At 37.2% G+C, this 108,799-nt stretch overlaps 3 protein-coding genes and 1 long non-coding RNA gene across 11 annotated transcripts; 3 read left to right on the forward strand and 1 right to left on the reverse strand.

The window, feature by feature from the left end:
- Positions 1 to 319: 319 nt before the first annotated feature.
- Dhap-at (dihydroxyacetone phosphate acyltransferase) lies at positions 320 to 18,894 on the forward strand. Its single transcript, XM_073073928.1, has 12 exons — positions 320 to 736; positions 1,167 to 1,343; positions 1,680 to 1,809; positions 5,080 to 5,283; positions 7,508 to 7,659; positions 8,788 to 9,081; positions 9,652 to 9,850; positions 11,168 to 11,305; positions 11,764 to 11,843; positions 13,339 to 13,500; positions 15,762 to 15,910; positions 16,863 to 18,894. Exons 1-12 carry the CDS (start codon positions 554 to 556, stop codon positions 17,020 to 17,022), a joined length of 2,028 nt encoding a protein of 675 aa, XP_072930029.1. The 5' UTR covers positions 320 to 553; the 3' UTR covers positions 17,023 to 18,894.
- Positions 18,895 to 21,666: 2,772 nt separating this feature from the next.
- On the forward strand, positions 21,667 to 22,349 carry LOC140742883 (uncharacterized). The gene is made up of 2 exons (XR_012102307.1): positions 21,667 to 21,884; positions 21,980 to 22,349. It is a non-coding gene; the product is annotated as an uncharacterized LOC140742883 (long non-coding RNA).
- A 1,775-nt stretch (positions 22,350 to 24,124) lies between these two features.
- On the reverse strand, positions 24,125 to 40,936 carry alpha-Man-IIa (alpha-mannosidase 2). The gene is made up of 21 exons (XM_073073933.1): positions 40,726 to 40,936; positions 40,282 to 40,431; positions 38,423 to 38,695; positions 37,686 to 37,833; positions 36,986 to 37,160; positions 36,449 to 36,750; positions 35,430 to 35,515; positions 35,112 to 35,212; positions 34,498 to 34,675; positions 32,018 to 32,202; positions 30,927 to 31,100; positions 30,404 to 30,668; positions 29,527 to 29,699; positions 28,856 to 29,074; positions 28,151 to 28,328; positions 27,441 to 27,599; positions 26,781 to 26,933; positions 26,198 to 26,320; positions 25,568 to 25,756; positions 25,041 to 25,154; positions 24,125 to 24,320 (listed from the first exon to the last, which is right to left on the reverse strand). The coding sequence occupies exons 2-21, from the start codon at positions 40,411 to 40,413 to the stop codon at positions 24,168 to 24,170; spliced, it is 3,480 nt and encodes a 1,159-aa protein (XP_072930034.1). The 5' UTR covers positions 40,414 to 40,431; positions 40,726 to 40,936; the 3' UTR covers positions 24,125 to 24,167.
- A 235-nt stretch (positions 40,937 to 41,171) lies between these two features.
- Atpalpha (sodium/potassium-transporting ATPase subunit alpha) lies at positions 41,172 to 101,500 on the forward strand. Of its 8 annotated transcripts, XM_073073938.1 has the most exons (18): positions 41,196 to 41,235; positions 81,353 to 81,458; positions 87,735 to 87,815; positions 88,132 to 88,263; positions 88,350 to 88,520; positions 88,621 to 88,842; positions 88,921 to 89,139; positions 89,213 to 89,393; positions 89,477 to 89,734; positions 89,849 to 90,198; positions 90,278 to 90,529; positions 90,891 to 91,102; positions 91,467 to 91,650; positions 92,451 to 92,666; positions 94,402 to 94,496; positions 98,785 to 98,959; positions 99,257 to 99,489; positions 99,851 to 101,500. In XM_073073938.1, the coding sequence occupies exons 2-18, from the start codon at positions 81,450 to 81,452 to the stop codon at positions 99,969 to 99,971; spliced, it is 3,111 nt and encodes a 1,036-aa protein (XP_072930039.1). In that variant the 5' UTR covers positions 41,196 to 41,235; positions 81,353 to 81,449; the 3' UTR covers positions 99,972 to 101,500. The 8 variants fall into 8 exon arrangements, with proteins under 8 accessions (XP_072930037.1, XP_072930035.1, XP_072930036.1 ...); XM_073073936.1 differs by lacking the exons at positions 81,353 to 81,458; positions 94,402 to 94,496 and adding an exon at positions 93,338 to 93,432 and having other exon boundaries at positions 41,172 to 41,235; XM_073073934.1 differs by lacking the exon at positions 81,353 to 81,458 and having other exon boundaries at positions 41,172 to 41,235.
- The last annotated feature ends 7,299 nt before the right edge of the window (positions 101,501 to 108,799 follow it).

Consider the following 108,799-nt stretch of genomic DNA (forward strand, 5'->3'; position numbering starts at 1 on the left):
ACAAAGGGGGATTCGGGGAAATCTATTCCGGTCTTTAGGGCTCAAGATATCGTGAGTGCGTTTTACACGCCTTATCTGTTGATCATCTCAACGGAGATTTAGTAAGTAAGGATAAACATACGGATCCATAAGGATTTCTCTGCGTAAAAAATATTTACATAGTTCATACCAATTATATTGAAGAAAATGAGGTTTTAGTGGATGTACATTATTTTAATTAGAATGCAGCTGTAATATTATCTCCTATACGGCAATTGAAAAATGCGCCAGTGGCAACACTACACCCCTGATTTTATGTCAAATTTGACAATTTTGCAATATTTCAATCAAAGGAACTTAACGAGTTGCATTGAGCGTTTGCAATCCTCTAGTATTGAGATCGTTTATAAATTTGTGATTTAAAAGATACCCTAATAGTTATGAAGTTGCCTAAATTTTAGATTTATTTTTTATAATTCTGTATTAAAAAAATATTGCGAAGTGTGTGTTATCATATTTCAATTGACATGCTTGTGATCTACTTACTTTAATTATACATTATTTGTGCGAGAAAATGAGTGAAAAAGTGCATTTTGTGGATATTTTGAAGCCAAGGAATACTCAATTTGGTATTTTTAAGTTTATGACACGGTCATGGGTCCCGAAGAAATCGTTAGTGTTAGAAAAATGTTTTACGCCACAGGAACTAAAGGATTTCGTCGCAAATTCAGTATTTATGGATTCCTTCCTGGAAGCGGTAAACAATTTATAAGCATTGTTACATACTCTTAATTTATTTAATATATGGAAATTATATTTTTCCCACAATTTTGTAATTCGTAATGTAGAAAAAGAACACAATATTTTTATATTCACACATAGGTGGTAGAATGCTTTAAGGTTCGACTTCAAGGTAACACCTTCACACTTATTTCTGCCTATTAACTTATAGATTCACAAATTATCCTGACTAGCAGCACTTGCCATGTAGTGAAATACTTACTTATTTGCTACTTAAACCTCTAAAAAAATAATTGTACTGTACAATCTATTACAAGTACTATACCAAAATATTATTTATCGACATTTTTTTCCATTGAACCTGTAACTTTTTTTACTTACAAAAACAAACATTATAATGATATTTTTGACATTATATATACTTCATATGTTTATTTCTTTAACAGGAAAGTGTTCGACAAGGTGTCGACAAAGAGCAACTGAGGAAAGAGATGTTGGGTTACTTGGATGAAATGGCTTTCGAAAAGAAAATACATGTTGTCCGTTGGATGGGCATTGCGTTCCTTAAAATATGCTTCATGATGAAAATTGGTGTGTTTGTTAATGAACCTGTTGTTTTGAAGGTAAGCTAAATTTTTGAAGGTGGTAGAACCATTCGTGGTTCGACTATAACTGTAACACTTTTTGTATAATATGGGAGTAGCAGACAAGCAGAAACAAGAAAGTAGAAACCGCTGCCCAGTGACATCTGTAATATACCCCAGATGGATTAGATTCCTACCTGAGGTCAGCTTCAGTTGCGCTGCTACTCCTGAAATAAACCTATTTCTGCCTAATAATACCAGTCTAGGAAAGTCCACAGTTACACTAGACCATCACTGCTCTTAAATTTCAAAACATATAAACCTATGTGTAATAATATAAAAGAAATATTAATTAATTTGTCATTATTATTTTAGCTGAAAGCATCTATGGGGAAAAATCCAGTGCTATTTCTACCAACCCATCGTAGCTACGCAGACTTTTGCCTGATGACCTATCTGTGCTTCCACTATGACATTGACTTGCCAGCCGTTGCTGCCGGCATGGGTATGTACTAACTATGTACTGAATGACCAAAGAGTCTCCTGGTGAAAAAAATTTTGGTATAGCATATGTTGCGACTGAGAAGACTAAACATTTAATATGCAAAGGGGCCACTTAGCGTGTTAGACTTTTAGCCTTTCCAGTGACAATATGGAAACATGAAAATGCATAAAACGTAATCTTAATTGTGTTATTGAATATTTTAGTATGTTCTTAATATTAAAGTATAATCTAATTTAAGTCCTTGGGCCATGTAATCAACTTCACTTAAGACTTGCATCCTATTAAAAGTAGTTGGAACAAATATCAGGTATACTGTATTTCCAAATAATTCTTGTATTGCCAAAAATAAAAACAAAATGATTAAACCTGTAATGTTTCGAAAGATTTAGCTCGATAATTATAATGTATTATCGATGATGCGTTCAAAAATTCATATTTTTTTTAAATTATGCCAAGATTTGTGATTGACTGTTTGAACTGAGTGCAAATATTGTCGTTATGCATTTTTATACATAGATCTGCCAAGGTTTACGTTCGCAAGTTATACTTTGTATAGCAACTTCGCAAAAATATCAAGTAATATTTGTTTTAGAAACTAATCTGTAAACTTGGAATTGACGAACATAGATACGTTGAACGTTTATTCCTTTTTTAAAGATATCAGTTTTTATTGAATAATAAAATACAGTCAAGGGATCTAATATACGAGGGTACGTTTTTAAGTTCGCGGAATGAGGGACAAGGAGCGAAAATAAAATGTCAAAATTATTTTTCTTTTTCTACATATTCTCCTGCAAGACGAATGCATTTTTCAGATCTTTGTATTAACTTATTTAAACCCTCATAAAAAAATGTTTTGTCCTTGTCGGAAAAATACGAGGAAATTGCGTCCTTTACTTCTTCGTCTGTAGAAAATTTCTTTCCACGAAGCTCTTTTTTCATTTTTGGAAAGAGATAATAATCGCTGGGAGCCAGGTCTGGACTATAGGGTGGGTGATTTAAAATATCAAAGCCCACCTTATGCAGGGCAGCCAGTGCAATACGGCTCTTGTGTACGGGCGCATTGTCGTGCAACAGCAGGACACCTCTGGATAATTTTCCTCGTCTTTTTTCTTTGATGGCTTCTTTTAACCGCTCCAAGATTGTTGCGTAATATTCTCCGGTTATAGAGACACCTTTATCTTTGTAATCTATTAACAAAATTCCTTCTGCATCCCAAAAGACTGTCGCCATGAGTTTGCCGGCCGATTGTGACACCTTAAACTTTTAGGAGGTGCTGTACCCTTTTTATGCCACTGCATGGAGTCTTGTTTAGACTCAGGTTCATAATGGTGAACCCAAGTTTCATCTCCAGTAACAATTCGATTCAGTACAACATCCTTATCTTCTCCACAGAGGTTCAAAAACGCACGGGAACATTCAACGCGCTGTTGTTTCTGAGGCGGCGTGAGCATTCTCGGCACCCACCGCGCGCTGACCTTAGTCATGCCAAGATGGTCATGCAGAATTTTAAAAATGGTTGTATCCGATACTCCAACCATTTCTGCAAGCTGTTTCTTCTTTAGCCGAGCATCTTCCAGTACTAATTTTTCGACTTCCGCTATCGTTTCCGGAATGGTCACCTCAACAGACCGTCCTGGTCGTGGGTCGTCTTCAAGTGAATCCCTGCCTTGCTTAAAAAGGTTGTTCCACTTGTAAATCATCGTTTTTCAGGGCAAGAGTCCCCGTAAACCGATGACATCTCTTCCATTATGATTTGCACAGACTTTCCTTGCTTGGTAAGGAACTTTATAACGGCGCGATGCTCGATTTTCTCCATACTTCCAATTTTCTTCCGGATTGAGTTGTTTAATTGTCGATAGTTTTAAAACTAATGATGCAATTGTGATAAAACTTTATATTTATACTATTTATGAGTCACTTAACACGTACCGCCCTTAACGAGCCCGCTATCCCCCTCCAACCCTGCCATTCCGCGGACTTAAAAACGCACCCTCGTAGCATAAAATCGCTGGTTGGCCACCAGCATGCCCATGTCGGCAAGTTCCGTCGATGGATGCTGACGACGGGCGGCGATCGTCGATTGTCGGCGTCCTTGTCGCTAGTGTGTTACTACCCTAATATTAAAAGAATCCAGTTGCTGTTCTTATTGTATATAATTAAATATATTACCTTATATAAGTACGTATGTCAAAAGATTACGTTAATTTCTTGAATGAATAATGCGCTAAGTAGTCGCACAGAATATTTCTTTTCGGTCGTTTTTTTTTGTATTCTTCTTTATCGTTTCATTCATGTTTATGTAGAATCTTACTGTTAATATTACGCTTTAGGTTGATTTGACGTTCTCTTAAACAAACATTTCCAGCAATCACCTTTATAAAAATATTCTTCGTAGGAAATGCTCAACATATAAAGATATCGTCATCATCTTGCAAACTACACTTAATATTACAATGTTCTCGTCAAGCAACCGTTAATAATACAAGGTTACCTATTATGTTAACTAAGTAAACATTTAATCAACATGCGTCATAAGTTATTAAGTACTTAACATAGGTATACTTCATCTTATCGTCACTAAGTAAGTATATTACTTACTTTATTATTTGCTAATGGAATATACAGAATTTACATCATATAAAATTTCTAATGTAGATGAATAATGGCCATGTACGGTGAATGCATGAATTACCTAACGCTCTACATATTAATATTTTTATTGCCACTAACGCCGCTAAAAGTTCGAAATTTAATAAAGGTTCCTGACCGATAATGTAAAATTTCAAATTGCTTGGCAAGGATATCATAAAATATCACCATCATCACATGAATTGTATTTTAATAATAATTGATGAGTATCTTTCTTGATTGAAATGAAATGAAATATATTTATTTTGTATAGGCCAACGACGGCACTTACAAATTGTCAGGTACAATATTTTTCTTAAACTACTACCGGATCGGAACGCGATTGTCAACCGATGTTCTTTTTAGTGTTCCATACGAAAAATCAGTCGTGCATCTGTCCGTCCGTCTGCCACAATTTGCTCCGAAACTACTGGGCCAAATTAGTTGAAATTTGGTACTCATGATGGTCATGGTTTGCTTTTTGGTACTTGCTTGATTATGGACGAATTGCTGCTGGCCGAAATATTCATACATATTAATATACTTTTTAAGTATCTATAGACAATCTCCAGCACAATCAATAATTAAATGTGGGAGAAAATCGATCATTAGATAAAAAATAGTTATTATTTTACGCAGATTTCCACTCGATGGCGGTGGTGGGGCAGCGCATGCGCGAGATGTGCGCGTTCTACATCCGTCGCACGCTGGTGGGCGCCCCGCTGTACGCCGCCACGCTGCGCCACTACGTGCGCACTGTGGTCGCGCGGCACTCCGCCCCCGTAGAGTTCTTCCTCGAGGGCACTAGAAGCAGGAGCAACAAGAGCCTGATGCCCAGATACGGTGAGATGCTACAGAGAATGGGGTAGGGTGTGCAAGCCGGGAGCCCCGCTATACGCCGCCACGCTGCGCCACTACGTGCGCACTGTGGTCGCGCGGCACTCCGCCCCCGTAGAGTTCTTCCTCGAGGGCACTAGAAGCAGGAGCAACAAGAGCCTGATGCCCAGATACGGTGAGATGCTACAGAGAATGGGGTAGGGTGTGCAAGCCGGGAGCCCCGCTATACGCCGCCACGCTGCGCCACTACGTGCGCACTGTGGTCGCGCGGCACTCCGCCCCCGTAGAGTTCTTCCTCGAGGGCACTAGAAGCAGGAGCAACAAGAGCCTGATGCCCAGATACGGTGAGATATTACAGAGAATGTGGTAGGGTGTGCAAGCCGGGAGCCCCGCTATACGCCGCCACGCTGCGCCACTACGTGCGCACTGTAGTCGCGCAGTACTCCGCCCCCGTAGAGTTCTTCCTCGAGGGTACCAGGAGCAGGAGCAACAAGAGCCTGATGCCCAGATACGGTGAGATGCTACAGAGAATGGGGTAGGGTGTGCAAGCCGGGAGCCCCGCTATACGCCGCCACGCTGCGCCACTACGTGCGCACTGTAGTCGCGCAGTACTCCGCCCCCGTAGATTTCTTCCTCGAGGGTACCAGGAGCAGGAGCAACAAGAGCCTGATGCCCAGATACGGTGAGATGCTACAGAGAATGGGGTAGGGTGTGCAAGCCGGGAGCCCCGCTATACGCCGCCACGCTGCGCCACTACGTGCGCACTGTGGTCGCGCGGCACTCCGCCCCCGTCGAGTTCTTCCTCGAAGGCACCAGGAGCTGGAGCAACTAGAGCCTTATGCCCAGGTACGGTGAGATAACAACAAAATATGGTATGATAAAATGTATATAATAAACAATCTTGAACAAAAAAGCAATATACAAACATACGTAAGCTTCATATATATAATGCGCTTAAGTCGATTAATTACAGCATAACTTGTTTGCATAACAGCCTTTGTTGGCATATATTATATTAAAATAATTACCTTTATGTGCATATTTTATTCGAAGTGCGAAGCGGTCAATCAAACTCATTTAAGCAGTAATATGACTATAAAAGTGCTTATGAGTATATTAATATTATAATACGCACGAAAAAAGAATGTGATGACTTCGATTGTATTCAATGAAAAAAATAATAGCATTCGGCTTATACGCTCAGGGTCCTGTGTTTGAATACGGGAATTTAAATACCGAAATTAATTGTCGCCTGTTTGTAAAAAAAAAAACAATTCACATTTAGCCAAAATACAGTATAACCCGCTTAAGGCGATCACGCTTAATACGATTTCTCGCATAATACACCATTTTACGCTAGTCCCTGCATTTTGAGACATGTTTTCATACATTTCTTAACGCTTAATACGCTTTGTCATCCCGTTTAATACGCCTAATTCGTAACTGGCTGAAGGAACACTCGAATGCCGAACGCAAGCATCCCAGCCAACCCTCTCGCGCATTCCAAATGCGACAAGCAAATTACAACCGATGGATCAGGGAATCATAAAGATCAAGAAAGCAGGTTTCAGGAATAACGGGGTTGACGTCGTAGTGGAAGAAGAAGAAGGACCCGTGATATAGCAGGGTTTTCCTGGATATTCTTCTATTGATGACAACGTAGCACTCTACTAAATTTAATCCATTGAAGATCTTATAGTTTTGCCTTATCCCGCTTAATACGTTTTCTCGCTTAAGACGCGTTTTTGGTTGGGTCACTATGAAATCGTTTTAAACGGGTTTGTATGTTTTATTACTGTATTACTACGAGAGAATATCCATTCCACACTTGGACAGAAATCGGTTGACGATAATGATAACTATCATTAAAATGTTGACGACGGACATGATGATGGCCTAGTTAGGTAGGATGATAATGATGCGTTAGTTCTATAAATGTGCTAATGAGGCATTGGTAGAGTCCGCGCCAAACTGCTAGTCCACTCCGAATATAGAAACGAGTCGCGTCTCAATAGCAAATCGTAGGTATAAGCGGGATGAAGACAGCGCGAGCCAGAAGACACCCGTCCGCTGTCTGCTCTTGCCCACGGGTACATACGTAGCTGCGTTAGTGTGCCCTTACGTTACGAAGTATATGCTAACTAAACCTGCCCGCGACAACTTCAGAACGGAGTAGAAGTTTGGCGTGGACTATATCTAGGTATGATTATAATGATTCATTGTTATTTAGGTATGCTCTCGATGACACTGATGCCGTACTTCGCGCGGGAGGTGGCGGACGTGACGATAGTCCCGGTGAACATCAGCTACGACCGCCTGATGGAACTCACGCTGTTCGCGTACGAGCACCTCGGCGTGCCCAAACCCAAGGAGTCTACCGAGGTGAGGATACAGCCAATCATGGATTAGTACGTTACGTCATCAACCTATTATTGTCCCATGCCGGACACAGGTTTCCTCTCAGAATGAGAAGGATTAGGCCATAGTCCACGGCGCTGGCCAAGTGCGTATTGGTAGACTTCACATACCTTTGAGACTACTTTTATATAAATCTCTCAGGTATTCCTCACGATATTTTCCTTCACCTTGTTACGCAAGTGATAATCAATTCGTGGTATGGTGTCACCATCTTTATATAACTTGTTGATAATAACAGCAGTGCTAAGCGTCGAGTCCTAATATTCTTCTCCATGAATATTCTGGTTTGAGGAATCGGGTACAAGACACTTACACCAACCATTCGAGCTTAGACAAAAACATATAAATTGATAATATTGATATTACGTATATTCACACTTGTCCCTGTAGTTCCGGGACTAGAATAGGGCTACGGTATCCCCTGCCTGTCGTAAGAGGCGACTAAAAGGGGACTTCGCGTGTGGTCGCATGCCGTCGTAAACACTAGATGTGAGGGAGCTCTTTACGCTCCGTAAAGAGCTCCCCCCAGGGCAGAGCCCGGCCGGGACATCGCGCTCGGAGGACTCGGTTGTGTTCCATTGGAGATCCCGGAGTTCTCCACCAAGCGCTGAGGACGGCCACCGGGGGGGTTTTAGTGAGGTAAAAATCCCACATAACCCGGCGTCGCTCCCACGTCGTCGGGTACCTTTTGAAGGTTTCCGTATGAGGTGTATGAAACATACGTGAATTTAACGATTTCTCAATGCAGAGTCATTTTTCACAATGACTTGTCTCCTAAGAAGTGTGATGTCAATCAAGGAATGATATCACATTATGATACGATTAATATGAGTGGTCGATAAATCTAGAATTTCATATGAAAAATTATGAATGGCGTTCAAAATGATCCATACATTCAAACATCACAAATATACACTCGCTATACTAATCTCTGTTATTTTTTTTCTATATTGATAATTTGAGTCAATTACATTTGAGGAGGTTTGAGCAGAGTACCCACGCTCGGTTGTACCCTTTACAGCGGACCTGGCAACACTTCGTAACTATAATTATGAAGCAATAAATCATTTTTTCATTTTCACATTGTTTTAGGGCCTGCTAAAGTCGTTGCAAAGCCTAAACGACCACTTCGGGAACATTTACGTGAACATCGGCACGCCGATATCGTTGAACGAGTACTTCAGACGCGAAGTACCTAATACGGTGGAGACGCTGAAGCCGGTGGACCTGCAGCAGATGACGGCGGAGCAGCTGGCCGCGGTGCAGAGCCTCGCGGGCCACGTGGTCGCGCTGCAGCAGGACTGCACCACCGTCACCATCTCCAGTCTCATCTCGATGGTGCTGATGCAGAGTCTGATGAAGAACAAGTCGTTGCACTATGATGAGGTTTGTGCTTCGATTTTGAACTTGCCGTGCGTATGAAGGGATTATTATATTTTAAGTACTCTAAATATGTATATGTTCCTTTTATTTAGTTAATAATAGCCTGCGCCAAACTTCTATTTCGCTCTGGAGTTGTTATAAGCATGTGTAGTCATACATGGTTTGCATCAGAATGTATGGTTTGGGTCTACTGTAACGTAATTTTAAATACAATATGACCGACCAATATTTTTATACATTCTCATGATATGGGTATAAAATGAAAGAGAGACGTGAACATTACAATGACGTACCTAAAAGGTGTGTTTAAAAAAAAAGGCATTCTACACTCACAACCCCACACTAGGATTCCCTGTGTCGTGGGTGCCATGGACACACACATAGACAAATGCAAAAACACCCAGACCCAGAAACAGAAATCTAAATTCATAATTTAAATATCTGTCTAGCCGGGGATCGAACCCGGGACCCTATGCGCGTCAGACCGGTATGGTGACCGCTGTGCCACGCGGGTTTTAAAACTTTTTTCTTTTACAATCTTCAAATTAAGTACCACTTATACATTTCTCACAGGTGTTGAAGGAAGTGGAGTGGTTCGCGACCATGTTCAAGGGTCTGGGCGCGAACGTTTACGAGGGTGACTTGAAGATCAACTTGGAGAGGATCCTGGTGGTGCACCGCCGCATGTTCACCCTGGACGCCGGGAGGCACCTGCGGCTGGTCTCCAGCGCGGTTATGGACGTCACCGCTGACGTGAAGAACAAAATGAAAGGTATTGTATTTTTAATTTTGACGACGTGTAATCGCTATACCGGTCTGACGCGCATAGGGTTCCATGTTAGATTCCCGGCCAGATAAATATATAAATGATGAATTTAGGTATATGTTCTGGATCTGGATGTTTGAGTATTCGTCTTAGTGTATGTCCATGGAACCCATGACTTATGGATTGTGAATGTAAAGAGCGTTTAAAAAACAAAAAAATAAGGTATTTATTTATCACTACTGACATTAGTAGAAATGGTTTTTATACATATTTTATTTTTATATAGAAAAACGATAGAACCTTAAATCCTTAATTATACATTACTAGATTTATCCGCGGTTTCGCTTGCAGTTATAGGTCGAAGACAATAGTTGTTTTTATGTATCTCTCGGGAACAGCACTTTTTTATAATTATATTATTTAAATATTAATTATAATGTGGCCAGGTGGAGATCTTCAATCAATTTAATATTAAGGAAAAACAAACCTGTAACGTTCTATAAACATATTTTGGTGAACATTTATGCTAACAATTCTAATCAGTTGTTAATTCAAAGCATAATGTCATACTAAATTATACGAAAAATCCTTAGTTTATTTTATTGTTTTGCATGGTCTACTAGTTTTAATACCTTCACTATCACGAATCTTAGAGTAAATAGTGATAATGATCACGCAATATCACGCATAGATTATAATTAGTTTATTACAATTTTATGTTTCTAACCAATGTATCTAATCTTATCTAACATTCTTTTTTGTATCATAATATAGTCATAGTGAATATTAATATAAATGACGAGACATTTAAATGTTTATTACATCGATAAGGGCGTGAACAGTTTTTCTAATACATACAATATTACATATTAATAAAATTTGATATATTCGAAATAAAATTTTGAAGGTGGTAGAACCCTTTGAGATTCGACTCCGGCGGCACCACCGCCACACCTATTTCTCCCATACTTTTCCGATGCATTCCAGCTAAGTCCTCAGGGGTAGCGGCGCATCTATGGCCAACGTCAAGTAGGAATCCTATCTGGGGTTCAACCCCAAAGATGTCAACAAAGATGTCCATGGGCGTGTAGTGATGTCGCAGGCAGGTTCGAGTTAGAAGCATCTTTATAGTTTGAAGTCTTATATAATTAGGACTCTTACACACACTACAGGCGGCAGTAGCAACTTACCACCATGGACTGCATGCTCGTCTGCTACTCCTATATTACAAAAAAAATGTGGCAATCTAACATTAGGTTATTATTATTATGGACATTAGATTTAGGTTAGGTTAAGTTTGTTTTCATATTAATTTTATTCCAGGTCACACGTTAAAAGCCGAAACGATGGTGAACGCGGTACCCATTATAGAGCTGCAGACGTATGTGAACCCAGTATTACACTACCTGGTGCCGCCGGCCATCATCTACCTACTGGTCAAGAGCGGAGTCCAAAGTAAAGGTATATATAGTCGTCACAATTTAATAGGCCCATTTTGACACATGCCATCGCTACGACACTAATGTGCCACACAAATCGATAACCAAAGAGACGATTTTTACTACAAATCGATTACAACTCCATATCGTACTGTATAGATTACTTAACATTTTGTAAACAGAATATTTGTTTAGTATTTATCTAAATTATCTTAACATTTAATGTACAAAATTGTGAGAAAAAATATATTCAGAAAGAATACCTTCATTAAATTATAAGACAAGATGAATTATTCGAATTACTTTAATAAATTATAAATTAGCAACAATTGAATTCAGTAAATTGTAATTTTATAATTATGTGTAATTATTATATTACAATGAATTTTGTACCGGATTATTTAATTATTTACTTAATTATACTATACGTATTAATTATAATTATATAATATATTAAATAACATTTGGATAAAATTTCAGAAGACTTCAAAAAGAAATATCAGTTAATGAGGACAATGTTATCTCACGAGTTTTTCTACGTAGAGAAAAATGAAGAAGCTGTAAGTATATGTAATATAGTATAGTGAATATTTATAAAAAACTGTGCTTTCTAGTAAATGTAAAATAGTTCTAAATAACTTTTACATATGTTTTTTGTGTTTTAGTTATTATAATATAGAAGTCCACCTGATATTAAGTAGGAACTGCTAAACATGGATATCTGTAATTGGTTTCACATAGGAATTTTATTTGAGATCAGCAATATATTATGCGTTTTTGCCCCTGAGGACTTACGACCGTTAATAATTAATCCATCCATTTTTTTACCAAACATCGTCAATTTTTAGTAGATAGACATTGGTACATTTCTGTCTATTATACGATTAAGCTATATAATTGTTTTTATTGTTATGATCTACTGAAGTGTGCAATAAAAAATATTCTATCTTCTATCTATCTGTCTGTCTATCTGTGGTAGGCAAAATATGGGATATATTGATAACTAATATCGGGCGTTACTTATACGCAGGTGGAATGCCTTGTGTAGTAACTTCGTTGTCTCTTATCTATCAAACCAAAACAAACCAAAACACAGCAGCGCTAACACTGCATTGTGTAGTAATTTCGTCCTCTCTTATCTCTCTTCAAACCAAAACACAGCAGCGCTAACACTGCATTGTGTAGTAATTTCGTCCTCTCTTATCTCTCTCTTCAAACCAAAACACAGCAGCGCTAACACTGCATTGTGTAGTAATTTCGTCCTCTCTTATCTCTCTTCAAACCAAAACACAGCAGCGCTAACACTGCATTGTGTAGTAATTTCGTCCTCTCTTATCTCTCTCTTCAAACCAAAACACAGCAGCGCTAACACTGCATTGTGTAGTAATTTCGTCCTCTCTTATCTCTCTTCAAACCAAAACACAGCAGCGCTAACACTGCATTGTGTAGTAATTTCGTCCTCTCTTATCTCTCTCTTCAAACCAAAACACAGCAGCGCTAACACTGCATTGTGTAGTAATTTCGTCCTCTCTTATCTCTCTCTTCAAACCAAAACACAGCAGCGCTAACACTGCAGTTATGTCCTGTCCTGAAAACTGCCAACTAACCCAATAAAGGCCACAATTTTTCGCAAATATCGAGAACTACAAATATATAATATTTTTTATAGATAAACAATTGGAGCGTTCCTTAGAATGCACGTTAGTGACCTCAATTTTGTTGATAAATATTATTGAGACTAATCAATTTTACTGTTATCATGATTGATTTTCAACTTATATCGATTTAATTCTTGTGCATGATGTCTATGTGGGAAGTGACCGTTATGATTATATAATGGCCTTACATTCAAGGGGTTTTCGGTTCGATCTTTGGTCAGGCACACATCTAAATAAATATTTAATTTCTATATGAGTTTGGGTGGCTCATATAGCCAATAATAAATAGTTATGATAGAAATTGTATATTATAAAGGTTTATTCTTATATTTCTATTATATTTCATACATCTGCACACATTAATCAATCATTTTTATATGACTAATATTAATTTCAGACATTCAATAAAGCCCTGCAGTATTGTATAGATAATGAAGTGCTAGCGCGCGATGGTGACGCGTTTATTGTTGGTGCAAATGAGAAGCTACAGTTTGTGCTAGAGTGGTCCATTCTACCGGCTCTCACAACACTGATGAACTGCGCGGACGTTATGGCAGAGGTAAGTAAATAGGTATACCTTTGATCAATCCATCAGTGTCTCACTGCTGGGTACGTATCTCCTTTTAGAATGAGAGAGATTTAGGCTATAGTCCATCATCTGGCTAAGTGGGAAGTGGTATACATCATGGTAAACATCATACCTTTGAGAACCTTTTTTTGAAGATCTCTTAGGTATGCAGAATTCCTCACGAGGTTTTGCTTCACCGTTAAAGCAAGTGACAATAAATTTATAATACGCACATAATTTTGAAACTTATGAGAGTTTTTAAAAATTTTAGGCGTGAAGATGATTTGGTTAAGATGTTTTTCTTTACCGCTTAGCAATTGGTACAATTTTGTAAAGTAGTAACGTCCGTGTCTGCACGCATGGTGAGTGAACACAGTGTATACTATGCTTAACCACAAAATAAAAACTAACAGAAGTCAATCTTCATACAAAGCGGGCTCGAGCAAAGCACTTATAGACACCGTTCACCGACACGTTATTTCGGAGGGACTCGAGCGCATACGTGCGCGACTGTCAGTCCGCTTCTGACACGCGTTGGAACTGTTTTGTGCAAGAAATGGAACAACAAAAAATACCGTAATTGTGCAGTGGACGGTTGTTTAAATTCAACATTAAACTGCGAATTTTCGTTTGTTTATAGCTACTATTTTTTTAGAGAGGTAAGTCGGTATTTTCTGTTGACCCGAGCCACTAGGACTTGATATTTTTGGTGATCATGGCAAGAATATGTTTTAAAGTGGCTAAGCTCAATTTACATTACAGTTTCCTATTTTGAATCAGTATAAACGAACTTAACTAATTTTTTTTTTAGTAAAGGAAATTCACGCCACCAAATATTACGTAAGTTGAAAATATGAATTTTTGTTAGTATATTGTGTTGTTTTTAATGTAATTTGGTAGGTTTAGGTCTTAAACGGATAGGTCAAAAGGAATTGTGTAATTTTTAGCTTTTGTTGTGTAAAATATTTGTATTGTAAAACTATGTTTATTGCTTTTAATATTGTAGAATAAGTTTTATGCTATGCGGGCTAGTGTGGGTTTGGAGTATACAACCCTAGCGCGATGGCCGAGCGTAGGCATAAGGAATGAAGTATAGTCCGCGAGGTCTAAGCTGAGCTATGCATCTGTGTGAGTGCACATGGATAGTGTAGGTGTGAAGTCAGATTTAACACGTTCAATGCCGATACGATTTTGTTAATTCCTTCTTAAGGTGCCGTCTATATTTCACGATGAACCCGCCAGGCAAGTCGCTGGCACTACATACTAATTTAAAAATTATCTCCAATCGGAATTTAACACCATCGTTATATTTTTCTTCCAAAACAAAAGTTGACTATGTGCTTTAATAATAAATAATTTGTTTTTATTGTCATATAATAAATCATTAATTAAAAGGTCGACCTGCGGCAGTGAACAATGCAATTGTAATTCAAAACATTGTATATATGTATATAAATTATAAAAATAGTCATAAATCAAGTCCCAAGCACATGAATGAAATTTATGTCAACTCGGGAGAGTCGTTGGCACTGAATGTGTTAAGCGTGATGCGTTTTTTAATTGATTTAATCCGGTTTATACTGTTTTTTAGCAATCGTGCATCTTCCTCACTTCTTGTACTGGTAGCAGAATTGTTTAATATTTAATATTTTGTTTTTGTATTCAATGTTTTAGTAAAATACTCGTACCAATATAAATAAACGTAAATGTGGTGAATAATTTAAAATATCAAAAGTAAAAGTAAAAGTATTGTTTTTTTTTTTGTTGAAAGGTAAATTAAAATAACACAAATACTTTATTAATTAGCTATAAATGAAGCGTTAATACTTGGAACAATTCATGAAATTGAATTTTACAAAAAATGTAAAGACAGATTAAAAATTAAAAGTAAAGAAAATAAACTTTGTAGTAGTTTAATCTACCATTTTTCTGCAGTATACAATTTTCAAATCGCTGAGTTAGCTCTGATTCTATCTAGACTTTCGCGAAAAAATTTATTTAGTTATTTAGTTAACTTCATTGCATATTGCAAAAATATTATTTTACTAACACTTTTTAAAAAGTATATACGAGAATACCTCTTCAACTTATGTAACTTACTAAAAATTATAAATTTTATTTTTGAAAGTTTTGTATCTGACTCTACACTCACACTAATGCAAAGCTCAGCTTAGACCTTTCGGACTGTACATACATGAGATTGACTTCTGTTAGTTTTTATTTAGTGGCTTAACGTTGGTCGTGGTCCGCAGATGGTGCGCGGCATGCAGCGCGCGGTGTGCGCGCGCGTGCAGGCGCGGGGCGAGGCGCGCGGCGCGCAGCCCTACGCGCTCAGCCTGCCCGCCGCCGCGCACGCGCTGCGCGGCCTGCACGCCGCCGAGGCGCTGCTGCGCGCGCGCTTGTACGTACACCGAACACATCGCTGCTTTGCAAGAATAATGACACGACTCAAAATTCATTTTTAACACGCTTTTATTAGCTTGGGTTGTATGTATTATGTATGTCTGTCTGTATGTGCTTTTCGAAAACTGATAAATGGAGCACCCCACGCTTTTTTCACAATTATACTATTTACTGTTCCTTAATTGATTCCTAGATTGAAAATTATTTTCTACTTTTTAGTTGATTTTGTCATAAAAGCGTGTTTTTTAGTTTTTTGAACTATATTTATTCTGTTAAAGATACAATTCAATCCCAAATATTTCCTATTTTAATGTGTCCTAACAATACTGTGATTATATACATAACTACTTATAATGGTATTTATCATTATTTTAATTCTCATTTAAATAAAAGATTTCGAAACAAAAACATTGATAAATTTTAAACTGGTTTTCCTGGAATATTACCTTTTTTTACTTGTCTCATTATTCTTGCAAAGCAGCAACATATTAACTTTCTCCCCCATTTATATAAAATGCATTAATCGAGACAAGCACAGTTGAACCGTATCAAATCGTGATCAATAATCCGATGATACAAGATATCATCATGTATATCTTGCATTGTAGGTAGTTCTTAAAACATACATACATACATGTAACCTAGAAGGTGAAAGAAACAGTATAGTTCGACAGAAGTGGTAGCCCTATCACACCAATTTGTACTTGTACGCAGTTGTGCGTTCCAACTGAAGGATGTTGGTACCAACTAAATTATGTATGAAGCCACCACCTAAGGAGTGACAACGAAACTTCGCAACCCCGAATAAACACTAGACATAATATATCACTGATATTATTCCATAACATTACCATTATTTAAAACTAATAATAAATTATGTATGTTCATCTTTACCAAAAACCAACAAGTACATACAAGTGAGTAATAAATATTTATTTTTACGTTTTCAGTGGCAAGGACGTCAAATACGAGACAGTTCCGTACGTAATGGAAAAACACCGTAAATTAATCCACGGAATATTCCCGAAGATTGAGACAGACTTCGGCGCCGGGAACTCTGTAATCATTGGCCGGTCAACTTCCAGCCGGCCGGTAGCTTCCAGACTTTAGAATAACTTAACGAAATCTTCTGTAATTGTTCACAATTGATATGCATTTAACTTATCGACTAAATAACCATATAGACTCCGAATTATAGTAGCAGTTCAACGTAAAGTTACGCTTACAACAGGACAGTTTCATTGCAAGACTTGTGTATGCAGGATATGCAAATTTTACCTTCCAATAAAAATTCTATTATATTTCCATAGACGTCCGAAGTCCATTATGAGAGAGTACATCCATCTCGTTCTGCTTGTCGCCGTCAGATGTCACTGTTTTTCATGCTACTCGCGCCTCTGGCGCCCTCACCTTCCTGCTTGGAATTACAAACCGGAAGCCGGCATTTTAATTAATCATTGTTGCGTCGTTCTTTAATCTGTGAAGTAGTCGAAAGTTCTTAAGTATTACAAACTTTTGAGAGAAGTAAAAAAGTTTGATTTAGATTTTTGCTTTAGAATAGTCATTTGTTTTCCATAAAGCAGTTTCGGTTGTGATAAATGGATAAAGAAAAGCTAGTCGCGCCATCGGCGGCAGCAATGAAGAGACCACGTGCTCCCGAATCAAGTGCTCGTGAATCTTCCGGTTTGTAAGTTAGTTCCGAGCAGGAAGGTGAGGGCGCCAGAGGCGCGAGTAGCATGGAAAACAGTGACATCTGACGGCGACAAGCAGAACGAGATGGATGTACTCTCTCATAATGGACTTCGGACGTCAACAACACATAATAAAAATGGAATGGTGGTAGTGTAAGTCTGGATGTCTGCCTGGCCTAACCAGAATTCTGTGTCAAGATAGATTCGCGACCATAGCGCCACGTGGGTCGCGAAAATATCGTAAACCGTAGGAGTCTATTCGTTACTTTATCAATATCTTAACTAGATTAAACGTGAAAAGACGCCAGAAGATTAGCTAAAAATAAGCGCAGTCGCTCATTCAGGGTTGCTAGATTCGTGGGTCTCTAGTTTCTAATCTTAGTAGAGCATGTTAAATAGTTAATAAAAATGTAAGGCCTTTGTGCGGTGTAGAAATTCCAAAATTCGGCAGTAGGGTATATCTAGTACTCCTCCATTTGAATAGGATAATCTAAAAATTAATTAAACTGAATAGAATATGAATGACAATGGTTTGTAGTGTTCAAATGTTTATGTAATTATATATAATTAAATATAGAATATGGCTATCGCAAACTAGGGTACAACTCAAATGCCAAATATAATTAATTAGATAATTAGACAGCTATTTAATTTATCATCGAACAGTCAATATTTTATATTATTTCTTATTACCTCATGATTTCAGCGCCATCTATGTATATTGTAGAATTAAAAAATAGTTTATACAGGGTGGATAAAAAATAGTTTATACATTCATACGACAATAAATTTAACCACATGAACCTATCTATATCCCAAGCCTCCAAACAAATTTTTAATCAAATATCTTTAGTACTTTAGGCACAGGGTTTTTTTGCATTTTTCAAATTTTCTACACGTTTTGTATAATCGCAAAAACATTATAAATCGAGACGTAGTAAAACTACAATGTTGCAAATTCGTCAAATTAAGTAAATGCATATTGTACCATTTTCCTAAGACATAAGGGATCACTCTCGCAGCAAAAGATTTTACGTCATGACACTGCACTCTTGCCGCTCTTATGAAAGGTGAGTGAACTGATGTTTATAAATGGCGTTCTATTTTTTACCCCATCATTTATTATTACGGTTATTTGATTTTTTTTTGAAATTCGAAGTTAAGTGTTTTTTTTTAATTATTGTAACACGTTCCAAGGAAGGAGTAGGACTTGTGTTTTCATTTATTGTAATATGAATTATCCACCCTGTATATGACGAAAGTGATGGAACGAACGAAGTGGGATGTAAACGGTCTACAGTGAGCCACAATTTCAACATAACCTACTTGACTTTTGAACAACCCTTGTGAACCCTCTATGTGTCAGACGTATGTGGTAATCGATCAACCACAAAGGTATGTCGAAGTCAGTAACAGGTGTTTTTTTTTTAACATTTTCCTATAATTAGCGTTCAACGATGTGTTAGACATTCTTTGTACCCGCCGAGATGGTGTGTTCGTGACATTATTCTATATGTAGCTGTACCACATTAAAAATGATCGTTGAAATGTAATAAATTATAAATACTGTAGTTCAAATATTATTGTTAATGTTACCTACGTTAATTTCTTAGAATTAATAATCAGAATTATTAATTATGATCATGCACATGTATTATAATACAATAATGAGCCACTAATCCGTACTGTACTATCTGCCAGAGTATGCCAGTATGCGCAAGGCAAATTTCTAATTTGTAGTATATTTGCCAGTTCCTCTATAGAATATCCATTTTCGAATTCTTACTTTATTTGATGAATTTAGAAACGCGTTTAGGAATACAGTAGGTAGGTATGTTATTACACATTATATAGTTAAGTAGCTTTACGTAAAAAGGGGCAATTAGATTATTTTTAAGTTGATTCTTTTTTAATGTTATTGTTTTTATGAAAATGAATGAACATGCAATCTGTCTGGTCAAGATTTTTACCTGAATACTTTAACCTTTTTTTGTCAAATATTGACATAATGTAGTGAGTAATGGCCTAAATTCGATTCGATTGTCGGAAATTCTAGTTTTGCCTATTAGGTATTTAGTTTGGTAATCGTGCATCAAATATTTAGATCGTGTTTCGTTTCATTTGTATTACTTTTTTTTTTTAATAATAAAGAATATCTATAATTATGTCAACATTTGGCAAAATCGTTATATTTTGGCTAGCCTATTTGTTGAGTATTATTAAAGGTTTTATGTTAATGATTGGTATTATGCGCTTGTGTGCCATCAATATACGAATACCGACTACTACTGATAGAACGTATTTTCCAAATGTATTATTTACTTAATGTTATAATTACTAAGGGTTATATTATGGAAATGGTTTTAAAGAAAATGAAAATATTCGAATATATAAATCGAATCACTTTCTTGCATTTACTTAGGACTTATCTCTGTTGATATATTTGTATTTACGAAACATTTTTGTAGCCAATATATTTTGCCTCGAAAATACATATTTCCCCTGTTGTTCATCTTGAATCTGTCCAGAATAATCCATGTAATGTCCTTTCGACCGTCATACTTATACAGTCATAATTACAATTTTCCATAATCTGTTTACGCACGTGAAATGTTACCAATGGTTATTTTTTAATAATTGTCAAATCACGTAACCATATTCAAATCACGCAATAAATAAAAATTGTTTTGTAATAATGGAAGACGCAAATGCGGTATTGGCCTAAACGCTGATTTGTCATTTTATATTTCTACTGTGATAAATTAAAGTCGTATTCACGTTTTGTTTATTTTATATCCACAAGCTTGTGGGTTAGTCTTTATTGTTATCACGTTCAAGCCACTGTTAATATTGTAAACCTTTGAGAGAAATAAAGATGCTTAATTACACTTCATATTTTAGTTTTCTACAAAATAACCCGTCACACCTATTTCTGTCTCATAACAGCAGCGTTGAGCGCTGCTGTGATCTGGTTTGAAGGGTGTGGTAAGGGAGACATACTTTTCCGAGGCGTTCCAGCTTAGTCCTCAAAGGTAGTGGCACACATGTGGCTGACTCCAGGTAGAAATATCTAATCCTACCTGGGGTTGATTACAGATGTCCATGGGCGGCAGTAGCCACTTACCATCAGGTGGACTGCATGCTCGTCTGCTACTCCCATATTCTAAAAAACATATGTACATGCCGTTCTATTCCGTGTTAATAATTAATCAATTATGAGGAATACAAATGACAACACAATTATATTTTCCCCATACATACATTATATTTACAAAATAATACATAAAATTGAATAAACTTATTCAAATACAAGTAAACATCACTACCGTTGATTTGACGATAATAACATATTGATGGTGTAGGAACTGTAAATAAAATTTTACATCTTAGTATATTCGACATCGGAAAAATTAAATTAAATACGAGACAGCTATTATACAAATGAAATAAAAAAATAATAAATTTATTTAAAAAACTATACACCAAGGTGGAGATCAATGTTTCTCACAAATATATGATTTAAAAGCACACGGCTACAATAATAACGCACTGCATGGAATTTTCCATGAAATTTAAAACCTATTGGAAAAAAAATTACAAAGGTAAATGGGTATCATATAGTTGAAAAAATAAAGTACAATCAAACTTTAATATCCATTTAAACGTTAATATTCTTTGATATTACCGATACACTTATAACAATTATTTTATCAATATAATTTGGCATATAAATATTATAGCAGTGTGCGTGCGTAAGACACTTAATCAACACATTGAAGATAATTGTTTTTCCCTAAGCCGTTTACGAAGATGCAATGATTAGTTATCTAAATAGCTATCGGGCGGATGGTAAACTAGAAATCGATACCTAAACATTCATAACGAACGAATTTAGCTCCTAACAAACTAATTCTACTACCCTATCATGTGGTGGTCCACAAAAGGTGTACCCTAGTACACCTTTTGTGGACGCCTGCTCACATGCGTGTCTTGAGTGTTCAGCTTCAAATACAATTCCTCTTCTATATGGAGTTCGTATAGAGTGTACTGCTTATATACAATATATTATGAAGGATTGTTAAGTTATATAATTATACATTATTATGCATTGACAACATCTTATTTTTTATTACATAATTATGATCCAAAATGAAATGAATCATGATAGCTCTGCCAGTTATGAGGGATCTTAAACAAGTCACTATAATAAAGATGATTATCTTATCAATAATGAATATGGAATACAATAAATATTATAAGATACCATTTATTATGAAATAGGTAGTGTATTTTACTTATCGAATGAAATCAGATGAAATCTCAAACTTAACTTATCAAACTATGGTGTTTTAATTTGAAAAGTGTGGTAAGTTAAGTTTTTTTTTATATTATATAGGAGTAGCAGACGAGCATGCAGTCCACCTGATGGTAAGTGGCTACTGCCGCCCATGGACATCTGTAATCAACCCCAGATAGGATTAGATATTCCTACCTGAAGTCGCCCGCAGATGCGCCGCTACCCCTGAGCCACAAAGGGCTCTGAGCGTAGCTCAATATCAGAAAATTAAGACCTATTTATAAACTCAACACAACAACTGCAAAAATCTTTCTCCTCACGATTTTATATCACACGCCGTTATTTATCCAGCAGCTACTAGCCCTAAAATGTTTCGAGTATTTCGTTAAATCTCATCTCCGTCACTGTTACCAATCAATCTCATAGTAAAGCAAGCTTTACAAAAAAAAGGATATTTTCTATTAAGTGACAATTAGTTGACCTTAGAGTACAATGCGTTAATTTGTGCAAAAATCGAGTTATTTTTAAATATCTTACACTATGTTAAATATCAGACTTTTACATATACTAGACGTGTCCCATCAAACTACTATATGGATTATTCGTTATAACTAAGTATTATGTTATGTTATGTTATCTTATATCATTATTTTAAAAAAAATGACAACTGTTATAAATACCAAGCACAAATATTATGTAGATTAAGTCTGAGCGCTAATTGGCTTCTGTCGCCTGAGCGATAGTTGTGTATCCATCTTATCGCTTAAGCTGCTGAAAAGTTGTTTATGCCGCTTTACCGTTCGTGCGTCTAAAGTGTTGTTCGAGCAACTGACGAGCGATTGTTTGATTAGAAAAATAGTCGATTGTCTTTGCATATGTATAAAGTTGTAGATGAATAAGCTACGAAATTGTCGCGGAGCAATCTTTGACAGTCACGTAAATCACTACTCAATCGCTAAAACTACCAGTTAGTCAAGCGATAGTAGCCAATGGGCGTTCAGCCTTATAATGAATTTTAATGGACAGTAAAGTTATATTGTATGCAAGTTCTATCATAACATATCGTATCTTTAGAATTACTATGACGTAAGTGCAAATACCATGCACTACAAAAAATGCATTTGAGACATGAGTGTTGCCTTCAATTCCCGCTCAATCCGACATTGGCACTTCTTCGATTTAGCGGAATTTACGGTTATTATCGAGAGTCATATACATATTTTTATTATATGACGTCCAAATTATAATTATGTTGTACATCAAAATTTTACTAGGAACGTAGATCGCATTTATGATTATTTATTTTCCAATTCTGAGAAAAAAATAGTTAGGAACAATTTAAAAGGCTTATTTTAATTAAGTTTAGCCGAAATTGTAAATCACAAATATTGTTCCTATAGTATAAAAAACTCTTCAACTTGATACGAAAGGGGGGCCGAATATAATATAAGCAACACATAACATTTTATAAGACCAATTGTACTAATAACTTCAATTGGTCAGCAAACCATACGAAAACGACATCAAATACACGAGCGAAAAGGAATCGCATTAAGATGAAGGCAAGTTTGTAAGGAAGGAAGATTTTTAACATTGGGTTAAATAGTAGATCGTAGTACAGCAAATGGATACCGTTACTGCGATTAAAATCACGATAACGTTCGTTATTATTATTCAATTTATCCGATTTTTGCCTACCAAAGATATAAATTTGCGCATTTCTAATATGTAGAAACTGTCAAATGTCGATTTTTGGTAACCAAAGTATTGGATAGATTTAATTTTATTAATAACGTTCTTAACTCCATGGACTTTTTTGTTATCTTGCATATCATGTTACATACAAGTCTAAAAGAATAATTCTGATATCCCTGCTTAACCTATGAACAACGAACAGCGAAACATCTCACAGGTGACGCAGAGAATTCCTATGTGCATGATTCTTTGTTTCTGACCATCTCTCAGGGGTTGACGCAGGAACAACGAAGAACACAAGCTTCTGAAACATCGCCCAGCCGTCGTAGAGGGTTCGTCCGTGATGGTTGCTTACTCTGAACATTTCCCAAATGTTGTGTTCACAAATAGTTCACAGGTTTCGTCCTCCCAGAGGAACATCTCTAGGGGTTGCACAGGGTTCGTTCGTGTGTATAGTTTTGCGTCTCCGAATATCTCCCGGTTACTTGAGATGTCCGTTTTGTCCGTTGCCCGTATTTCTGAATATCTCCCAATTGTTACGTGGTTGTTCCATCCGTGTTGGGTTGTGTTGACTAGTGCTGCAGCGTGACGTTGAGGAAGAGCGAGCGCACCTCCATGGGGCAGAGCGCGAGCGCGGCGGGCGCGGGCGGGCCGGCGCGCGAGTGAGATAGCGAGCCGCGCAGCACGCGCTCCGCCGGCACGTCCACCAGGTCCGACAGCTGGAACTGGAATAACACTTTTATATACAGGGGCGAACTTTTCAAATGGACCATACCCGAAACCATACGATGACCCGCGTGGCGGATCGGTCACCATACCGGTCTGACGCGCAAAGGGTCCCGGGTTCGATCCCCGGCCAGACAGATATCTAAATGATGAATTTAGATTTCTGTTTCTGGGTGTTTGTGTATTTGTCTTTGTGTGTGTCCATGGCACCCACGACACAGGGAATCCTAGTGTGGGGCTGTGAGTGTAGAAAGCGTTTATTTATTTATTATTTATTATTAACTATAGTAGATAAAAATGCTTAAAAGAACTACGAGGCAGATTTGTTAAATACTAAAACTGCATCATTAGATATATTTTTTTTATTATTTCTCTAGCCACGAATCAAATGAAACGTGAATGAATGAATGAATTCTATCATATACATTTTCTTAAAAATGATTTCTTTTAGTTCTTCATTTAACACTTTCCAGTGTTTTATCCTTATAAGCAACACAAATTATGGTAAAATAATGCAATATGTTTTTTTTTTAATTAACTCGTTCGACTCGACGTTCGAGGATATTTTTTATGATGATGCAATTTTTATCATAACCAGCCTCGTAATTATATCTTTTGTGTATATTATGTAAATCTCTGTCCAACACAGGATATACAAAGATGTCCTGCATTTGAATGTAAAAAAATATCATGAAATCTATTTTTAATTTGATCATTACCTGTCCTTCCCCAACAGGGTACCACTTGTTGATAGCACGATTCCCGTAGCAGGTGTCGAGGTGCACCCGTTGGAACGTTATGCCCATACCGTGCAGAATTTTGCCGTCCTTACTCTGTAATACAACATAAACTTATTGTATATTAACTCGCATTACTTGGATGATTTAGATGATACGAATGTTTAATATAGAAATAACATACGAATATGTAGCTTACCTAATACTAAGTGGTAACGGCCGCTTGCGGATAATTAACGTCAAATAGAATTAAAATCCTACAAGATACTTGGTTATACATGCGTTGCTACCGTTAAGGACTTGGTTGGAATATTTTATACATGTATCTCTCTTTTTCTATACCGTTCTAACCAGAAGACAACAACGTTTAACATGTTTCTTTTAAATCAGAACTAGATTAGGTGGAGCTGCCTCCGAAGTGGAACCACAGAAGCTTTAAGAAACTTTATTTTCAACGTTGAAAGTGTTTTATCATAATCACCCCTCCCCCCATCAAACATCATACACACCTCGGCGGACACGTGCGAGGGGAAGGCCGCGAGCACGAGGTCCGCGGCGCCGTACAGCGCGCGCGAGTACGCCGGGCGCGGCTCGTTCTCGTTGGCCGTGTAGTGCAGCGCCAGCAGCGGCTGCAGCTGCTGCTGCTGCGACACGTGCGCGCCCAGCGACAGCTGCCCGCTGCCGGCTGAAAGCGGCGGCTGGGGGAGACAAACGATCGAAAGTAAGTTTTAGGGAGTATAACGGAACCCAATTACTAAACTTCCGCTGTTTGTCCCTCTGTCACAAAGCTCTATCACTTGAACTGTAATCGATGTACGCCTAATTTTTTAAGAGTAATTAAGTAATTAATTCGAAAAATATAAGTACACCGAATTTCAAAATACTTAGCTATCGTTGTATTATGCTACAAAATGTTGAATGGTTGTAATATTGTAATATTTCCTTACGTAACAGACTATGTTCCGTAAATATGTTACAGAAAAATTGCAGTAAATATTAAAAAATACACAACGCATGTAAATCGTACACGTACATTTACAATGCATTTGATTCTGGAAACAGAATCCTGAGGTATAGTATTCATCCTTGAAACAAAAACTTAACCCGTCAAAATCAAATTTCAACAACAAAATACCAACCGGGCAAGGATTGTTAGCGTTCTCCACGATGATCTTGAAGGTGTGTCGCGTGCGCACGTTGTCGAGTACGCCCTGGTTCATGCCGCGGTTGTCGTCGCGGCTCAACCGTCTGTCTTGCATCACCTGTAAATTATATGAATTGGTAAATACTGGTTGACCCGCGTTAATCATGAGTTACCGAATGAATGATAATTAGAAAATAATTAAATGTGATACTCTTAAATAAATAGACTAAGTCCATCATCTCGTGATGCTTAATACAGTTGGTGGGTATAATATTGAACAATTGGTAAGTTACGGTTTAATATGTAAGAAAGTTAATTGCATTACGTAAAAATAAATCTTAGTTTATTTTCTATCATTATTTTTAGAATGTCATCTTTATAAGCGATACTACTAAATATCGCAATAATAAAGGTGTATTCCCCGCTCAGCCTAGTCCGGCTGGACTCTTTGTCAACTAGTTTAAGTTTTTATCAAAATTGGCTATGCGATTTCTTTCAGCATTTTACTTTATTCCTATACTTTTGTATTTGATCATCTACACCCAGTTAAAAACTACACCCTGTATAGGCAGGCATACCTCGATCTGTCCGGGTTGCAGCGCGGCCATGCCGAGCGGCGTGGACGTGAGCACCGTGAAGCGCGTGGAGCCGTCCTCGATGTACGCGGCGGCCGGCAGCGGGTAGAAGTTGGCCTGCAGTGGCAGCTTCTCCATGTAGCGCCGCTTTATCATCTGGGTAGTATAGGGAAATATTTGTTAGTGAACTTGGTCTACGATCGTGGACATGAAGAAACATAATGAGAGATTCATAAGAAAAAAGAAAATTGTTATTACGAGTATTTACGTTTTGTCAGCTGCGTATTGAAGCCAGTACGAGTTACATCTAGTTTTCAACTTTTTATATGACCCCCTCAGTATGTGCAAATATTTAGGAATCCTCTACTACCCGCCGTTTATAACTTGTAAGTATTTTGTCTTACTACTAACGTTATATCTATACAAAATGCTTATTTACTTTAAAAAAAGGATAACATAATTAAATATATTTAATTGTCTTTTGATTAACATTTTTTTACACTGAATATTGATTTTTATTTATTCAGACTTAGCGATGCCCCCTTATAGAGGATTTACGACTTTTTCAAATTGTGGGTCGCAGCCCCCTAGGACGTGTTGCAGATCTCCACCTCGCTCTGCGGCAGCGACGGTTGTTGTACACTGTACAGTGGCAACACACACCTGCATCCCGTTGACGTCGGTGTAGAACACGTCGCCGTTGTTGATGTTGGTGGAGAAGCGCATCGCCAGCTCCAGGTCGTCCACCTGCGGGTCGATCAGCAGCGTGTTGCAGATCTCCACCTCGCTCTGCGGCAGCGATGGGTTGTTGTACACTGATACCTGGGGATCACAGGTACGGTTTTTAATCGACGTCTCAAATGTATTGATCAAATATATGATTGTAAATCATTAGTCAAATAGATCATATGCCAAAGTTACGAATACGGTGATGCAATACCGGTCACTCGTCCGAACTTTATATAATTTTGGCGACTATCAAGCAATTTTATATAATAATAGCTGGTAACAAGCGTATAGCCGACTTGATTGTAATTGGTCACAATCCCCTTTAGATAGGTCACAAAAGCGTAGATACCGCTTAGAACTGAGCTAGAACGCTTCTTTTATCACTCTCTTACCAAACTCTTCAAAGCAAAAAACTGCTGCTTTGATAAACCCCTAAAATCTGTGTGGCATAAGAAAATTGCAAAATAATTCAATATGCAAAGGATTTTAACCTTTAAAACTTACAACCCTGAGAATTCTTACAAATATTATCAAACACATACAAATTATCCTGCATTTCACCAATTGCAACACAACTCTTCACTAATACAGTACAATAGCACATATACAGTAGCTAAACATTAACAATAACAAAGTACACTCACAGCAAGAATAATTTCAGCATTCTTCGGGCTGATGAGGGCGGAGTAGAGGGTGGCCTTGTAGGGCCCCTCGGTGATGACGATCTCGGGGAAGGCGTCGGTCTTGAGCGGCTGCGCGGGCCCGTCCGGGATGAACAGGTACGCGCCGCTGTTGTTGTCCTGGCCCTTTTGCGTGTCATACCTAGAAGAGGGATTAAATAAGTATATAAAAATCTTAGCGGTAAACCAGAAAACCATAGCGCTAATACATGATAAATAAATATCGTTTCTAAAGGCGGGACGACTCTTTATCTTAACAACAATAGTCTCAATACCTTAAACTGTTGTGTTTACGATTTTAGAGATGTTATAGGATATTTATGAGTATTGAAGTGTTTCAATTAGTCCTTGAAGGTTGACAAGGACATCTCATTGATCATTGATGACACATCTTCATCAATTAGACTTGTATGTATGATGTTGATCTGATAGAAAGCTTATCTTATTTTGATGGATTTAAATGTCCAAAGACGGCGTGGGTCCTATAGATCCCTGAGTAGATTGACTTCATGTTCAGATGCTAAGTTTGTATTATCAAATATATTATACAGACATTGAACTAACAACTTAGCAAAATTGACGCAATAACTCAGACATTCTTGAGTGCTGATTTAATTAATTATCCTTAAATCCTTGTAATTAATACTTAGATCAACAAAATACACTCACTGCACAAAGTCCATATGCACGGGCGTGGTGCGACCGTCGGGCGACACGATCGCCTTCACCAAACCATTCATAGTAGCGAGCACGCGGGAACTGTTGCCCGCCTGGATCGTGACGTCATTGGACAGTCTCGCGGTCGGCTGGTCGATGGCGAACATCTTCGGCAGGTCCACCGTCCAGTAGTCCGCGTTGTAGATCCTCACGCGGGAGTACGATGTGTATCTGGTGATTACAAATTTAATTGTATAAGATTCAATTTTCAAACCAATTAAATTCAAACATTTTTGATAAAAAAATTATTTTCCTATCATTTCTTTTTAATCTATTATATATTATATGGAAGCTACACCAGCATTCATAGGTCCTGCATTTTGAATTGAGTTCATTTAAAAAGTTAAAATAAAATGGCACTTTTTTATCACGTTTTTATCGAGAAAATCAATTTGTGAAATGAAAGGAATATAAATTATATAAATTTTATCTATATCTGAGACTAATAATAAAATAAGGTTTCTTTATAGTACTTAAATATGAATAATTATAGATCTGTAACCTTATCAGCGACTTTACGGGTCATTATGACCAATTGACCATAGTATACAATATAATTACTCACGAAAACCTTTACAATAAGAATCTACAAATTAAAGCCCATATTCATAAACTATACCCACTTATTGATACTCATGCTGTCCCTCAGCGACACGGTATAGGTGGTGAGGGCGAGGGGGTCGATGGTGACGGGGAAAGACAGCTGGAACTTGTTGGAGACGAAGCCGAGCCGCCGCTCGCCAGCCACGACGGGGGAGATTTGCGCCATCATCGGGTTGCCGTCTGGGTCGAATACCTGTAGGGTTGCCAATGGAAATTTTAAGACTACCCAATTATTTCATATTTAAGGACCTTTCTAGGCAAAAATTATATGGACAATCTGAAAAATAATAGGATGTTAAAAAATATAAATTAGTAGTTCATGTATACTTAAACGCAAAATGATACAAAAAATGGCAAGTAAAGTTAATCCTAGATATTCATTTCAATGCTGTACGGATACTTCCTATATTTTATTTTATTTTGTTTCATTTTATTTTGTTTCATTTCATTTTGTTTCATTTCATTTTGTTTCATTTCATTTCGTTTCATTTCATTTCGTTTCATTTCATTTCGTTTCGTTTCTTTTCGTTTCGTTTCGTTTCATTTCATTTTAATAGGAAAACATACAGTGTACATATCCATATAGTTATCACTTAATAAAAACAACACACCATTTAGCTGTTTTAGCATATAAAGCTATATAACCTATCCTAACATGGGCCGAGGAAACCAGCACGATGTCGACAACATCACACATACATTGCTATATACCTCGTACCTCAGACATCACGTCCAGCCCTATCTTAATCATCGTGGGCAACTCATTGTTCTCCACGTCGAAGTATATGTTCTCCTGAGTCTGGTCCTAGATCGATGATTGCTTTAGGAAGCAGTAGACGGTGACGAGTCGGTGACGTCACATCTATACTTATTTTGTACTGTAATTAAGAAACCTACCTCAACGTGAGGCGTGGAGACCAGCACGGTGACGACCTCGTGTCGTCTAAACACTAGCGCGTTGTAGAACACCAGGCGACGCGACGGCGACATCACATCCAGCGCTATCGTGATCCTCGTGGGCAACTCGTTGTTCTTCCGCCAGATGTCGTCCACGTCGAAGTAAATGTCCTCTTGCGTTTGGTCCTGGATTGGTGGTTGCTTCAGCAGGTAGTAAGCTGCTTGTTGTATCGCCGATTGGCAGTACTTGATAGCGGTTAACATTCTGGAAAATAAATGTGTGTAAAGAGGGATTCTTAGCTTTGCTTCCATAACCTATAAAATTTGATTTCTACACGACTATAAAGCCTTTGTTTTTTTTTAACTTTAATATGCTAATTAATTTACAATTAAAACATAAAATCATCTTGTAAATAAAAGTTAACAAAAAGTAATCTAGCACAGTGCTGGAACAGCTGCAGCGACACTATGTGCGTCACGGGGCGGGGGCCACGTGCCGCCCGGCCTACACACTGGCACCCACTTGTTCGCGTAGTCCAGCATGACGTCGTCCCGCGCGGTGCCGGCGACCGCGTCGTGGTGCTGGAACAGTGCGAGTGCGCGGCGCGCCTGCTCCACGCGATCGCGCAACTGCAGTGACACTATGTACGTCACGGAACGCGACGATACAGCCTGCGATGTGATTATCTCCGCTGCCCTATAAAATAATTGTTTATATTAAATGAAATGAAATCATTTATTGCACAATTTATTTTAATAACAACTTATTAACTTATAAAATTAGAGCAGGTGTCCGGTGCTGACGTACTTTCCGGACACCTGACACGGGCCCAGAACCCGCGACGTGCATCCGTTGCGTGCGGCCTGCGTTACGTATAGGCGCGCTCCAGTGGTTCGGAGAAAAGAGCCTGTGAAGGAACACTCGGCGCGTGCGTACGCCTGCTGTACGTGTAAGAACCCGTCACTCGTGCGCGCGCCGTTGGCGCTGCTCATTGTACATTTTTTCAATACAAACACGCGAGCGTGCATTTAGGTGGTGAAACCATTTGTGGTTCGACTCCGGCGGCACCACCGCCATATCTATTTCTGCTTTATAACAGCAGTATTAAGCGCTGCTGTGTTCTGGTTTGAAGGGTGTGTGTATAAGGGAGACATACTTTTCCGAGGCGCTCCAGCTTAGTCCTTAGGAGTAGCGGCGCATCTGTGGCCGACCTCAGGTAGTAATATCTCATCCTATCTGGGGTTGATTACAGATGTCCATGTGCGGCAGTGGCCACCTACTATCAGGTGGACTGCATGCTCGTCTGCTACTCCTATATTACATAAAAAAAAAATCACTTTTAGCGTACTTCCTATGGGTCATATTTTCTCATGTAACGACCGACATATAGGCATTAATTATAAATAAATTGTTATGTTGACTTCTACCCATGAAAAATATGTTTAGACAATTCAGAAAAACCTATTTACATCTCAAGAAGTTTCAAACTTAATATGATTCAAACCACATTGTGATGTTGATGTCACTGCAGTTAAATCATCTTACGAGAACCTTAAAATACACTTAATATACGCCCCACTCACCTAAATACACTAAATATACGCTCCACTCACCTGACATACGAAAGCAGCACCCTATCCATGCTCTTGTAGAAGGGCCTAGACGTGTAGTACCCGCTCCAGTAGTGTTGGTTCCTGTCAGCGTACGTGAAGAAGTCACCGGACAACACCGGGAAATCGGACATCTTCACCTCCTCGTGTAAGGCCTTGAAGTAGTCATTCAAAGTGCCGAATTGTACCTAAAACAGATATTGTACCTTTCCATTAATAATTAATATGTCTCACTGAGGGACGCGACGTCCACTTCAGCCGGAGGCCTAGGTATTAGCCCTAAATCTTGTGAAGCAAATTCGTGTAATAAAATATTAAGACAGAACTCTTGGTGGTTTGACTGTGTTGGAACTAGGGTTGTTGCGAATATCAGCACCAGCATCAGCATCAGCTGATTATCAGCTTTCTTTTAAATATCAGCATCAGCATCCGCATCCGCAACAAAAGATGCTGATATTTAATGCTGATATTGAAATTGTAACGTGTTCGTTGAAGATGGGACCGAGCTTAAATCACGTGGAGTTTTAGCCAATCACAGAAGTTTATAAACACAAGTTGTCATCAAACAATCATTCGATTATATTGACAATTGGTCAGACATCAATAACTTTCGATCATAGTTCAATCAATCAATAACAGAATTATGTATTCATAGTAAAAAAGATAAAATCATAAATAAAATAAACCATCTAAAATTGCCGTGCGAGGCATGGTTCCCAAAACGCTGGCGGCGTTTCCTTGTTGAACGGCCAGGCTTAGCCTTTGAGCAAAATAGCCAGCTTTTTGGTCACCGGAAGCAGTTACAAGCTTGGCCGACATATCTGACATGATTTTTTTCATGTCAGATGACCATGGACCCATTGTCTCTATTGCAAGCGCCGCAAACAAATAATTGTCTAATAAATTATTATATTTACGGCGCTTGAGAGTCTGGGCATGGTCGGCTGCGGCCCCCGCACACACAGATGTATTGCTTACGTGCGATGGGGCCAAGGTGTCTACGCACGTCGCGTCCCATACCAGGGGTCGTCCGAGACTCCATGGAACTAGAGTGATTCCATCGGGTCTCTTGCCATCGTCTCTAAAAAGGCGTGGAGGTTCTAACGTCGCAGGTATAGAGACGGTAGCAAGTGCCCGACGAATCAAACTGTTCAGAGTCCCGTGACGATACAACCTGCCGGCACTCCTGGTACAGGACAAGCCATGCCGACCCAACGTGTCCACCTCCTGCCCACACGGACAAAAATGAGACTCGCAAATCCTAGCACCGAGCCGGAGACCTATGGAAATACGCAAAGTTATAGGATCCAGCACGGTGCCAATATTGTTGGACGGGAGTGCGTGTAACCAATGCCCTGAATCGCTTTGGGCAACAGCTAATAACCGGGCCCTATCAGTGTTGTCCGGACATCTTTCCAGAAGGCAATTCAATTCATAATGCCACATCCAGTGAAAAGTGCAATATGACCAAATATTTCGTTATTGAACAAATATACGACACAGTGTAGTATTTGTAAAAAAAATAACAAATAAATGCCGACTTCTGTGTCACTGGCCTGCAGAGTGGAGGGTAGCTGAAGTGGATGTTGGTTTGGTACATGGTTCTGAAGTCGGTGCTAAATATATTTCGTTGGATAACGGCGTAAACAGCGTGTTCAATATGAGCGCCGGCTTCGGAGATATGTGCTGAGCCAAAATTTGTTTCAGTTGATTTTTGCTTTGTAGTGACATGGAAGTCGATTGTATTTTTTAATTTTTTTTTTTCACCTTTTTTAGTGATGATATACTAAAAATCTTACAAATGCACTAGTCGCCCTTACGATTTTTGAAAGTTCCCCTAGATTTCTCTGGTGATCAGACCCTTATTTTCTTATAATGGAACTACTTTGGAAATATCTTTTTTTTCCAACAAAATAAAAATCATCCAGTTCGGTTCATAATAGACGAAGTTATCCGCGAACAAACATAAAAAAGACATATGGTAGAATTGAGAAACCTCCTCATTTTGTGAAGTTGGTTAAAAAAGACTATTCTCGTAAGGGATGTACAAATACCTCAGTATAAAATATATTTATTATTAAGTATTTTTAAATATCAGCATCAGCATCAGCTGATATTAATCTGAAAAAATCAGCATCAGCATCAGCTGATCTAGTAAAAACCTGCATCAGCAACAACCTTGGTTGGAACTATCTTTGTAGCCATTTCTGCTTCATGAAATTGGTACAAGCTTTTGTGGTTTGAAGGGTGTATTGCAGCAGAAACACTAAGGTATTCAGACGCACTTTTCAAGGTTATTTCAGCGTAGTTCTAACAGACCTCATAAAGTTCTGATAGGTTTATGTAACCGGTTATGCATGGCAAAAGCCCGTTAAATAGCAAAAATTTGCGTTGGCCCTTCAAGTCTGATTTTATTGGTCTGATCCCCAAGGCCAAGGACAAAAGACGTTTAAGAATTTTCATTCCAAGAGGCATATACTAACCTCAGCGTTCCAATCATCATTAGCATTGATGAAGTCGATCAACATGTCATAGTTCTGGTACTGGTTGTCCCACTCGTTGGAGCGGTCGTACCTGAAGTCGTCACCCAGGGGGAACAGCAACACATTGCTGCGGTACAACTGTGCCTTCTTGCGCCACTGGTCGAGGATTAGGCCTGCCCTGGGGATTCATTAAAAGGGTTAGTTAAGAACCCTTCGCGGCTCGACCCCTATTTCTGTCTAATAAGAGCAGCTTAAGTGGGTAAGCTGCTGTATTTTTGATGGGTGTGGCAAGAGACTAGAGACTCTTCACGAGTTTCAGCGTATCTGTAGCCAACCTTACCTTGTTTCGTGGTTTGAGGTTTACACATGAACCGCACATGTTTTCAAAGTCACGTGTTTATGAAATAATAATTATCACTTACTTTGGCAAACAAAAACTTTATGAAACCTACAAAAATATAGAGTTCTGCACTGAACGCGATACGTTCGGGTGGTATTCATTCGTTCTTTAGATCATATGAACATGCTTTCTTCTTAGGGACTATCTACATAACGACGGGTTTAGTGCTTTTAAGGCAAAAATTAAAATATATATATATTATGCTTATACGAACCTCTCCTCGACATTTTTTGGGATAATTTTCCTTGGTGCTACTCCCCAGGGACATGTTATGCCATTTCCTGGCAACCTTTTGAAATCAAACTGACAGCAAATCTGAAGTCATAAAATGATCGTATATATCTATTTATTTGCTGTTTATTTTTTACAATAATATAGACAATAATTAATTAATTTCAAATAAATGGCACTAATTAAATACAAATACTAATTATATGAAGTGGTTCATTAATTTTAAAAATACTGGTTTCTCTTGTATAATAGGTAGGTAACATAGTTCTAGACCATAGAATAAAATGTATGTGAAACTCACTTTGGGGTCAGGCCCGCAAGAGTGTGGCACGTCATACGAATAGAATGGCATCATATGTGTGAACATATCCGTTGCTCCCGAGCCATCTGAAATATTCGTTTTTTATTCATAAAGTTATTTACACATTGGAAAAAAATACAGGGTGAGAATACAGGCCTTCAGGGTCAAATCCGAAACCATAAAGATTACCGTAAAATGCTGAAAAGAGTTTCGTGGCCGATTTTGATAAAAACTAAAACTACATTATTCGTTTTTTTAAAATGTGTTTTTCCCTAGCCGGGAATCGAACGAGTTCATTTTGAAAAAAAAAATACACCCTCTATATTATTCCACTATCTGATAGTGTCGTTTATAAGGATCAAATTCTAGGAAGTAATGTTATGTGATAAATTAAAGGAAAAGTAACATTTAAAGAAAGTTTCGCTAATTTTTATAGTTTGGCCCTGAAGGCCCATTTGACAAATTCACCCTATATAACAATGGATCACATTGGACATCACAGAATCAACAAGAAAGAAAACCTGGCTCGGCATTACTTTGGGCCGGCCCGTGTGACCGCGTTTTAGATCTGGTAGGGCGATCTCGCTAAGTCAGCAAGCACGCCGTGTAATGCTTACCGCGCAGTTTTCGTGTAGAAGATCGTATAAGAGATCTCATAGTACACATTGATCAGCGACACACATTCTCATTAGCATTGTCATTAGTATTTATCGGTATTATTTCTATAGCATCTTAGTCGTTACATTTTAAAAGTAATTAATAGTATTTAAATACTGTTTAGTTTTCCATTAAAGCATTCAAACCATAAATCATTTATCATTTACAAAACCGCACATTAAAATATAGATACCAAACAGAGTTAGTTAACTTTAACACATCCTTGAAACAAAGAATTCATAACTATTATGAGCTAGAAATTTATTGGAGTAGTGGTACTGTCAAACAATGGACAGATCAAAAATACTTTTTCAGTTTTGTGACATTCAAAAGTAGTTTTATGCGCTCTCCGTGGAACTTACCCCACAACTGTCTCCACTTGAACTCCAGTTGCCTATTTAACGCCAACTCCTTTTTAACTCTATAGTGAACCCTTTGAATGATAGAGTTCTCGAACCCAGTCAACTTTAACAGGTAGGGCTGGGCGCTTGAATGTCCGAAGGGGTCAATGGCCCAGGCGTTTTTAGGTATGTAGCCGAGGTTGTCGATCAACCACTGGTGGCCTGTGGTCAGCTGTTGGACGATACCCAGCCAGTGAGAGTTGGCCTCGTCGTTCATAACCCACCCACCCGTTACTATCTCGATTTGTCCGGATTTTAGTAAACTGTAACACAAGTGTATATATTAAAATTTTAGTCAATTGAGATATCTTTATTTGCAACACACAGAAAAATTTTAGGCAAATAAATTTTAGACCATAATGGTCTGACCATATTTTTGTCATACAGCCAAAATTAACAAAGTTATTAACGAAATTAGATCAAAACTTGGGAACAAAATTTATTTTATATCTCTTTATCGACTAATCTAAATTGTATGAAACAAAGTAAGATAATTACTTTTGAAAAGTGGCCTTCTCCTTTTCGGTAGCATCAGAATTCCACCACAGCGACAGGTAGCTGGTTTCCGCCCAAATGAACTTCCTTCCTTTCCCCTCGGGCAGTTTCTCCACCATGTTTGTAAATATCGCCTTTGTTTGTGCCTTGTAATAGTTCTCGAATGTCTTGATCCATCCTGGAAGCACCGCTCGCGTTATTGTCAATATTGACTAAATATGCCAATATTATTTCCTTTACCATATATGGCAACATAACTGATTCAAGTTTTGTAATACATTAATAAAATGTATTTTTTTAAATACATAACATTTTATAAGGTATAACATTTTAAATAGATAATATTATAATACAAGAACAAGACACTATTCACACCAACACTATATTATCAAAAATTTTACAGCCTGGGGAGACTGAATCTCCTTCTCTCTGATGATGTCAAGGCGGCAGTTTCAGAAATTACCGACGTAAAAAGTCGAGCATGGGAAACCATACCATAAGTGGTTTTGTCAAGACAACCTTTAAAAATTAAATTTAGTGACTTTTATAACAAGATGTGACAAGATAAACTTGGTCAGTATATCATTACCTAAACACAAAATTTCATCCAAATAGGTAGAGTAATAAATTAGATAAATAGTATTGTTTATTTTAAATGTATTCTATTATGAAGTGAATTAGCTTTGACTTATAAAAAACAAACCTGGATCATTATGAGAATGTGGCACAATGAACACTTTGAGCTTATTCTTCTGACTCCACTGGTTATCTTTATACTCTATGTTCCACCCTTGCTTCCAAACTCCCCCATCTCTATCTTCAAATGTTATGCTCTCATACATAGACAGCATCTGTAGATGAATATATAAGCATTAGCTATAAGTATTAGCTCCTAAATAAACTAAAACTAGTTGTTATTAGCTTCTATCTGCGGCTACGCTCGCGGTTAAAGGTTTTTATTCACCTCTCAAGAACAGTACTTTTTTTTCAGAACAATAGATACCTTATGTCTTTTTCTAAGCCCCTAACAATGTGTGTACAAAATTTCATGACAATTGGTTATGTAGTTAAGATGAGAAAGTGTACCAAACAAGCTAACAAACATAAACAGCTAACTCACATTCACATTTATACTGTAAGTTAAGATTCATTATCTTTCATAACAATTTATTAAATTTACAATGTAAAAACAGTTTGTAGATAAATTATGTTTTATCTTTATTATTGTTTTGAAGATAGGTATTATTTAAAAAATGTAGGTATGTGTAGGCTATACCAAATTGGTTACCCAATTGATAAACATTTATCAATGAAACTTGCATTTTGTATAAAATTGAACATTTATATGATTAGTTTTTAGACTAGAATGTCAACTTTAGCTTTAGCTTTAACTTTAGCTTTACTTTACTTAATTATACACTAGTGTTAAATTTTAATTACCTGCACATCAGTCTTGGACTTAGTCTGTTGTATAGGGCATGTGGACATGTTAAACTTAATGTGCATCCTCGGTGGTTCATCCCCCACCACTTTATAATCTTTCTGTTTTCCCTCCTTAAAGAGTTTCTTGGGTCTTTTCTGTGGGGGGTGGTACTCTTGACTCTGTTCTGCTATCTGGTCCATGGTGTCCTTTATCTCACCAACCATGACATGATGCTGGTTCAGCTCATTCTCTATATGACGTAGCTTGGATTCAAATGATGACCATTTATTCTGTGGGAAATGCAATAGATTATAGATAAAAGTAAAAATAGGTAGAAAAAGATTGTACATTAAAAACTCTTTTTTGCTACTGAAAATCAACAATTTATTTTTATATACATGGTAAGTTTTTCAAGCCTGGATGGCGAAATCCGAGACTATAAGGATAAGTGGAAAATACTGCAAGGAGGTACAAAGCTGATTTGATTGAAAATTAAAACAGCATCATTATTGAAAAGATCTATTTTCCTAGGTGGGAGAAGAAAACAAGTTCATATTGAATAGTGTGACTTATAAGGATCAACTTGTGAGAAGAAATAATATTATGACAAACTAAAGGAAAATGTTATAAAAATGTTTTCCCCGTTTCATCAGATTTTATTTTACTTTCGTATGTGTCATGATTTGCAAGATCAAAAGCAAGTTTACATGATCTTATAGACAATGTTTAGGTCATGGTCCATATTTATTTGTGTTCCTACTACATACTAATCCGATGAATCTCATAATCAACCATCTCCATAGAAAACAATAAAAAAAATACGAAAAAAAAAACATATGACTCAGTGTAGACATAAAAGAACACATGTAAACATGTTACATTAGTAATATTAGTATGTTAGTAGGCTATCTATATGTTTGAGAAAAGATAGATTATAAATTATCATTGTTATCATGGTTATTAAAGATTGTAATGATGTATGTATGTATGAGTAATACTGTTTGGGTATTATCTAACTTTTATATCTAACTAGTGCTGTGAAAATGCATGAGTTGGGTATTTAACACTTGAGTATATGCTCAAGAAGTATACAAGTTCTCAACCAGGAGTTGACTTGGTTTTAGTACTAGAGCAGTGGGTAGGAGCAAGTGTGCAAATTTATTAGACTGGAATTTAATCCTTAAGTATGTTTTATAGTAAATGCAATCTAAAAAAACACTTTTATTCAAACACCTAATAAATAACTATACTCTTCCATTTTGAATATGCTGTCAAGACATAGGTAACTGTAACAGATCGAGCGAACTGCAGATCAGCTCGCAAGTCATAAGGTTGGCCTGGCATTATGAACCTACTCGCAGATCAGCTGAAACTCGATGGATTTGTGTGATCTGAACCAGTCATGTGCATCGCCACTCGTGTTGCTAAGTGTGTGAGTTGGAGATCTAGTGGCTCAAATTGTGGTGTCACATTAAAAAAATTCTTACTCATAGATGTTTATTAAACTTGTTTTTAATTTTAAAATATGACGCTTTGATGCTTGAACGCTCCATTGGAGAACCAGACTCTGTAAAGCTCAGGAGTCTTAAATTCTCAAACATGTAAGACACTATAGTCTCCAAGGAGTTTATTCAATGATCAGAACTCACTTTCAAACAGAATGTTTACTTGATAGTTACTACCAGGAAACCATAAAGATATTTAATTAGTTAATTAAATGCACAAACAGGCATTTAATGAAAAATTAAAAGCATATTGATATTGATAGGGATGTTGTATCTTTCATTTCAAAGCAATTACAACTCGATCAAACCTTCAAGTAGTTAATCCCCTTAATATAATTAGGATTGTTGAGTAAATAAAGTAGATTACTTACATCATCAAGTTCAACCATAGCGGGTTTGATGCTCGGCAACTTGAAACTCAAGTCTGTCATCACATACAGGATTAATATGAACACAACTATGCATGTTGCCCAAAAAAATGTTGATAATCTTCTTATCCTCATATTGTTGGATTATAAGTCCTGAATTGAAACAAAACATACACACATTTAATTAACATTTAATCGCCATTTAAAATTTAACAGCATATTTTGATGAGGTAACAAAAAATAAATTGTTATTAGAAATAAAAAGAATTATACCATACAGAAATCAGTATAATTATTTTTGAGTAAGTTACTGCACTAGTGAAACATTATAACGAGGTCAAGCACGCAATGAATGAAATATTTCATTAAATATTGTAGCAAATTAAATGCTAACTTCAGCGGAACACCGGCAAACCTCTATCTCAATAATTAAAATACTGCACTTACACAATTATACAAATGTTTAATTGCCACCTCTCAGTGGTTAAGGTAGAATATGGACACAAAAAGGTAGTCGTCCATATGCATAGTGATGTTATAATTAGCCAAAATACTTTCAGGTAATCACGATAAAGATTTTCACACCAAGCCCAATCAACTGATAGTAATCCACGAATTCAACAAACAATAAAACAGACTTACGACGTTTTGACATGAAACGATTTGACATTTGACATCTTTACAGACTACTTAGCCCAACGACATAATAATAATAAACAATCACATAATAAAAAAAAACATTTATTGATTGATAAATAAGATAAAAAGTTAAAATGGTCACAGCTACCTTTATGATATAAAGATAATATCAATTTAAAAAAACATATTACATCTTTTATAGAATGTGTCCGATAGGCAGAATATTATCGATTTTCAAAACTATCTGATAGAAACGTCAAACTCAATTTCTAAACGTCAAATTGTGTGTGAAAGATGGCGTCTAAGGAATCTCTGGATGTGAGTATAAATTTTTATATCTGAAACGTCTATTATTTTATCTTATCTTGACTGTTGACCGGGTATATTTCAAAATCAATTCGTAGTAGACATGAAGCGAAGTAAGGAGTGTATAGACTTCTTTAAATAATTACAAAAAGGCTTAAAAGACCACGCCCTGAGACACGGTTGGAAATGTATATTTATTTTTTAATGAATTCACAGTTATTTTGAATGAAAAAGGTTCAACTGTGACGTTTATTCGTCTATCAAACTACTAATATTTTTTTATTAATACGTAGAACGCTTGAGTCGTTTTAAAATCGATAAATTCACGCAAACATTTAAGTTCGACGCGGCATATTCGACTGCGGCATATTGATTTAAATTTAAATACATATACAACAACAATAAATTTATGGAAACAAGCGCTGCCTTCTTTTAGCAGGAATATGAAATGTATTCTTATTGATTAATATATTGATTGATTCTTATTGGTTTCTTGAATACAATAAAATTGTAACATAATATCGGTTTGTACATGAACTAGAACAATGTTTTACATTATGACGCCTTCGATCACTGGCCACTGGCCATATATTTTCCAGTATAGTCTCTTATTAGATAACACTTTTATTACATATTGCAATTTATAATTATTTTAAGGATGTAACATTTGTATTATTAGATCATTTATCTTTATTATTTGTACAATTAAAGGGTACCCTATTTTTGTGAATTATAAATGAACCCTGGTTATGTAACCTTATGTAACTTGTGTGATAACAAAAAAGCCTCTTATATGGTCCTAACAGTTTCAAGTAACTTCATAAAGTAATTTGAATACACATAATCTAATGTATATGAGTATAAAATTCTAGTATTACGGCATTTATTTATGACTGTAGGTAACAAAGGATCTCAGAGAAGAATGTTGCTGTTTTTTTTAATACCAGCCTTTCATTTAATGTGCAGTTTCAAATGCCATGTTTAAAATAATCTATTCCATTCAGATACTTTATATTTTTTGACTATGCAATAATTATCTTATTAGACATAGATATTTAAAGGTCGTAGTACCTTTTGTGGTTCGACTCAGTTCTACCATATTCTAGTTTGAAGGGTGCGAACCCTATCCACATACTTTTCTTGAATGTCCCAGCTCGGTCGGCATTGGTAGCCGCATATCTATGCTCTACCTCAGATAGGAATCTTACTTTATCTAGAGTTAATAACAGATGTCCAAGCAAAAAAACAATGTTTATTGATGACCAGCCTGTTTTTATTATGCATATAATACTTTATTTAGTTACTTAAATACTACATTTAGCTGCATATTTAAAATATTATTTTCCTGTAATTAAAATATGTTATCATTGTTATTTAGTTATATACAAATACGCCTTTGTCGATCATATTTCCTATGTGCAGTATTAATCTATAATAATATTATCATCCTAGCTGACCTCGCAAACTTCCTACTGCCAAACTGGTCCAGCGTTATTCGTGTTTTAGCGAGACTAACGAACAGGAAATGATTTTTATATACAGATTTTTTATTGTTGATTTTACCATATTTACCCATTAAGAATATTGAACTCTTATCTGTCTTATATACAGACAAAATATGCATAAAAATATGAGTCTAGAAGTAAAAAAAATTAGCCATATTTAAATAAACTTTAACCATAGACATAGATGAATTTTAAATTGTGAAATGTATTCCAACATTACCTTTTTTTATAACAATAGGAAAGCATTTGGTTTCTATTGAAATAATATATTTTAATGCCGGCAATGCATCGGTGGCAAATTTTAATGGTGTTGCAAATTTTCATGGGCAAAGGTGAATACTTTAAATCAGGTAGCCCATCTGCCTTATAGTTAGATTTAAGGAGGAAAAAAGGGAATTTGTTTCTGATAACTCAATATTATGAAAGAAACCATGAGTATCAGTATGAGTATAGAACAAAAATGATTTTGTGGTCATGATAAGTTGTAAACAAAATGTCCACTTGTGGTTTTAAATGTCTATTACAAACAATAGTTATTGCTAGCAGATATAGTTATGTAAGAAATATTAGATTACTATTTTCCACTCCGTTGATCTTCCAATATATCCTATACCCTTTGCGTGCCCTTGCCACATTTGAGGTTCACTTTCTATGGGACATGTATGTAGGAACTCTTTCAAATGCAACTTTCCTTTTTGATATGAAAAGTGTTTCCCTTCGTGTCAGTAGTCCTTAATCATTTTTCCTCTATAATCGAAAATCTCACCAGAACAGCAAGCATGCCTCGGATTATCTTGACATATTCTTTCATTGTATTTAGTTGGCGCATGGGTAAAGGCATGGAATTACATATTTATTTTTCTATAAAAATAAATTTAGCAACATATATTATAAAAAAATAACTGAAAAATAATTCTAATGCAGCCTTGCGTTGGTGTTTAGCGCGGTTCGATAACGGCCAGTGCGCCAATTGAACGCATCCGCATTTGAGTCAGAGGACACAGCATGCTCCAAGACAAACTCATCTCTGCCCAAGGTTACCGTAGGAAAAATACTCCACGGGCCGCCCATACCGCCTGTGGTTTATTGCGCTCGGATCTAGGGTTGCCAGCCCTATCGTTTTCCTAACACTTCCTAGACTTCGAGAAGTGTTGTAGCGAGGATTTGCGTCGCCCGGGGCGCTAGTTAAATTCGCGATCCCTCAGAGAATTAGTCTACAGAAAAAAAACCTGGTCAAGATTAAAAGTATCTGTATCTCTGCAACTTCTCAGTAAAAGTCCAAAAGTCCTCCTGTATAGAATACATGTCCTCCACTAGACCCTAGGCGACACATACACAAGTTTATACGTCACAAATTAAGTTTAAATGCTCTTCCTCTATAAAATCCACGTTATACGAGCATAATACGAGAAAGATGATTTTGCTGCCCAGGGGAATCGCCGGAAAGCCGGAAAACCCGGTAACGCTGTAAAGCAAATCAATTTCTTATTATGGAAGAAGCGAAGGGACATTTTCACCTGATGTTAACTTGTTCAATATTAGCTTTGTATAATAATCTTACCTAATGCCATATGAACAAATTGATACCAAAACGCAAGCGCAAGCGCAACTACTCCAGAGGATTAATATTTGTTTCTTTAATACACATCCTCCAAACCAGGTTTACGATGCTGCTGAAGCAGAATAACCTTACACACAAAACAAACAGTTGTACCAAAATATTATATTATATTTGTGCATATTCGGCAAAACTTGAAGACCAACCTACTCATTTTAGCTGCTTTGTACAAAAAATTGCTTACTTACTAATACCTTACCCTGTCTTTATCTGCCAATGGCGCTCTGATCGTAACTTGCACTAATAGGCAATATATTTATATTACCTAAACGATATTAATGTATATGACGATCCATGAAAGGAGAAAAGACTCATAAAATCCCTAGACATTTGACTACTTGCCTGGTAGGAGCGCCTTATGTAACAGCTGTCTTCGATCTAAAACAATCTGCCCATAAAACCGGCGTAGCTGTAGCAAGGTTCAATCTTCCATGTACCGACGATACTGCTTCATCATGATTTCAATCGATACGCCACAATTGCTATGTGAATGGTTGCGACCTTACCGGCCCATCCCAACTTTTGTATAATTCACATAATCTGTACGAATGTGGATGTAATTGAATAACCAATGAGTCTTAATTTTATCAACATCAGCGTACTTATATTTATATTATTTATTTATACTAGAATATTATGTATAACATTTGTGTGTGATTCTATTTTGATTTCTACTCCACTATCTATATTTCTAGTCAGTTATTCTTGAAAGTCTTATTTATCTCTTCATGTGCTTTTACTTGGTCCTTTCTATCCTCGTGGGACTTGCTGTCACGTAAGCTTGCAATTCCCCGGAACCTATGGTTAAGAAAACTATCTCTATCCAATATTGCTGCGTTTTTAACATCTTCAATGTCAGTTCGATAGACTTGCGTAGCGTTTATAATTCGATTGAAAAGTGTAATTTATTATTTTGTCACGTAACTCAGAATGTTACTTATTATTTTGTCGAAACGCATGCAATTTTATCATTTTACCAATGTTTTGTGATTAAATGTCATATTTGTCCTAAACACATTTTTGCTCCTTATTTAAGCTTATTCGAACGGAATAAATAAATATAGTTATTAAGAATAACTATATTTATTTAGTCTGGGATGGAATAATGGAGGCAGATCTCTTAGGAGAATTTCCTCAATACTTAAAAGTATCAATTGTGTTAAAGCTTGAATAAACCTTCTTTATTTTTGTGTCGAGGGATTTAAGTTTTATATTTAACTTTTCAAGCAATAAAACTTTAATAGATTGTTACTATTACTGGCATTTCAAGAAATAAACGAAAAATATTTTTAAAGTTTGTTGCAACCTGTAGATAACACTAAACACTGGCGTTACGTAACAGTTATGTAACTAAAGGAGTTTCAAATTCTGGCAGCTTTACGATACTATCAAAGTTTTAGCTTTTAACTTTTCAACCACAGATTTAGAACAAAGATAGCGTGACCTGAAGCAAGAATTGAAAAAAAAGTTTGTTGCTAACCTACTAACTTAACTCTGATCGATACTTTAAACATGGAATTCCGCATTATATATGGACTTAAGTCTTAGATGAGTAAAATACATAGATTGTTCACTCTTCAGAAAAAAGTGTAACCAGTTTTGATAATTGAAATTGTTGCGTAAATAAAGTTTTGCCACGTGTCCTTTCTAATATGTCCCTAAAATGTTTGAAATATTTATTTATTACGCAAATTACGTAGCACTCGTATTAGATATTTATACATAAATTTTCTCTAAAAATCTTATTTATTTGTCAACAATTCAAAAAATAAATGATAAGATCATCCTTTCGTGGCTTTATTCAATTTCAAGGCGGTGACGTATCTTTATTATTTACTTATCAAAGACTTAATATACTGAAATAGAGTCAGGAATTCTCGAAGGTATCGTTAATCGTGTGTGAACGAAGGTTAGACCCATTTGCAGTTGTAGTAATATATCTTGGTTGCAATCGTCTGACAGGTCGTCTACGGCGAGCTAAGGTACGCTGACGCAAGTGGTCGCGCTTCCCGTAGGATGTCGGGAATGAGAGCGTGTCCTCGTATCACTGGACGTGCTACCGTGGGTGGCAACTAGGCCAGCGTTTCTTAACCTTCTAATGTAGTGGACCCCACTTGATTACCTCTTTTAATTTCGGCTGCATTTTTTTTTTTTGGTGATAAAACTATATCGTTTTTAAGGTGTTTAAGGTATCATTTTAGAATTTTCAATATCGTCTTAATAATAAAAGAAACTGTGGAATTGTATTTTATTTAGAGTATGAGTTCTAAGGGAGAGCAATAATGGCTCTTCGGGTATGGAATCCGGAAAGCTCTGCGTGTCACAAAGGTACATTTTCTGCTGTACTATGCAGATGCTCAACTTTATTACATTAGACATACGTAACGTATAAATTATAAGTAAACAATATTATTTAAAATAGATATAAATAAAGAATACAAATAATAAGTTAAAATATTATTTAAAATGAACTGTGAATATCAGCGGCAAAATCCTTTTTATTAATTTTTAGAACTCGAAACTATTCTAAAGGAATGATTTTAGCAATTACATATCTTGATGATTCTTCTTTTCGAACAATAGGTTCAGGAATACGGAAAAAACCAGATTTCACATAGGTTACCCAATAGTATATACCAGTGTATGAAGCTTTTCATACCGCGCCCTATCCAGGTCGTACACCCCTCTAGCAATCGATGAACAGACGTTGTCTGCGATGGTAGTTCGCAACTCGTAACGAGGGCATTATTCAAAAGTGTCGGAGTACCAGCTAAATTTAGGTTAATTAATAATGAAAAACCACGATGGTTAACACTCCAATTCCTGTTCGAATTGTCAATACTCGTGTGACATTTTTACAATGCTTTTACGTCGTCGAAAGAATAAAAGGTGTTTTTTGAATTAAAATCGAATTCTTTGTCTAGTCATTGATAGGTAAATATTGTGATTCTTTACAAAATAAGCTTTTGAGTTATGTTTGGTTTCAAAGATAAATCACAATTTACATAGGACTTATCGTAGCTTTTTATCAAAAAATTAATTGCATTTTTTTTAAACGTCTTAAGGGCTCTACGGATTATTTTTGTAGTTATTGATACACAAGTTACTAAAACAATTCTTTTCTGGTATTAAAAATAGATTTTGAAATATATGAGAATTTTATTCCAAAAACTAGTTCAGAATCGCTGAGCTAAACTATCGACCGTGGTGACAAAGGTTGTGTAACTCGGTAGTAATGAGGATATTCAGGAGTGGCTGAACCAGCCGTTGTGCCAGGCTCGTCTTAGCCGCTTTAATTGCATCCAAGTCGGCCACCTCGTTAGTTCAACTACAAAGTAGACCATTGTTAATTTAATATTCTCGGCTCGGTAACTTACCCACAGCGATTTTTCTTTCGGATAATCCCTCCTATCTGATATCACGCTGATACCATTTTTCATCTTTTACCTTTTTGATCCAATTACTTATGAATAATACCGTAAACTTGGATCGTTTCTGTATTATTTATATTGATGTTATTTTTCATTTTGATGCTGGTATTATTTCTATATTGGTTACGAATAATGTGTTTGTCATTTATTATCAAATAATCCTAATTAAGTAGGTATTTATGGCTTTGAAAATCCAAAATTAATTAGGATTATCCTTGTCCTGTTTATAATCTAGAAATAATTATTGAACGTTTTCCCTTTTTAAAAATATTTAACTATAATTATAAAGCAAAAACGTATATTGCATATGTGGACCATGGCCGACAAACTCATAAATATATTTATTTCTATACAATATTTCGATAGGTCCGTATCTGCGCGGTTATTTAACAGTAGATTATAATACATTAATATGCATTATATAAGAGAATACTACGAGTATTTTGTCTAACACGGCACGCGTCTGACACGCTCTATGCCTGTGGATGAATAAATGAATCCTTAAGATTCAAAAGCATGTACAATGGTCATTAATTTGGTAAACCTCGTGAAAATGTTTGTAAGTTTAGAGGTTTGAATATTTATATCACTGGTCTCCCCCGGTGAAGATTGTCTGTGGGAACGTAACGACTGCCACTTTAGAACAGAATCTCTTAGGGGGAGAATTTTCTGCGGCGAGGGGACCATTAAGGCGTCAAGTTTGAAGGTCGTCCTTTACATAAATGTATTGCCGGAAATTTTGTTACATGAATTAAAATAACGTGAAAATGAACGTCATTGTTTCAAACTTTTTTAATGCCTTAACGATACAAGCCCTGAAGTTATGTTATTAGGATATGATATTCACAGCTTTAAAAAGAACAAAGGAACGTTCAGTGATCAAATTAGTTAACGATATTTTGCAGATGTTACAGGGAAAATAAAAATACTGCTAATAAGATCGAGTAGTTTCAATAGAACAGATGAAATTAACAACGGCGAGTCTTTGTGATTCATACAGTTTTGAAAATGACAAAGAAAAGTTTAGCGAACAGTTTAGTTAAACACGAATATTCTGCAGATGTTTGATGGCAAATAAATGTACCACCAGATTTAACAATGTCTGCCAGCTTCAATAGAATAGATAAAATTTACGTTAGCCAGACCGTTGTACTATTACATAATGCGACTCGAAATGGCACAGTAACCTGTGAGTTTGTGGTTACGTAATACGTTGCGTGTGGTATTCTTCCTTAGATAAGCCTCCCGACGACACGGAATATATTTCGAGGGTACAAAGCCTCCGTCGGAGCTTCAGATATAAACCTAGTTGTATATACCCTCGGTATTGAGCGGAGACCGCCGGAGAGACGCAGACTACGTATTACATTACGGGATATACTTTATCGAATCAAATGGTTTTCATTTGAATAAACAGGCGAATGTAATTGGTTTCCTGATACAGCGTAGCATTTCTTTCGCACTTAACCATTTTAGATAAATACGTATTGATTTTCAATTACTAACTTTCAATAAGTTGAAACTCGTATAAATACATGCGGCTGAAATGACCCAGTTACTAGAATATAATAACGCGCTTAACGCTATATCTTATTTGCCTTGTGTATTGATTCTACACATCCCGAGAAGCGCTTTAATGAAATGGTAGTGGTTCGCGGTTCGACTCCAGAGGCACCACTGCCACACCTAGCTTTGCCTACAATGAAGGTGGTAGAACCTTTTGTGGTTCGACTCCAGCGGCACCACCGCCACACCTATTTCTACCTAATAACAGCAGTGTTAGGCGCTGCTGTGTTCCGGTTTGAAGGGTGTGGTAAGGGAGACAGACTTTTCCGAGGCGTTCCAGCTTAGTCCTCAGGGGTAGCGGCGCATCTGTGGTTGACCTCAGGTAGGAATATCTAATCCTATTTGGGGTTGATTACAGATGTCCATGGGTGGCAGTAGCGACTTACCATCAGGTGGACTGCATGCTAGTCTGCTATTCCTATATTATAAAAAAAAAGTGTTAAGCGCTGCTGTGTGCTGCTTTAAAGGGCGTGCTACGGTAGATACACATATACTTACGAGGCGTATTAATCCTCAGTGATAACATTAGCAACAAATTGCAGCTTGCTTCAGACAGGACTCCAATCTTATCTGGATTTGATTACAGATGTCCAGTCACTGCTATAAATTCATTCCACAACGAATGCACTCCGACGTTACGTGTATTTCATGGAAAAATTCAAATCAACATTGCGGGCGCATTTCCTTAATTTCCGCTGCAACTTATCTTCCATATTTTTATTTCCATATTTATCTAAAAGTAATGTATTTTTACTGGCTGCACTTTGCACAAATGGAGCACTCGAGACCATTTCTAATTAACTTTTACTCTTGAACTTTATGCTTTGCGGAACTAGGAAATGAGAATGAGAATTTATTGCAGTGAGTTTTTGTAATAATCCAGCGCTATCTGGAGGTAAATTGTTATTCTGCTGGATCTTTATTTAATCATCCAATAAAATGATTAGAACTAATTGTTCTAATAAATAATTAAATTGTTCTACTGTCGAATGATTATAGTATATAAGATATATTTTATAGTGACAAAAAGATATTTATCAGAGGGCAATGTTTTTCGAGAGTATGTATATATCAATCTTTGCCACGCCCTGCATTCCAAACGGTTTAATGGATTTTATCATATAAGGTGTCGTTGGATTCATCTAAATTGTGGAAGTGACAGTCATTTATCTATAGGACTTAAAGCTTTGTTTTAAAATAATTCTATAGTTTACGTTTAAGAGGTATGTGAGAAATACAACACTTCATCTTGTCTGAACGTGAAAGTCTATGAATGAGGCAATAGTTCCTTTGTTCCTCGAATACCTCCCATATTTCAATTCTCAGTCGCGGCTGAAGTTCTGAAGTCAGCCACCTAGTACATTACATACGTCATAATTGAACACAATCGATGTGGAGTGGTTATTCACAATAGCAATTTGAAGAGTACGCACACAACATCCCGTTATTATTTTGTGTGAAACAAATTAAACTGATCCTTTATCCAAATATTACATTATAGTGCGGTGATAGTCCATTAACATTGTGATTTTATGATTTACGCTGCGGAAAGCCTCGTCCGGTCTTCCGTGAGCTTCATTACTGGTTGAATGATTGATGTGGGAGGTAATTAACTGCAGCTACATGAAAGTGCTATATAGAGGTGCGTTGCTACAAATTATATCGCTATCGCGTTGTATGCTCTGTAATTACTGCGACGAAACTAAACGTTCATGTAATTGTGTTATACAAGTTTTTTTTACTAGGGCCTAAAGTATTAATTGACGATTTTGTGACGTTTTCGTGGTTGGGGAAATACGTTAAGTAGGCTCATTTGAAACCGCGTGGCCGTCGGACACAACTTTTGTACCAAGATGTTTTAAATAGTATTTATCAACCAAAGGGGAAGCTTACTAACCAATCAGTGTGGTGGATTATGGTGTAAACTCACAGTCGGTTAGATTGCATAGCAACATGGTAATGGGTCTATGACGTTCATGGTAGTGACTGGTTTGATCCACTTAGTTACTGCTTCGTTAATTCTTACGTTTTGCACTAGATGTCACTACGAGTGTGTACGTACTCGCGTTTCAGCGCTGCTTATAAAATAGACGGAACTATGAATAAAAAAATGACAGTTGAATATATGATTAAATGAAATGATTTCTGATAGTAGATATTTGGCAGGTGGTAGAATCCTTTGTGGTTCGACTCCGCCGGCACCACTGCCACATCTATTTCTACCTAATAACAGCAGTGTTAGGCGCTGCTGTGTTCCGTTTTGAAGGGTGTGGTAAGGGAGACTTTTCCGAGGCGTTCCAGCTTAGTCCTCAGGGGTAGCGGCGATCTGTGGCCGACCTCAGATAGGAATATCTAATCCTACCTGGGGTTGATTACAGATGTCCATGGGCGGCAGTAGCCACTTATCATCAGGTAGACTGCATGCTCGTCTGCTACTCCTATTATAAAAAAAATAGTAGGTAAATGTCTTAATACCAGCTAATTAAGAATTTTGGTAAAATGTCTTAAATGAAGGTGCTACAGGTTTCGACAATACCTTAGCTAATTTTAGTTCTACGACAGAAAGTTATAAAACTAAAGTTGCAGATTATTCAATCTGAGACTATACTTGTTCTTACAAATTGTCTATGCGACTGAATAGTTTGCCCGATGGAAAGCGTGAAAACGATTTGCACCCCATTTTAGTGATGGCAGTAGACTAATGCTAGAAAAGCAAATATCCGGTCCTGTTACTTTTCTCCTGATGTGTTGTAAATTTTGGGTGTTCTAAGAAACAAATCTCTTAAATGAAGCGTTTTATCTTCCTTAGCCTTAGCGACCTTAGCGACGCCTTTGTCACCACCGGATCAGATCTTCTACCTATTTCGGGGTGAATTCCAAGTAGTCAGGGGCGGCAAATACCATTTTATATCTGTACGGACTGCATGCCCTTTTTGTATAACGAAAAACCAAAGAGAACTAGAAATAAACAGTTTTCAACAGTCTAAATATAGGTATATAGCTTTTTATGTTTTATTCTGTTACATTTGTATTTTATTATTACAAAAATATTTAGAAAGACATCACAGAAAATATATTTTCATTCAAACCTGTATTTCCTTTGTTGTCTTCACTGTAAAGTTCTGTGCACTCTATCTACCATTTTCATGCGATCTATGAATGCGACAATGTTCTTAATATTGCAGTTCTTGTGATCAATCTTTAGTGTAAGAGTATTTTTACTATTCATTCATATTATATGCCAGAAATGGTGTTTTTTGTAAGATTGATTGAAGCTTGTCACTCCGCCTATGGGCACTATGGACAATAATGGTTATCTTCGACCAACTTCATATAGACTCTACCTAAAATAAATCACTGATGCATTGCCTGTCGCTTTATACGCAAAATTAGCCGACATCCTCACCTTTTCAACGAAGGTGGTAGTACGTAGAGGTGGGTCTGTATCCAGAGATCATTACTGATCTCTTCGGTTAAACCATATGGGTTCTACCATCTAGAAGCTACCAGAAACAAAACAGTAAAAAATTAGTGGTACAATATTAGTAAGCTCATTTCATGATAGAAAATTGGTAGGTAGGTACATACGAGTATACTGAAACATTTCGTACATTGATCAAAACACGAAACTGAATTCGCAAAATGAGTTACCGCTATCGCCCCACGCTCACTGCGTTTACGTATTCTTCATTGGTGTTCTCCACGAGTTCAACAATAAATAAATGGAAATTGTACGAATAATTCCATTTCGCTCACCAGTAAGACAAGTTGCAGAAAGTAGACGTCCATTAAACTCGTATAAGGGGACTATACGAGCCATTATTACCCTATAAAAGAGTAATTCGTTCAGACAACACACAGTTAAATTAAACACGCATCCTATGTCCCTTAAACAAATGTGTTAACGTATTAATCCATTAAATGTAAAATGCAAGGCAAGGTACAATTATGCTAAAACATCATTGCCGGCTTAAAACTGAGAAGGAAAACATTGTAACAATATATTGAATTTATTCATTACTTTTTCCAGTAAAACCTACTAATGGTCTTGAATTACGTAAGCACACAGAGCTAGTTAAAATAATCAATACCGTTGTAACTCTACTACTGAAGCACAAAGGCTAGTGAAAATTATGTCAAGTCTGGTCTCTAGTGCCCCAGGGAGCCGCAGATAACTTTTAAATTTGTAACAGAAAAGCGAAATAAGCTTTTTAAGTTGAAAAAGATTTTTATGTTGGAAAAGTAAGAATAAAGACTGCGAACCGATTTTCCCGGGCAGTCATAGCTCGGTGCATCGGTCGGTAAAGGGGTCACCATCGATCCAGTCGCATGTTTCAAGAGTTACGTGCAGCGGCGCCAAACTACTACCAATTTCTGCTCGCCGCCAACAGACAGACTGGAAAATATCTTATATTTGATTTCGAATAAAGCTAATTCGGCCCTATTATTTTCACTAGGTTTATTGCTCGCTGGATGGGCTAGCAATTTAAATTGCTTGTACGCTCGAAGGTTGAAGCTTATCGGCGGTTTCGGGCGGTTAGATATTCGAAAATTTTATCATTTTGGATTTGTTTGAAGCGGGCTTTAACTCTGTAATACAACAGTTACATAGTAAATTTTATAAAAGGCTTTTTAACAATTTTTTCGTAACAGAAGTAACAAAGGGACCGTAATGTGATATCCACTTAATGTGCTGCCTGGCATGCATTGATTGATTTGTAACTAATCTAAAATGAATATAATGCTTACCTTAGTCGGTAACTAACACTTTTATAACGCAAACTTACTAAACTATGTTAATGCTAAAATACAGTCTTGCGAACATTGTAGCTGAAAAGCAGCGACAGGTTAATCACAAAGGATTCTACCACCTTTAAAAAACATTGTCTGTAAATAAAACTGAGATTTCGTTTCATTATAGACAATAGAGTGCAACTAGAATCAGCATTTCCAACATGAGGCACCATGTTGAATATTCAATGAAGATCAGAAAGCCACCCAGAGTGTTTTTGCAGTCTTTCTCACCCTATCTGAAAGGGGACAGATGTCGGATTTACTGAATGTTTTAAAATGAGATTCAGTTGTGAATGGAATTCGTTTAAAGCTCTATAAGCTTTCATAAGCATAAAAGGTGATATTCCTGTAACTGTGGACATACAGATTGACGCCATACTCATTTTTAGCGATCCATATCTCTCTAGGTACTGGACTAAAAATGTTCGGGCTCGTACGAGAAAGGGCAAAGGTGGTTCATCGTGACATTTGTCGGAAATAGAATAGGGTGTAATAATGGATCCAAACGAGGGATATTTAAACACATATCAACGATGTAGTTTCACTTATGATATTTACTTTCACTGATGATAGATAACCTTTCAGATTCAGCTGAATCATGACACACCTTAGTATTTCGTTTCATTCAATCGATAATCGAGATAGAATGGGGATTTAGCCCTAGATTTATTACATGTCCGTTTTTCATTGAATTTCTTATAAGATTGAAGTAGCAAACAAACATAGATACAGTCCACCTGATGGTAAGTGGTAATTGCCGCCCAGGGACATCTGTAACTCATTATATATGTTTTATATCGAATGTTTTACAGAACTCTATATGTATGTAACCTATTCTATATGTTTTATATAGAATGGGTTACAGAAGTTCTAACTGAAGCCAGTCACTCCTGAAGAATAATACGGTAGCCTCATATGTAAAGGGTCTGGATGTCAATCTACTTTTTTTAACAAAAACTCTTATACCTCCCATTTCGAACTATACTTGTTCTTCCAGCATTCAAAATATTTAGATGTAATTAAGGGTATTTTTACGATACTGAATATCTAGTCGAGTGGGAGGACAAGTGAAACCAATTAGGCGTTAAAGGTCAGTTTACTTTGGAGATTAATTTTAGCGGAAGTGGGAGTGCCGATACTGTAAATAAAATGAGGTTTATTATGTCTTTCATTAGTAATCTAATATGCTTACTTCCATGTATTTGTTTGCCTTGTATTTAGCTTGTTCCGTGTAATTAAGTTAAGTGATGCTATGAGATGTTTCTTATTTAATACACAAATTTTCACGGTTAATATGAGGGCTCGTTTATATCGGGTAGGCTGCCAACTTCGACAAATGAATTCGTCAAGCCGAAGGTGACAGACTACTCAGTTGATTACATCAAGTCTATCGGCACTTATGGCGAGCGACTTCGACTTGCTGAAAGCGCTGGTGTCTGGTGCCTTCAGAGAGGTCCGGTCGACTCTCATAATAAAAGTGCTCCAAAAGTCTACTTTCAACTGCAAATTCAGCCATCAAATACTAACTGTTTTTGACGAGCAAGCAAATTTGCCTGATAATCTGATGTAAATTAGCCCTGAATTTCCGATGTTTCAATGGTTTTGTTACAAAATACAACACAACAATTTATCTCACTGTAAGAAAAGTATAATCTTAATTCCTGAAATGTTACAGAAATAATCTGTTTTATTTATGCCCTGTTTTTCAAATGAATCTATTTTCCTCGGTCCATCATAAAATTAAGCCACTAATAAACTTTTATATATAAAGCGAGGTTGTCAATCTATATGCAAATCAGGTTTAGCCCGTATTCCGAATAAGTCGATTTTGTTTTTCACTTCTGTGAAAACCTCTACTACTATTTGTTCGCCTTTGTTCGTTGGTATTGTTGATACGCCCTACTGTTTGCATGTACACATAATTGGTCATGAAAGATTGACGTATGTGTTATTGAGTGCTTCTCTTACAAAAGCAGGGGTATATTAAGCCTATGGTCCTTGAAACGAAAATGGATGGGCCCTGCGGATTGCGCTGTCGTGCGTGGCTCTCATTGACACAGTTATCTACGCCCCGAAAATCAGTCCTGGTCCTGTATTATTTATATATTGTACCGGTCGTAAAGAGACGGGCTTATTAGATCAACGTCGCGTCAATACTGCCTTCATACTTTTCTGGAAGCGAGATTGCGTCCCCTACTGCATTATTGGCTACGTTGTTTAACGAACTTATAAGGCTCTTAGTACGTTCTTGTTGATTTTGCTTTCTCACAGCGTAATAGGATTTGTTTTGTTCAGACAGCTTTTATGGGATTTATAGGAGTTGAAACAATGTTTTTAAAATATCATCTGCTCCGATAATACCTTTTGCCCTTAACAATACCATAGTTAAATGAGGATGTTCTTTAATTAATGGTGTGTTTAATTCGTTGTAATGGTTTATTACGTGTGTTATAAAGTAGGTAACGCTTAAAATGATAGTGTCATCACCATAGTAAATGTGTAAATACTCTGTAAACTGTGATATCCTCTTTTTTAATTTAAAGATAAACGACATTTCATATTTTATATCTTTATATAAACGTTCTTTATGATTTTGTTAACATTCGACACAACTGTATTCAGTTTAAAGCTTGCCAGTGCCAAGTTGATTGCCAAAACCCATAAAACTGTCGTATTCTTTATGCTCGTATGGTCTTCAAATTTCATAAATGACACTGTCAGCTTACATAACTCAAGTAAAATTGCCATACCCGTAGTATCATACAAGCGTCTACTTTTGAAAATTGATTGCTAAAACACTTCAGTAAAATTGTACTTTAATGGTAAAATCGAATCTCTATTATCATAATTTTCTTTTTACAAACATCTTGTCTTGCTTCTGAAATATTGATAATCATTTATCCTTTATTTATCTTATTTTTGGTTTATTGCTTTAAATTTCCTTTGTTCTTAAGATTTCCTTTTTCGTATAAAAGGAGAGAATTAAAGTTATCTCTTCCTCCTAATATATTTTTAGACCATATAAATCATGTTTTTCTACATTCCGAGTACAGTTGCCAAAATAAGTTCGTGTGTTACGTCGTCCAAATAGTTTTCTAGTATTCGTAACTCCATTCGAGTATAGATTATTTGGTGTAACGGCCAACAAAGAACACAATTTGGCTTATAAAGAATTTAAGTCGGGTCATAGCGCCTGAATATTTGAATTTAAGTATAGATTAAGCTCGCACTATCCGGCGTTCGATGAATACATCCGCCATTTTATGAATAATGCGAATGCTAGCGAAGACCGGTGCCAAGACGGGTCTAAAGCTGATCTCTCCAGTGGAGTACACTTGGGTTTTTCTCGTACATTGGCCCTGTTACAACATGAAGTGCTTTCGTATTGATTAGACAGAACTGCTGTGTTACATAACTATTATATGGAACGACGCGCTCCACGTAGACTGTTTTTAGTATTACCTCGGTAACCTAGTTCGGGCGAAATCGTTTCCAAGGAAAGCTTCTGTATTTCTTGGTTTTGTCTACCGCATGCTATTGGAATTGATTTTTTATTCAGGCCTTATTTGAACCTCAGTTTTTAGTTGTTGTCAAGGGGCTCACTGCCTTCGACGAATGTAATTTAAACTCGTGTTCTAATCAATATGGCCTATTGTTAAAATTAAAAACATTTGGATGAAACAATAAAATTTATTAATTAGCGGTAGGCCATTAACAGATCGGTGACAGCGTACTCTTGACGTCTCTACATAAATTTCAATTGAAGACTAAACTCACCATCTATAAATATTCTCTGTATTCTTAGCATGTTCTGGTTTTGTTGTATTGTACACATAGTTGATAGAACATTAGGAGCCAGCCAGTCTGTTCGGTATGAGCGAGCGATACGGTGACGTAACGCGAAACCCCTGCCTCAAGAATAGTTGCTACGTGAGTCGGGACGTCCTGTTTCGGACCCTTTTTACGTAACTATGATTTATTGCAAGCAGGAATATCAGATTTTATTCTATCGCCAGATGACTTCACTTGATATTGGAGTTCTTACGATGGATTGTGATTACACAAACGGATTAGCTTTACCTACGTGAAGAAAAAGAACCTTTTTTTTGTTGTAACTAAAATTTTACTGGAATATACCTGATATTCAGTAGTGGCAGCACACGGCGGCAGCATGAGGGATGATTAGATCAGGCTTAGAATATCTATCTAGAAAATTAATAAAACTACTCTATATTCTTGATTGTCCTCACTTTATTTAAATGGTGTGATAATAATTACATAATTGACGGCGAATATGAAAGAAAGCTTATAATGATGTTATTTACGAACACGAAGAAAGTCCTGGAAAATGTCGAATACACGAGAAAAATAAAGTATACGACAATTTTACAATCAAAGAAAACGGAATTATATGGACGATTTTGCGAGAATAATCTTGAATTCTATTAAAAATAAGGGAGAAAACATGCATGAGCTTCTACATATCGATACCTTAATTCGCAAATCAGCCAACTCCACCTTTTCTAAATGTTTTTTTTATTTATTATGATTTCGTTCAACGCCATTTATTACGAAAATAAATAAAAAAAACATTTTGACAAAAAGTATAAATAAATCCCAGCATCTTAATACAAACCAGTTCATTTTACAATTGTAAGAACCAGCTAAATGTGGATTCACTTAATCAATTGATGTTTGTAATGATTGCTGCAATAATTTAGAATTAAATTTCTTTCATTATTGCCACATTAAAGACATCGTCTTTCTTTAATTTCAATTAAACTGTACTTAAGGAAAACAATTTTCGTTGAATATTTTAAAATATTAATAATTATAATGAATGCAATGACAAATTTCAATAAATCCTAATTAACAAAGCAAGTTTATCAATTGAGTCTACTAATATCAAATGCTTTTACTTCAGTATCTCACATTGCCATCTAGTATATGAGAATTATTCAAAATTGGTGGTTATTATAAAAACAAATTTTCTGTACCGTACAATCCCATCGCGAGATTAGTTTAGTCTAGTTCCTACCGCTCTGCGTAGGTGTATTGTGTTCAACCAAGTCACCTTCGGACTGTTGCATTCAATAAAACCGTTATTGCTTCCTCCGCTTTTTGTGTGCTCGTGTGTACAAACTGCCACACACAACACACGTCATAAAAGTCACAATATTGTTGTCACTCGTAGATTTGAAATTGCTTGTTCGGCATCAATACCCTTAGTATGAGTTTTTACGTTTTTACAAAAATGACTGTTTTGGTATTACAAAAATGACAGCGCCCCCAGCGGACTGTATCAGAACTGATTGGAAATGTATGGGAAATACGTAAACAAATACATAAACAGATAGTTTTGTAAAACGTAGAAAACTCATACTAAGGGTACTGCTGTACCAATCATGATTAACACTCTTTAGTAATCTTAACCTTTTTTTTCCACAATTGAAAATTGAATTGTACTTAAGTAAGCGAAAGTTTAAATGACTGTATTTTACTTTTTCGCTTAAGTCTACGTTACTATTAAAATTATAGTTATTGTAGATTCATGTGTACTTTACACGTGTATGTATCAATACTCATTTATTCATACCGTAGGAGGTATTAAATACCGTTTAGATTCAATCAAACATTCATTATAATATGAAAACTGAAAGAAACCTTATCGTAAATTGATATGAAGCATTAAATTAGAATTTCGGGAATCAATAAAATTAAATTGAAGGGAAAATGTGTGGTATAAAACTCCTCGAAGTTTAATCTTACTCAATGTAATGTAGATTCAATTTGCCGCCATATCTGAACCCATCATCGAAGGTTTAATCAAAGTTACTTGCTATAATTTGCATTTGATTTGCTTACGCATTTGCGTCATTTTTATTATCGAATCCAACTGCTTATATACAGAAACATTTAGTTATAAAATGCAGTATATGTATGTCACATCAGACGACCGGGATTCTTGGTTCGATATCCGGCCAGATATCTCAATCATGAATTTAGGTTTCTCTTTAGGCCTTGGTGTTTATGTATTCTTCTTTATGAGTGTCCATGGCATCCCCGACACAGGGAAGCCTAGTGTGAGGCTGTGAGTGTAGAAAACCGCCTTAATTAATGGCACTTGTTATTATAACCAGACAAATTCTTCCCGTATTGTCTTACTCATTTCGTAATTCGTTTAAACCCTTACGCACTAGTTCAGCCAAGGCTGTTCCTAGCAGACACATTTGTCTCTAATTCGGCGGTCGCATAAGATTGCGATTAAGCTTAACTGCTCCCTTCCTCTTGACTCACGGCTTGTACCAGATAAACTTGTTAGAGGTCCAAAGGCCAAAATCAAATCCAGCTCTAACTGCAGTACACTTGCACTAATAGATCAGAGTCAGGGACCGTTGAGCGTGTGTTTGTTGTTGTTTTTGAACTGAGATATATAACTTCACTTTTTTAAGGTGGTAGAATCTTTTTTGGTTAGACTCCGGAAGTACCACCGCCATACCTATTTCGGTCCTATTATTGTTTCCGACATTTTCCAACTTACTCTTCATGGATAGCAACTCAACTATGACCTATCTTAAGTAGGAATCTAATCTAATTTTGGCTTGATTACATATGACCAATGACCATGGGCGGCAGTAGCTACTAGTTTCAAATGGACTTTAGAGAATCTTCACACAATAGTTGTTATATCCATTTTGGAATAATTTGACTTTGTAAAAATTTAAAAACTATTATAATCTACTCTTATTTTGGAATCCTTCGTGCCTTATCTTTTTCATACGTACAACCTTTTAACACACTTCCGTATATCTTTATAAAGGTATGATTAAGTATTGTTGTAATAACTAGTACCTACCTACTGCGGTATACATTTCGATGTGTAATACGAAGGCTATTTGTGTTACATTTATATTTAAACGTTTGATCATTAAGGAAAGAAATAAATACGTGAATTTCTTACATCAGTACGTAACCACAATTTGTAATATGTCTAATACAACACTGACGAAGACGAAAGCCAGTTATTAATACACTATCTATCCAGATATGTCTACCAAAGATAAAAAAATCCCAATTTCTAGTATGCAGAAATTTTTAAATGTCGATCTTCGTTAAAGAAAATATTGGTTGGATTATTATTAACCGAAAAATTTTAAGGATGAAGATTACGAGTAGCCGTTATACTATCTTTTTAACCGACTTTCCAAAGGACAGGTGATGTTATAATCTGTATGAGATATCCCTTTTCATTATATCTCGAGCGCTAATCATTATATACCACACTAGTTATATCTTCAACATGAGGATAATAATTGAATACGGTACATACAAGTAATATGGTTATGCAATATTGAGGTAATTGTAATTAACATAACTCGACTTGTCACGTGCGAATACATTAAGCTCCGTATAACTATGTACTAAATCTATTTACAAGCGTGTGTAGATTGTGTACATGTTCCTAGAACTAGATCTCGCGTCGAAACTCGTCTGAACGCCTGTTAGATCTTATATGATCTTATTATATGTATTAACGTTATTAATTGAGTTAGCCGGTAATAGAAGTATTTATTTGTATTCTAGAAACATATTAATAAACATTCTGATTCCGACAACATTGTAGTAAAAAAATACATTTTTTTTACAAGTCTGTTCTTGAGTCTTCGTCGGGTCTTGATTAAACCGTATTTGTAATAGAACTGAGTCAGTATTTACACTTAATACACAGGTATTCTAAGAAATCTCTTAGTGCGTTCCATACTGTTAATATACCTACTATTTATCAATGACTTCAATTAAAAATTCCCACTGCACGAACATACATAGGTAAAACACAGATTTATTATATGCATGTTAAACGTTGATATTTAATATTAGCGTATAAGACATTATCATAACTTGCACACGGTAACGTCGTGTAGCTAATAGAATGTGTTGTCTGAAGTAATGACAATAAACAACAATACAGTTTTGCAATAAATAGTAAGTAGGCAGGTACTATATTCATGTAAGTATGAACGGTGTGAGGCTTACAGCAATTTCTTTCGTTGGTTATTACGACAGGACATAAACAACTTCCTTATCTTTAATGGAAACTAACACGAACGCTATGAGGTAGGAGTAATTAAAATATACGAGTATGTACACTCGTTCACTAACAGTACCAGCTGCTAGAGTCGGCTTACCTAGAGAACAAAATAAAAGCGGTTTTCCGAGATTTTACTGCTGTTTTGGTTTTGATTTGCGTTTATATAAATTTTAAATTAATTTGCTAATTTGACCCAAGTTCGTCGGAGCATACTCTATAATTTTGTTGCTTTTCGGGCTAATCTTGGAAACGATGAATCGATTTTGACGAATCATTCTCGCAAAGATAGATAGTTTATTTCTATCTTAATTAAGAAAAGATACCACTTTTACAAGTAAAGGTAACACACCTATTTAACCGAAAAGAAAATTTATCCACCCATTGATTGATTGATTTAATTGATCCACCTGTGTTGTGCCATTACCGAACCTATTCTGTTAAAGATTAGTACCGCGAGAAATGTTTTTCCCAAGGTAACGCAGGCGAACCATAAAATTACTTATGTCAAGCCGTTCTTCCTTATACGATAACTATCTATATTATAATAATATACTATAATAATAACATAAATGATGTAATATGTTATATACACTATTTTATGTACAAATGAATTTGCACATGGATACCACTTTGCTGACATATGCAGTTGTAACATGTAATACCATGTCTTTGCAAGACGCATAAAATGACAGAATAATCTTAATCGGATTGAGGTATACTAGGTAAGGCTGCAAATAAGCTTAGGAAACAAAGAATCTATGTACTACTTGTTCGCTTGAAGTGTGCCAAGGAAGGCGCCAGTCAGTCTCTTCAGTGCAGCTACATAATGTCTAAGAAAATACGTAAAAATGTATATGATTAGTTGGTGGTTCTAGGAACACTGCTACCTCTGTTCAGAACAGGTCACTTAGAGTGTGAGCGATGTAAAGTAATCGCCTATTTGTAATACATACTCGTATTGCTTAAGTCAGTAGCTTACGTCTAAATCACATACAAAAAGATACAAACAATGCTGCTAAGAAATCCACATTTTTTAAAATAAATTTACACTAAATTTTTAACGCGTTTTTACTGTAGCGAAAAATAATAGTTTAAAATTTAAGCACACTCATTATATTGTCGACACTTTATTATCGACAGCCATTGATGTGTTGCTCTTTGAGGCAGGGGATGGAACACAATACACATCTTATCTCGTACCTGAAATTTCGCCAACTATTATACTCGGCGCGGCAGAAATAGGTCGCATAACTTACCCAGCATAAATAGACCTCGGACGAGCATAATACATGTATATGATCCCTTTAATACATGTGGTTCATTTAAAATCAACAAGGGAGCAAGATAAGCTGGAGGAAAAATTAAATCTGCAATTCAGCGAGGAAGTAGCGGTGTAGCGCCACAAATCTCATTTGATTTGCCGCTCGCTTGCAGCTTGCTTTTATCTACTACGTGTTGAGAAATGGGAGCCTTTATTTAGGTTTTACTTTACTTCAAATACATTATCAGCTATGTATTTTATCGTGGAAGATACGTTGAACGATGTTGAATTTAATTAGTAAACGTTTTGTGAAACTTATTTTCTTCCGATTAAATTACAGTTACCAAACTCATGCTGTTTTTTAAAACATAGATTTAGATCTTCCATTAAGTTTACCATTTTGTACTTATTTAGATCTGTGATAGCCAGTGATAGCAATATGTTACTTTATTACTCACACGTTGTGTAGTAACTTGTATCGAAACAACTTAATCAAAGTACAATTGATATCAAGGACCCTCATCTCTGAGCTGGACAATGACAGTCATGATATATGGGAACAGGGTTAAACCAAATCAGAATGACTGACCTTAGTGGAACCGGCGTACACAGGTATACAGCGGCAAAGTGATGTCAGTGAGTCGCGAAATTCATTCATGCGGCACGCCCACGCGCAATTTGCACAACATGGCCACATTAAACCCTAATGAGGAAAGAGTGTAGCCGAAACACATCAACCAGTCCCTGCTGGTACTGTCTAGCGGGGGTAGTTAGCTGCTTTGAAAATACAGGAAATTCTGAAAAAAAGGTTTGAAGAATATAATGTATCTAAAATAGTTTCTCGTAGACTATAAGGAGAAAAAAGAACCTGTAACACAATCACCGTGTTACAGCCCATTGGTAACTATTGGATGAATTAACCCATGATTAAAAGTCCTAGGAAAATTTGGTGTTAGGGCCCTGGTGAAGTAAAAAAAGTAAATACTTTAGAAATATTTCAAGTTACCATTGTAGTTGGGTATGTTTTATTTGTACTAAAACATTTTTACCCAACTGCGGAGGATAAATGTTTTTCGAGCGTATGTATGTCTCATTCTTTGACATGCCTTTCAGCCCAAATAGCTTACCCATTTTAACATTTGATGTGTCGTTTGATTTGCCTAAATTGTGGGAGTAAAATAGGCTATATTTTAAGCGACTATTTTTTTAAATAATATGTAACTGGCAAGTTGAGGAGTTGTATTTTTTATCTGTGAGCGGTGAGGCATAGCGGTGAGGAGAGGCGCGGTGCGCTTTTGAATTTGATGTTTTGTTGTTTTCTTATATTCTCTTTCAGTGTAAAACAAAAGGAAGTAATAAAAATCTTTGTCTGGATTAATAATTGTTTATATTATATTCAGAAGTGGTATAAAGTGCTTACAATGAAGAGAGTAAAGATATAAAAAGGATATTAGCCAGATGAGAGAAAATAAATTATTCCAACTAATGACGGAACATTAAAGTCGTAATTTGTAAGCACCATTATCGATGATGGTGATGATGAGGATGATCGTAGATGATGATGGCGATGATGATGGCAATTTATGAGAAGTACCGGCTGATGAGAAATAGAAGGCCCAGTAGGTGAAGTCGTACCTGAGTAAATGCTTTCGGCGCAATTTATAACATGCTTCAAGTGGGACTCTAAGTAATTTTTCTGATAAAATGAGCAGCAAGAGGAGCAGCATTCATTAACCAGATAAGTATGACGTGTGTTAACAGCTGTTAATACACTTGGGGTAAGGCTTTGATATGCTGGTGAGTTTTATTTTACATTGAATAAGGGAGCTGACTGCTTGCATATGATAATTATTATTAATTAGTAGCTTACGAATTTTGAAGTAAAATGCAGCAGGCGTTACATTGGAGGTTCTTCTGAGGTTACAGATGTCCGGCCTATGGTGACTAACTTCTATAAGCTAACTCGTCAGTCTTATCTAGATTTTTTTATGACAAAAATAGTTGTGTTACTACATGTGTGTACTATGCGTGTTGTGTACTGGATGTATGCCTTGATTTCTTTACTTACACAAGTTTAATAGTCTTTTCTATATGATGTTAGTTGCAGTACTTAAAATAAAACTTGTTGTTAACAATTAATGATGCTGTAATGTATGTTGTAATGTTATAAAGCCCAGGGCGCTCAAGTAACATTATGAGGATGGGCAACGGTGAAAGTCTTTTATACTGTAGTTGTGTTTATTTCTCTACAGGAGCTTCATACAGGGACGTGTGACTTGTAACAGTTGTAACCTTTCAAGATAACCATGATGTGGAGTAGAGTCAGAAGCTTAAAACTCATTTTAAACCCTTGGCAACGAAGACTGGGTTATAGAAGAGGAATTGGAGGTAGCGATGGTGCTGTTGGTGGCACTCTTGGTACTCGCGGTTCCTGAACAACACCACATTATGCATGATTAACGCAAGTTAAGTTTGCTAGAATTTTGTATGGATCTGGTAAATAATCTTCTTTATGATGTATGATTTTACGTGGAGCAGCAGCATATTCTCTATTAATTTAGAAATTTGAGAGAGACATGATACGTTACTGAGACATCTCCAACAAGATATTATAATTCAATCTGAGGTTTGGTTAAAGAGACAATCATAGGTACTTAATATGACTACTTACATTTTGAGTTTTAAGAAATTATTATTTTACACAAATATCTTCATTAATATTATAAAGTGCCTTTGCACTCAGAGACATAAGTAGTGGTAGCCTATTGGTTTGAGATTCGGGTTCTCAATCTGTTCTGAGGTGTGAGGTTCAATCCCGGGTTCAGACCTTTGATTTTTTAAACTTATGGGGTTTTAGAGTTTATTTGCCTTCTATTAACAGTTAAGGAGTTAAATTAAATTGATACTACACATAAAGGACCCTTGAGATTATTAGTTTTAGACGTATACAAGTGTACTTTATGGTCGCTCACTGAGAATAAATCATAGTGTTAGAGTTATAGTGGTTAAATATTATTGTGTGCCTAATGCAGGGTAAGCTTTTTAATAATTGAGGAGTACCGGTTAAGCATTTATGTTATGAGTAGCGCTTATTCAACATTATTGATATAAACTTTTCTGATTGAGCATGGTGGGTTACAGTTGCAGGAGAGCTAGATTACTAAAGAGGAGAGCTAGATTATTAGAGAGGAGAGCTAGATTACTACAGTCATAATGGTTTAATAGGAAAATATTGTTTGTGGACTATTGTACTGTTTCGTTATGGATATAAGTCAACCAATTTGTTTCTGTGTTATTCGATGTGACTTTTCACCTATTTTGCCACCCACAAAAAGGAAATGTCCTTGTGTGTTCTTAATATTCCTAAGTATGAATGTAGGCTATGAGCATAGAAAGTTCTACAGTGGATACCTCCTATAAGTACGCTCACAATGAATTTATAGAAATGTCTAAAGGAAATATTTATGAACAATTTGATGATTATATCGAGTACACGAATGCAGCGAGTAGTGGTACTTCAAATAATAAACTCTGTTATTTAGCTTATAGCTCTTTCGTTCCATGATTGCTGGTTAAGTGTTAGTGGTTGAGTTAGGCTGGTTAAATATAGCGAGAGAATATTGACGAGATATAGAAATAACTGTGTCACGAGTACCTAAACGATATTATTATTTTATTAATTTTGGAATTAAACAGATTTGTACAGGTATTAGATATCAGAGCTAAATAACTTAAGTTATCTCTGTTGGTATTCTGCATGAACAAGAGGAACTGTTGGTCTATTGAGAACCACACCATTCTCGATCCTCGTTTCCGTAAATGCGGTGGTGAGATGAGTATTGTTAGTGCGAAAATGTGATGAGACGCTGAAGTAGTGTTAGTTGTCATATAAAGAAAATATCCTTGTTGCTGCAAACCCTATGTTACTTATCAGAGTTGTAAACATAAGATGAGCCATTATAGCCGACATCGTATGAAATATTTTAATTTATTTGGGGTGTTCAATGAACCATATTAAATCTTTTAGATTTTGATGGATTCGGTTTAAGTTTTAAAAAGTATTTTGTTAATTCATTGAAGAAAGCAAATTTAATTTAGTTTTCTTGTGGTGGGAATTCTAATACACATAGTCTAAAATAGCATTTTTGTAGTCAGGATACCCTTATAGTAGCCAGATAAGGAACACACTTGCTCTCTGAGATTTCTTATTACAGATATCTTTGGCAAATAAAGATTGGGGTGTCGCCTGCTAGATGAAGTGTTGCGCTGGGAGTCGAGTAGAGAATGGATGTGAACAACCTTAAATCAAGCAGGTAGCGCCCTGAGGAGAGTCCTGAGTGGTTGAAAAGTGAATTAATACGGACTAAAGAAAGACGGAGAATAAGATGCTTCACTCGAGTACGAATGAGAGGTCAGAACGCGTCGGAGAAGAGGATACTGACATGCTTGAAAAGTTTTTGTGGCCAAGGACAGTGGAGCCTAGATTGAGTGGTACCTATGCACACTGGGTAGAGAAATAATTTGCGTGGTCAAAGGCTATTTGAAAATATGTAAATCATCAGAAGTAGATCTATCATATGGAAATGGATGGAACTATTACCAGAGCAAAGAGATGAGAAGTAGTAACAGAGGTGAGGTGAGGTGAGGTGAGGCGTCAATTGCGGCGCAATTGTTCCAGGATGGCCGACTGTAACTGGCAAGTTGAGGAGTTGTATTTTTTATCTGTGAGCGGTGAGGCATAGCGGTGAGGAGAGGCGCGGTGCGCTTTTGAATTTGATGTTTTGTTGTTTTCTTATATTCTCTTTCAGTGTAAAACAAAAGGAAGTAATAAAAATCTTTGTCTGGATTAATAATTGTTTATATTATAAATATTTTTCAATCTTTTCAATTACATCATACCTACTTATTTATATGGCAACACAACGTTTGCGGGTCAGTTAGTATTGATGTAAATAAATCCATTGCTCTATTGCAAACAACACAGAAGAGCGTCATAAGAAAATCATCACTATCATAATACTCCTGTTACCTATTACTCAAGCCAATCAGGCAATTTGTCAGAAAGAAATACGTTTGCAATTACTTCAAGAATCATAAGCAAAATGATTTACGTTTAGCTTATGTTGCATATTATGATGTTTATGTTTTGGTATGGTTGGTGGTTGGATACTACAATTATTTAAGCAGCGTAATTATGTTCTATAAAATTAGGTGTATTAAGGGAGACATACTCTTCAGAGGGATTCCAGCTTAGTCCTTAGGCCACACATACGAGGCTAGGTAGGGATGTAATCTTATATTATGAGGTTAATTGCAAATGTGCATGGGCGGCAGTAGCCACTTACCATCAGGCGGACTTCATGCTCGTCTGCTTTTCGTGTGTTATAAAAAAATATGTCATTTATTGTTAACTACATTCCTTCAAACTGGTACGTATTTGGTGTAAATTACTTCAATCCTTTCTTTTCATTTGTCTTTTATTGTTCAGAAAAAAGAAGACAATATTTTTCTAAGATAAGATTTATTGTCTCATCTATCATTGGCGCATCCATTAGTGAATTTAAATCTGGTCGTTGAACTGGCAGAAGAGGAGACGGGAACGGATGTCGGGTGCGTCCAGCTACTGGTCTACACCGCCTCGAGCCGCCCGCTCCGCTGCCGGCCGGTGGATTATAGTCATTTTGGACACTGCTATGAGATGATCTCAATTTAGATATGCTTCAAAGATTGCGCTTAAAATTTATGATCCTCTGAAATTTTCTTGTCTTAACTTATAGTCTTAATTTGGACACACTCTACATTAAGTTTAACATAAACTCATATTTCTGAATTTTTCAAAAGTCGCACTTTGATTCTTTTTTCTATGATTTTTGAATGGAATCATCTATTCTGTAAGTAAGGGAATTACACACATTTTTATTCTTTTTCTCTTTCATCACGCGTCTTCACATACAAATCAGCAATTAGAATTTGCAAACAATCCAACAAAAGCTTCTGTTTTCATGATATGAAAATATTTTCAGCTCCCGGTTCTATTTGTTTTTGTTGCCTACTTATTTTTTATAACAGAGGCACTCGACCTCCTTTCTCTGGGAACCGCATGTGGCTTTGTTACACTGTGAGAGCCGTAATTTGCCTGCAATTAATGTATTAATAGACCAGGTACCCAACTCCCATTCTGCATTCTATTGTACATTTTTCATTATCGTTATTAGAGAACTTTGTCAAAGGCACACTTTAAATCCTTTTTATGAATATAAATTGTAAAGGAAAATTAATTTCACATGTTACTAACATAAGCTTATTCTATAATTACCACATTATGTCATTGTAGTGTACAACATTGAATATTCTAATAAAGCTTTTTTGGCATTAGAATTATGTCCCCGAATCTAGTCATCAGCCCACTCAACTGTATCTCCCTTGTAATTACGTAATGGGAAACCAATGTAAGTTATGCTAACATAAACTTTAAACAGTTGTTACCGTATCTGGCAGCTTTCAAAATTAAAATTAATGAATCTGCCCTAATTACTGGCGTCAGGCATGATAAGCGTTTCATTATGTAGCTCCTCGGAGAAATCGATTTAGATGCCTGCACAATCCTAGACTACTCGTGGCGTGCCTCATTATACCGGAGCGTCCGTTCCCACGACTCCTGTATTTTATTTCATGTACCTAAAGTTTTTCTCACACAATACCTTTGCGACAAACCGTCAAACTCATAATTGAATTATGTGGAGCACGGCAATTCTCGCGTGCACTTAACGTCGGTTGATTCACGGCTAGATTTACGTATCGCGAAATACCCTGGATTCCATTTAGCGTGACACCTGACCCTGTTCCACATACTGGATAATCTCTACTAGCAGTGGAAATAGAAGAACTGCCAATATAAATGGTTCTGCACGCTGTATTGAACTATGCCGACGTAATATTGCTGATCACGGTAGACGTGTTTCATATAATTGCGGTTTTAGCTCTTACCATCAATATTTATGTATCTCATATTATACGAGTATATCATACCTACTCGCGGAGTATAAACGTGTTGTATTTTATTGTGACTAATGTTTTAATGTTGATACGAGTAGCGTTAACGTTTAATTTTAGACAAACTATATTTGTACCTTATAATTCTTAAAAGTTTGCATGTTAAATGTACATTACAAGTAGGCGCCAAAGGCTTTTCTAAAAGTCTATATTTATATTTTTTTTATTAAAAAGTAGATTTATTAAATGTACGCCAACGAAAAAATAAAATAAACAATCCACAATCTCCTTTAACCTCAACCACACCTAGCCTCTTATTTTCTCTCTCATCTCTTTTCTCTTCCTATCCAGTCTAGTCCACCTGGACTGTATGCTCTTTTGCTTCTCTTATAGAAAATGTAGTTCAAGAGCTGTACATACTTTCTTTTCAATATCAAATAAACTTTGTGTGGTTGCGCAGGTTAGAAAAAAGAAAACTACGATATGAGTCGTAAACCACAAATAATTGAAACGCGAAGCAGTGGACTGGTTCAATGGTTACAGTATTAAGCACGTCATGCGTAATGCGGTTTAGGTTATTCTATTTGTAAGTATGAAAGGGACCTTTCAGGAACTCGCTAAACTAATCTGCTTTGAAGGCTATATTTCAAACCCACTGGGTTCTCAAATTTCACCCAGTTGTGGGTATTCCATTTCGTACGTGTCGGGAATTTAACACGCTTTAAAAAGCTTTACATGTCGTCGTTATATAACATCATGTACAATTCGTTCCCATTCACTTTTCGAAAGATGTACAGTGTACACTTTATCCCAATTTGTTATACTAGGCAGATATTTTCTTATATATCATCCAAGGCTTTTAAACGTATGTAAAATAAATAGTATGGTTATGGGTATTAAATTTGAATGTGATTCTTAATTCGTTATATGTACGAGTACATTATACAATAGATATGGCACTCAAAATACGTCTGGATAAATTTTAATATTTATTTTAACACTAGTTTCTCATGTGAGTCTTTGTGATTGGGTAGTGTAAAATAAATAATTTTTGTATTATATCATATTATTCACGACACTTTCAACTTAGAAAACCTTATCACGGAAAGTTTTGTTCGGAAAGAACTTTCAGATTATTACGCACTTCAAATTATAAAATCATCATGTTAATGATGGGGTTGACCTAGTTTATCGGACTTTAAATTTTCGTAACCCTATTAAATTCATCAAATTTGAGAAAGTCAAAATTAGCTAAAAACGTAAATTTAAATAGGACTGTTAGTTTACACATGATGAGTGTTCAAACCAAACGTGTTTAGTTCTATTGATTTGATATACTAAATCTTGGAGACGTGTGCAATTTTTAGAATGTTTCAACGAACTATAAATCTTATCTGCCGGTACATATTCTAATAAACTTCCTTCATCTTCACCTTCGGTCTGTACATGAAAAGCGAGTGAATCAACAGTATCGGCGTAGCAACGGCCGTGACGCTCAATGTTTATATTCGCTCATATTCTGTTTACTCTATAATAATTTCATTGACTGAAATGTTTTACGGAACGCCAGCTCCGTGTAAATTGTACATGTGTATACAACTAACTTATGCTAGCGACGTCGTATGCGCGGTTGTCAACATTTGGCACTGCAGTGGGTAATTGGTGACTGCTCAGCCATGCGTTATTTCTTACAAAATAAAACCATATTTCGTATTGTCTGAACATAATATAATTTTAACTAGTCGGTCACCAGCGTTATCAGTTATATTTTATGTTTATAACATCTCTACCTCTAGTGCGTAAGTTGTTCAAAATTGATTACTTTCTTAATATGGATATACGTGACAAGGTAGTTTTTTAGTTATATCTCCGACTCTGGTTATGGTTTTGCTATAAACATTCACCATAAGCTTTTAAACAAAAAACTCATTAAAATCTGATAATCATTTCTGCGTGATAACAGACAAACAACAGCTTTACAATAATATAGATAAGATTTGAAGCAGCGTAGAGGATTGCTCTGTCGACGTTATGCGCACGCCCGAAACGGCAAACGATCGGCAAATTTTTCCATGCAAGGCAACAGATTTTTCCTTTTGCCTCTACCGCTGGGGCCTAATTCAATTCAATGTGAGGCTTTCAGACTTACTTTCCTTCATTTGGGTTGTTTTGTATCTGATTTATTTTAAAGCTTCTGATTACTCCATGCCGTTTCATGAGGAACAAAGAAAGTGCGATATTTCCAAATGGAATATACATTTAAGTCATCTGTTATTTTTTCGGCAAAGTTTTCTTAAATTGTAGTAACGTTTCACTGTTTATTTCAATAGTTTATTACGTTCTATTGAGATTGGGAAAATTAATATAAAATTCATTCGTCTATAAAATAAGGCGGCGATATCTAACTTTATTAAAGGCCATTAGGCACTTTATTAAAATCAGAAATAAATTTAAAATTGATTCTACATATTTCTTAAAGCACAATAAAATGAAATTTATTTCTACGGTAAATTCTAAACAGCGTGCAATTGTAAATGTATCACATTTCAGAAACTACACAACATATTTTATTCAAACCAATTTTCGTTGAAAGTATTGTTTAAGTTCCACGTCAAGACGGGGAGAAACACTCAGCAAAATGGCTGGGACATACGGGCAGATAGTCTGAATGAAATTTTAGATTCATTTATCGTTTAGATAGGGAAGTCCAAAAATTATTCCAAATTCTTGCAATTGCTTTAACATCATATCAAATGTTCGATAGTCTAAATCGTTATACTCACCGCTATTCAATTTCATTCTGTTGTTGAAACAACCTTCCCTTAGTAGAATACCGTTCCTCTACTCTGCAAGGCAAATCTAATATAGGAAATTGACTCGCCTCGGTGGTTTATTCACTCTGACCTCGCCGCGACTTGGATCGAGGTGAGGTAAAACTATTATCCCCCGTTTGATTGCGTTAACCTATGAACAGGTTCAGTGGAGAAACTTCGTGTTGTCATAGGCATTAGCTCTGAAACTTGGATAGCATTCCGAGAAGCTCATTAATGGGAAACGCTTTTGACTTAGGTATTTGCTGATCGGATCGTTAATAGGAAATGTACGGAACGATATATTTGTTACTTTATTCGCAATTTCAAATTGGTCCGTATTTTATTCTTCGCACTCTAGACTCCCTCTTAAATTACTTGATATATGGGGCGGAACGTGATATATAGTAAATTGGTACGGAGACTGCAAAGCTTACACTCTGTATCTTCTATGAAGCGGTTTGAGGAGGCCCTCCTTAACCCAGAAATCAACACTAGTGTTATTGGAAAAATCTGATTCATTAATATTACGACGAACGAAATATAATTATGTATGTATCTAAGTACTGAAAATCCAGCAAATTTAGTTTCCATTTTAACTTCTATTCACTAAAACTCGAATTCAACAAATACCTATTTTAAAAGCAATCACTTTCCCAAAAACAATTAGCTTTGCTGAATAAATTGAAAGACACTTGATTACTACAATTCGAAAGAACCTTATTTAAAAAAGGGTCGTTCGGAGCAACTTCAATTCAATTTAAAGTCCGGAAAGAGTGCTGGCTATCTTTAAACTATCTCACGTAATAACATCATTAATCTCTTTAATGACAACACGGTCGAGCGGCTCCAAAACTAAATGGACTCTATAATATTGGAAAGTGGTTCAGGGTACGTGTAGCGCACCTGAAACGCAAAGGCTATCTCTAAGCCCACTCTAGACTCTATTGGCCATTTGAAGAAATAAACTTCCAGCTTAACGACACACTCAAGTAAATAAATTTGATTTATGCGGCTATTTTGGCTCTAAACATGTACGACGAGGGGTAGTCTAATCTCTCAATATAGAACTACTTTTACAACTTTAACTCCCCCTAGCGCCTCTTCAAACATAAGGTGTTTTGGCAATCATGATTCAACTACTTACATTACTTATAGCAAATACAAATCTCTTTGCCTTTCCCTCGTCCTTTTTTCCGCATTTTGATAGAGAGTTTGTTGTTCTTGTTATAACTTTTTCTGATTACATATGGATTTGGAGTTCACAGTTTTTCCTCTATCAGTATCCATTGACCTAGTAACACACGGTGCCCATTATTTTGGCACAAGTTTGTCGTCAAATAAATACAGGTGCTCAACTTGTGCGAATAATTCAAGTGAATTGATCGTGGGCTATTTCAGGAAAACCATGTTTTGAACTGAACATATCGTTTCAAGTTATTACATTATTAAACTGTGTAATCCGATGTGTGCCTGTAATCGTTTGTTTCTGCTAAAGATTTAAGGTGGCTACTGCAGCTAATACAATCGACATCTTATATTAAATAAAAGATCGTCCTAGTCCATACTCCATATTTATAGACCTTAATCTGGTGGACATATAATATTTTCTTTGTCATACCCAATATATATAATATATATTTTCTTTGTTCAAGTTAACGCCTTATGAATCATAATCTTTTCTATACAGTGGAAGTGAAACCTAATCTTTGTAGTCCTAGCTGCGAGGGTTAGAACGACCTCTTCAGCAGAGAACACAGCAGTGGAATCATTATCTATTATATATTCTGCGCCGTTACATTCTACTTAAATTAATGTGATGGCGGTACTTCTGCACTTTAACTCTACTGAAAGTGATTTTTTTATATAATTGGAGCAGTAATCGAGCTTACAGTCCATCTGATGATAAGATGTCCATGGGCATCTGAAACCAACTCTGCATAGAATAGATTCTATCTGAAGACTACACTACAGTCGCTACACGTTGCCTGTCCTGAGTTTTGCTGAGGGCGTTGCAAAATGGATGTGGTAGCGGTACCGGCCCTAGTCACGCTGGCTCTACTTCTCATAGAAGTTAAAAGAAATAAGAGCTTTGCTAAGGGATAAAGAAGTTCAACCGATTATCATGCAACGATATAATGCTTTGACGTGTACATGCACCATACTTCCAAACAACGGTTTTCTTTTAAGGTGTTCCTGTAAATTGGAATTGTAAACGGTACACTTTGCAATAAGTATTGTAGTTTTATGGGCACGTTTTGGCACCGCGTTTGTTCGCCGGCACGTCACGATGCTACGTTTACCTTCTATTTCTACGCGGTACTCGGGTTATTTCTGATATGGGTACCTACGCGAAATGCGGTCTAGCCATATTTACCTATATCTAGGTATGTATATGTGTGGCTCTTGGAGTATATTGAATATTTACTACTTAGGTTTCGATTGATCTGTTCTCGGAAATCGAATCAAATAAATTTAACAGGTACATATTATATACATACTTACGTTATACGCATACATATCAATGTCTACGTACCTACGTTATATTACGTACGTACATCCTTATAGGTATTTTAAAAGATATAGAACTTGAAACCTAACTGGATTAAATTAGGCATGTTTATATAAACAACCAAATGGTTTACTAGATTACCGTGAATGAATAAACATTAATTGGATAGCAATCAAATAATTAAGTTGAAAATACTACATAATACCGCTACCGGGGTGTAAAGAAATGAAGTCATTAACAACGTAAGTTTGTTCCCATTTATGAAAAGTTTAAGTAGAGTTGAAACTACTTGCACGGGAAACTTGGGCGCTGCCCCTTGGCTCATTGCGCAACCTCGGGCCACTTTTACATCTCGAAGAGACTTATTATAAAGTTCGATCCACGGATTAGTCTTTATGAAGTTATTGTAAGGTAAGTCTATTAACGGGAAATACGGATCGATTTTATGAATAATAGTTATCACCGGTGGAGTGAACCTGATGTTGAGTATAGTTTTAGCATCGCTTATATAACTTTTTCTATTCGAAATCATTTACATCACAGACATAGAGCGTGCCAGACCAGACGCGAACCGTGGTAGGCAAAACAGTTTTTTTCGTAAAGTATATCGTTTATTTAATATCTATCGAAGTACAGCCGCGCAGACTCTGGTTGTGCCTGTCAAAATGTTATATAGAAAAATATGGTTTTGCAAGAATATTCTATCACGATAAAAAGGACTTAATCTCTATATGCTTCGTCCTACTTCGTAATGGTTTTTGTCTCCCTGCGCATCTCTGCAGAAGATGATAAAACTTAGATGGTAAACTTTTCTGTTCCCTTTCAAACAGATCCATAACATCTATTTCTATCTTATATCTGAAATACTACTGCTGTCTTCCACTTCGATGATTCTCCTAAATTGGTAATATTCTCCAAGCACAAGATACATGCGATCGTCTTCAAATTTAAATCAGTTGACTATTTGTAATATATAAAGAAAAGATTCACTATTCGCGAAATAATTTCATTAAAGGAGAAAAAGGTGCGCGAATAAAATATTCAATTACCCAATAAAGTTTGTCATCGGTCTGTAGCTCGGATGTAAAAAGTTGGTGAACTCCATTCAGTTTAAATGCAAATGTACAGAATTCGGATGGGCGCTCCGAGAAAGCTTTTGTTTCACTATTTGAATATATTACAATAAAGGTGCATTGTATTTACGAAGCTACGAAATGTGAAAGGAAAGATGAATTTAAAAATAAATTTACGTACTTCCGTGACGTAATGATTCATTCGGGATGCAGAGTACGGAGCTGCGAGCAAAGCTCTGAAGCCTTGTCTCTCCGCCATAATATTTGTGCCTCCGCTCTAGTGCTCCTCTTGACTCGAAACGCCTCATTACGGGTTTTCAGCGCACTTTTAAAATATGAGTCATTCGGGATTTACAGCTGACCGCTGATTTATCACGTCCCCTCCCCACATCGACAACGAACACTGAATATTTTATGTATGATCACGATCCCTCGTCAATTTTAATAGACGCCCAGCTTTCATTCTGCCCTTTTTAAAACGAGTGCCCTAGATTGCCCAGCTAAGTATTTAACTTTAATTAAAATATTTTTATACTGCACAATTAATAACCCTGATAAAGTATCGTATGGAGCATATTTATATGTTCTTATGTGAAGATAATGTTAATTTCAGACTAGGATTTTCACCCTAATAACCCAAAAACAATAAAAACTTGAATCGCTGCGGCGGCTGCCTTATCTAAGCCTCGCCTCACTCAATCCTCCATCTTATTTTCAAGAAATTCTTTAAATAGATATGGATATACTTAATGCTCTTACGTAACATCACTGGCAGACTCGAGCTAGATAAGAGCTAGACAGCGGACGTTGCGCCTGCTCGAGAACAGATGGGGTGGGTCGCCTACTTTTCGTGTAAGCGGAGTAATGACAGCCGGGAATGGGTCTATTGATGGGCTTAAAACAACAACTGATGTAGTTTTCATTCCGAATAGTTCACAGTTTGGAAGGTTATTCATAAAATAAATTAATGTCGATGGGCCAGTGTGCGAGACGCGTTAGGTAACCGGCGGCGCGGCGGCGCAAGCAAGAGGGCGAACGGCGCGCGCCGGCTCCGCTATTGATCGCGGGGAATGACGCCCGGGGTGACCCAAATAGAGCCTCCACACACCCCCGGCCTCTACCCAAGTGTCCCCGCCGCCCCGCCTCGCCGCCGACCGCTTCACGACGAATTTTCATATCAGCCGGTGTTCCAAGGCAAAGGAATGGCCCGTTGCCCCGTCGCTGATACTAATGCCCTTACATAATACATCATGAACGCCTTGTTAAATTATTGTCGCTTAAAATCTCTTTGTCCTCCCCGTTTTGACATCTGCCACATATAATTTGAACGCTCTCTCAACTTTCCCCAAGACCGTTCTAACGGCCGTTAAAGTTTCCACTGGAAAGTTTCGTCTAAATATATCTAAAATATTGAAAATCGAATTTATCGACTTACCAATGATGCTTTAAGTTATTTGCTTAAATATGAGCATATATTTGTGAGAAAGTAAAATTTCAATATGGTTCAAAATTTTAAAATGAAATGGGTACGGCAGGTCGCGCAGTAACTGACCTATGCCTGGGAAATTCCCGGGTCAAACCGGTGCATGCGTAGTCGTTAGAATTCAGGGTAATGCATTGTACTGATATTGATTGGCAAGTTTCCTTGGGCCTTGTTGGTAAGCGCACGAAGCGCTAAATTATTAAGGGGCGCTCTTCTACTATGGGGTATATTCTATGTAATTACTATTGTTGTAGATAGCTAGACAAATCGTTGCCTAGGTGAAATATTACACAACACATTTAGGTTAGGTAACAATAAATATCCTGACGATGTCCACTTGAAGATTACGTTATTGGATATGAAGAATGTAGGTATTATGAGTTTCGATTTTTATCAGGGGTTAAACGTGGTAAGATAGTGCTGCAAATAGGTAAATTGTAACGTGATAAATTTTCCTAGTATTCTCGGCAATGATTCTAGTGAAACAATGAAGAGAAAAATCCTTTTGTTTCGCGTTCCACTCCAGACCCGGTAAAATGAAAATACGTGCACGGGCGGGGCACGGCGGACGCTGGAATTGAAAAGCGTGCAACTTCACGCTTTATTTGCACCGGGGAAGCGTATTAGGTGCAAGATTGCGTGAGCAGCTTTACTAACCTACTTACAATAATATAAAATGATAACGTTTTATGCCGGCGAGTGCTGCTCGGTACCGTCGGGGATGATTATGCTTGAAAGAGGGCTGCACTTAGCGGTGAAAGCGGTGACGCATCGGAAAATCCTGATATTTGTACGTGACTTCACCGGGTTTTCCTTTTTCATCCTTTCCTACGTATGTGGAATAGTATACGCAGTTTTAGGGTTAACGAGTTTGCTAAAAGCTAGCCAGCGGATAGCAACTATATATCTAGTACCTACGTCTGTGTGCTGACGTGTAATTACGTGGCCTGAACAACGTCAAGTACCGGAAATTAATATCTGACAGGTGGCGCCCCCGAGGGCAGAGGAAATGTATACAACCGCAGCGACGTCTTGCGATTATAATCGTATGGCACATTTCGATATTATTCTGATAAGTATTTTTGGATAATTATTAATACATTTTTCCTATGTATAGGATGTCTCAAAAAAATAGGACACCTATATAAAGGAAGTTGTCATTTTCAGAAAATTATCAAAACCGTTTGAAATATAATCCCCGAAGGTGCCCAATATTAAATCAAATGTCAAAGATAGAACGAAAAAGGAAATATTATATTTATTCCAGTATCAGATTGTACTCGTACTAATACTAAATTACCTTAAATGAATGACTGATGAGTAAAAATCATTCATTTCCATTTATGAAACCAGTTATGAATTCTACAAGTTGTTTCAATTAGGACTGTGTTGAATTAGACGAAACTCCCCTTCCATTTATTTTCCGAATCACAATTAAGTCCTGAAAGTGTTATTCTCGAGATATTATTCATCGTGCCTGCCCTCAATACGAAATTAAATCGAATCGATCATTCCTTACTTATTTAGATGTACAAATGTGGCGCATAGTGCTCGATGGGTAATTTACTTTATCGATTCGTTAAAAATAGGTTGAATGCAACGTTGTTCTTCGGTGCAAAGTTTTCACACGCTCTACAATCGAACGACTTTATTTCATGAATTTCAAATTACTTGGTTGGTTCGATCAATACTTTGAAATTGACGAAACTAGGTATATGATATATTGGAACTGTTTTGTTTTCTTTGTTATCTATAAGTTTTAGGGCATTTTCAAATTGATAGTTAGTATTTTTGTTATACAACTATAGGATCGAAACACATCTCCACTGAGAAAAATCCGCTAGAATCCAGCAGATTTATTTGATTCAGAAGAAGTTTTCCGAAGAGCCGATTTGACGATCATCATATATTTTGTTTTCATAGATCATATGAGCAGTATTTTCGATGTGCAGCAGTAAATCTAGGTGGAGGTTAAATTCTATGGTGATGTTTGCGGATTATTTGGTCAGGAATCGCGGTCACGTCGGGAGGACGTTGCGTTGGCAATAAAACATGTACGTCTACAATTTATTTATGTACGTTGGTTATGACATTATCATAATGCGAATGTAATAAAATGATCGCAAATATATTCACTAACCATAAAATTATTTTACGGTCTACCCTGAACTTATACGGTGATGCTAAACGTTTTTTTTTTTTAATATTTCAGCCTGGTTTTAATGTGTAACTCGCCTTCGTAAGCCGGAAATAGTATCTAGAGCATCTTTATTTCGTTAATTACTTTATATTTAATGTCCACATAAAGTGTGATTTGGTGATTTCTCAGAAGTGTCTGTAAATACTTTATATTAGGGTTGGGCGCGCCGCCGCCGGCCTTCCGTCCACCTTAGCGCGCCGCCCTAAGGACAAATGTCTCGTAAAAATTTATTAACCCCATCGGCGTGAAAATGATTATGGGACAAGGGTACATAAAAAGTGTTCTATATGCGTTAAGTTCGCTGCGTATGTTCCAAAATCGTAAGTCGTTGTTATCTAAGGGCCGCCGTGACGATATTTGAATCAGATAAAGATTGGAAAAGATAGGAGGGTGCGTGGACGGAAACGTTGGCGATCGGAGGTTGTCATCGGTGCCGGTTGTGGAAGGTTACGCGAGGGGCGGGCGCGGCGGCGGCGACGGCGGCGCGCGGAGGGCGCCGTGCGCAGCGAGATGCGCGCGACGGTGGCAGCGGCGGCGCTGGCGTCGTGACGCAGTGTGACGTCAGTGCGCCGTCGACTCGATACGCGCCGGCCCCATCGTCAGTCGCCGCCCGAGCCAGGCCGCCGAACGTCGCGCAGTCGCGCCTCCTCCACCCGTGCACTCTCATACCGGGTTTTAGTTTCGTACCACGATGACATAGCCCCAGTGCCGTGCGACGGGACGACGTGAAAGCGCACATATTTTTAAGTTTTTTCATTGGAACGAGGAAACCGTAACGGTCACCGTTGTTGCAGAACTAGCTACGACCTACCCCGCTCAGTCGAGGATCAGAGACGAGACCGAGAGGCGGTTCACACTTTTAATCCGCCTTTCCGATAAAGACTAGCGAAAATGGGCGAGGTGAGTGCAGTGTCGCTTGCTGTAGTGCTTGTATTAGGCCTTTGTAATAGCGAGCCCTATAGGGCGGTTCGGTGCCTTCGTGAAGATGTGAGTGCATGCCTTGATAGTGCGGAAGGAGTCATCGGAAGTCGAATTCGTCGAAAATCCTCCTAGCCAGCCTCCTTTGTGAAGTGCCTGCAGCCCTTCCAGCATGTCTCCAGTATCGTCTCAAAGGAATCCATTAGCACGTTTTACAGCCTTTGTTCTACTATCACTCTTAGTGCTCAAGTAGCCTGCGCACTCATTATTCTCAACTGAAACAGCTTGTTTTACATCTTTTACTTCTTTAGTATTCTCGTTTGAGTTTTTTTTTATTTTTTTGTCGTTTTTCATTATTTCCGATTCGAGATGCTCTTAATATACATAGCAGTTGTAGTGTTTAAGTGTACTAGTTGTAGTTGTTTTATGTGTGTAATTGACAAGGAGCAGAAAGGGAGCAATGTGTCGGAGACGGCGCCGGCTGGTTGCGTAACGGCTCGTATCGATCCGTGCGGAGTGAGACACTCCGCTCTGTGGTCTCATGTGCCGCTGAAACACTTCCTAAACACTCCAATTAGAAAGACACCTTAATTAAAACTAATCAAGCAGCTTTTAAACCGAACTATCGGATTCAATTTAAATTTTCGAAATCTAACGTGCTCCAGTTTCTCATACAAAGAAGTGATTTCGATAAAGAAAGATAGGGCGCTCCTCTTATTGATCAAGTGTTGTCAAGTATATGACTTTACTCTTTCAGAACTGAAGTACATTTTATATTCATTGGAATAATTTAACTTTATCAAAAAGCTGGCGCTTATACTATGAAACTTAAATCCTCGTTAATACTACATTTGTGTTTTTTAAATAATAAAACTCAAAACCAAATTCCCGGAAATCAAATCCCATTAAAATAGAAAATCTAACTACCCTAGTATTCAGTCATTGAACATAATGATACGGAAGATTCCATAGTCGTTTAGTAGGATGATTGGTTTCGGCCGGGCATTAGAATAAGTGTTCTCCTTCCAAGGTGTCCTGAAGGAAGTGGCTAAACAGGTTGCCGGGAGGCGGCCGTGCTTCGGACACGAGAACTATAGCACCGAAGGTTTATTAGAAAATTGCCTCGTCATTATGTCATTTAAATCGCATAGAGTGCCGTCGCTCTATTGGAGTATTTCCTTTATCCTTTATGACGATAGCGCGCACGCATCAATTAGGCTGCTAGACGTGGTCCTTGAGATTAAAAATTCGAAAATCCTCGAAATATGTTACGTAAGGGTTAACGGGCATATAAAAAATTAAGTCAATCTCAATTTTTTTTCATCAAACGTCACTTAATAGGATTCATAAAACCATAACTAAAAAATAAATGTAATATAAATACGAAAATAGAGTAAAGTATAAAAAGGTTGTATAATAGTTTTGTGAACAATGCATACTTATGTAAGTAGTCCTTTGTCGAGGTTGATAGTATCCATTGCTATAAACCATGCGAATGCATATGCGATTTTCCTAAAGTGATGTCATTGGTTCTAAGTAATTGCCGAAGTCCATTGTAGTATTACAACCCTCATGAATATATGCAATTTGTTCACACGATCGCATGGGCACCACTTACATTGATTGAAACACACGTGCTCATATTTTTTCGAAAATATATATATATATATATATAGTTATACATTGAAACGTATTACATATATTTTTTACTGATGCACTATCAGTTAATCAAGACATTTTATTAACTTTAGGTTTTTTTCCCATAGCGGACAGTGTCTTTTATATGTTAGGAAATTGTATAACAAATTTAATAATTTAAACAAAGTTTTGAATTAAAAGCAGCTTTATATTTAATGGTAAATTAAGAATACATTTATGCGATGGTAAGAAAGGCAAAACTACATTCATTGCGTAAGTTACACAATCTTTTCAAACAAAAATGGCTGCTTAGGTACAATGGGAGGACCACGCCCAGTTTTAGTGTCCTAAATCTAAACATCATTGAAACCAGCCAAGGGTCTGCTAATTGTATGCTGATCTCTGCGATGCTAACATTGACCGAAGAGGAATCGAGGTTAGAGCAATCGACGTAACCGCCGGTTATCCCTGCCTGTTCAATTGTTCCGCATCATGTGATGGGATAGATCGGGAATTAAGTGAACATTTGCTAACTTGTTACGTAGTAATTAAAAGTTCATGTGTGTTTAACGATTTTGTCTATAATCAAATTTAATCATCATCATCTTTGAAAATCACGATTTCAAAATGCCAAAATAATGCGCGTTAGGCACAATTTTGTTTATCAGTTTCAAGATTCTTTAAAGTTAATATTTTTCTTTTATATTAAATGCGCCGTCATTCGAGATTTCTTCCTTAGATTTGCGTTCAACGCGGCTAAGTAAAAATATTCAGTCCAAATTTTTTTTTTTTAAAACATCGGCATGTATTTACAATATAGGTATAACTGTTTCTGTGTATAAGACAATAGGCGGAAAAATTCAAATGTTTAATAAACGATAGTGTATTAAGATAAAGACAGAGCCGTTAAAACTACTTTTAAAGTGGCAAATGCAAAGTAAAATAAAGTAGTAAAATACGCCTATAAAAATAAATTTTAAAAGGCCAACTTTGACGTTCAAGTAGATAACTTTACAGTTTCATTACATTTCTATACATTTATATTTTTATTACTTATGCATTAGGTGAAAAAATCCTTTACTTTGTTTTTTTTTTGGGTTCTCTACCGTATCCATAGATATATCTCTGTACGAATCAAAACTAGTGCTTGCATGAGATGTAAACTTAAAAAGAAAAGTCCTCTCAAATTTATTAGGATATTAGTTTATTACAAGAGCATTGGAATATTAATGGAATAGGAAAAATGTACAATAATCAATTAGTGTTCAAAATAACATTATGATAACGTGTTTGAAACACACTTTGGTAGTTAGGTAATATTATAATTTAAGAGTTAATGATGACAAGGTAAATATATAAAATAAAACTATAGTTTCCCTAATTCATCAAATTACCAAAATTAGTAAAAAATAATTGAGTATATAAAATTATAAAATAAATATGGTCTACTAGCATTACAAAAGCTGCAATTTAAAAATTACGTCCGCTCTTACTATTCGTATTTTCTCTAGTCCATTCAGATATTGAATTGAAATGAAGGGCGAGCATCTAATAATAAGTCACACCGTCAAAGAATCATGACCAATGCTATAGTCGTCCACAGAATTAGACTACATGACTTGGAGGACAGTAAGGAATTCTAAAACGAGTTCCATGTTTCTTAGTAATTATATTTAAAGTAATTTGCATTATGTAATGTCCAGAAAGGCCTCATCTCCCTTTTTGTTAATAAAATGTATTTATGGTTTCGGTATTAATTAAAAATGTAGGTTGTAATTTACATAAAATGTTTTGTTCTATTTTTTTTGTTATGGATAATTTTGATATCGTCAATGTTTGAAGTATTTGTAACTATTCGTAAATACACCTTTCGTTACAATTTTGTTAATTAAATAATCGGGATAAATCAATTGACATGTGCGAAATATTAATTGTACATTTGATTTGCTACTACTGGCAGTAAGGGAATCAAAGTTTTGTGAGATATTGATATAAAAAAGTATCTGTATAAATTCTAAATCATTATCTATAAAATACTTCATTTATTACGATATAGTAAAATTTGTTTATTGTGTATAACTGCAGCGTTCGGTAAAAAGAAATGCTGATACGTTCTGCACCGATTTAATTATTTAATGCTGTAAACAATTGCCATTACGTTTTTAATTTCACGCTACTTGTAGTCACCTTTACTTTATCACCATATTTAAATAACAATAAAATACTAATTTATAAAAACAAATTCGTGTTCAGATAACATTTAAACAACATTGATGGGATACATGACCGCGTATCGCAAAAGAGTTCAACAACACATGATAAAAATGCGCTTTAAAATTCCCCGCATTCTGGATGTCATAAAATATTACGAACAAGCGTGGGTACAATAATTCGTTTGAAGATTTTTATTATAAAATATTGAACAAGATCTCTGTTATTAAGTAAATGTAGAGTATATGGAGCATGACGTCTACCATTGATTCTAACTTTATGAGAAAAAAATAGGATTTTCGCATTCTAGTACACTATAAAGAATCCGTTGAAAATTACCTACTATTTTAAAACCAAGACTGGCTACTTCTTGATAAAGATTGAAGCATTTTGTGAACGAATGAGAATTCGTTTAGAAGCTAAACACCAAATCGGGTTATGAATGCAATAATTTTGTCGCCTATAAATTTCTCTGTGCTAAGTGCCAATAAAGGTATAGGAACAAGTATAACGTGGGCATATCAACAAAGGCACGTGCAGCGAACTTCTAATAATATTTTGGCAGCGCTTGCACCTAATTGCCCGACGAGATACACGCAACAGTTTCGCGACGCGGCGTTCGTTAAAAATAATTGTCTCATTCACATGTCACGAAACTACTACGATAGTAACCACAAATTTTCGGTATAAAGCAGTTCTGCGGCCGTGGCAATGAATCGGCAATTGCTAATATGTGGAACAAGTCCAGTTTATCTTGATTCAATTATCTAATTTTTTATTGTCTCCGTTTGATTGCAACTATGTCTCCGAGTTGGCAGAATCGTCTCAAACTCGATTTCAATTGAAGCAAATTCTATAGTTACTTTGTAACAAACAATGTTTTTCAAAGAAGATACAATAAAAGACCGCTCCGTGCTTATAACGAATTGTATCCCTTTCTTCTCGCACCCTTCCATCTAAGTTTAAATTGAATACTGTTCGAGTAGCACAAATGGTAAGTTTCGGTCTCGTTAGAACCAGTTTCAATTTTCTACCAGATTCCTGTTTAACCTTTATAGAGATTATAGAATGCGGTCGACGGGGTCTGGGGGTGGCAACCTTGTCTTTTAGCTATTTATGTCGAGGGTAGCGAGAGGCAAGTGGGGGTTGGGCCGCAGTGCGCATGCGTCCGGAGGGCCGCTTATGTAACGAGGACAGCACGCCTTCGTTCGCAAACGTGCACCAATCCTACTTTGGGAATATGAATATTTCATATTTGTACAATTGTAACCTCATGTAGGCCGTACGGTGTTAATTAATTCGTGCGCCCTACAAAGTATTAAATGTCGACAACGTTAATTAGTATAGGTCTCTATTGCCACGATTTCATCTATTTCTGAAAAAGTCTAAATTAAATAAGTGGGTCGACTACAATCTATTATAAACACTGCATCCCACAATCTATTGTTCCATTTCTGGCAATAACCTTCATGGGAATTTAGGGCGTGGTGTAATGAGGTCCACCATGAAAACGTTCATCAATTATCGACGGCGGCGGCCGAGTTGTTTACAGCATCACGGACGCATTTAGACTCGGTGACATTATGCCTGCCTTGCACACAATAATCGTTATTGACTTTAAATAGTTTTATGCGAGCCGACGACGTGAAACTATGAACGTGAATTATGTGGCATAACATCAGGTCCGGTAGTAATTTCCTCGGTCACGTTTGCGCAGTCGATTTAAATGTAGAGGGCAGCAATGAATGGGGGCACCGTAGTCGTGCATGGAGGTACGGTGTCCTTACACCGCGCTCAGGTTCGCACACGCAACTAGTTCAGATCAATTGAGTGCCATTGAGCCGGCGATCCCAGCAGGACTATAGAGCACACTCGTCAAGGTTACGCCGCACGGACACGCTCCCGTTGCTGTGTGCTCTTCGCCGCACAATTGCCTTTTTATAGTTTGTCACATTCGGTTCTGCTTACCGTACTATTAATTTGCTTGTTGTATTGTATGCATCAATTGTATGTACCTTTGCTAAGAATTACTTTACTGTTGATGCCCCCTTTTGAACATTTTAAATTATTCCTATCGTTTTTATTACTGACTGATGTTTCTATCATTAAAAATCTGTTTTGCCCCAAGCTACAGTTAGATAGCAAGATTTTGTGTTCACTGAAACAAAAATGTCTGAATTTAACGGTATATCAATATTTATCAGTGTCAAATGCCGCTTCTAATTCAGACATTTGTGCACTTCTTTGTACGTGTACTTAACGCACGATTCTGGTGACTGCGGTTTTAGCAAGTTCAGCAGAAACGTGCGTTATCACCCTCGTCATCCTCACTCTCATCTAGTTACCACAGAGTGCATGGCCCGTAGGGCCGCCTTGTAGAATGTGTCTAGCCCCTAGTTATGTTTGCAGCATGGCCGTTCCGACTCGTACCGCGTCGCCACCATCGCCCCCATTAAGGACGATAATAGAACTGCCGATGGACAGTACAAGGTTTTTAATTTACATTACCATCTCATTTATACATTTTTCAGTGACGAACGACGCGGCCCGTCGCTGTGACAGGTTGCGATCCATAGTCATTATTGTAATGCATGCTTGGATTTTTATTACGTAATTTTGCATTGTTATTCCCGCCCTTTTCTATTTTGCTATTTACTTAAGATAGTGTTCATGGTATTTCATTGCACAAATTTGTTATTAATGTGATCTCTGAAATAATACTTGATTTTTGTGCCGTAAGAGGGCCAAAATGTAACTTTCCATTTATATTTCGATTTTAATTGACATCATTTAAAAATTTACACAGACACGCCGGAAACCCCCCGCGAAAAAGCGAAAACCAGGAGATTTAGATGATCTGAAACAGGAATTGGACATCGACTACCACAAAATCACTCCGGAAGAATTATACCAAAGATTTCAAACACATCCCGAAAATGTAAGTAATTTCGAGTTAAAAAACATTAAGTACATTGTTAACATTATAATTAAAATCTAATCATAAAATGTTTTTGTTTGTTACAGGGCCTTAGTCATGCAAAAGCAAAAGAGAATCTCGAAAGGGATGGTCCAAACGCACTTACGCCACCAAAACAGACGCCCGAATGGGTAAAGTTTTGTAAAAATCTGTTCGGTGGTTTCGCGTTATTACTGTGGATTGGTGCTATTCTATGCTTTATTGCCTATGGAATTCAGGTATGTAATGAGACATAGGATGTGTATACAGAATACATGTATGCTAAAAAAATTATTAAACAAAATATGATAATAAAATAATACTATTTCTTTTTTCCAGGCGAGTACTGTTGAAGAACCGGCGGATGACAACTTGTACCTTGGCATTGTATTGGCGGCTGTGGTGATCGTAACGGGTATTTTCTCTTACTACCAGGAAAGCAAGTCCTCAAAGATCATGGAATCCTTCAAGAACATGGTTCCTCAGTTTGCTACTGTTATTCGTGAAGGTGAAAAGTTGACTCTGCGAGCTGAAGATCTTGTGCTTGGTGATATTGTTGAAGTCAGTATCTGATATGATGACGCTAAATTAAGTGTTTTTAAAAATGAAGGATTATCTAACTTTCGATATATTTTTCAGGTGAAGTTTGGTGACCGTATTCCAGCTGATATTCGTATTATCGAGGCGCGTGGTTTCAAAGTGGACAACTCCAGTTTAACTGGTGAATCCGAACCCCAGTCCCGTGGACCCGAGTTTACTAATGAAAATCCCCTTGAGACCAAGAACTTGGCTTTCTTCTCTACCAACGCCGTTGAAGGAACCGCCAAAGGAATCGTTATCTGCTGCGGAGACAACACCGTAAGTGTTATTCGGTTGATTATGAAACATTAATGTGTTTCTATTGATATTAATAATAAAAATATCTTCTCAGGTAATGGGACGTATCGCTGGATTAGCTTCTGGTTTGGACACCGGTGAAACCCCCATCGCTAAGGAAATTCACCATTTCATCCACTTAATTACCGGTGTCGCCGTGTTCCTCGGAGTTACTTTCTTCGTCATCGCGTTCATCCTCGGCTACCATTGGTTGGATGCCGTCATCTTCTTAATTGGTAAGGAATTTATTGGACCATATATCTCTGCGTATATCAGATGTTTCCCAGCGAATGAAGATTCTAATGTCTATGTTTTTTAGGTATCATCGTAGCGAACGTACCTGAAGGTTTACTGGCTACTGTAACTGTATGTCTGACTCTCACTGCCAAACGTATGGCCTCTAAAAACTGCCTGGTAAAGAATTTGGAGGCTGTAGAGACCCTCGGATCTACCTCGACTATATGCTCGGATAAGACTGGAACTCTTACCCAGAACCGGATGACTGTTGCGCACATGTGGTTTGACAACCAGATCATTGAAGCCGATACTACTGAGGACCAATCTGGTGTTCAATATGGTAATTATTTTTCTTCTACTGAAATATCTTCCACTTAGTGTCTCTTGTATTCGTTGTTACATACATTTTTCGTTTTGTGTTTCAAAGCTTTTATACTTTGATTCGTTTTTATAGACCGTACCAGCCCTGGATTCAAGGCTCTCGCTAAGATCGCTACTCTCTGCAATCGCGCTGAGTTCAAGGGTGGTCAGGATGGCGTGCCAATTCTGAAGAAGGAAGTTGCTGGCGATGCCTCTGAGGCTGCGTTACTCAAGTGCATGGAACTGGCTCTCGGCGATGTGATGTCTATCAGGAAGCGTAATAAGAAAGTGTGCGAGATTCCGTTCAACTCTACCAACAAGTACCAGGTGTCCATCCATGAAAGCGATGACCCCAGCGACCCTCGCCATCTGCTCGTGATGAAGGGAGCCCCCGAAAGGATTCTGGAACGTTCTAGCACCATCTTCATCGGTGGAAAGGAAAAGGTAACCTACCTTAAACAAAACTACTAACATGAATTTGGAATCAATTACAGTATGATGTAACCTATGATGTTGTCCCCAGGTTTTGGATGAGGAAATGAAGGAAGCATTCAACAATGCGTACTTGGAACTCGGCGGTCTCGGTGAACGTGTGCTCGGCTTCTGCGACTTACAACTCCCCTCGGACAAGTACCCGATCGGATACAAGTTCAACACCGACGACCCCAACTTCCCCCTGGACAACCTCCGCTTCGTCGGCCTGATGAGTATGATTGATCCCCCTCGTGCCGCTGTGCCTGACGCCGTCGCTAAGTGCCGATCTGCTGGTATTAAGGTAGGCAATTTTGAGAGGAACCAGTAAAGTTAAATAGAGGGGGCAGGGTAACTACGGCTACACCTATTACTAGCGTGAAGTAGTTCTTGCGTTTGCGCAAAGGAGGTATATGCCATCTAACTTACATATGAGGCGATTTTAGAGCTCAAGGGTGGCAACGCAACGGTGATCAGCTTCAATTAGAACTGTTCTTCTATAATATTGAATTGGTTATAGATGTCCACGGGCGAAAACGGCCACTCACCGTCAGGTGGACTATATCATGACTCGTTTGCTACTCAAATACATACAATATTTTAAAAGAAGTATTATATTTGTAAATAATTTAGAAAAATATTCTAATGTAACATATTTTCTTCAGGTTATTATGGTAACGGGCGATCACCCAATCACGGCGAAGGCTATCGCGAAGTCTGTCGGCATCATTTCGGAAGGTAACGAAACTGTGGAGGACATCGCCGCCCGGCTGAACATCCCCGTGTCTGAAGTGAACCCCCGCGAAGCGAAGGCCGCTGTGGTCCACGGCACCGAGCTCAGGGAACTCAACTCTGACCAACTTGACGAAATTCTCAAGTTAGTACCGTTATATATACATGTTTGGCTGATTTCGAAAATAAGTACTTATTGCTTGTGAAATTGCTTTAAAAAATATTTACAAAAATCTACATAAGTTTGTTTCTTGTTCTGATATTTTTATTTTTCTTAACTAACAAAAATGCAAGTTTACGCAATGTTAAAAGAAAACTTATGAGTGTGACACTATTTGAACTCTGAACATTGCTAATATTCGTATTATTTTGCTATAACGTATGAATTTACATCAGTAAAATGTCAATATATTTTTTTATAATTCCTGGTATTTTATTATTATTTTCTTGAAATTTATGATTTGTATTTGTCGTTTCTGCATCTTTAAAAACCTCTATCTCCCCCAAAGGTTCCACACGGAGATCGTGTTCGCCCGCACGTCACCGCAACAGAAGCTGATCATCGTGGAGGGTTGCCAGCGTCTCGGCGCCATAGTGGCCGTCACCGGCGACGGTGTGAACGACTCACCAGCTCTCAAGAAGGCCGACATCGGCGTCGCCATGGGCATCGCTGGCTCTGATGTGTCTAAACAAGTGAGTTTTAGCACCTTTTCGATTATGACAGGTTTCAGTCATCGGTGCCATGGATACGCAGAGGAACACGAACATTTAGAGAATAGAAATCAAAATTCCACATTTAAATGTCTGGCCGGGAATCAAACCCGGAGGCTTCTGCGTGTCAGGCTGGTGTTGTAGTCGCACCGCGCGCCAGGTCGTCAGCGTTATAATGTTGGATTTAAATACTTGCAGAGTAAAAGCATAGAGGCGCGTACGCGTGTCTAAATAACCTACTCGGGTGTATTCGGTACGACGCTCGTCCATTCTCCGTGGGATTAGGATTTTCTGCGCGAATTCAAACTTTATGCGGCCGTAATCGTGCGCAGCGTCAACATATTCACTATTGTTCGGCAGATTTTTCGCTAGTACGTAAAATAGACATTAAACTCTCATTTCGAGATTTTTCCGGAATGCAGACTGTAAAAAAGATCGTAGGGAAAATGATCGTAGGGATGTCGAAAAGAAGGAGATAGAGATATAAAGAGAGAAAGAGCAAAGATCTCATAAATAAATCAGTAAAAGCGCATTTTGTATACATAATAAATGATTTAAATTTTTAATAATGTTGCAACTGAATTTAATAAGTCATTTTACAAATCTTTACAAATTGCAATTTACAAGAAAGTTTCATACGGTTCCCAATTTAGAGTTTAGTGGAAGTTATATGCAGAGCTATCTCTTATTTTTCCTTCAACAATAAATATATTTACTTTGAAGGTCTCTCCGTACTATTTATCCATCTTTGGTATATTTTAAAATTCATTTTACATTCATAGGCCGCCGACATGATCCTACTGGACGACAACTTCGCGTCTATCGTCACGGGCGTCGAGGAGGGCCGCCTGATCTTCGACAACCTGAAGAAGTCCATCGCGTACACCCTCACCTCCAACATCCCCGAGATCTCCCCCTTCCTTGCGTTCATCCTCTGCGACATTCCCCTGCCACTCGGCACTGTCACCATCCTCTGTATCGATCTGGGAACCGACATGGTAAGTTTGTGTTTTAAAAGGCTATATGTGGTTTATAATGTGTGTCAAAGTCTTATACAAGTGCATTTGTTTTCATTTTTTGTGGCCTGAAAGATTATTTAGAAAAGAGGTTAATTTATCTGTGGTCTGAATAATAAAATAATGTTTGAAAATATTATTTTGAGTAATGAGGTGATCAGACTAAAAGAGTGGGTGTTGTAGTGACAAAACGTAATGCACTTGCGTTTGACCAAAAAATTATTAACGCAACTGATTTTACGATTTAAATTTAAACAATGTAAGTATGAGTAACAGAGCGAAGGATCCTCTTTATTTAAACTTGGTAACGAATGTATTTGTTTGGCTGTAAAAAATAAAAATTAAATAAAAAAGTTTTTTTTGCTTGAGAAAGTCAGTTGTGTAAAAATAATTATGATATACAAAATAAAAATAAATGTTCAAAAATAAGTTAAAAATTGTACTTAAAAGCAGCTGTCGTTTAAAAATATTTAAGAAAATTACTCACGGAAAAAAAAAACATTAATTTTGTAGTCTATATCAGTTTAATTTTTGAACGATAGCTGTGAAATGACCGTAAAGTGTGTATTTTCCTTAGACATTTCAGCTTGGGGCACCGAAGAATTGGTCCTAAAAGTTTATAAAAAATGTATTTAATCCAAGATTTACACTAGGTACCCGCGATCGCACTAGCGTACGAGTCAGCCGAGGCGGATATTATGAAACGCCCGCCTAGAAATCCATTTTGCGACAAACTTGTCAACGAGAGGTCTCTACCACGTAAAATATTACGATGTGTTGCCAAAAATGTAACCCCTAACTGGTTTTCAGCTAATAACGTCGCTGTTGCATCGATATGCCGATGGTGTACCTTAATATAGAAATTGTATGTAATCATATGGTTCTGCGCTTAATTTAAAAAAAAACTCTTTAATTGGCTTTATGTAGGACCGTATGATTACATCGAATACTAATATAAGTGTATGTTATAAAAATGTTTGATTGACTCTTTTTACCAACATAGCTTTAGGCGATTTAAAGTGTCCTACTAACACAATATGTTGAACAATTTAAGGGGATTGCTTTATTTGTGTGCTTATATTGGATGATCCTTGGGAAGAACTGAAAGCGTGTTGTATGAATCCCCTCTAGAGACGGTCCGAAGGACGTTGGAAGGGACTACTGTTAACTAGTATCTCCACAATTGGCGTAGTTTACCACAATTGAGACAGACACAACACACCTAAATTACAAAATCACTGTCATCGTCATTATCACTATCACCCCGTCACGAAGTTCAAAATTTTAAATAGTAGCCGATCAGCATATGAGACGTCCATTATCATTCACAGTACGTTTGGTTAAATTTTAAGTTTGACATTCTGGAGACGTATATACGACGGCAAGAACTGAGTCACTTCATGTATACATTTTTTATGTGTTATTAACATTTTGTTTTATGTGATAGTTATAAGCGATACAAGCCGTTGCAAGCATACGCCCGTAATTCCGGTGAATTTGATATCTTAAAACGTTATATCATATTAAAAGCTAGTAGAAGAATCGATTAGTTAACTAGATTGGTTAGCAACAATGTTGCACGAGGACTCGCGGTGTCGGGCGTATGGTGGCAAGGGCTTGCTAAGTGTTGGATGTTGTACACATGTGATGTGATGCACCACGCTTGTCGTCGGCGGAGGCCGGTCGCCGTTCGCTCTCATAGCTAGTGTTTGTGTAGGTGCCCGCCATTTCCCTGGCTTACGAGGAGGCCGAATCTGACATTATGAAGCGACAGCCGCGTAATCCTTTCACTGATAAACTCGTTAACGAGAGGTAAAACACCGCGAGTGAACACCGCACTCGTTCAAAGATATTATTCTATCGCTATTTGCTTGCTACCACGTGTAAGTTAGTCTTCAATATTGAAGTTTGGTTGTTGCCTGCAGTCTGTGGACGGTGCCCTGTAGGTACACCACTCCTATTAGATCTCTCTGTGTGGATATTGAAGGCGACGATCGCACTGCTCCTGATTTCTGCCTTGCGTTGTCTTTTATATATTTTTTCTATTCTAACAAATCTCATGTTTCCTTTAACGTATTATGTAGCTTGATGTGGCCATGGAATAACGTGTTTTCGTATGGACCCGTCCGTTGCCGGATCAAACACATTATTCCATCTGAGTTGTGGTTTTGTTGATACTATTTTACTAACTGTGGTGTGTGGTCGTATCTAAGGTAAGTGCTCGATGCCTTCCTGTCTCTGTCGTCTGTCTGTCTCGTGCATGATTTTTCACACTTTCCTTTCACTTTTTTTCCGTAATTATATTATAATTATCTGTATTTTTTTATCTTAATTATTTTTACCTCTCATGACCCCCATGCACACCACGACACGATATATTTTCACATAAGATCGCTACCATCTATCTACTCGTAGGTCTACTATAGGATTTCATATCACCACATATCGTATGTATCGCGGATAGACCTCTCGGTCTCTCCCATGTTCATAAATATGTATATTGAATTAGTACATGAACACTTTATGAAATATTTTTACTTAAGTATATGTAGGGCTTATTTGTAACTGTAATAGTGTAGCATTTCAGATATTGTGTACTATGCTCCATCGAAGACGCCATCGAGCTACAGTATCTTTTGAACTTTGAACACGCTAATCTTTTTCTACTTTATTATACTCACTAGCCAGATATTCCGTTGTATTTTAAGTAAATATAAATAGTTGTACTATTATTTATTTGGTATAATATATATGGTTATGTACACGTGAGGTTAGCGGTAGACGGTTACTGGGGACGTCGTAGCGGGTGTGTGTACGTATATTTATTATGTATAAGCGGAGCGTGGACACGTAGAGGTCGCGCGTGTTGTTCGTTTGTCCTGATTGCTTGGTGTTACCGAAGGTGCCTGCTATATCATTGGCGTACGAGGCGCCCGAGTCCGATATCATGAAGCGGCAGCCCAGAGATCCTTACCGAGACAACCTCGTCAACAGAAGGTTGGCCCCGCACCGCCGCCGCCGCGCACCGAGCGGCCGCGGCTACGCTTCATAGTTCTCATATGGGTGTTAACACGACGACTAGCCGACTAGCAAACGTTCAATGATTACAATTTTACGAACTGGCATAGATAGAGCAACCTTTTTCAAAATATGCGCTCTATCAAAAATACTAACTCAATCTGAATCTCAATAAAGGCATATTTTGAGAAATCACCACACGCGGTGCCGTATAACATAGGTCGGTTCGTAAAATTCTAATCGCACTCTATTAATTGGTTTTAACGATGTTGTTTTTAAAATTTTGTACGATGCGGCTATTTGTGGTTCGACAGTACCATTTGAAAATGGATGTGGAAGAGTGATTACGGAGTTCCGACCCCACCCTTGTTTAGCACTGAGCAATTACTTAGCGCCGAGGCCCGAGTTTGACACGTACCTACCCACTCTGTGATGTAATACACAATAAATATACCCGAACAAATTACCTACTACCTACCGATCACTGTTAATATTTCTCTCTATTATTTAAAAAGTAATTCTCTTGAGAATGTTTTTGAACTCTTCACGTTAATAGTTTCCTAATTTAAGTCTATTCACACCATAGACTTAGAGGAGCTAGTCCTATCTGTTTACCTATAAACTTCACTCTTCCATATTTCAAAATTAGACAAATAATGGGCGACATTGAGCAATGTCGGACGAATGCACGTTAGAAATGAAATTAGCGGTTTGTTTAGAGTGCCCCCTAGCGGCGCACTAGTGGATTAATTTTGTGTGATTGTGTTGGTCAAGTAGTGACATAGTATTATGAATAGTTGACAAATTTTGTTTTGTTTTTAAGGAATGACCTAGGTGACATCGAGCGTAATAGATTATATATTATATATATTTTCGATAGTATATATATTGCTATTTATGTAGTATATTTATATAGATATTATTTTCTATGGAGGCACTCGCCGACCGCTCGCCGGTCACTTCGCTTACCGCACCACACACAACATAACTTGACGCTTTACTGAGCTCTCTTATTTTCTTTTCTCTTCCGTGAGGTTAGCTTTTATGTATATACCTGGTTAGTTTATGCCTTCTCCGTTATTTTATACCTTACTGGATGCATGTGTGGCGTACCGTGTAAGTATATATGTAATAGCTTGTTACTTCGCAATGTGAGTCGGTGCTACGAAAATGTTATTTCTGTAAAGTTATAATCTACATTATATTTTTGATAAAGAGACATGAACGAAGGAATTTCTTCATGACTTACCTACATGTGAAAATACAAAATCAATAATATCGCTTCACCTCTCCGTCGTAGAAGCTTCATATACCACGGAGGTCAATTTCAAAGTTTCATGCTGTAATGGCATTGGCAGAGCAGTTATTTCTTGTAATTATATATGTATAGAAGACTGATTAATTGCATCATATTATAAGCACTATTGATAAAAAAATGACAGAGGCTAGCAAACGCATTTCAAATATTTAAGAATTTTTATTTATTTAAATTCCACATAAAATAGAAAATATAAATAAAAAATGCCAATGTTAAACCGTAATCTAATGTTAAACCGTAATATATCGTTTTCGCTGCACCGATGATAGTTTAATATGACATTTTGAAGTTAATCTAAAAATGTAAAATTTGTATCACAGTATCCATATTTAATTTATTCAAAATATTCTGAAAGTAATTCTGTCATATTAAAACGTGCTATTTTTCCTTAATTCTAACCAAGCTTTTAACACTTACTGCTTCTTAGCCAATAGATTATATATAAGCAACACAATAGTGTTACAATAATAACTCAAATAGCAAGCAAACCCTTGTACCCTCGAGAGAACTTTCTACACTTTGACCTAGGATTTTGACTCAATGTAAACGTGCATTTTTGTGACCTAATGATAATTATGATATGCCATTGATCTATTAAAAGGGGTGTTTTGTATACGATAGACTATTAATAGTTCTTTTTCACGATGGGCTAAAAACCTTACTAGGTTTTTATTTCTAAAATGAAAAATATTAAACATAAGGTATTCCAATATGATTTTCATAAGTTTTACTTTACATTCAGTCAAAATCCTTACAATATTAGATGAATCCCCAATCAGCAAATGCAAATTTAAACTTCAAATTTAAATTAGAAGTAACATTAATACAATTCTCAATTAAATTTATAACAAGTATACAAATTTTAGTATAAAAAGCACGTCTACCCAAAATCCTCTAATCAGGGTCGGCTTCAGAATGATTACGTCACGGGGAAAATTAATTAATCTCCAAAACAAAATTTTGGATTGAATTGGATTGGATTATGAAGCACCTGCTGTCTAATTAACCTCAAAACTGTTCCCAAAGCAAAAATATTATAATTAACTCATTTTAAATTACACTTGAGTGAAGCGTTCTGACGTTTTAATCGTCTGAAGCTGGCCTAAAGTTTCTCGAGGGGATAAGGGCACATTCGCACTCGTCTGGTCGTGGTCCGCTCACGTTTGGGTCAAATATTTTTACATCATAAGGAACTAGAAGACTGATAGATGATAGATATGATAGACGGTTGCTTTTATAGTTTGACAATTTTTTGTCATCTGCCTAACGGTAGTCTGAAGTTCCATGATACAAATTGTTGTCTTATTTAAAATATTGATAACAAAGAGTGTTACTAAAGAATTCAAAACCAAACAGTAGCAAAAACTAATGAAATAAAAAGTCGGGGCTATATTTAAAAAATAGTTTTATGAGCGATTTAAATATTAAGTAGGTATAAGATGAAGGAATAAGAGGAAGGATGAAGGAATAAGATGAGGAAGCAATTTATATTTCTAAATTTCAGACTGCAGTTAAGTGTAAGACAAAAAAATGTCTGATAATAAAGCATTGCAGCACCAATCTATTAGTGGTGAAGTATGCTTCAGGCTTAACCGTATTTTTAACAAACCCAAACCGAGCCTAGGTGAGTAATTGAGTAGCCAACCAGCCAAGTAACATGAAAGAATTCGCAGCGTGAGCGACCCACGACCAGTCATAGGTGTGGACTGACTTATACCGTCTTATACACGACATGTCATAAATCTAAGCGTTGGGTGTTGTCAGGCTTATCTCTATGGCTTACGGCCAAATCGGCATGATCCAAGCCGCCGCCGGTTTCTTCGTGTACTTCGTGATCATGGCTGAGAACGGATTCCTCCCGCTGCATCTGTTCGGTATCAGGAAGCAATGGGACTCGAAGGCGATCAACGACTTGACCGACTCCTACGGACAAGAATGGGTATGTATCCGTGTAAACTCCTATTTTTACAGAAACGATTGATTTTTTGATTGAGCATTTTCTAATACTATTTTAGCACCTTGACTGATTGTTAAATTTGTTTTTTATTACTTAGGGAAATTCGGGAAATGTATCATTACGATCAAATATTTCACTGATATAATATAACATTTTAACGTTTCTTCTCTTATTATTTTTTACTGCTTAACGTCCGTTGCTATTGATTACTTAATTCTATGTGATATTTAATTCTAGCGTTAAACACGTCATAACATTATATTTGTGATCAACTTGCAGACTTACCGTGACCGCAAGGCGCTCGAGTACACCTGCCACACCGCGTTCTTCGTCTCCATCGTGGTGGTGCAATGGGCCGACTTGATCATTTGCAAGACCCGCCGTAACTCCATCATCCACCAGGGCATGCGCAACTGGGCCCTCAACTTCGGATTGGTGTTCGAAACCGCGCTCGCTGCGTTCCTCTCCTACACCCCCGGCATGGACAAGGGTCTCAGGATGTACCCCCTCAAGTGAGATATGACTCCGAGCAAAAAAATGATTTTTAGTTATTTTTTACATAATATTTTTTTGGTTTCCCACGGTCTGTCATATTACGGACGAGCTCTCCTGTGTTAAGAGAATCGGATAAATCTTTATAGATTAGTTAAATACGAAGCGGGTTGGTAACATAAGGAGATGTTACAACCTCTCTTTGTATTGAATCTCTAATGTATGGCTTTGAATCTTTAAATCAACTGATCTATACGAAGCATTGGAAGAGTTGGTGCGTTCGATAGCTGTCCGTGATCGTTAGCCGTCCATGCATAAATCTGTAGAATCGTGGACCGAAGCAAGCAGCCATGACGTGTACTAATGACGTGCCCTTTACAGGTTCGTTTGGTGGCTGCCCGCCATTCCCTTCATGCTGTCGATCTTCATCTACGACGAGATCCGCCGCTTCTACCTGCGCCGCAACCCCGGCGGCTGGCTCGAGCAGGAGACGTACTACTAAGCTGCACCGACCACAGTCCACACCGTCGCGTCGTGCATCATTAGTTACTGCGTACAGTTCATTTGTGTTCTTATATCAGACTGACAGAGGTCGCGGTGCCGTTCCGGTATATGTGTAATCGCTGTCGTGTACGCTTCTCACCGCTTGTTACCGCATCGTATGTACCTGCCGAGTGTACTGCATGTCCGTGTTCGCCGCGAGCGTGGCCGGCGCGCACACTTCACTATCGTCGTTTTAAATGAACTATGTATGTATATATGCACAGGGGCGTATGGAGTTTGACACGTGTGATGATTCAAAATATTATACACATGTTATTATTTAAATGAAATTGTGAATCATGTTATTTTTGTATTGAGATCGTTTAACTGGTAATTTGAGAGCGTCGTATGCGCGCCCGGCCGCCCGCCCGGTCACGACACTACGCGCAAGCGGCCGCCGACTCGGAATTCATGTTACGGTAGTTCGCCATCAGTTACACTAATGACATTATAAGATAGAATTAAATAATAATACTAATAAAATTGTTTTTCACATACTTATATGATAAGTAATAAAATATCGTTTAGCGGTAGATGATCGTTCGTGGAACCGCGTGGGCGAAGCGAGACGCCCGCCGCGCTCCGTGCTCGGCGGCCAACGAAAAGCATTTGTTATAATATTACAGTTAAGAAGCCATTATTATTATAATTTAAGTGAATTAGATTAAGTTGAATTTTTCGAGTGAATAAAGTTTAGTTGACGATTCGATCGGGTGCATGGTGTATGAGAGGTCGATGTGGAGTGCCTGAGTCTTAGCGTACTACCGCTTACTGTTAGGTAGGTAGTTGAAATTTCGATGCCGATTTTCAATCGTAACGTAGATAAATAAAGCATACACAGTCGCGATCGCTGGACAGCGCGACCCGGACACGTGTAGCCGGCCCGGCCCCGGCCCGCCCGGACCCGGCCCGGCCCCGGCCCGCCCGGACCCGGCCCCCGGCCCCGGCCCGGCCGCCCGGGACGCGACGCTTTTCCTTTTCTAATTATCGGATCATTAGAGGATTTCGTCAACTTTATAAAATAGGCTGCTCACGATAAATATGTAAGATTTTATTTCTTAATTAAAGGATAATAACAAAAGTAGGGATGCGTAATTAGAGATTTTTAAAAATTATACAGTTACGATATGGAGACGGCGGCGCGGACGATGCGTCGCGCGCGCCGCCGCCTCGCGCGAGTAAACTATAACATTATAGCGGATAAATCTAAATTATATGAAATGTTTATAGATATAAATGATGTTCGTTTCTTTAGAGTGACTCTGTGCTTGTTTAATGACGTATTACGTCTCGCTGACTGGTCGTCGATCGTGAAAATGATGAGATGATCCCGTCTCCGTGAGCTATTCGTTTGATGTACACCGTAGGACTAACATTGTTTTGCGTTCGACAGTTCTTTACACCGATTCATTTTATAGTATTACTCTGTTGGCTAGGAGCGCTGTAAAAATGTAAGTGTTAATAAAAAAAACATTTTCAAAATATTAACCGGATGTTTTATTCATTAGATAGTTCCCGAAATTCCCATATTATTTTAGTAACACATTCAAAATATGTAAGTACATATGCCGTACATAAAGCAACTAAAAATAGATAAACCATAATATTAAAAACACCTTTTGTAACACATACAATTCCTGATATTGCAGTCATTTTTTAATGAACACAGAACATGTTAAGGCGCTTTTCCACAAGAAATGTGCGAGATAGTTAGGCGGTGAGTGTAGTCAAAGCTAAGCTACGAAATTATTTAAAATGACGTAGCAAGTCTTCTATGAAAGTAGCACTCTAAGAGTGAGACTCTTTCGCATAAAAATTGTCGCAGATCCTACCTCCTATAGTTTTGTAGAACCCATCCACTAAAGTTAATAAATTTGACACACTTCCATCTTGCTCAGGCTATCTTGCACAGCTCTGATGGAAAGGCAACTTTATTTTCCGAAAAGATGCATATAAAGACAAGTGCAAATCCACAGTGAATTCAATGTAATGTACGAAAAAATACAATTTATTAAATTTGAATGTTCATAAGATTGCTACACTCATAGTAAATACTAGTCACTGCTATTTCTGGATTAATTTCAACACTAAAAGAAAATACGAAACAGTATAAATTAAATGTACATACTTTGTATAAAATTATTTAAATTAGATTACAGCTGTGAGCTATAAAAAGTAGGTAATAAAGTAAATTTATTATGTGCGCTGTAGCGAAAGTTATTAGCCCTGCATCTAAAGTTCATTTTTCACAAGCATCTTGTGGAAGCTCTTTCACTAATGACCATCTTCAAGTTTACCGCATCGTTATAACGTTTATTCTTACAGCGACACCTAGCGGTTAGTCGATGAAACGCAAGGATTACAATGAGACAGGCAAGTGTTTGTACAAGAAACTAAATTGTAGAACTAAAACGTAGTGATTACATTATCTTTGTGTAGAACTGCGTAGTTCGTGTGTGGTGGCACCACAAGAAATGTTTTGCCATATTGTTACTTGAATATACTATGGTCCATACTCCATATGGTTGGATGAGGTAGAGCAGAACGCAATAATGGTGTACTAAAATTTTATTTTTAGAACCAATCTCTCTCTCTCTTTAGTCGTTCACTCTTGACAGAGCGGTCGTGGTTTCACGATGTTGCATCAGTTCTGGACGATGCCACCCTTGCGATGCGCCTCCACTTGTTGCGGTCTTCGGCGTTGCGGCAACATTGGATAATGGAGGCTTGTGTGGTACTTTTTATTAAGTCGGTCCAACGCGTAGGAGATCGTCCGCGTGACCGCTTGCCTTCCATGTGCCCTTGGACAACGAGCCGTTCCATGGAGTTTTGATTTCGGACAACGTGTCCGAAGTATTTGAGGATTCGTTTTTGTACCGTCGACGATAGCCTCTCTTTAATGGTAAGTTCCTCCAAGATCGAAACATTGGTTCGAAACGCTGTCCAAGGGATTCGCAGCAATCTCCGCCAGCACCACATCTCAAGTGCATCAATTTTACGTCGGTCTTTGAGGCGAACCGTCCAAGTTTCTGCACCATACAGAAATATTGGGAAGACCAAACTTCTCATAAGGCGTACTTTTGTGGCTTTGGTGATATTGCGGTTGCACCATATTCTTTTGAGTTTGTCTACGGCAGTTCTTGTGATAGCACATCTCCTTCGTATCTCGTCCTCACATCCCCCAGTGTTTGTGATCGTGGAGCCAAGGTACACGTAGCTTTGAACAACTTCACAGTTGCCAATCATATCGATTTCAGGTTGATTTAGTTCAGCTCGGTCCACGATCATCATTTTGGTTTTGTCTCTGTTGATTTCGAGTCCGAAAGAGCGGCTTGTTGTCTCTAAACGTGTCAAGAGCTGTTCCATATCTTCTTTTGTTTGTGCGAGGAGAGTCGTGTCGTCAGCATACCTCAAGTTAGACGTCTTTCTACCTCCTACTGACACGCCTTTGTTCCATTGCTCCAAGACAATTCTCATGATACACTCTGTATAGATGTTGAATAGGAGTGGGGAGAGTACGCATCCCTGCCGAACACCAGCATGTGTCTGAAAGTTTTCCGAGTCGATGTCATCTATTCGCACAGTCGCAGTTCCCTCCTCGTAAAGTCGGCGTATGAGGCGAACTAAGTGATTAGGTACTCCCATGTGGCTGAGTACATCCCATAGCTTATGCCATTTCACTGTGTCGAATGCCTTATGAAAGTCGACAAAACAGATGTAGAGTGGGGTGTTAAACTCTCTAGACTTTTCAATTAGTTGTCTGAGTATTAAAATCTGTTCCCTTGTACCTCGACCCTTGATGAATCCTGCCTGCTCCTGAGCTATCTCGGGATTCAAAAAAGGTTGTAGTCTGGTGTTAATGACATGTAGGAGTACTTTGCTAGCGTGCGAAATCAAGGCTATGAGTCTGTAGTTGCTACATTTTTTTGTAGATCCCTTCTTGTGCAGTGGTATAAATACAGAGTGTGCCCAGTCCTGTGGCCATTTTTCTGTCTCCCAGACGCGATTGCAGATAACATGCAGTATTTCAACTCCGTATTCGCCCATTGCTTTGAATATCTCAATAGGGATGTCGTCAGCTCCTACAACTTTATTCCTTTTTAAGTGCTCGATTGCAGCTCGAACTTCACTCCTTAATATGGATGGTTCTAGAGAGTTATGTTCGGTTTCTGACAGGGGACTGGTGTTACAAAGTGGTGCTATGGTGTTATCAGTAAATAATTCCTCACAATATTCCTTCCACACTCCTACAATGCCCTTAATATCCGTTACAGTCTCTCCCCTTGAATTTTCTATAGCCCAGGTTTTGTGTTTGAATTGACGAGTTATGCATCGTATCTTCTTAAATAAATCTTTTGTTTCGTGGCGTTCTGCATTTCTTTCCAACTCTATGCAGATGTTATTGAGATGGTTGCTAAGATCTCTGCGAGAAGAAGATTGTATCTGTGCATTTATCGAATTCAAATCCTGAATAGGCGCACCCTTGGCTTTCAGCTCACGACGACGCTCCACAAGACGCCAGGTGTTGTCTGTCATCCAATGCGTTCGTTTACCTTTTGTTCGGGTAGGTTGTGTCGAGCGTACAGTCTCTTTTATTATTTCTCTTGCTGATTGCCAGAGTGAATCAGGGCCATCACTCTGTGCTCTTGACCTCCATTTGTAGGTTTCAGCTGACAGTTGACTCATAAAAGCTGTTTGGTCTGCTATTTCCAGTTTCTTGTTAACCTTACGAGGTATGGAGTTTCGTAACTTGAGTTTGAGGTTGCATACAAGGAGTTGATGGTCAGACTGACAGTCAGCCCCGGGCAGTGTGTGTGTGTTCAAGATTGAACTTCGCCATCTTGATCTTATGAGTATATAGTCGATCTGATTTCGGTGTTTGCCATCAGGAGACGTCCAGGTGTATAACCGTCTGCGGTGTTGTTGGAATACTGTATTCATAATGGTGAGATTGTTGTCAGCTGCAAATTGGAGTAGTCTTTCTCCCCGAGGGTTCCTTTGGCCGAGTCCATAGTTGCCTACAATATTCCGCAAGCCCGCATCCATTCGTGTGTCACCCACTTTAGCATTAAAATCGCCAAGTATAATCAGCAGTTCTCTATTGGGTATTGTTGCTATAGACGATTCAATGTCTTTGTAGAAGTTTTCTACATCTTCATCTTTCGCTGCGCTAGTAGGTGCATACACTTGCATGATATTCAGTGGGGTAGGTGATGCACTGAGTTTCATTGTTATAATTCTGTTGCTGACAGGATTGTATCCCAAAACCGCTTTAGTCCATTGTTTAGGGATCGCAATGGCTACTCCGGCGTAGCTGTTAGTATCGTCACCTGAATAATAGATGGTATGTTTATTCAATTGACGGTGCCCATTGCTTTTCCAATGAGTCTCGCTTAAACCGGTAATAATAGAGTCACATCGCTGGAGTTCATGATCCAAGATATGTAGTTTTCCCTCATCGAGGAGTCCACGTACATTCCATGTGCCTATACGGGTGTTCTTACGCAATTGGATTAGCTCTCTTCCAATCGCATATTTTCCGGGGAATGCCTGGTTGCCTACACTCCCTCGGCCGGTAGCCAATTTCACACTTTGATTCCCGGAAAACTCAGAGCGCCGGTCGCTACTCGGATCGTCAGGCAAATGTACTTTTAAATTGTCTTGCATATTCATCGTTTAACTCTCATGGGAATGGATAATGTAGTAGTATCCCGTTGCTTTCTACATCGCGGTACTACAGACTCAGTGTCTGTAGAATTCTGTTAGTGAACCGGTCCAGATAAAACTTCCTTACGCTTCACTACAGTACTGATGGCTACCGCTGCCCTCCGTCAGGATTCAGACACAAAGCCTCTGTGGCTCGCCCCTTCCGCTGTATTGGCCGTACCGACATCCGTTGTCTCCGCCCAATCCACCGTTGAGGTCTTCACCCGTAACCCTGGGCATGGGCTCTGTGTTATACCCCGCAGTACTGGGTCCCTGCTGAACTTCGCAATCTACACACTTCGGCTTACTGAAGTGTAAGATCCCCACCCCCGCGACGTGGACGCGCCAGGCAGGAGTTGCCTAAGTGAAAAGTAGAGAAGGTAGCTCTACTTTTCCAGAGGCCGGGTTAATGGACGAGTATGATTCCACGCCCAAGAACCAATCACCAGTAGATAAATTTTAAAATATCCATGAGTGGTAGATACCTGGGATATATACTTATTTTGTACATGTTGGAAAATAGGTATATTCTGTACCTTATTACTGTTCATAAATCATACGAAACCGATGTTACTAAACCACCATAAATAACAAAAGCTGTGGTTGGTCACGGGTATTCATAGGCCGCAGTGTCTACGTAACAATAGGTGGCCTACATATTAATTAAAGGTAAACAAAGAAACCATTGTTACATACATTCATATAATGTTTGCACCATACATTTTTAAGGTCATTAGTGACACGGTAACGCCCTCAGTAATATTTAATGAAGTAGGTACTGTTTATTTTAATGTACAATATTTTGATACTAAAAATAAAAATAATTAGCCAAGTGCAAATCGAAATCTGACACGGAGGATTCTGTACCACCAACTTTTTTTACACCACCATAGCTACTACCTATATGGTCTATCAAGATCCAACAGACAGGTCGAAAAATACAATTTTATTGTATGGGAATCTGTTTTATTTTGTTACGCCTAGGTACTGTGTAAAAACCAAGTGTCTATCTACTACGTACGTTTCAAAGGTGACCCATGTGACAGACAGCGCAGGCACAGTATAAGGATCTATAGTAGGTATAGATATATTATAGTATAGATATTTGTACCGTGGCGCAGGCTTGTAATAGGGTCCTGTTTTTATCCTTCGGATATGAAACCCTTGCAGAAACTGTACTAGTATTTACTATTATCTTCAACCTAATATACTTTTTCCTCAAGATTGAAGATCGTTTCTGAGACCACGATAAGAAGGTATCTTTAAAATAACTATAGCCATTGTACTGATTAAGTATCTTATTTAATTAAATATTTTTAAACGAGGTCACTTCTTATCCTGTCCTACTTATCTGCACTATAGTGCTACGTTCCAAATGGAACAACAAAAACATTTCGTTGCAATTAAGGAAAAACCGCTGCGACGCCATCCTGCGGTTTTTCTGCGGTCTGTTCATAATGTAGTGGGCCCATTTATAATTTTTATATCAAAAATTCACAAAAACGCTATTCAAAGAAAACTTTTCATTTGAACTGGCATTTGAAAACTGCACAAAGCAAAAAATTCTGGGTTATAAGGTCAAGTCATAAGAAGTAATGAGTTTGGGTCAAGCAAACATTGCCCGCTCACGACACGGTGACCCTGTTATGTAACACGTTTTATTTCACACCATATCTCACGCGAAGAACCCTGGGGTGGAACAACGAGAAATTCTTACTGTTACTGATAATTGTGTAGTGTAGTGTGTAAGCAATAATGGCTAACCGCGGTCGTTTTAAAAATAGAATAGCTACAAGCGTAGGTACTTAATTGGACCGTAGATACAGCCTACAAACATAGAACAACAATATTAATTAGATAACAGTTTTTAATGTTTCATCATGAAACAAAATCCAAATACTCTGTTAAAGATTTCGATTGATTATGCAAACCAGAATGCCCTCTCTGGGCCTGCTGGAATGGTGTACACACACGAGCCAACAAGTGTGTGTGTACTTAGAATTTAAGTTTTTTGTTTTAATTGTCTTTACTAACATAGGCTAAGTTGTTTTTAACACTAACCCCCTTGTTTTGTTTGTTGTACGCTAACATAGATTTAAGAAAATATGTACCCACCAAATCATAGATTTGGTGGGTACATATTTATGACTGTAAAAAAAGGGTTTCAGACTGAAGTATCAAGAAAATTATTATTATTATTATTATTAACCGTAATTTGTACGTTGAAACGTGTACTTAAACGAGAATATGTACCAAAAGAAAAACCACAACACGAAGAACTGCAAAAAAGTGCAGCAAAACTATTCACACAAGAACAGCTTGTCGCTATTTTTTTCTACGTTGTAAAGTGGTTGTGGTACATGTGAATACACCTTAATTGGTATATTGTAGTCTGTTCGATACGTACGGTGCATAGGTATATGTTGTTAAAACTACCCCTTCTGTGCTTTTTATAATAAAAAATATCTATTTAAGCTTCGAGTCTAAGCAGCTAGGTGGCTAAGACCTTCGAATTAAGGGTTCGTACACAAAACTGCGATGCGACGTCGCATCGCAAAAATCTGCGAGCTCCCTCGACGCATCGCAAGAACTTGCGAATTGATTCGCATCGCACAGTGGCTGTTGTTGTTGGTCACCCTGAGAGACGCTACGCCGCACGATATCGCATCGCAGCAATTCGCATCGCGTCGCATCGCAGTTTTGTGTTCGAGCCCTAAAAGTCAATCAAAGTTAAAGAAACAAATAAATGGCATTTGATTTTTAATAAAAAAGCGTTTTAAAAATGGATGAGGTGTTCACCTAATTACCACGTCCTATAAAAATAGTTTTGTCAATACCCTAATTACACTCTCAGCGCTGATGGACAAGAATTAGAACGGTTCACTGGTCCGCCATATTATTTACCTTACCTACTATACATCTAGTTTAAGTAAATAACGGTAAATACACGGAATTATCTACGGAATAGTTCTAACACTAGCTCACGCCCGTGACGTTACTTTCATTAATAAGTTTTAAGCATATATTTTTGTAGTTTAGCTTTCCAGTTTTGTAATTTCATGTTTGTAATCAACCGTGGGT

The sequence above is a fragment of the Epargyreus clarus genome, unplaced genomic scaffold (genome assembly GCF_041222505.1).
Source record: "Epargyreus clarus isolate Ecla_fem2 unplaced genomic scaffold, WU_Ecla_fem_2.2 ptg000006l, whole genome shotgun sequence".
Classification (NCBI taxonomy): domain Eukaryota; kingdom Metazoa; phylum Arthropoda; class Insecta; order Lepidoptera; family Hesperiidae; genus Epargyreus; species Epargyreus clarus.

Coding starts and splice junctions, on each gene's coding strand:
- Atpalpha (XM_073073936.1), top strand. CDS start 41,212: ATGGCGTCTAAGGAATCTCTGGAT. Junction 91,103..91,466: donor CAACTTGACGAAATTCTCAA/GTTAGTACCGTT, acceptor TCTCCCCCAAAG/GTTCCACACGGAGATCGTGT. Junction 99,490..99,850: donor CTCAGGATGTACCCCCTCAA/GTGAGATATGAC, acceptor TGCCCTTTACAG/GTTCGTTTGGTGGCTGCCCG.
- Dhap-at (XM_073073928.1), top strand. CDS start 554: ATGAGTGAAAAAGTGCATTTTGTGGATATTTTGAAGCCAAGGAATACT. Junction 9,082..9,651: donor AGTCGTTGCACTATGATGAG/GTTTGTGCTTCG, acceptor CATTTCTCACAG/GTGTTGAAGGAAGTGGAGTG. Junction 11,844..13,338: donor TAGAGAAAAATGAAGAAGCT/GTAAGTATATGT, acceptor TATTAATTTCAG/ACATTCAATAAAGCCCTGCA.
- alpha-Man-IIa (XM_073073933.1), bottom strand. CDS start 40,413: ATGAGGATAAGAAGATTATCAACATTTTTTTGGGCAACATGCATAGTT. Junction 31,101..32,017: donor GTGCTGCTTTCGTATGTCAG/GTGAGTGGAGCG, acceptor ATTATTTTATAG/GGCAGCGGAGATAATCACAT. Junction 29,075..29,526: donor GACAGCATGAGTATCAATAA/GTGGGTATAGTT, acceptor TGTAATCACCAG/ATACACATCGTACTCCCGCG.